This window comes from Cervus elaphus, chromosome 14 (assembly GCF_910594005.1).
Source record: "Cervus elaphus chromosome 14, mCerEla1.1, whole genome shotgun sequence".
Taxonomy (NCBI): Eukaryota; Metazoa; Chordata; class Mammalia; order Artiodactyla; family Cervidae; genus Cervus; species Cervus elaphus.
The window spans coordinates 64,723,385-64,867,563 of NC_057828.1; the positions used below are offsets into that span (position 1 = coordinate 64,723,385).

The 144,179-nt window shown below is 42.5% G+C and overlaps 1 non-coding gene and 2 pseudogenes across 1 annotated transcript; 1 reads left to right on the top strand and 2 right to left on the bottom strand.

Annotated features, from left to right (window-relative positions):
* Window positions 1-38,720: 38,720 nt before the first annotated feature.
* Window positions 38,721-40,828, bottom strand: LOC122707469 (annotated as a pseudogene).
* Window positions 40,828-114,398, bottom strand: LOC122707470 (annotated as a pseudogene).
* A 1,972-nt stretch (window positions 114,399-116,370) lies between these two features.
* On the top strand, window positions 116,371-116,477 carry LOC122708343. The gene has a single exon (XR_006345130.1). It is a non-coding gene; the product is annotated as a U6 spliceosomal RNA (small nuclear RNA).
* The last annotated feature ends 27,702 nt before the right edge of the window (window positions 116,478-144,179 follow it).

The window sequence follows — 144,179 nt, forward strand, 5'->3', positions numbered from 1 at the left end:
AAATGAGCATCTTAATTCATTTCTCCTAAAATGTAAAGTCTGCAATGAGTTGGCCTGAATTTCTGGCCCTTCACTGACAGGCAGAACGCTGCTGAGTAACTGGCTAAACTCTCATTCCTTGCACATATACCATGAGTATTTTGACAAACAGCATTCAAAATATATTGCTTACCCATGTGCAACTGATGTACAGAAAATTGAAAGGCACAGTTTGCAAGAGTTTTAGGGCAGTAAGAGCTGCCTCTCAGATCAAAAGTTGTTCCTTTCAGCGAGATCTGAGGGTATGCCAAGAAGAAAAAGAAATCATGATTATCTAATAGTTACTGCTGCAACCATATTATGTTACCTATGTGAATACCTTCTTTTGAGGTGATCATGCATGCCTAGTCACTTCAGTCATCATAGCACTTGCAAAATGAAGGCTTTCAACCTATTTTAATTTCTAATCTATTTTGCCACCGAATAAAAAAAGTTTTCCCTCTGTCATATAGATCAGGATTCCAAAGCCACTCCAGGAGCAGCAGAATTTAAAGGTTAATGTGCCTGGATAACTGCCTAGGGGGCTTCTTGGCATATTACAGACTCTCAGGCCCCACCTCAAACCCACTAATTCAGCATCCCTGGGGGTGTGGACCACAGTGTATTTTTTAAATGCCCTTTTATGATTCCCATCAACTGTCCTGGGTCCACAGACTTTGAGAAAAAAATCAGAAATGGTAAAGGGAGAAAAATTGTGGGGGAGTTGTCCCAATATCCGGGGCCAACAGAATAGAAAGGCACTTACTGCCTGTGAGTTGTGGGGTCATCTGCACCCTGCTTAACAACTGATCTTCTTGCCTGGGTCAAAATGTGTATCGGAAATGCCACGGGCACAAAAAGACCAGGGTCCCTGTCCAGCCAGCTGTGAGATTTTAGGGACATTCTTTACCTTACAGATCATCATTCATGAAATAAGAGGTGGGCCTGATTATCTCCATGGTGCTGGACGACTCACCCACAATCTTTCTCCCTTTTCCATTTCCGAGTTCACTCCTTTCATATGCACCTCAGCTCTCTGGGGCCAAATTCTGCTTCCTTGTTCACCTTAAGGAGTGGCAGGTGGCTACTTCTTGCCTTCCCCCAGCTCCTCAGCAAACACCGTGGGGGGTGGCAGCCTCTGTCGGATCACAGTTTGGGGAATCCACACATTTGTAGGCCAGAAATCACTGATGGCTATGACATTTCTTGTTTATTGATATGACAGAAGATATTTCATTTCCCACCAGCCACATCCTGATTACTTAGTAGCCAGCCATGAACATGGAGCTATAAAGCAGTGGCTTGCAAGCTAGGTCCCTAGACCAAATCTGGTCTTCTGCCTGTTTTTTAAAAATTTATTAATATTTTATTGAAGTACAGTTGATTCACAATGTTGTGTTAATTTCTACTGTACAGCAAAGTGATTCAGTGTTTTATACATGAATATATGTATATACACATCCATTTTCATATTCTTTTCCATTATGTTTTATCACAGGATATTGAATATAGTTCCTTGTGCTATACAGTAGGTTCTTGTTGTTTATCCATTCTCTATATAATAGTTTGCATCTGCTAACCCCAAACTCCAATTCCACTCCTCTCTCATGCCCCCTCCCACTTAGCAATCACAAATCTGTTCTCAATGTCTGTAAGTCTGTCTGTTTCTGTTTCATAGATAAGATCATTTGTGTCATATTTTAGAATCCACATATAAGTGATATCATATGGTGTTTATCTTTTCTGACTTAATTCTATGTATGATTATCTCTAGGTCCGTTCATGTTGCTGCAAATCTGTCTGTGTTTTGTATGACTCATTAACTAAGAATGATTTTTATATATTTAATTACTGAAAAAAATTAAAAGAAAAAAATTTTATGACACATGAAAACTATATGAAATTTAAGTTTTAGATCCACAAATAAAGGTTTATTGGAACATAGTCCTGTCCATTCGTTTACATGTTGTCTAAGGCTATTTTTGTACAACAGCAGAGTTGAGTGGTTGTGACAGAGACCGTTTGGCCTGCAAAGCTTGAATATTTACTCTCTGGTTCATTATAGGAAAAGTTTACAGGCCCCAAAGAGGAAGCGTGAGAGCTGGCCCTGGAGGACTGGCTGCCTCTGGCTCTCTGCCATTTGCATATCAGCAGGACTTAGCTGAGGTTTGGCTGAGTTGATTTAGCAAGCTTCAATCCAAAGAGATTTGGGCAGAGGACTTAGCTGAGGTTTGGCTGAGTTGATTTAGCAAGCTTCAATCCAAAGAGATTTGGGCAGGGGACTTCCCTGGTGGTCCAGTGGCTAAGATTCTGAGCCAAGCTCCCAATGCAGGAGGCCTGGGTTTGAACCCTGGTCAGAGAACTAGATTGCATGCCATAACTAAAAGAACCTATGTGCCACAATGAAGACAAAGATCCCACAAGCCTCAGCTAAGACCTGCTGCAGCCAAATAAATAAATAATGAAACAAAGAGAGAAAGGCTGGACAGTAGAGGTACAGGGAGGCGGCCAACACAACAGAGTACGGATGGAGATGATGGAACAGAAAGGAAAGTCAGGCAGGCCTAGAACAAGGGCTTGGAACAAAGTGAGACATTCTAGAGGCAGGATACTAGACAGGACCAGGATTGGAAGGGGTACCCCATGCTGAAAGGGGTACCCCATTCAAGAAGGGGTTCTAAAATGGGCTTGGCCAACTTTAGAAGACTGGTCCATTTCCCTATGGAAGAGATTGCTTTCTTCTACTTTCTGACTGTGTTGCGTGGCATACAATATCTTAGTTCCCTGACCAGGGATCAAACTCCTGCTGCTTACAATGGAGGCATGGTGTCTTAAACCGGACCACCAGGGAAGTCCCTACTGTGGAAAGAATTGGATTTGGGCCTTAACTGAAATGAGGACATAAAACAGTGACTATCTGCTCCTATTTGCTGCTTTCTCACCCTTAAAGGTCTGCTCTTATCTGGAAGTGAGCTTATTTAACCTCTTTCTAAGTCCATTACTTAACCTGCATCCTCCCTTGACTGTCATCTCAGGCTCTGGATTTGGATTTTGTTGGTTGGTTAGTTGGTTTTCCTCTTGCCCTGGCTGGGTACGTGGATGATTGAGGGGAAGTCTAGCCCAGGGTCTTGAGTTTAGGGGACCTTTCCAGAACTGTAATTACCTAGGATGTAGCTCCATCAAAGGCTTGTTTTGATCCATCAACCCCTCATCCTGGCCCAACCCTATCAGTTCCTGTAAGTCACCTTTGGGTAAAATAAAGATAACATTTATTAATTTTTTTCTTTTAAACAATTGGAAAAATATGACCAAGCCTTTGAGGGGGAAAAAACCTTTCCCTGACCTCTTTGATCCATTTCCTTGTGAGTTACAAATTCCTGGTAGTATTTCTTTAATGTGGTAGCATTTTTTGCTGTATTATTCCATAATTGCTCTCTTAACCCTTTGATCCAATCATTTCTGCTTTCATTCATTTTTTAAGAAATTCTTTTAAGTGCTTTCTTTTCCATCAGCTTATTTCAGTCAAAGAAATAGTACTGTGTTGTGGGGAGAGTGCTATTGTATTTGTTCCATTTTTGCAGATGCAGAAACTTGAGGCCCAGAGATATCAAGCAAATCTTGTTACACAGCTAGTTGGTGGCCAACCTGAGTTAAATATAAAGTCTTTTGAATGCTGGGTTCATGATCTTCCTGCAGCATTTTACTGGCTGCCTGTTATTCTTACACTCTTCTTTCCTTGTCTCAATAATCTTTCCTTTCAACTCATTCTGACTTCAGTCTGTATCTTCTCCACCTCCAGCCTCTTCCTCCCTCCCAGCCACATTTACATCACATGTTCTCTGAAGCAGCCCACTCATCTCTGGCCCCCTCAGCATCGCTCTTTGCTGGATCAATGGGACCACATTATTGAGAGTCCCTCTCTGCCCTTCATGCCCTTGGTCTTACTTTATGCTCTTATCCCACAATCTTTTGAGCCACAACACACTAGATGATATGGGAAAGAAGATAACTCTTGTCTGCCCTGAGAGAGAACATCAAATCTGAGATGCCCAGAGCTGAGGTTTCTAGCCAGGGTTCTCTTCAGCCCTAAAGCACCCCCAAGATGCTGGAAATTTTTCAATGCATTCAAAGCTCAATGTTAGTTACCTTGATTTTTTAAAATCATAAATGATAGAGTTGGAAGATACTTCAGACATTCTGTCATCCACCCTTTTCTTTATAAGTGAGACCACAGAGGCTGAAAGAGATGTGTGAAATTCACCCCCCGACTCTGTGTTTTAAGATTCGGAAATGAGCATCATAAAATTTTGTAATGATAGGGACATTTCAGTGGTAAGAATTTGGACTCCCATGTCTAAGACCTTACCCGATTGTTGCTTGCCTAGACTACTGGAATATTATCCGACCAGGAAGGACAAGGAAACATGAGAACCAAACCATACAAAATTTTTCTTCTGCAATTTATCTCTGTATATTGTTGAAGTAGATAGTAGCTTCACTCTTTAAGTTTTCTGTACATGTCCGAAATGTTACCTAGTCAACTGTTCATTGATTTACTCATTTAACTAACATTGGTTAGGCCATCTCTATGTGTCGTATATTTTTCTAGAAATGAAAGTTATAATCCTCCCCATTAATCCTCCCCTTACAAAGCTTACCATGTGCTTGAAGGAAAGGACACACCAGCAGGCACTGTTATGTAGCATGAGAGGTAAGCCCGGGGTGCAGGGGAACACTCGGAGCAGACACCCCAAGACCTGGGAGGTAAGCCCTTGGTGGGGTAGTCAGGAATGATTTACACAAGGAGGTAATTGAGTTCTAGGTGGAATTTGGAAGGACAGATAGAAATGAGCTATTCTTTCATTTATTCAATAAATACTGCACCAGGCAGTGTGATAAGGCAGTAAGAAACAAATATTACAAACATGCTGGGAAGAAATAAGAAGAGTGCTGATATAGAGGGCAAGGAGGGGGCACATTAGAATGATCGGCCTCTGAGAAGCCTGTTAGGTAAGACCAGAAAGATAAGAAGGAATTAACCATGGGAAGATAGGTAAGAGCCTGGAAAGTGAGGGGTGGGGTGGAGGTGGAAGGTGCAAAGGCCCTGGGGCAGAAAACTGCCAAGACTGTATAGTAACTGCAAAAAGGCCTTTGTGTCTGATGCAAGGTGACTATGAAAAGCAAAGATGCATGATACACTCTGGGGAGGAAAGCAGGGGCTGGTGCATTCAGGACTTGGTAGGCGAAAGTAAAAACGGGCAGCAGGGACTCTCCAAGCAGAAGTAGCCCATGTAGAACCCTACAAATGTGAAAACAGTTGACAGTTGGAGGAACTGGCATGTGAGCATGGTAGCCCAGAGCACAGCAGTGGACACTCCATGCACAGCATGAGCTAGGCACCTAGAAGCCTTGGTCCTTCCTAATCTGGGTCTTACAAACCTTTCGAACAGACTAAAGCCATGGATCATCTCCCTGAATCGTTTGGATGGCTGTGGTCCAGCCTTTCTCATCAGCTGCCGGAGGCACAATTTCAGAGAGCAAACTAGAGACAGCAGCTCACCCAGTGTACCAAGCGGGATGAAAACAAACTCTGCAGTCCCTGGGAGATAAACAGAAATTCAGAAACGGAGAATGGCAAGGACAGCTGGCCAGCAGGGAGACAGGCAAATGGCCAACGGTTCGTGTTTGGATGACAAGGAAAGGAAGAATAAAATGCAAGAGAAAACAAGGACCCTCTCTTCAAAGAGCTGGGAAACACCCTCTGCTTCCCTTCACTTCCCAGCTGGGGAGGGTAGCAGCAGCAGGACAAGAGGTCAGGAGGAAGCTTTTAGTCCCAGACACCCTGCCTGCTCCCAGGAGACCTGTTAGGGTGGATGTCACTGGGCCGGATGCCGGAAACGGGACACACAGGATGCGGTGCCCAGGCCCCTGCTGATGCCAGGGCCTGCCCTAAAGAACTGGACATCAGCAAACAGAAAACCATTCAGACCCTGTGGCAGGCGGGGTTTCCATGGCAACCAACTGGTTTCCCCCAGCAGCTACCCATTCCTTCCCTTCCTGGATTAAACTTTGCATTGGGTCACTTTGAGTAAAGTACAGGTTGGATAAGAGGTGCAGTGGGTATGGAAGGTGGTGTTGAGTATGGGAAGAAGAAATCAGGTTTTCCTATTAAGTCTAAGAATTAAAAGCAAGTGGAAGTCTAGGCAGAGATGTAATCAGGCTGTGTTTTGGGTTTTTTTTTTTGAGACTGACTTTGCTTCCAGCACTGGCACTTGCCCGACGCTTTTTTTATAGCCAAAGGCCACTGGTCACTGCTTCCTCTTGGCCCTTCCCTAGCCATCAGTCTTGCCTGCTGGAAGGGCCACTCTGCTGCCAATATTGTTCCCAAGCCCAAGCTGGCTAAAGTCCCTCTGCCCCTTTTCAGTGGCTGACAGATTAAGGGAAAGGGACCCTGAGAATATTAAAGAAAGTCGACTCCTGGATTCCACCTCCAAGTTTAGGAGTCATTAAGCCTTGGGTGGAATTTTAGCATCTGCTCTTTTCACAAGAACCCTAATCTATGCAGATTTTGATGTATGCTGAATAGGTAGTGGAAAAAAAAGAACAAAAAACCACTGCTCTCAGGGATCACCTAGATTGGAATATAGCCCAAGCCATGGGATAAACAGACTTTCAAGCATATAGCTGGATTCAGGCTATAGGGTGTATATTCCCCAGGCCATTCAGAGCTGCTGAGTATCCTTCAGCATCTTTAAGCTGACAGTATAACTTTTCAAAAGAAGGAGGTTCTAGGTCATCACCTGGTGAAATGTGTGTTCCATTCCTTCTTTCAAAATGATTCCAGAGTCTCTAAGAATAGCAGAGTTCATTGCCATGCTTGACTTAGATTTAAGTGGGTTCACTGGCTGTCATTTCTGATTCAAATGACCCAAATAAGACCCAGAGGAAGTCACATGAAGTGAACCAGAAAATGAACAGAAATGAGCATGACCAAAACGCTGGGAGGAATTCCTCTCATGTTGGAAAAGGAGGAAATGTTTGTGTTGACCTTGCTTTCCTCTCCAGTGCTGATTAGTTTTAAGTGGAGTTGTTTTTATTTTTGTGTGCAGTGAATATATTTTGCTTTGAATCTCTCCTAGCCCTTGGTTTCTCTGCCATTTAAGGCAAAGAAATTAAGGAAATGCTTAAAGAAACTGACAGACAAGAAACACAGAGTAAGGAAGAAGTGGGAGGTGATTAAATCTCTGCCTTAGAGACAAAGATGAGTGGTGACTTGCGGAGGAAATGTGCCAGCTTCATATAGTAAAAGTTAGCATATAGAGATTTCCCAGAATGGACCATCCAACTGCTCAATGCTCATGTGTCAGAGAACTAAAATTACCCTGGATGTGTTTTTTAAAAGGGTAATACCATGCCACATTTTTTTGTATCCATTATAGTATTCAGCATGATGTTGGCTAACTAGTAGGTATTCAAAAAGTCAATGTTAATTTGTGGACTTTAAGAGGTAATATTGATGGAGCAATATGCATTCTGCAATGCATATAGTAAAGTGTTTAACAAGACTTATAAGTAAATGTTTTTTGGAAGCTAATTTCTCTACAGTGCATTCTCTACAGTGTTCTTGCTATGAATGCAGGAGATACTTATTCTGTGATATGCCTATACACTGTTAGTAGGACATGTGATGAAATGTTTCTTTCCATCTAAAAAAAAAAAAAAAAGAAGTAATTTTGATGGTTCTAATGCCTGATCAGGCTATCTTCAGATTACATCAGCTGGATAATGCCCTGGGGTTGAGACGACAAAGGAAGAGAACCGCAGTGTTTCTTCTGAGTGTTTCTGTGTCGTTGCAGTATTGGTAACTCTCCAGAGAGACTGGCCCAATGTGAGCCTTCAGAGGCATCTGTAAGACTGTGTTTGATCACAAGTTAGGCTTCTGAGTTGAAGAATTAAATAAGAGAGGTACAGAAGAGTGCTAAAGACCAAAGAAGGTTCTGGCCCCCACTCCCTCAGCTGGAATCCCAGCACTACCACTTATTAACTGCATTACATCATACACACTACTTAACCAGTCCTCATCTGTAAAATGGGAATTGTAATAGAATATCACAGGGTTACTGTTGAGGATTAAATGAGAGAACACACTTAAAAAGTGTTTAGAAAATAGCCTGATGCATAGTAAGAATTCAATAGCATTAGCTATTATTAGTATTATCGAGCAGTGATCAGAACTGGATTGGCTCATAAACAAAGGCTCGGGACTATGACCACAGCTCAGACCCCTCAGAGACACTCAGGTGAGATTCTGCCTGGTCTGTGTCTCCTACCAGGCTACTTTCTTTTTTTTTTTTTTCAGGCTACTTTCTACACCTGAATTTGTCACTGAATCACGGAACATAATGATATCAGATACCCAAACATGAGGATTCTTTGCCCTTGTTTCTGTTTCAGTCTCATTTCTAACAGTTCCATTCTGCACAGATGTCCTGTCCACATTCTTACTGAGCCTCTAGATCATCTAGAACCTGAATAAGGAAGGAAAAGAGGGGAGTGGCACATAGCAAAATGTCTGCTCTAGAAATCACAGTTAAGTTACGTGAATGCAAATGGGGGCGTTTGAATGAGGAAAACAAAGGAGTCAGAACAAATCTCTTCTGTTTTCCACAAACAGACGCTAAAACGTAGGCCTCGGAGAGAGGAGTCAGCTAGTTTCTAAGGGAAGCTGGGTCCTGCTCCTAGGAGTAAGGATCCAAGGGAACATCTCAACAGGTTTTGAAGTCTGGCAGTCTTAGAACATTATTCTAACCTTTGAAAACTTTCAGAGTCAGCAAAAGAGAGCCAGAGAAGTCAGCCACCACACAGTTTTGGCCATAGGATTTTTGAACCATTGTCTCCAGGTCTTTTATGGACAACAGTAGCTTCATAGCTTTCTTCCCTCTGCTGCTGGTCCAAAGTGAACATGACACAGTAAATGCCAGGGAAGAAGTATAAGTGTTTATCTATATTTAAAATAACATCAGGACTTTCCTGGGGTCCAGTGGTTAAGCCTTTTCAACGTAGGGGATGCTGGTTCAATTCCTGGTCAAGGAGCTAAATCCCACATGCCTCTCAGCCAAAAAACCAAAACATAAAACTGAAGCAATATTGTAATAAATTCAAGACTTCAAATATTGTCCATATAAAAATCTTAAAATAAAATAAAACAGCATCTGAATATATGCTCTGTTGCTTCAGTCATATCAGATTCTCTGCAACCCCAGGGACTATAGCCCACCAGGATCCTCTGTCCATGGAATTCTCTGGGCAAGAATACTGGAGTAAGTTGTCATTTCCTTCTCCAGGGGATCTTCCCGACCTGCATCGAAGGCAGATTCTTTATCGTCTGAGCCACTAGGAAAGCCCCATCTGAATATATACATACAATGAAATATTATGAAGCCTTAAAAAGGAAGGGAATTCTGACATAGGCTGCAAGATGGATGAACCTTGAAAACACGCTAAGTGGAATAAGCCAGTCTCAAAAGAACAAAAGTACACTTGCATGAAATAGTTAAACTCACAGAGACAAAAAAGTAGAATGGTGGTTGCCAGGAGCTGGAGGGAGGGATGAATGAGAAGCTGTTGTTTGAGTACAGAGTTTCTGTTTGAGATGATGAAAAGGTTCTGGAGATGGATGGTGGTGATGGTTGCCTAACAATGCAAATCTACTTAATGCCACTGAACTGCGCAATTCAAAATGGTTAAAATGGTAAATTTGATGTTGCTTACATTTCACTGCAATAAGAAACCACACGAAGCAGGAAGAAAAATGAGGTCCAAGTGGTGGCTGAAGTTTCTGCTCCAGCCGTGTTATGTGAAAGTTGCCAGTTTCCAGCCTTGTAGGCAGATGAAACAGCAGATGTTTTTCAGTGGATGTCATCATCGGAGGGATGCAGGATCTGCTCTCAGCTTCTGGTTTGCCTCACTAGTTCTGATGCCTCCTCCTCCTGAGGGTTCTACTAAGACGGTGAAAGGAACAGAGGAGGAAAACATGACGGAAGCCCAGGCATATTCTTGCAAAGCATAGTGAACTTCCTAAGAGAAATGCAGGTTCTTGGAATCATGGGGTTTATGCAGTGGGTAACTAGAAGCATTTCTCTTCAGTCCCCTAAATAAACAATAGACTTGTCTCTTCCCAACAGTGAGTCTTGAAGATAGGGAAACCAAACTTCAATTTTACATTTCAGTAGCTTTCAAATTATTTTGATTGCCACCCCACAGTAAGAAATGCATTTTACATCAAGACACAATGTGCGCTTTCATACTGTAGAATTTATATAACTGAAACAACAGTTTTGCCAAATAATTCTTGCCCTTGTTTCATGTAGGAGACCGGAATGTTGAGCCTTCTCTCCTCAGTTCTTTTCTATTCTGTTGCATTTTTTGATGTTGTTGTTGTGACATTGTTAATTATTTATTGAATGATGCAGTGATAACAATGGAAAACAACACAGAATCCATGCTCTGCTACTGGGGGTTTTCTTTTTTCTTCTTCTTCTTGGCAATTTCTCAAACTATTAGGAGGCTATTTCACCACAAAGGAACACGGTCTTTAAAGCCCCTGGACAGTTTCACAATGATGATAAAAAATTATAATTAAAAAAAAATAAATTGTAGAACTAGGATTGTTTTATGTAAATTTCCCTTTAAAGTGTTAGTTGTACTGCATTAAATTTGTTCGGAACCCTCTAATGCATTTTGATCTACAGCTCAGAAAATACTGTAGTATATCTGCCTCTCTGGGTTTCCCAGGTGGTGCTAGTGGTGAAGTACCTGCCTGCCAATACAGGAGACAACAGACGTGGGTTCAATCCCTGGGTCTGGAAAATCCCCTGGAGGAGGGCATGGCAATCCACTCCAGTATTCTTGCCTGGAGAATCCCATGGGCTTAGGAGCCTGGTGGGTTAGTCTGTGGGGTTGCAAAGAGTCAGTCACGAATGAAACAACTTACCACGCATCCACACATATCTACCTCTCTAGCCATTGGGTTAATATGAAATGGCCTGTTCTAGGGAGCTGACTATAGGCAAGACTCTCAGATAGCAAGAGGAGTCTTCAGGTCAGTTTCTTTTCCGTTTCAGAGGGGAAAAGCCTGATGTGACGCAGGAACTGATTGCAAAATAAGTGTGTAGGAGCCACAGGCAAGGCTCAGCAGGAGAGGTTTGGATCATGTGTCTGCCCTTCAGCAGAAACAGTGAATATGGGCGTCAGCAAAGTCGCCCCTTCTCGGACACCACCGCAAACAATTATCAAATCAAATCTAATTTGGGTGATTAGGGAAAAGGCAAGAACAGGAAACCCTGGAGTCTTGCTAAGCTTTGCAGTGAGGAGTCCACAGACTATATGCCATTTTTTCAGAGGGAAATTAAACGTCAGGTAAAGTTTGAGGGCACATGTGGTGTCACTTGGATTTTTTAAAGCCTCCAAGACTCAATTACTGTCTCACTTCTGGGCCCATCTTTCTTGCCATGTTGTATAGGGACCTGGGAAAGAGAATCTTGAAAACTTGTGCCTGTTTTCTGTTTTGGTGGATTTTTCTGTGCATGTGAGAGAGTTCTGAAGGAAGGTAGCCCCACTATGGGAGTGTGTACTTACTGGCTTACTGACTACTTATAGTCCAATCTGAGATGAGCGGAATTAACATCCATTGAGATCATATGGGAAAGCACATGTTGTGACAATAAAGTACTGCACACACCATAAAAACACCAATTATTTTTGCCAGATATGTTGAGATGATTCATTTTCCAGGGCTCAGAGACTAAACTAAGAATTTATTTCCCCCTCAAAAAAAACAAAACCAAAACAAAACAAAGCCTATCTTAACAGACTCCAGAATACTCTCTAATGTGGTATAGATGTTTAAGAAAGTCATCCAGAGCAGAAACCAACACAACATTGTAACGTAATTATCCTCCAATTGAAAAAAAAAGTCATCCAGCATCCAACACACTTTGTTTAGGGCTTTCTCAAGCTTCTAAAGTCAGCTTCTATATCCTTTCCTACCCAGGGCTTCCCTAGTAGCTCAGCTGGTAAAGAATCCACCTGCAATGCAGAAGACCCCAGTTCGATTCCTGGGTTGGGAAGATCTGCTGGAGAAAAGATAGGCTACCCACTCCAGTATTCTTGGGCTTCCCTTGTGGCTCAGCTGGTAAAGAATCTGCCTGCAATGTGGGAGACCTGGGTTTGATACCTGGTTTGGGAAGATCCCCTGGAGAAGGGAACAGCTATCCACTCCAGTATTCCAGCCTGGATAATTCCATGGACTGTATAGTTCACGGGATCACAAAGAGTCGGACATACCTGAGCGACTTTCACTTCACTCACTTCTCAAAGATGTGCCTAATATGAAGGGAGGTGGGCCCCTCTCTGCTACTTCATGTATTGCCTCTCTTGGGCAATACCAAGACTGTGACCTCCACAATGTAAAGAAAACTGCCATGATCAGAGTCCATAGGATACATTATGGATACCAAACAATTCAGGTTATCATCTTCTTTAGTTTCAGTGATGGAATGTCCCATTGGAACAATGTTTAAAGATCATCTTTTTCCAGTTCCCTCAATACATCATCCCAAGTCACCTGGAATACATGGGAATGGACTTTACATCCAAGCTCACCTCCTCCAAATCAATTCAACTCATCCTTTCCATTTTCTAAATCCCAATAAACAGGTGGTCCTCACCACAGAGTTCCACTCATCATTTCTCTCTGTTTTCTCCATGTGGATAGCATGCCATGTTTCCACTTACATTACAGTTTCCCTCTCTGGCCTTCCTCCTCTTTCTTCCCCAGCACATGGCTTTGGACTCTGTTTGTCGACTGACCCCACAAAGTCTCTACTTAGTATATGTTCATTCAGACAGGAGAATAAGCTGTGGAAGGTGTGGCTGAATCTTCTCCTAAGACAAAGTTCAGCCAAAAGTGTGAATTTCAGATTCCTATGTGACTATGTGAAAGAGACTTTGCTGAATATTCCAAGATATTGCCTGTAATTAGCAAAGTGTGTTGATTATGGCACCTTGAGCTGCCTGAAACAGAAATTGCACACTCAAGCAGGCTTAATGAATGTATTGCCTCACATAACTTAAAATCCAGAGATGGCTTGGTTTCCAGGAGAGATACGGTTCAGTGATGCTCAGTAATGTCATTAAGGACAAGGGTTACTCCAGCCTTTCCATTCTGCTGTCTTTAGCCTCGGCTTCACTGCAAGGTTGGTTATTCTCAATACAACAATGACTGCCCCTAGATATCAGGCTATGTGCTCCTTGTTCATGCCCACCAGGAGAGAAATGAATGAAAGTAGCTTCTCCCCAAAGCCCACTCCTTTAGTCTTATTGGGCCACAGTAAGTCATGTGTCCACCACTGGCTCAATGACAGTTGCCAGAGGAATGCTATATGCTAGTTGGTGTAAATCAAGGCTTCTATGTAGCAGCAGTATTGATGGTTTGAATGGATTGTTCTTTGCTGTCAAGCCATTCTATACATTATAGGATATTTAGCATCACCCTTGGGCTTTATAATTCCCCATCACTACAAGTCATGAGAATTAAAAATATCTCCAGACATTGCCAAATGGTGGGAGTGATGGGGTAATCACTCCTGGTTGAGAATCATTGATATAGACCAATCAAGCTACTTATTGGCTCTGTGCCTCAGTTTTCTCATCTGTAAAGTAGGAATCACAGCAGTAGCTATCTCATATGATCATTATGAGAATTAAATTAGTTAATTTATTGGTTAATTTGTTAAGCCTGGTGGCTCAGTGGTAAAGAATCTGCCAGCCAAAGCAGGAGACACAGGTTCAATTTCCTGGTCTGGGAAGATCCCACATGTCTCGGAGCAACTAAGCCCGGGCTCCACAGCTATTGAGCCTATGTTACAGAGCCCATGCTCCGCAACAAGAGAACCTACCACAGTGAGAAGCCCACACACTGTAATGAAGAGTAGCCCCCGCTCACGGCAACTAGAGAAAAGTCTGTGTGTGCAGCAGCAAAGACCCAGCACAGCCAAGAATAAATAAGCAAAATTACTTTTTAAAATATTAGTTAATTTATCTAACAATATAGAGTATAATCAGCACAATTTGAATGTTAGCTATTACCTTTATCCACTACTTCTAGTGACTGGAAGGTAGGAAGTACTCAATAAATATTTTCTGAATGAAATAATAAATTCAGTTAAAGAGTCATTTGTATCTGTGAAACACTGATGTAGTTCAGCAAAATAGTATCCCGTAAAGCCATTCCTCCTAAAAATTTCTGAAGCTGGGATTGTACTCTGAGTTTGTGGGGCATTTAATTTCTTCACTTGAAAAGAAACCTGTGTTCCCAATGGAAGGTAATGTTACTCCTTGTTACATGTATAAAGGTAAAACCTGGTGCTGATCAGAATTAGCATGGTCATTACAGAATGAGAAGAGAGAGCTAATAGGAATCAGTGGCCTTAGATGGACCTGATTATTCGCTCATTTAACACATGGCGTGAGTCTTCTCTGCATTGTGTCCTGGAAACCAATGTTGAGAATATTTCCGTAGCTGAATGCTGTGGGGGGAAAGCAGTCTGAAGTCCAGTGATTAAAAATGCTGAGAGTTGGGAGTTCCCTGTCGGTCCAGTGGCTAAGACTCTGTGCTCCGCATGCAGGAACCCAGGTTCAATCCCTGGTCAGGGAATTAGATCACTCATGCCATAAGAGTTCAGAGCTAAGACCTGGTGCAACCAAATAAATAAATATTTTATTTAAGTGCTGAGGGTAGTATCTTGGTGGCATAATTTAAAAGTTTTTGCATTTTTCACTTTGTTAATGTTAATAATAATAATAATGCTTATATTTGAACATTGCCCCCATACAGTTTTAAAAAGCACTTTCACATGCCTCTCTGAAATGATATCTGGGAGTGAATCCATATCATAAAGATATTTTATCTACAGAAGCTGAGCCTACAGAGTCCTGAAGGAGAACTTAGGCCACACAGATTGGCCAGAGTTCAAGGGCTGGAAGTCACCAAGTTTGAGGAAGCCAGCTATGGTCATAAAGGCTTGCATGTCAGGACAGTGGTGACACAAGTGCTTCTCCAGGAACATTTCTTGGCAAATCAGCAGAGGCGATGAGTGGAGAGTGGATTAGGGGCACATGTGGTGGTAAAAATAAGTGACATAAGCTTCCGGTTAAGCGTGGTGGGTTGAAGACATGATCACCATCCTGAAATGCCACTAATATGTCAGGGAAAAGATTTAAGAACCACATTACACATAAACTATCAAAGACAAAGAGAATGGGGCAGAAGCCAACAGTAGGTAAGAAACAGGAGAAGCTAGGAAGAAGACAAGGGTATGCGTGTATGTGTGAATATGGGCTGGGTGAGGGGTGTGTGTGTATGAGACGCATGTGTATATGAGGTATATATGAGATGTGTGTGAAAAGTGAGTGTGCATGACTGTGAAGTGTGTCTGAATGTATGTGTATATAAGGGCTGTGTGTGTGTGACGTATATGTGAGGTGTGAGTGAATGTGTACAAGTGTGTGCATTATTCATATATATGGGGTGTGTGTGTGTTTGTGCATGAGATGTTTTGCGTCTGTATGATGGGTGTGTGTGTGTATGGAGGGAAATTGTAGGAAGAAGCTAAGGTCTCTTCACAGTAAGAGGTTCTTAGTCTGCTCAGGCGGACTAAGGCCATAACAAAATACCACAGACGGGCTGGCTTAAATGGCAGACATTTATTTCTCACAGTTCTGGAGACCGAGAAGTCCCAGATCGAGGTGTGGGCCAGTCTGGTTCCTGGTTGGCTTGAGGACAGCCACCTTGTCATTGTGATCTCCTGTGGCCTTTCCTCCATGAATACTCTTAGAAAGCACTCTAGTGTCTCTTCCTCATCTTAAAGAGCACTAATCCTATCAGATCAGGCTCCACCCTTATGATGTCATTTAATCTTAATTACTGCACAAAGATTCTATTTCCAAACATGGTCACATTAGGAGTTGGCACTTCAACATATAAATTTTATTTTATTTTTTTCAACATATAAATTTTAGAGGGAAACAAATCATTCTGCAGCAGAAGTCAACAGGAGATAAGAAATGGTAAAATTAAGTAGCATATTATTTAGAGAAATGGTGGTAAACATAAGAAACAGCTAAGAGTTAGAAGAGATTGACCCTGGGGCAAAAAGACAGGGTACAGAGGAATGAGGCATGGGATACATGAAGTTGCTGATAATTATTATTATCTGCCTTTAAAATTCAATTCTTTCATAAAGTTTTCTTTGACTGAACTTTGATTAAGTCTGGGAGGAAGAGGAATAGATGGGGTGCCTTGTCATTTATCAACCAAGCTGGGACATGTCTGAGAATGAAAAGGAGCACTATTACATAGGGACGACAGGTGTAAATGGAACAACCCTGGATAAACTGGGATTTAGGGTCAGCCTACTTAGGCAGTAAATAAGGCTTGGCTTTATCAAAAAATGCGGAAGGATTATTTCAGTGCTTTAGGGGCAGAAGGATGGCTACCCTTCCAGCATTTGTGGAGTGGTGGATAAACAGGTCAGGTCAAGTGAAATCCTCTCAACTGAGTGGCATCATTTTGGGAAGTTGTCCCTGACCCTTCTGCCAGGCATCCCAGGGCAGAATTCAGTGTTCTTCTCTGCTTCCTAAGGGAGAAGGAAATGGCAACCCACTCCAGTGTTCTTGCCTGGAAAATCCCATGGACAGAGGAGCCTGGCTGGCTACAGTCCATGGGGTTGCAGAGGCAGATACGACTAAGCGACTGAGCATGAGCATGCTTCCTAAATATCTTCTTTATATTTTCATTGAATATTTTACCACACCCCCACTGAGACCATGATTTTCTTATTTGTGTTCTGAGCTCCCCTTGTAGGACTCCCACCCCCAATATTGGACTGACAATTAAACCATGGTCCATCCAAAGTGAGGAGACCATGCAGTATTACATATGATATTACTGAAGAGCATTTAATTACATGGAAAAAGGTTTTTCAGGTATTACTTGAAAAGTTTGCAAGATATGTATATAATACAACCCCATTTTAATAAACAAGCATATTTAGAGAGCTTTCCATATCAGCATATAGAGATCCACTCAATTTTTAGCAACTATAAAGCACTTTATTTCATGCAAGTATCATGAATATTTAACTAGTTCCTATTGACAATTAGGTTGAATATAGCCATTTGTTAAATAAACAACTGTGCAACCATCTTTATATACGTGTGTATATATATATACACACACATATATATCCACATACATATATATGCACACATAATATTTTTCTGTACTATGCAAAATCTCAGGTGAAATGACTGGTTGAAGGGTACTTGTATTTTTAAGGCTTTGTACCAGCTGTTCCTTTTGCTTGAAGTGCTTTTTCCTTAGGTCTTCACAAGGGTTCTTATTATGAATTTTATCATATCATTCTGTCTTATCTTTATAGTAGAATTCATCACTACCTGAGGCTTTATTTCTTGTCTAGTTTCCCACTAGAAGGTAAGTTCCTTGAGAGAGGTCAATAAATAAATGTCAGAAATATGAGTGAATGGTGAATGCATTATATGTATGGACCGAAAACAAGGCAGACAATTGTTTATGTTTACTATGGTTATTTCTGTTTATAAGTAAGTTTATCTTTATGCTTATTTGGATTTTTCAAATTTCTTACCATAGAAATGTATGCTTTTGTAATGATATGGCTATTTAGTGTTTTCAATAAATTGTACAAAAAATGACAGGACTAAATCTTAGAATTTATTATGGGTCAAGTGTACTTCATAATTCATAGCCAGTGTTTGCTATTTAAATTGCAGAGATTAGGACTTACCGGATGGTCCAGTGGTTAAGACTCTGTGCTTCCACTGCAGGGGTCCTGGGTTCAACCCCTGGTCTGGGAACTAAGATCCCACATGCTGTGTGGTGTGGCCAAGAAATAAGAAATAAAAAAAAATAAATAAAACAAATTGCAGAGATTGCAACTTATTTTTAAAGTCCACCAAAACTATTGTTTTGTTTTTTTTTTTTAAGAAAAAGAGAGAGAAGAAGAAAGGAAGGAAGGAAGGAAGGGAAAGAGAGGGAACGAGAAAGAAAAAAGCCAACAGGATATATTAACATAACTCAAATAAAAATATTTATAAAATATTTATTTCACCCTTGCTTACTTAACTTCCACATGTATCCACTTCATAATGACATTCTGTTGGAAATGCTGGTTGGCTGTTTTTACTTTGACACAGACTCAATTTTCCTGGGTCCTATAGGGCAGCTCCTCCTCTGAGGTGGCATGTCCCAACCAGGGAACAGAGACTCACAAGTAATTGTTTCCCATCAGAACAAGGCAGCCAGCTTTCCCACAGATTTCATGCCCATAGACCAGGCACAGGGGCATCCGATGCAATTCAGGATGCTCCAGGAGCAGGGATGGGAAGGACGCAGGACTCATAGGGATCCCTTGCAAAGTCATAATTTGAACTCTGGGCCTGATAATCTCCCAGAGTCATATGGAGGAGAGTAAATAGGAATTTCTGGAGAAATTCATGTAGCACAGATTTAACTGGGATAAACTGACAGTCAAGACAGGTTAAAGAAGAAAATCAAAGTTGGTCAACAGTTGGACTAAAAGAGATCTTGCTTTTATCTGCTGATTAATTATTGCTCCTTGATTGACGTCATGGGGCTGCACTGCATTTAAGCCCCTGGAACATTTTAACAGCTGGATATTCCCAGTTAGTTAAAAAAATCTATTGGGTATTGTGATGGACTGATTGTTGCTCCTCCAAATTTCATTTGTTGAAGCCCTACCCCCAACCAACAGTATGACTGTATTTGGAGAAAGGGCTTTCACAGAAATAATTAAGGTTAAATGAGGGCACAAAAGTAGTGGTATAATTAGTGTCCTTAAAAGAAGAGGATGCGAGACCAGAGCGCTGTCTCTCTCTGCATGCACACAGCGAACAAAGGTCACATGAGGACATAGTGAGAAAGTAGCTGTCTACAAACCAGGAAAAGAGCCTTCACCAGGAACCAACCATACCGGCACACTGCTTTTGAACTTCCAGTTTCCAAAACTATGAGAAAATAAGGTTCTGTTGTTAAGTCACTCAGCCTGTGGAATTTTGTTATGCAAACTAAGACATGCTGGGGACAGAAAAAATGTCCACTGGGATTGTTGCAGTCCCCACAAGCAAATGTTAAAAACAAAAGTACCCATGCTTAATAAAGGAAAGGTAAAGACATCACAGCCAGGGTCTTCTGACACACAGGTCAGATTATAATACTCCTCTGCTTAAAAACCTCCCCAGAATCCCTGAGTCCTACAGGACAAAACTGGAGTCCTTTGTATGGCTAAACTAGCCCTGCCCAGCCTGACAGAGTCCACAGTGGAGCCTATTCTCCAGCAATTGTCACCACACCCCGGCCGGAGCATGTCACCTTGGAGGAGGAGCAAGCCTCAGAAGATCCAAGAAATGAGTCTGTGTCAGAGTTAATAGCCACCAAGCAGCATTTCAGCAAAAGGTTCACTCTAAGATGACTTCTCCCCTGTCCTAGAATTCGGCCACAGTCAAGCCTAGATGTCTACTCAGGTGCTCTGGATTTTCAGTGAATTTCAGGAGATATGATTTGGTTACAGGTGGATAAGATAAAGGCTGAGATGTGGTTGCAAGAGAATATTAAAGGGGACTCCCATTTTCCACCATGGTGCACTAAATACCTATACTGGACGTATGAAGGAGGTGTCTGGAAATTTTTTTAGACCATTAGCTGATCACTTTATACAAGATGTTTAAAGAGGCTGAGAGAGGGGATAGTTTTTTGAAGAGTCATCTGTGTCCTGCAAGTCACAGGGAGGTGGAAAGAGAAAAGGAAGTCCTTTCCCCTTATTTTATTCAAATCAAGTGAGAGGAACTTGCATGGAACCACCTGGAAAGCTCATTATGTGTTTTCTGCAGTTTGTAGGGCACAGAGGACTCTGTCACAGGCCTGAGGCATCTGAAGGCAGAGAAGCTGTGGTTGCGAGCATCCTGGTCTGTGGGAAGGGCCAGGAGAAGCAGCTGTGTTTGACTCTTTGCACTCCAAGGATTTGTCACAGCCAAGAATTGATCAGGGCTTCCCTGAACCATGTGTGGGCCATCGGAGAGAGCCTGATGGGTTTCTTAAACCCCACCTGGGACAGCCTGTTAGAGGGGAGAGGAGGTGGGGATCCTAAGTGACCAACCAAAGGATGTACCTATCCATTCAAGGGAATAGCAGGAGAGAGATTCCTACAATGAAGACTTCAAAGAATCCACCAAGTGCCCTGACACAGAAACCAAGTGCAATCCATCATGGTCAGCCAATTGAGATCTTTCCAGAGCCTGATCTCTTCCCTCTTTCCCCACTCCAATCTTCCAGAGATTACAGCCTGTAGCTTTCAAGTCTGGGAGTGGGGGGTGGAGAGGAAGAGGACAACCAAACATGGTCCCCTCACTCAAAGTGGCTTCTCACCTGGAGCTGCCCTGAACTCAGCGAGGGGACAAGATGTAACCTTAAATAAAAGTTGGACCTGGCATTTAAATATTGGAAATGGAGTTGTTTGTGAAACTCAGTGTGACAAGAGGGTTTCTTCTTATTATTTAAGAGCAGTCAGAAAAGCCAGGGACCTAGTCTAGATTCATCCAAAAGGTATTTAAAAAAAAAAAACACAAAACCAAAACCTAGTCCCAGAGCAGGATTGAAGGGCAGCCAGGTGTCAGAGGAAGAAGAGATTAGTTGCATCCTTGTGTGATTAACACCTAAAACAGTTTCAATGGAGTAATGGAGACAGAAGTCAAACTGCAATAGGCTGCCAGCAGTCCCCAACATTTTTGGCACCAGGGAGCAGTTTTGTGGAAGACAGGTTTTCCACGGGTAGGGTGAGAGGGTGGAGGGGTTGGCTGGGGAGGTGTTGGTTCAGGCAATAATGTGAGTGAGCCATGGAGAGAAGCACCTCCACTCACCTCCTGCTGTGCTGTGGGTAGGGTGGTGGTGGGGTTCCTAAGAGGCCACAGGCTTAGGGGTTGGGGGCCCGTGGCTGAGCTAGAAGGAGCTGAGAATGTAAATGCATGAATAGGAGGAGAGAGAAAAGGCAGCAGCTGGAGAATTATTCGGGGTAGACAGTTTTTTTTTTTTTTTTTTAATGGGAGAAATTTATAGAATATGTGTAAAAACCAGTGGATAGAAGCCAGCAGAGAGGAGGCTGATCAGTGCATGGTCCCTGAGCAGACCAGAGGGGGCGGGACCCAGGCACAGCTTCCGTCTCAGGCTGAGCGGCTACCTCTTCCATCAGAATGGGAAGGAAAGGGAAAGGGTAGGCACGAGGCAGGCAGGAAGCTGAAGGAGTTTTCACCTGACTACTTCAGGGTGCCTTCTGGCAACCCACCCCAGTATTCTTGCCTGGGAAATCCCATGGACAGAGGACCCCGGTGGGCTGCAATCCACAGGGTCACAAAGAGTCGGACATGACTGAGCGACTAACAGGGCCACTACTTCAGTGCGCCTTCTGTTATGTAGGAGTGAAGGGGAAACTGAGGGTTCGACCCCCTGAGGAGGGTGGGGAAGGATTGAACGCGTCATCTCGAGAGAAAAGGAAAGACACTTAGCTTGTGGAACAAGGTTTGATGCACTTAGGATCTGGCTGAGGCTGCAAAACATATTTAATTGAATATTCATCTGGACTCTCTTCTAGAACCACAGGAAAAGACCCAACTGTTGGCACCACGTCCATGGAGTTTGGGAATGTCTGAGTGAAAACAGAACAACATGGTGATCGCTCGAATTCAGGGAAACCACTGGTCTGAGATGCTTGGAGAGCTTCTGTCCTGCATGAATCCACATCACTCTCTCTATTATTTTGGGATTTTTTTTTCAAGTTTTTAAAATAAATGGATGGCATTGTCTAAGAAAACTTACAACCTGAGCCTATTGAAAAAGACATGAGAGATGATACAGGCCATTAGATATTTTGACTGATGTTTCTGCAGTTTCAGCCACTGGGGACATGGCTGCCCTCAGTCTTGTCTCTGCAAAAGTCAGTGACAAATTTAAGGAAATAGATAATGACGCACAGGTCCCTGCTCTCTAATCTACTGACACTGATCTACCAAAGTCAGATAAGGACTGCAATAGGGTGGAGATGAGGGCGTGTGAAATGTGAGAAATAGAGAGGAATAAATATGTCACACCATTTTCCAAACCCACAATTTCAGATAAAGCTCTTGTAGACACAAATTAACTTTTTAACTTTCACAAAAAATGTTTTTAAATGGCATCGTCCAGAAAAAAGATGAGTCATCTATTTTATTCTCCGTGGCTTCCACATCACCCAGCACAGTGCCTGGTACAGAGGTAACTGCTTGATGAATAATTACATGATGAATATAATGAGTTCCCAGGTGGCGGCTAACCTGCCCATCTCAGGGCACCTGTCTGTCTTCTGCCCTGTACACACAAGCACACACACGCATATTCTCTCATGGAAAGCTGCTTTCTTCTCCAAGTATCTGTGGGAATTTGCATGTTGGAGAAAAATTAGCATTGTCACTGAAAAGGATTTCTCAGCCTGATGACGATGAAACCAGTAAGAGATGGATGTTGAGCTGAGGCAGGAGAGAATGGATTTTTGGCTCAAGGACTGTGATCACAGTGAGGCAGGCAGAAGAGCCGTGAACTTTGGGGTTCCAGTCCTTCTGGGTGTCTGTAAATCAGCTAAAAATTGAAAGGTCGGGGCATGCCCCCGGGAAAGTGCTGCAAGGCAAATTCCGGAGGCTGGCTAAACTTTCAGGGGCTGGCCCCCTGCAGCCTGGTCCAATCAGGTACCAACACAGAGCCCTCGGACACTGACCACCGCTGTAGCCCGCGCTTTCTTCCTTATATGAAAAGACCTGGCCTGGACGCCCTGCCCGGACTATAAAACCCCTCCCCACCCCTCATACCTTGCAGACTCCCTTTGTCTCCTCACTCACCAGCCCCCCGGGAGTTCTGCCCGAGAGCGAGAGCGACGCTTAATAAAAAGGCCTTTACCACCGGTCCTTAGAGGCGGCTTTTTCTTTCTCCCGCGGCGTTTTCTAACAAAAATAATTTTGCCTCATGGTTATTCTCATTTGTCCATAGTGATTTTGATGGTGAGCAGCTAATATAAAACTACTGGTGTGGTGACTACTACTAGCAAGCTGCAAATAGAAATTCTCTGTGCACAAAAGTACAGCCCTTACTATCTGGAAAAGCCTTGACAAACACATTTGATGACTCATCCTGTGCTTTCAGGCTGTTTTGTCTTTGCTGGAATCCTTGGCATACAACTACTGAAGAATTTTTTTTTCCCAACTTTATTTCCTTTTCTTTTAAATGGAATCCAGACCCACCACTAACTGTCATCTATGTTCCAATGCTTGAAAAATTCATCACCTTGCATTTCTGTAAAGAGTTTTTTTTAAATTAACTTGTTTACCCCTTTTTACTGTTTAAAAGTGAAGTCGCTCAGTCGTGTCCAGCTCTTTGCGACCCCATGGATTGTAGCCTACCAGGCTTCTCCAACCATGGGATTTTCCAGGCAAGAGTACTGGAGTGGGTTGCCATTTCCTTCTCCAGAGGATCTTCCCAGGGGTCAAACCCGGGTCTCCCGCATTGTAGGCAGATGCTTTTACTGTCTGAAGTAAAGTCGCTCAGTCATGTCCAACTCTTTGCAACCTCATGGACTGTAGCCCACAAGTCCCCTCTGTCCACAGAATTCTCCAGGCAAGAATACTGGCCATTCCTTTCTCCAGGGGATCTTTCTGACCCAGGGATCAGACACAGGTTCTCCTGCACTGCAGGCAGATTCTTTACTGTCTGAGCCATCAGGGAAGCCATACACTAAGTCTCAGAACTACAACTGAAAGTAATGCAAAATTGAATTGCACAAACAATTTTAGTGCCGGAAGACTCCTGAGTAATGTTTGAGCTCTCCCGTGGATGGTGCACCCTGCTGCTTTTGAGAGTAATACATGGAAAGAGGTTTCCAGGGTTTGCTACATGGGATGTTTTGCATGACTCAACTTGGTTATCCCAGAAGTAAGTTCCCCAGAATTCCTTTCTCAGCTCCTGCTGTCACCCTCTCCCCAGTTTCCCAAGGTCATCCAGCAAACCCCACAATCATCCCTCTGTGGAGAGGGGTCCTGATAGTGTCTTGCTCTGAGAAGATTGAGCAGCAGAGTGAATGTACATATAAACTAGGCAAACCTGGCTTAAAGGCTCAGCTCAACCACTGATGAGTGGGATGAACCACGCGTTTAAGACAGAGCAACAGAAGATATCAGCTCTTCCTCTGTAACTGCCATTCATGCTTTTACCTGTCTTCCATCTTTAAATGATTCTTATGATTACACTGGCCTACACAGAGCATCCAGGACAACCTTCTTGTCTCAAGATCCTTAACTTAGTCATCTTAGCTACAAAGTCCCTTTTACCACGGAAGGTGTCATAGTCACAGGTTTGGGGGATTAGGACATGGACACCTTTAGGAGGCCATTATTTTGTCTTCCACAAATTACAATCACTGGTGAGGATATAGAGAAATTGAAACTCTCATACTCTGTTGGTGGGAATGTAAATTGGCACAGCCATTTTGGAAAACACACACAAAGACTTGTACACAAGTACAACTTTATCATGATCACAGCCTGGAAACAATGCAAATGTTCATCTGCATGCGAACAGATAGATGAAAGAAGCTATCCATACAATAGAATATTTCTGAGTAACAAAAATGAGTAAGTGGCAGGTATTACAAAAACATGGATGAACAAAAGACACCAAACACGGAAGAGTACATACTGCGTGACTCCCTTCATGTGAAATCCCAAAACAGGCAAAATAGTGAAAGAAAATGGACCAGTGATTGCTTGAGACTCAAAATGCAGGGAGGCTGGCCCTAAAAAAGAAATGAGGGAACTTTTTGGAGCAATGGAAATGTGTTATATCTTGATTGTGGCTAGTTACCTGAGTGCATTCATCTGTTAAAACTCATTGAGCTCCACTCAATAAATGAATGCATTTTATTGTATATACATTACACTGTAATAAAGTTCATTAATTTTTTTCATAGACGGGTATCACTTGCCCTCCTTAGGAAACTAAATTGCTTCCAGGAATTTCTTCCTGTCTAGCAGGGGTGTGCCAGCTGCCACTGAGTTCCATCTCCTCTTACCTGGCCCTCAATGGAGAGGAATAATAGCTCATCAACACTCTTCAAATTCTTTAAGGCATTTAGCCAAGAATGAGCCAAGCCCTGAAAACTATCCCTTTACAGGGCTTCCCTAAATCATAACTTATTTCTGCAAATAGACCCATTTTCCTCATTGCAGAGTCCTGAATTGCTCACATTTGGAGAAATAACCAAGGCAAGAGAAAAGTTTGAGCTACAGATCTAGAAGGAATCCTGATGAGCTGTCTGATACTAATTTATTTCACTTTCTCCAAGCTAGACCCCATTTCAGTCAGGCAATCAAAAAATGTCTGTGATGTTCTCATCCCTTATATATGAAATCTAAAAAGAAATGATACAAATGAACTTACAAAACAGAAAGAGACTCACAGACTTAGAGAACGAACTTATGGTTGCCACGGGGTAGGGATAGTTAGGGAGTTTGGCATGGACATGTACACAGTGCTGCATTTAAAATGGATAAACAAGGACCTACTGTATAGCACATGGAACACTGCTCAATATTATGTGGCAGCCTAGATGGGAAGGGATTTTGGGGGAGAATGGATACATATGTGTTTGGCTGAGTGCCTTTGCTGTCCACCTGAAACAATCACAACATTATTATTCAGCTATGCCCCAATATTAAGTTTTTAAAAAATGTCTGTGATGTTCTGTGTGCTGTGTTTTGAGCTAATTATGGTTCAGAGCTTACTCTGTCTCTGGGCTGGGCTGAGTATGTGTGTGAATAATACACAAATTAATCTTCATAGTTGTCTCATGAGATAGGTACTATTATCACCCCCATATTATAGATGAGAAATTGAAGGCAGGGGGCTTAGATGACTTCCTTATTGTCAGTAGGGAATCAGGACTAGAACCCAGAGTAGTAGACTGCAGAGCATTTAGCTACTGTCATGTACTGTGGATCCTGGTCCTCATAAGAGCTTTCAACATGTTGGAAGGATGGCTTAGAAGCGTGAAACTAACCATACAGGGAAGTTGGGCTCTAGACTATTTGAAAAGTCTCTAGGAAGATCCTATGCTATTCTCTTTCCCTTGTGCTAAGTCACTTCAGTTGTGTCTGACTCTGTGTGACTCCATGGGCTGCAGTCCGCCAGACTCCTCTGTCCGTGGGATTCTCCAGGCAAGAATACTGAAGTGAGTTGCTGTGGCTTCCTCCAGGGGATCTTCCAAAACTAGGGATTAAACCCATGTATCTTATATTTAACCTGCATTACCAGTGCTTTTTTTTCTTACCCAAGACCCTGACGTCTTTGTGATTAAGCAAAATGATTCCAAAAGAATAAACAGCATACCTGATCAAATCCCTGATTTATAGAGAAGACATGAATGAGAAGCCATAATATTTATAGAATGAAAATGAAGCAAGAATATGGCATTCAATCATTCATTCAATCAATCATTCATTGAACATCATTTAAATATTATGTGGCAGTTACTAAGCCAAGGCATTGTGTTGGTACACAGGATACATAAGACAGACATAGATCCTATTCTCTATGTCTAAATGTTCTAACAATCATCATCTCCTGTTAGGGTTTTCCTGTTGTTGGACAAATTCCACCTCCCAGTGTGCACCATTCATCACAACCGGACACAGCCAGCCCTGCCCCTGGGGTGACCCTCTGAATGCTACTTCCCTGATGGTGTAGCTTGGCCAAACAATTACTCGTGAAAGAATAGTCTCCCCTTTCCTATTCTCCTCCACCCTTCTCAGTGAGCTGTAAAGAAATGGAGAAATAATAGACCAGGATTAGCTCCAGGGCCTAAACAGCTCCTACACATCCCTCTTGCATTTTAAATAAAAAGATAATAGGAAGAGTAGATCTCTTGCACAATTTCAAAATGGAAATTGAGTTTAATTCTATACAATAGACTCCTTGTTACATCATAAATAATGGTATGGGAACACAGAGATCTGAGCCAGAGAGACAAACTGTTCCTAAAATTAAAATTCCTGATGTGCAAACAAACATGAGCAAAAGAACAGTTTGATCCCAGATGCTGGGAGGCTAGATTTCCCTGAAAAGGAAGAAGTCTTGGAAAGAGAAGGATTGGCTGGGGGCTCAGGCTGATGTAGGTCAGCTGCACAAAGTCTGGCACGTAGTAGGTACCACTCTGTAAGTGGTTTGCAGCTGTCCTAGCTGATGACATATGATACTGACACAGAGTACACGATGCCCTAGCCTGCACTCACAGTGCCTGGTTTAAAGTAAGCATTCAGATTATTTTTTGGTGGATGAACAAGGTACACCATGGAGGCTTTGCCTCATATAAATGGAGCAATCCTACAGGATAATTTAAAACACACCACATGACCGAGTCTGGTAAACAAACAAAATAAAACTGTCCCACCAGCCACAGATGGTTTTGCTAAAATTTATAAATGCACTGAACATTTACTGCATTTAGAGCACTGTTACGGTGAGGACAACAGGGAGTATGGGATGCTACCTGCCTTCTAGAAGTTACATTTTATTATGTGCATGTGTGTGTACAGAGGAAGAGAGGACAGGTATAAATGTAATAAGAATGATGAAAGAATACAGGGAATCGTAGAAGAAGAAAATTCATATTCCTTGGAGAATCTAGAAAGCCTTCTTGCAAGAAAAAAGATTGAGCTGATCTTGAAGGAGGGGGTGAGGTACATATTCTAAGGAAAAAAAAATCTCTGAACAAAAGTATAAATTTATGGGAGTAGAGAGCATATTTTGGAAAGGGCGAGAAGAACCTGTAAGAGACCAGTGATCTGTCTGTCCGTACTGTGAGGCTGTGGGTGCCTCCATGGCCCAGAAAGCAGAACAGGTTTAAGACCTTCACAAGCCCTAGGTGTAGAAATTTTATTATAAGGCTCTCCAGGTGCTATGTGAAATTTTAAAAAGACTAAATTACTAAAAAAGCTTAAGGAAGCCCGACAAAGTTCTGACTGCCCATTTAGAAGAGTTTGATCTTAAAAAAAAAAAAACAACAAATAAACAAAAAACAACTCAAGTATCAAATTCTTAAAAGAAATAATTTCGGAATCTCTGACTCGGAGATTCTGGAGTTAGATTAGGAGAAGCTCTGCTGCAAGAAGAATGAACTCTGGGGATTCTGGGGATCAGCCCTCATGTGCTTGGTTGTTCAGCCCTCTTAGACAACACTCTTCCACACGGTAACTTCAGATTGAAGGTTCCTTGCAAACAGAGGCTCTGCCCTCCACTGGAGCTTCCTTGGAACCCTAAAGATTTGGCTCTCTGGATTTGGCTGTCCAACCAGCAGAAAGAGAGATTGTGGCATGTTGCCTAGTTAGGGTGCAAATCGCACATCTACTCCTACCTAAGAACCAGAACTAGGCTCACAGCCCCACCTACACTCTCTCTGCAGAGAGGCTGGAAAGTGTAGAGAAGCACATGGGCATTCGCTTCCTATGACAGCTGTAACAAGTTACCACAAACCTAGTGGCTTAAAACAACATAAATTTATTATCTTGCAGTTCCATAGGTGAGAAATCAGATATGGTCTCACTGGGCTAAGATCAAGTTGTCACGAGGCCTGTGATCCTTCCAGAGGCTTGAAGGGAGAATCTGTTTTCTTACCTTTTCTAGTATCTAGATGCTACCCACGTTCATTGGCTTGTGGTTGTCTTCTTCTATCTTGACAGCCAACAACAATGCATCTCTAATAAACGTTGACACCTAACTTGATGAATATTAATTTTTTAATAGTCAAAGGTTTTGTTTTTGTAGTTGTATTATGTCTTCATATTTTTACTTTTATCCCACAGTTCCAAAGTTATACTACATTTGGTGCTTTTTTGAATTTTACTTGGGGCAAAATTGAATTTTACTTAATATGATTGTCTAAAAATTGTTGAAAATTTCACCAAGATGTTACTTCCCATTTCAGCCTTGAAGTGAAAAAGTTCCTAGTGCATAAGTTCAGGCAGACACCTTGAGAAGTGAATCAAAGTTTGTCAGAAGAGGAGTGAGCACTCTTGCACAGTTTTTATTAAAGGAACAACCAAGTGTGCTTTAGACCTGAGTAGGGTTTCATTATGTTGGATAAACACATGCAGTGAAATCAGAGACAACAAACACCCAGGTGGAATAATTTGGTGTAAATGACTGACCCTTCGGAAGGGCTCAGACATGGGTCTGACAAAATCTCCTGGTTGACTTTCGAGAGGAACTGTTTAACGATCCTCAACACATGATTTAATTAAGAAAACAAAATATCTGCTTAACCCAGTAAGAAATATAGACCAAACCCAGATACTCCTTAACGTATCTCAAGTTCAAGGTCAATATTAAATCTGCAAAAGCAGTAAAGCTCTCCCAAAATAGCAGCTTCTCACTACCATGCTCTGCATAACTGCCCATGGTCAAAATAAATAAAAAGAAACTTTAAGTACTGTATGTGCTCTAGTTAGTAAATAAAATAAATATGTTTAATGTTTCTATTTCTCTCCCCCCGCCAAAAGATTTTGTTGAGTCAATGAGGTGATTTAAGGAAATATGGTATTTGTAGCAATTCACTTGTGACACCTCTGTCAGAATTGATAGCAATACATGAGCAAGAAATATTTATCCACAGACTTTGAGGTCCCTTTCATTACCCTTTGAGCCTGCAATCAGTGGTGTGCTGGAGCAAGGTTGCACTGGTTCTTAAGAGTCATTGTGCATATTTTTTCCCCAAAGCTGTGTTTAGTGATATATCATGTTGATTTGAAATGGTTATAGTTAGAGTATTTATACCACAAAAATTAAAAAATGGAAAATGCTACAAATGGGGACTTAATTGCTTTTATTATTTATTTCTGAAAGCCAATTGTTAAGCATTCATCAGCACACCACTGGCCCTCATTGATTTTAAAACTGTCTCCAGGATCTATCTGGGACAATTATCATTGTAATATATTGTTGGACACTTTTATTTTGGTGAGACTTCGGGATTAAGAGCTATAATGTCTTATGGTTTCTAGTAGTTGATGGCAACAAAAAACCAATTAGATTTCTCCCTGTTACTTAAGAGGAAGTGCTTTTGCACTATTCACAACAGCCAAGGAAACAACTCAAATGTTCATCGACAGATGAGTAGATAAAGAGGGTGTACCACATATGGAATTCCACTTAGCCATAAAAAAGAATGAAATAATGCCATTGGCAGCAACATGGATGAAACTAGAGATGATCATACTAAGTGAAGTAAGTCAGAAAAAGAACAAGTATCATATTATATCACTTACATGTGGAATCCAAAATATGACACAAATGAACCTATCTATGAAATAGAAAAAGACTCAAAAGACTCACAGACATAGAGAATAGACTTGTGGTTGTCAGTGGGGAGGGGTTTGGAGAAGGGATGGAGTGGAGGTGTAAATCAGCAAACGCAAACTATTATGTATAGAATGGACAAACAAGAAGGTCCTATTGTATAGCACAAGTGACTATATTCCACATCCTGTGATAAACCATAATGGAAAAGAATATGAAATATATATATATATATACTTGTATATGTATATATATGTGTATATATATGCATGTATATATATGTGTATATATATATATATACACACACATACACATACACACACACACACATATAACTGAATCACTTTACTGTACAGCAGAAATTAATACATTATAAATCAACTATTTTTTCAATTAAAAAATTTAATAAATAAATAAAAAGATTAAAAAGAAGAAGTGCTTTTATTGATCATTGCCTGTTTTCTTTGCTAGAATATAAGGGTAGGGATCTTCTTCTCTTTTGTTAATTGATGTAACCCAAAAACGACAGGATGATCTCTGTTCATTACCAAGGCAAACCATTCAATATCACAGTAATCCAAGTCAATGCCCTGACCAGTAATGCTGAAGAAGCTGAAGCTGAACGGTTCTATGAAGACCTATAAGATCTTCTAGAACTAACACCCCAAAAAGATGTCCTTTTCATTATAGGGGACTGGAATGCAAAAGCAGGAACTCAAGAAATATCTGAAGGAACAGGCAAATTTGGCCTTGGAGTACAAAATGAAGCAGGGCAAAGGCTAATGGAGTTTTGCCAAGAGAACACACTGATAATAGCAAACACCCTCTTCCAACAACACAAGATAAGACTCTACACATGGACATCACGAGATGGTCAACACTGAAATCAGACTGATTATATTCTTTGCAGCTGAAGATGGAGAAGCTCCATACAGTCAGCAAAAATAAGACCGGGAGCTGACTGTGGCTCAGATCATGAACTTCTTATTGCCAAATTCAGACTTAAATTGAAGAAAACAGGGAAAACCACTAGACCATTCAGGTATGACCTAAATCAAAACCCTTGAGATTATACAGTTGAAGTGACAAGTAGATTCAAGGGATTAGATCTGATAGAGTGCCTGAAGAACTATGGATGGAGGTTCATGGCATTGTACAGGTGGCAGTGATCAAGACCATCCCCAAGAAAAAGAAACGCAAAAAGGCAAAATGGTTGTCTGAGGAGGCCTTGCAAATAGCTGTGAAAAGAAGAGAAGTGAAAGGCAAAGGAGAAAAGGAAAGATATATCCATTTGAATGCAGAGTTCCAAAGAATAGCAAGGAGAGATAAGAAAAGCTTCCTTGGTGATCAATACAAAAAAATAGAGGAAAAAATAGAATGGGGAAAACTAGAGATCTCTTCAAGAAAATTAGAAATACCAAGCGGATATTTCATGCAAACATGGGCTCAATAAAGGATAGAAATTATATGGACCTAACAGAAGCAGACGGAGAAGGCAATGGCACCCCACTCCAGTACTCTTGCCTGGAAAATCTCATGGACGGAGGAGCCTGGTAGGCTGCATTCCATGGGGTCTCGAACAGTCAGACATGACTGAGCAACTTCACTTTCACTTTTCACTTTTATGCATTGGAGAAGGAAATGGCAACCCACTCCAGTGTTCTTGCCTGGAGAATCCCAGGGATGGGGTCGCACAGAGTCGGACCCGACTGAAGTGACTTAGCAGCAGCAGCAGCAACAGAAGCAGAAGATATTAAGAAGAGGTGGCAAGAATACATAAAAGAACTGCACAAAAAAGATCTTAATGACCCAGATAACTGCAATGGTGTGATCACTCACCTAGAACCAGACATCCTGGGAAGTGAAGTCAAGTGGGCCTTAGGAAGCATCACTACTAACAAAGCTAGTAGAGGTGATGGACTTACAGTTGAGCTATTTCAAATCCTAAAACATGATGCTGTGAAAGTGCTTCACTCAATATGCCAGCAAATTTGGAAAACTCAGCAATGGCCACAGAACCGGCAAAGGTCAGTTTTCATTCCAATCCCAAAGAAAGGCAATGCAAAGAATGCTCGAAGTACTGCACAACTGCACTCATCTCACATGCTAGCAAAGTAATGCTCAAAATTCTCCAAGCCAGACTTCAATAGTATGTGAACCGTGAACTTTCAGATGTCCAAGCTGGATTTAGAAAAGGCAGAGAAACCAGAGATCAAATTGCCAACATCCATTGGATCATCGAAAAAGCAAGAGAGTTCCAGAAAAACATCTACTTCTGCTTTATTGACTATGCCAAAGCCTTTGACTGTGCGGATCACAACAAACTGTGGAAAATTCTTCAAGAGATGGGAATACCAGACCACCTGACCTGCCTCTTGAGAAATCTGTATGCAGGTCAAGAAGCAACAGTTAGCAACTGGACATGGAACAACAGACTGGTTCTAAACTGGGAAAGGAGTATGTCAAGGCTGTATATTGTCACCATGCTTATTTAACTTATATGCAGAGTACACCATGAGAAATACTGAACTGGACAAAGCACAAGCTGGAATCAAGATTGCCGGGAGAAATATCAATAACCTCAGATATGCAGACGACACCACTCTTATGGCAGAAAGCAAAGAAGAACTAAAGAGCCTCTTGATGAACATGAAAGAGGAGAGTCAAAAAGTTTGGCTTAAAATTCAGCATTCAGAAAACTAAGATCATGGCATCTGGTCCCATCACGTCACGGCAAATAGATGGGGAAACAATGGAAACAGTGTCAGACTTTATTTTTGGCGGCTCCAAAAATCACTGCAGATGGTGATTGCAGCCATGAAATTAAAAGATGCTTGCTCCTTGGAAGAAAAGTTATGACCAACCTAGACAGCATATTAAAGAGCAGAGACATTTCTTTGCCAACAAAGGTCCATCTAGTCCACATATGGTAAGTACTCTAGAAATATTTGCTGAGTGAATGAATCAAGGCCATTGTCTTCCTGGTTGGTGATTCCACCAGGCTTTCTCTGTCTTTACTGTTGCAAATTCTCTGCAGGAAGAGAGTTAAACTCTTGTCAAAACTCCTTCTTCTGCATTCTCATAGCAAAGTAGAAAATATCTGTATTATATGGGTGGTAACTGTGTACATTATAATCATGTCTTTTATGATACATATTGTGACTCTTCCATTATAACAGTAGCTCCAAAAATCAGAGTCAAAGTTTCCATTTTGCTTAATGTTTATTTCCTTTTTAAAAGTAATGTTTCACTTAGTTTTTATTATTTATTCTCATGAACATGTCACAGGGTAAGGACTTGTGTTTGGCCATGACCCTTAGCCCAGTGCAAGCCCATTTACAACAGGTGTGATGGCCAAATCCTCACACCAGCTCTCATATTCCCTTGTGTCCTTGGCCCTGGCAAGAGTTCAGGCTCAATACATGTTTGTGAAAGGAACAGTACTGACTTTGCCTTTGAAAATGCTAGAGAGCCTTCAGTAAAGCTCGAAGGAAGAAAAGCTGAATGTCTTCCTATATATAACTTTGCATGGTCTGTGCTGCCTACTCGTATGTAGTAGTTTATAACCTTGGTCTTCACACTAGTCACCTGTCAAAGCAAATCATCCTTAAAGAGGCTTAAGCAGCAACAAAGATATATTTTTCAGGACAGGGATATGTAGCCATTAATTTGTAATAACTTTAAAGGGAGTATAAAATATTGAATCACTATATTGTACACCTGAAACTAATATAATATTGTGAATCCACTATATTTCAATTAAAATCATAAGTAAAATAAGGGAAATAAGATTTCCCCCTGAAAATAAAAAAGAAAAGAAGCTTAAGCAAGAGGCCAGCCCAAGACTTGACTTTGATGGAAGCTGTGTGTCTGAGTGAGGCAGACCATGTCCTTGGTCTTGGCCATCCCATCTTATGACTCAGAAATAAGCTGAACTCCTCTGATGTCACAGTACTTGAGAAGTTCTGCTAAACTGACTGACCAATCTTTTCCAGGACAGCCTGAGACACCCTGACACTGCTTAACTGGCACACCGACAATAATGATCAAATTAAACAGCTTTCCTTGAGTTTCACCATCACCAAAGGCAGAGGCAATCTTGAAAACATGGGCCTTGAGAAAAATATGCTTGGAAAATGCTTTGGCTTCTTAATGTGGGCTTCCCTAGTGGCTCAGATGGCAAAGAATCTGCCTGCAATACGGGATAGGGCATTATATTTCTAGTTTTTTAAAGGGTTTCAGGCTACTGGCATAAGCACAAGTGCCACTATATTGCAACCACTAAGAAATAAACAGAAAGCTACAACACACGGGGCCAGCATGCCCCGAACTGATGGTCTGTGGAAATTCCCTAGGGGCCCAGGGTTGCATAAAACTCAACAGGAAAAGACCATCAACCCCATCTAAACTCTGTGTACTCAATATAGGATTCTGTAATGTTTGAGCTTGCCAACTGTGGCTTTCAGAATTAATCTACCATTCAGCTGCTTCACAGAAAGCAGTTTCCATCTGGGCAGCTCCTTCAGGGCACATTGGAGGTCAAAGCATTGTATGAGCTTTGGGGCCAGTTGGCCAGAACACCAGCTAACATTTTCCCAGTCAATCAAGGTCAAAGCTTCAGGTGCCTGTTTGTGCTGGTGGAATATATATTTTTGTGTGTATTATGTATTTATGACTGTACTATGTATGATGGGATGGATACAGAGAGAATCCCTGTCCCAGAGGCAAACGGAAATGATGCTGCCTTCTAGTGGCAGAGAGAGTGGAAAGTTGAGAGAAACAGCCATTTTGAATAGGCTGGAGTAACTGGAGAGGATCTTCGACTCCAGATAAATATACAATCTCTATTCCTCCCTGCCTTTTAAGAATCTGACGCTATACAATGCAAGAGATCCCTTTCTAAAAGTCTATGCAACCTTTCTTGGCAGCCCATACAAATCCACCGATCAGCATATTTTGTACTACTTTGGCTTCAACATGTGTGTGGAATCATAGTGGACACCATGGAAATATTAGGCAGGACTGTGGGCTATATAGTTCATGGGGTCGCAGAGTCAGATATGACTGAGCAACTAATATTTCTTTCACTTTTTTTCCCCTCAGATAATGTATGTATCATTCAGTAGGATGGAGCCGCTTGTATCCTAGAGCAATTAGGGATAATTGCTCAAAGGATAAGCAAGTTTTTATATGTGGCTCAGTTTACATGGCAACAGCCTGATCTTCCTTTTATCCCTCTGTCTACTTTCAAAGATTTTCACAATCTGGTTTCCCACTCATATTCCATCTAGTTACATTTCATGCCACCTCTCTTACATTTTATATCCCAATCACACTTGGAGCTGTCTTAAGGGTGACTAGTCCCCTTAGGGAGCTAAGCTGTAAGGCTTTCTAATACATCACTAGAAATCAAGCAAAGTATAAAGGATAGAACTGTCCAAAGTCCTTAAGGAATGGACATTGTGTGAGACCCTCTGATAAACTGCTAAGAGGAGGGAGTAATATCCCCCCTTACACACACAGACACACCCACAGAGGGAGCTGTGTAAGTAACAGTAGATTTCTAAATTTCTGCACAATTTTGTTGAACTGAGTCGGGACCAAGAAATGGACTTGCTTGGGACAACTGTGATGAGGAATTGCATGTTGCCATCAAAAAGCCCTCCTAGTTTCCTCTGAAGAAAGTTGAAGGAAACCAGTTAAAAGTGAGCTGAAACCTAAATGCCCATTTACAGATGAATGAATAAAGATGTAGTATATATACACAATGCCATTTAAAAGCCATTAAAAAGAACAAACTGATGCCATCTGTAGCAACACAGATGAACCTGGAGATTATCGTACTAAGTGAAGTAAGTAAGACAAAGACAAATAGCATATGACACAGCTTATTTGAGGAATCTAAAAAAAAATGATACAAATGAACTTATTTATAAAACAGAAACACTCACAGACTTAGAAAATGAATTTATGATTACCAGGGGAGAAAGGTGAAAGAGAGGGATAGTTTGGGAGTTTGGAATTGACATGTACACACTGCTATATTTAAAATAGATAACCAACAAAGACCTATTGTAAAAAATTTAAAAAAAAATTTAGGGAACTTCCCTGGTGGTCCAGTGGTTAAGAATCTGTCTTCCAATGCAGGGGTGGTGGGTTTGATCCTTGGTAGGGGAACTAAGGTCCCATATGCCACAGGACAACTAAGCATAGGCATCACGACTACTGAGCCTGCACACTCGAGAGCCTGAGCTCCAAAACTAAAGGAGCCTGTGTACCGCAAAAAAGACCTAGCACAGCCAAAATAGAAATTTTAAAAAACTTTTTTGAAAAAGTGAGCTGAGAGGGGCTGTTTATGGGCTGTGGAACTATCTGAAGTTCTCTGGATTTCCCATGCCATCTCACAACTCTGTGATTTTGACAGATTTGCCTGAAACCACCCCACTGATAGTCTATACCAAGTTAATCTCAAAACTCAACAAAAGCTATTACCTCCTCCAGAAAATCTTCCATGACTCCATACTACACTCTGGCCTAGCCTAGTCTGTACAGGTGCCCAACCTTTGTGCTTCCATTGTTGTCCACGCACATCTTTCTCACAGCAGTGTTATAATAAGCTATTGATGCCTCTGAACTCCTTCGCTAAGCTGGAAGCTCCCTGATAGGTATGAGTTGTGTCACATTTTTCTATATACACACAGCATCTCTCCAGCTCCTGGTTATTTCTGGTATTAGAGCTCTTTATTGACTAGGAAAAAGAGAGATCACTAAGAATGCCTGAGTAGTTGGATTCACAGACAAACACTTGGATTGGATTCTGGCCAACAGGTAAGTGGGATTTGAAGTCAGGGGATGTCCTTCCTGTCAGGAGAATGATCTGAGCAAGAGTATGCAAAACAAACAATAAAGAACACAAGCCCAACTGTGAGAAGCAAATGTTTTCCCATATATCTAATGAAGATCTAACAAAGTCCATTTCCTTTTGTTCAGTTCTTTCCAGAATATCAGAGAAATAAAAATATGGTGCATGCATGCTAAGACACTCCAACTGTGTCCGACTCTTTGTGACACTATGGAATGTGACCCACCACACTCCTCTGTCCACGGGATTCTCCAAGCAAGGATACTGGAGCGGGTTGTCGTGCCCTCCTCCAGGGGATCTTCCTGACGCAGGAATGGAACCTGCCTCTCTTACACTTGCATTGGCAGGTGGGTTATTTACCACTAGTGACACCAAAAATATGGTATAAACGTGCAACTAGCATTGTGAGCAGACGGAAACCTTGGTTGCCATTTTGGCCATGAAATCAAGTCTCCTTGGGAGCTGTATGAATTCAGAGGACAAGATCCTTCCCAGCACATCCCCTTCCCATGACTTCCCCCCACCCCCAACAAAGTCCCTAAAAAGAGAGATCTTGTTCAGGTAGGAATCACAGCTCAAAGTCAAAATAGTTAGAGGCTGACTGGAATAGTGGGTCCTTGACCTCTCTGCCCTTCTCACCCATAGGCTTCAACTTCCTATTGGTGGTCCATCTGTTTCTTGAGCACTGGGTAGAAGATTATTTTTCAGACAAGGTAGGGTTTATTTTATTTTTACTTTTTATGCTACATATATGTGTGTGTGTGCGTGTGTGTGTGTGTGTGTGTGTGTGTGTGTATGTGTGTTCAGTCATGTTTGACTCTTTGCAACCCTATGGACTGTAACTTGCCAGGCTCCATGGTCCATGGAATTCTCCAGGCAAGCATACTGGAGTGGGTTGCCATTTCCTTCTCCAGAGGAATCTTCCTGAACCAGGGATCGAACCTGCATCGCTTGTGTCTCCTGCACTGGCAGCCAGATTCTTTACCACAGTGTTACCCTGCAAAGGACAATATATAATACCATCAATTTGATTCCAGAATACATCATCTTAATGATAATATAAAGCTTTTGTATGCACATAAGTGCCAATACATTTTTGAAGACCCAAATTTTAACAAATAGACAAATTCATAAGACAAGAAACCATAGAGTACTTTGGCCAAAAAAAAAAAAATCTTTTCAAAAATCTGGCTCAACATTCTGCTTGCTGGTTTTATATATACTGTATAAACAGTGAGTATGGATGTGAGTGTTATAGCTTTTTTAAGGGAATGAAGTAATGTCTAGCTCACTTTTCCAAGGTTATGCAGGAACTACAATGCTCTTTGACAGCAAACAGAAGTGCAAAGACTGCATTTCCACAATCACAGTGCAAAGCACCAAAAACTTCCTGCAAAAGATAGCCAGCACAGAGAATCTGGCCAATGTCTGCAGCAGGAAAAATTAATGGTGCAAGAAAGGAGGGACGTGATGGATGGCTGGGAGGAGGTTCAAGTTTCAGAAGTGGCTCTGCAGCTTCAGAACATTTTCTCTGGTCTCAGGCCTGTCTGCCACTGGATTCTGTGTCCTGATCTAAATCTTTAACCAATATGAACCTGGATGACGATGATTCAGTTTGCTCAGAAGTTTGATTGAGGGCATCCTCCTCACTTGCTAAAAGTCTGGGTGAAATTTCAATACCGAAGGTGCAGTGTAGTTGATTAGATATTTTAGCTGAGGCTAGAGTGACAGAACTGCTCTCACTTATCGATTCCCTAGACTTGGGGACACCTTCCTTATCAGTTACCAGGTCATCACCTGGACCCCTGAAGTTAATATTTTCTACATCTTCTACTCCAGCTGAAGTGTCTGTTAATTCTTCTGTCTTCACATATATGGCCTAGTGAAAGGAGACTTGTGAACACTGTTCACTCTGGGTAGCTATAAGATGCTCATTTGGGGACCATCTTTCGGAAAGGCCTTTAATACCTGACTGGCCCTCAGTTACTGTCTCTGATTGACAGATAACATCTTCAGATATACTTTCTGAAGCTGGTTTATTATAAAAGACCAAAAATTCATGAACTTCCTTCAAGGCTGCTGTTATAGATAAGTAAGATTCCTCTGTTGACTCCACAGAGCTAACTGCCACAGAGACTTAAAGAGACTTATATTCATTTGTTCCAGACATTTCAACATTATTTTCCAGAAGCTGTACATCCTGGATGGAAATGGACTTACTCAAAATTTCAAAGGAAGGGTTACATTTCTACTTCCATCAAGGGACTATCTAAGGTGAGATCAGATACACCAATGTTCTTGACATTAGTATTCTGATTGCCTGCTAAATTAAGCACAGAAACTAGCGATTGTTCTACTGTATCTATTTACATAAAAGTTTTTGAATTTGAGGAGCCAAAGCATCCTGCTGCTCAAATTCTACCTGAAGATAGAATATTTTTCTCTTAGCCTGTCTCCTTTCACTGTAGTTTCCTATCAACCACTTCTTGTTGATTCTGTTACCTTTCTTCAAAAAGTTCAAGGTCTTCTGTGTTACAAAGATGTTCTCCATCATGTGAAGCATTTTGTCATGTACCCTCATGCTGTTCATTCCCTGGATCTTCATGTTGTTGAAGGCTATTTACTTGACTCAGGTACTGATATTCTGGATGCCAATTGTTTTAATCTATAAGTCTCTGTAGTTCTTGCTTCCTAATAGTTATGACAGATAAACTAGCTTTCTGTCTTGTGTGGAGATGAGATTTGAGGCCCTGGGTGTTTCTTTCAGTTTCCCAGGTGGCTCTGGGTGAAGAATCTGCAGGAGATGCGGGTTTGATATCTAGGTCTGGAAGATCACCTGGAGGAGGAAATGGCAACCCCACTCCGGTATTCTGATGGGATAATCTGGTGGACAGAGGAGCATGGTGGGCTACAGTCCATGGGGTCGCAAAAAGTCAAACAGAACTGAGTGAATGACCACACACATGCTTCTTTTGGCAGATTTCTCTAGGTCATCTGCACCAACGGCTTCTTTGAGTGAATTCTGCAAAGGAATAGCTGTACTCTGGCTTGCTGGAGCATTGTCTGCTGAAGAAGCACAATCAGAAAGGTCCTGTAGAAGAAGATGTTCTTTCATTTCTGAAAGTTATCTGGAATTCAGCTGAGGCCTTCAATGTCTTCACAACTTTAGGTTCAATGCTGTCTGGGTCACTGGGCTTGATGGGGGGAGCGGGGGCATACTGAAGCAGACAGAATCAGTAAGACTTAAGAATTACCAGTCACGAGTCTCTGTCGGGAAGGATGGACTTGATGGTTAAATGCATTTGAAACTGGTGATGATGATATTCCCAGTGAGTTAGCTCCTTTACTGCTTTTTTCCTCTGGTCTGGGGTCCACTCCAGCTGCAGTACACACATACTATATATATGCATTATGGCTTCTGACACTCTGCATCTTCTATGGATTTCTGAAGGGCTTCTTGGTCTGCAATCTCCTCTGGCCTCTTACCTGGCCCCATATGCCAACTGGGTACACTCTGGTAACTCTCCCTCGGGAAGGAAGATGGTCTGTGAGCCTGTGGTGCTCCTCATGAGTACATTTTTCTTGAGGTCAATGGAACATTGATGCCATTTCAGCATGCCAGTCCTGGAAGCACGTCTACAGGCTCTTCCTCAAGTACAGAGAAGGAACAAGCCAGGAAATCTGCTTCCTTTTGAACCTGAACTAGTTGTACCCTTCCAAGAATCTTCTGGGAGCCCATTCCTTTGCCATCCCTGCTCACCAATAGTCCACCAGCCTCATTATATTACAGATTTCTGCACAAGCTTGGTTCATAATAATTATCTGGGCACCTGAGTCAACAAACACTTTCACAGGATGTCCATTCACTTCGCAGTTAATACAAAGCATCATTACTCAGCCCAGACTTTCCAGAGCCTCTTCCATAGCTATTGCCATGTTTTCCTCAATGTTCTATTACCTTGTATCTTCTATTTCTGCCTGAGTTTCAAGATTATAAGGGTCCACAGAAAAGAGACAAATCCTTTCTTGCTCTCTCCTCACAGCTCCATCAGGACCCTAGAAAATTTCACGACCTCTGAGCAGAGAATCTGCCAGAGGTTGGTTGTGTTCCTTCAGCAAAGACAGCTCAGAGGGGGTTGACAAGCAATACGTCTCAGAGCAAGGCTGGATTGCCCAAGCCCTGAAGCTATTTCTCCAAGAGATGAGTGGAACTGCTGGGCTCCTTGTAGCTGACGCTGTGGGAATTTGGGGATTTTGGGGTTTGTTTTTTTTCCCTTGAAGGTTGATTTTATATCAAGAGGTGAGTCTTTCATACATCTAAGTAAAATAGGCTATAAAAAAATAAGTACCTCAAAATAAAATGGCTGTTAGCATACCTCCCCATACCCACTTCTCTCTTCACACCTCTCACTTTAGGAAGTACTGTTGACTGAAAGTATCCAGTTGTAATTCCTTTGAAGAAAGCGTTTTGATAGACGACGGAGTCTGTTGGGGTAAGTTTGAGAACTGCACCAGAGGTCGAGGGGCTGCTTGCTCCTTCTGCCGTAAAATCCCAGCGCCGCCATCTTATAAGCCTTAAGCAGCCCATGACCCGTGGTGGTCTGTGAGGTCTTTCAGCGGAGACGGTCTGTTTCTCAGCTGCAAGAAAGTCGGATTCAAGCCCGCACAGCGCGTGGGAGGTGTACAGCTGCAAGTTGGCGGCGACCTGGAGGGAAAGTGTCACCTCGAGGAAGACCCTCCGCACACGGTACACGGTGAGCAGCCTGGCCCTGGCCGACCCGGCTCTGCCGGGCGCTGCCTCGGCTGGGCGTCGGGGCGGCGGCTGGGACAGGCTGGGGCTGCAGGCAGCGGCCCAGGCGCCTGCTCGCCCGATAGTTGCTCCCCTCCCTTACCGTCGCTCGGTGACTCCCTTGGCGAGCCGGGTCGCCACCACCGGCCTGTAAAGCCGCTTGAGACTGCTGCTCAGGGCTGTTATCTGGTTAAGCAGATGAAGGGTGGAAAGTATTGACTCATACTTCCTTTTCTGGTTTTTGACGTTGCTCTTCTGAAACAGAGACAGTAGAGTTTTATGTTTCTTGACTGTAGAAGAGAGAGGAGAGAGTTGGAAGAAAAGGAGGGGAGCACCCCTTCTTAGGGGAAAGACTGAAATGATAACTATGACATTGCCATGAGAGATTATCCTGGAACAACAGCCTTTAGACCGTATTTTAAGACTGGAAATGTTATATCCATACTCCCCCACTCACCCCCGTTTTTAAGCAACTTTTTTTAAAAAAAAGTCTTTATTGAGTTTGCAACAGTATTACTTCTACTTTAGGTTTTGGTTTTATGGCCAGGAGGCATGTGGAATCTTAGCTACTCGACCAGAAATTCAACCCACACCCCCTGCGTTGGAAAGGGCTGCTAGTCTAAACCACTGCACCGCCGTGAAAGTCCCTGTAACCATACTCTTATAAACTCTTTCACCTGCTTCTTCATTGCAGAGCAGCTGAAGATGCATTTAGAGAGCTCACCCTAACCTCTGCACAAATCTTCATAATAAAAAACAATGTCAATTAAATGGATCATAGACCTAAATGTAAAAGCTAATACTATAAAACTTCTATTATACCATACAACTTCTACAAGAAAGCATAGCGAAATTTTGTGACCAAAGTTAGGTAAGGCCAAAATTTATTCGATTTAGCACACAAAAAATAAACCATGAAAGGGGAATTCTCTGGCAGTTCAGAGGTTAGGGCTCAGCACTCTCACTGCTGAGTTTCCTGGTTCTGTCCCTGGTGGGGGAATTAAGATCCCACCAGCTGTGAGACCAAAAACTAAATAAACAAATAAAACTTAAAAAAATTTTTTTTTAATTCAACTGAAAAAAAAGAAAAGGAAAAATTGATAAATTGCATGCCATCAAAATTAAGCATTTTAATTTCATCAAAATTATTTGCTCTTGCACAGAAGTGTCAACTGCATTAAATCATTTTAAATTGTTATTAAATGTCTATCATGTGCCAACACCCTTTTAGGTGTTGAATTATGGCAATGAGCTGGATTCCCTCTATTACACTGGACTTGCAGAAAAATGAAAATCTTTAAAAGGTTTTCAACAAACGAAAAACACAAAGCAAAGTTTATTAACACAAGCATCCCTGCTATATGTTTTTACGTTTTTTGGTTAAGTACATGGACAGGATGCAATACCAGGAAATAATGGGAAAGTACTGAGAAATAAGTAGTGTATTTTCATTTGGTATTTGTTGAATCTTGTATCATTTGAGCAAGAATCCTAGGGATGTGGATGCAGGATAAAGAACATCAGAGCTTTGGAGGATGGTCTGAGGCCACATTTTGCTCCAGATTGTGTATTGTACTGTGGGACTTGAGAATTAGGCAACCACGGGTTAGATGATTAGTTCCTCCCATGAGCTGTGGGATCTCAGATTGTGATGAAAATGCCTAGCTTGTAGAGTTGTTGTAAGGATCAATGAGGTAATAAATGGGCAGTGTATAACTATACCTCAGTAAAAGGAAACTCACTGGATGATGACAATGATGATCATAATAAAATCCAGTCAGTTTCCAAAAGTTGACCAGGACTGAAAAAGTCACCTGTTAATTTTGAGAAATATGCCTGCTCCCCTAGGGCTTACGGGAGGATTGGGACACTTCCTTTCCTCTCCCCTTCCTGTGCTTATGACAGGTATCACTAACCAACCCATCACAGCACTCTTCAATTAACCTAGATCAGGCTTCAAAGTCCTCTCCAGGCAGAAAACTCTGATATGTTTACAGTTATCACTGGAGATAAATGTATCTGCCATTCCTAACTTAAGGGTTCAGTAGACAACTGAAGAATGACTATAAATTAATTTTTCTTACAAAGGCCCAAGTAAAGCCTAACAAGGGATGACTAGGAGTTCTAGAAGGTGCTTGGTCACAATATACTACAAGTTTATATCCTAAATAATCAGTCACTGGTTGACTTTTTATTTAGTTAAACTGTGTTCTGTTCGTTCTAAATTCAAAAGTAAGTGATTGATCATTTACCCAACTCTTGGGATTTCTTGAAAGTAAGTCTGACTTTTCAAGCCTAGACCCATATACCTGCCATCTCATTTTATAATTAGAGGGGTTGTTCTAGGTTAGGAGGCCCTTGAGCTCTATCTGACAGGAAATAGCTCCATGAGGCAGAAAGAAAACCTGTCAGGTCAATGTTCTGATAATCTGACTCAGCTAAGGCAATGATGCTCAAAAGGGCAGAAGCTCCCTTACGGCATGGTTCTCAGCCTTGGCTACTGCATAAAATCAACTGAACAGTTTTTAAAACCACTAATGACCAGGAATCGGTCCTGGCCAACTATTAACACATCAGAGGCTCTGCAGATGCTGCCCAAGTGTCAGTATTTAAGTTAAAGCTCTTACGGTAATTCTATGTGCAGCCAAGGTTAAGAATTATTGTTCTAAAGTGTTTTGGAAATTTATAAGATGTCTCTATTGTCCCAATAATTGGGAGAGATTATTACTGGCATTTTTCTTAGCAGAGATATGGATGAGATGTTGTAATGTCTTATAATGTCTAGGACAATTCCTTCCCAATAAAAAAATCACCCCACCTTTTGAATGTCTTACTGGATATCAATATGGTTGAAAAACTTATATGACCTGGAACTTAACTGTACCTTATAAATAAACACAAAGTATTATTTGCATGTTTTAAATTCATACACACAGAATTTTCCTGGAATGTAATCAGCATTTAAATCAAGGTAAAATTTTACTTTATTTAGAAATTTACTAGGAGTTGCTTACCTTGTCAGATAATCATATCGTCAATATCAGCACTACTTGTGGTATTTGAGTTGTCAGCATTTGTAGCTGTGGTTTCCATGGTGATGCTATATATAGGTGACAGTATCTGATGATCTCTTTGTGCTTGAATGTTTAGATATTGCAATGTATACTACTTTCAGGGAAGAGCAAGTTTTTTTGTTGCTGTTGTTTGTTTTAATGGCTAAGAAACAGTTAACAGGTTTTATCACAGTGTCAGTGTTTTGGGATCTGAGATTTTGCACCTGGAGATATGCTAGTATGACTGGACACTCTTAGGGTCTTTCAACGTAGAGCCAGACAACACCTTTTTCTGTTTGTTTGTTTGTTTTTTCAATTGTCTTTTGCCCTACTATCTCATTCTTGCCTCTGTGTAAACTTGTGAGAGCTATGGCTTCTCTTTAGGAAAATCTTAATTAGGCATTCTATGCTTTTATGAACAGAAGAACTAGAACTATTCTTTTGGGGCTCATCCGTAAATCTTAAAAGCTAGACTCTTAACATTTCCTTTCCATTTTCCATCCAGCCCTGACTTTGCTCACCTTGAGTACTGTATTTGCTAGTGAAGAGATTGATTTCCCTCATTCAGGGGGACACCGTCTAATGTTGCTGTCAGAGTCCATCCAATCTGTGCCACATAAACTGTCAGGTCTTGTAAGCGTAATATACCAGGGTCTTTGTCCAGGAGCAATCCCCTGTGTAATCCAGTTTTTCACTGCGAGGACCTTAAGTACCATAGTAGGAGGTGGTAGGGAGGGGTTCATAGCCAGCTGTGGGTTTCCAGCTGAGGAAGCACTGAAAAGGGAACATAACCCCATATTACAAAACCTCATATTTTGAATAGGATAATACACAAACCATTCCAGATAGAGGAGAATCCATCTAAATGTTAAGGACCCTCCAGAATGAAGGTTTCACAGTGAGTATCTGACACCATCTAGTAATAGAATTTCTTCTTATTTAAGGAGAATGAATATTTCTTGAGTACTAATCAATAGCTGGGAATAGTATTCAGGCTTTTATAGTCATTGTCTTCACTAATTCTCTCCAAAGCACTTTGAATTAAGAACCAGCAAGTCATTTTACAGATGCTGCTGCTGCTGCTAAGTCGCTTCAGTTGTGTCCGACTCTGTGCGACCCCATAACGGCAGCCCACCAGGCTCCTCTGTCCCTGGGATTCTCCAGGCAAGGATACTGGAGTGGGTTGCCGTGAAAACTGAAATTCAGAGAGGTTAAGTTACTTTACTGAGTAAGTGGCAGAATCTGGACAACCCTAGTATGTCTAGCTTCATGGTTCAGGAGATCAGCTGCCACGCTTGAGGCTCCATTGCCTTACCTAACACGTTGTGTGTGCTGTAGTTTACACCTGCTTCCTTGTATTTGCTCCTGGCATATCCTCTGCTGCTGCTGCTAAGTCACTTCCATCGTGTCCGACTCTGTGCGACCACATAGACAGCAGCCCACCATGCTCCGCCATCCCTGGGATTCTCCAGGCAAGAACCCTGGAGTGGGTTGCCGTTTCCTTCTCCAATGATGAAAATGAAAAGGGAAAGTGAAGTTACTCAGTCATGTCGGCGTATCCTCTAGTCTTACTCAAAATCCTGGGTTTGACCAGAGCCCCCAGCCAACTGGACCAGTGAGTGCTGTCCCTTGGAAATAAAATGTGAGTCACAAATACGAGCCACATTTGTTAATTTTAATTTTCCAGTAGCCACATTTTAAAAGGTAAAAATAAGTAGTTGAAATTAATGTTAATATGTTTTATATAACCCAGTACATCCAAAGTGTTATAATTTGAGCATATAATCAATATAAAAATCATTAATGAAATAATTTGCACTTTTTTGTACTATACCTTCACAAGATGTTGTGTAATTACACTTTCAGCACCTCTCAGTTCAGACTGTACCCACATTTTAATTGCTCAGTGTGGCTAGAAGCTACCGAGTTGGACATCACCAGTCTCAATACAGAGATCTCAATCCTCATAATAATCTTAGGTGCTCTTCAGAGAACAGGAAAGAAAGAAAGAGCAAGTTTCCAGTTATTTGCTTGATTTAGTACAAGAAAAGAATAAAAGGAATATACTCTACAATTTCCATTTACAGCTATAGTCATATTTGCCTGAGAGCAGATGAGAAGCTGAGTGATGAGTCTACGCCATTGCATGACATTCTCTTAGAGGGATGCTTGACATAGAAGATCAGGAAGTCCAGACCCTGTCCAATGGGTGACCCATGAAGCCAGCTCACCGAGGGCATCCAGCTGGGTCCCCATCAGCTCTCAGTCCTGACATTCAGTCTCACACCAGCCCCAGCATGAGAGGAAGGTGCATGAGCCAGCCCTCAGGAACATGGCACAGGCTCTGTTCCTCATACACCAATGCTCTGAAGAGCAGAGGGAAGTCTCAAACCTTCCCTGCCCCCCAAACCTATGGAGAATCCTCTACCCTAGTGGTTCACAGACTTTTGCACACATCACGGTCACCTGGAGGGCGTTTTAAAACTCAGATTGCTGGACTTTAGCCCAAGAATTACTGATTCAGGGAGTCTGGCCTAGGGTCTGTGAATGTGCATTTGCAATAAGTTCCCAGGTTATGCTGCTGCTGCAGGTCCAGGGACCACACTTTGAGAACCAGCACCCAATCCTAAAGAATCAATAAGTAATTCAAGGGCAAGAACAAATCTAAAAGGCACAGGTACCATTTTCACCCTTAATGAGACCAATACGATTTTTACATCATTGATGTGTTTGACTGTTTTTCCCCTGCCTCCTGTTATCTCCTCTAGTCCAGGAAGGGATAACGTGAACATGATGAGAAGAGACAACACTGAAGGGAAGAAATTAAGGGGGGTGGGAAAGCTGGAGGGAAATAAGGAGAAGGACTGCGACAGATCACTGGGAGTTCAGGGTGGCAGAGAATCACGTGAAACCAGTACTCAGGAGGAAAAAGAGCAGCAACATCCCCCACCCTGGCCCATTCCCCTCAGCTAGGACAGATGTACAGATTAGAGGCAAGTTTGCCAAGTCACAAAGGCATCTCAACAAAGATGATTTTCCTTTTTGCTTTTTAAGAGGGGACACTGTGTCTGAACTCTGTGTGACAGCAGGCAGTAGCAAATACATCAAAGAGTCTGGGACACCCTTTGGTGCGAGCTTCTTCATTTCTAACCTTTCAGGGCACCTGGATGTTAAAAGGAGGGGCAGTGAGACTTGCTGAGTTGCAAGCAGCTGGGGATTTGGAATGCATCTCTGGAGATACATGCTGAGCCTGGCTCAGAACTTCCAAGAAAACTCAGTGGGAGGGAGGAAAAACAGTGCAATGACATGACGCCTGGTAGGGCTTGCCTCGGCCTTGCTGAATCGCCCAGAGATTGCGTTCCAGCTGTACTGCAGTGACCCAATGTTCCAGTAAACAAGGGGGGATGGACGGGACAGACCTCAGATCAGGCTACGCTGAGGCTTTTAAAATAGAACACAGGGGGCTAGCTGGGTGCGGTCGGGGTTGAGGGGGTTGCCTTTGTGCATTTCCTGGATCAGGGCGGTACACCCACACCACCCACCAGACACACATACACATCCTCACTTCCAGTGGAACTTGGACAAATATCAAATTCTCAGTTGGTCTAATCTGCAATGGTCAGAAACTAGTGAACTCCTTTAGGACGCCTTCCAGGAACCCCAGAACAGGAGTGTTCAAAGGGGCCACTGAGTCAGGCCAAGGCAGGCTACTGACTAATACTGTCCACTCCCTAAGCAATACTTCTGCCTTCCAGAAAGACAGACCTGCTGCAGACAAGCACAGTCAGTCAGTCCATTTCCCCATTTGATTTCATGGTACAAAACAACTGACTGATGATCCTATGATTCCTTGGGTTTTTTTCCTACCCTCCCTACCTCACCCCTCCCTGTCTCACGCCTATTTTCTTCATTTCACCAGCTAGTGAATGGGCTTAAGTAGAAATCAGAGGGACTTAGTAAAAATATGAGGAAGAGTACTCAGGCTTAGAGAGCAAGGTTCTGGAAGTTCCTTCTCTAAGTGTCCGTCTGCCTGGGGCTTTGTAGCCTTATTAGCATAGATAAGTTCCCCCTCCCATCACATAAATATGTGAGTGATATTTTGGATTTCACATGACTACTAGGTGACCAAATGATTTATTGTCCACACTGGGACATCTCTGAGAATTAGAGGGGGCACTGTTGAAACTTCTGGGACAAAACCCTTACCCAGGACATATGATCACCTGCATGACTGGTGGGTTCATTTCTCATCCTACCTGTTGCCATCCCACCTCACGTCACAAGTTACGTTTTTATTGTGGCCAATTTACCCTTTCCCTTTCCTGGTTTTTGATCAACTATTCCTTTATTTTCTCAGATAAAAGTGGTCTTCAGGTGATCATTAGATCTCTGTGTTGAAGTGGGGAAAAGTCAGGTTTAAAAACTTCCCCATATGAAAAGCTGTATGACTCCTCCGCTGATGATCTGAGTGGTGTTTTCCAGCAATCTCCAGAAGCTGGTTTTCTATTCCAGAGACTTACTTCATTCTGGATTTTAGTGCCCAGTGAGTATTGTCAGCTTTTACTCACCAAATGGTCACGCCCCAATTTTCGGACAAGCAGAACAACATGAAAAACGGTAATGATGTCTTGAATACTCATTGCAGGAAAAAAAGCCTTTCTCATACTGTTTCCTTCAGGATGAGCATAGTAGGCCCGGCCTTCTTTCTATTTCTCTAGTGTGTGTGGATTATTTCTAATGTTTATAGCCACTCTGTGAAGTTCTAGTTATCCTCATTTTATTGACTAGGGCTGTACATTGAAGCCAGAAAAGGGAAGTTGGCAAATAGTGTGTGTGCCTGCTCAGGTTGTGTCTGACCCATTGTGACCCCATGAAGATATAACCTGCCAAGCTCCTCTGTTCATGGAATTTTCCGGGCAAGAATACTGGAGTGGGGTTAAATTTCCTTCTCCAGGGCATCTTCCTGACCCAGGGATGCAACCTGAGTCTCTGGGGTCTCCTGTATTGGGAGGTGAATTCTTCACCACTAGCGCCACTTGGGAAGCCCCAGCCAAGTAGTATCCAAATCCAGATTTACCTGGTCCCAGAGTCCATGCCTGTGCTCCACCAGGCCATCTATGTACCTGCCTTTGCAAATCTGACTTGACTTCCTTCCCTAGGGACTGTGGGACCTATAGACTCTTTAGATGGCATCCTTCATACAATGCCAAGGCCCTCTCTCATAGTTGGCCAGCTTAGACTAACCCCCTGATGGACACTTGCTTATTCTTCAGAGACCTGTTTTTCTTTCTTTTCCATTATGTTTGGTGATGATTTCATACACCCACAAACCCTACTTACTGCACACCAAGACTCTGGCAGCCCCAGAAAACTACCGGGTGTGATAGAACGTGGGCTGGGGGTCTGGCAGTTTTGGCTGAAGTTCAAACAGGTCAGAAAATCTCAGACCTGGTAATAAGGTTAGATTAAAAACAGCAACAGTGAGATGAAAGGTATAGTGACTTTGGGTCTAAGTCTCCTCTAGGAGCAAGACTCAGTAGCAAGCAAAGGTCTCCCAGGGCAAGCACCTGCCAGGGCCGCATTCTGCGCATGGAAGCAGGGAACACATCTGCTTAGAGCTGGAACCAAGGTGGTGAAGATTAGGACAGACTAATTACCTGAAGTCCTGAATGTCCTTCCTCATCCCAACTGACTTACCTCTGATCATTCTGCCAGGTGTATACATTTCTCTAGCCCTGAAAGACCATTTCTCATAATGCCTGACTTCCTTCGCTTCCCTGGCCTCTTTCAAAATATAGCATAGTGTGCCCATGAGCATGGGCTTGGAAATCAGATATCCCTGGGTTTACTTCTATTGGCTGTGTGACTTTGGGCATGTTCTAACTTTTGTTTGTAATCCTCATCTATAAAATGAGGATGATAGGTAGAACCTACTAGAAGGATTAAAATAAGTAAAGTTATCATTCACCTGTTATAGGGTAAGCACTCAATAAATGATTAGTGTTTATATTACTGCTGTTGCTGTGGCTTGAGGTTGGCATAAGTTCTTCCTCCGGAATCCGCCAGCTTGAGTGCAATAGGAACAGAGAGAACATAAGAGATAAAAGGACTCTAGCATCCATCTAGTTCAACTTCTTCACTTGGGAAGGAAGCTCATGTTCAGAGGAGGTTAATTGGCTTGTCCAGGGTTATTTGCCTGAATAGTTCCAACCTTCGTATAAGGGAGTTAATTAGTTAAAGTAGGAGAAAAAGCTTTGGCTTTGGAATCAGACACGGGAATTTGTTTTCCACTTGCCAGCTTGGAGGTCTTAGACAAGTGACTTGACCTAATTCTGCCTCATTTCCTTATGTTTGGCAATGAGTTAGTAGAGCCAGTCTCCCAGGATTATGGAGAGGACTTAGCAGGCTGGTATAGATCATATACGCAGTGGGCACTAGTTGCTTGGTTCCCCACACATCACTAGAACATTCCAGGGCCAATTATTACAATACAGCCTAGTGGAAGGAACTGAGTGCAACATGGAGCTTGGAAACACAATGAGCTTTGCCTGAAAGTTGAAATTGGGACATTGAGAAATAACTTTTGCTTATCAATCTGCAAATGCCCACTTTACATAAAGTTTGATGCATTACTCAGACAGGAATTCCCTCTGATGAGGCTGAGAGCAAAGACTTGAGAAGATGATCTGTGGTCTGACCTAGGACTCTAAATGAGGGAGAATGAAGAGAGCTGGTGCTGGAGTGGAGGAAAGGAGTCAGGGAAGATAATCTTGAGGACTTTAAACTGATCTTGTAGAATATCTTCCAAAACAATTTTGAAAGCACCCTGGTTTCTAGACACAAATTGTATTTTGAATTGGTAACACAAAGTAGGGGGTGGCTTTGAGATGGGTGGCAGTTTTTCAGATGCATTGGTTTTGGAATAGGGAGCACAAGGCAAGTTTTGGAATGAAAAGTGCGTTCTGGTGTGGGTTTGTTCCAAGATGAATATGGTGAAGGACATAGATACTCCACAGAAGCGCAACCCCTGAGTGATCTGATTACAAGTTTTGAAATGGACCCAGGGGCAGAATTTGGAAACTTAAAATGGAAAGGCCAAGGAGAAGCAATTTTGCAACTAGATAAATGACTGACTCTAAAAAGTCCTCTGGGGAGGAAAAGATTTGGAAAATGTTGTGTAAGCCACTTCTAAATGCCCCAGGGGAATTAGAATGTACTTTTCAAGGGATAATTAGGGTGAGATTGATTGAGTCTGAGAGAGAACTGTGGCCTTGTGCTTATAATCCACCCAAATGCTGGGTAACCTGTGGAATGGAGAGTAGTGATGATTACCCTCAGTGGAAGGAAAGTATATGGCCCTGTTTAACAAACAGAGAAGTGAACAAACACAGCAGAGAAATTTGTTCGTAAACTGTAAACTTCTTAAGTATTGGGCCTGTGTCACCTGGGAGTCCAAGTGCCTGCCAGAGGGAACACATTCAATAAATATTTAAATGAAATAATGACTTGGCTGCCTTAGAAGATAGTGAGTTCACCAGCATACAAAGTATTCAAGCAGTAGCCCCGCAGCAGGAACTGTAGAGATGGTTTCAAGATCTTTTGGGTATAACTGATAATCATTAAGATTTTTAGCAATCCTAAGATTCTGGGCCTCCAGCATAGTGTAGTAATTCTCTGTAACAGTTGGATCTGATTTGAACATTGGGGTCCCAAGTAATAATTATTAAAATGTTCAAGGAACTCCAGAGAAGAATGGATGAACATAGGAAAACACAACAATCCAAAATCTACAGGATGCAGTAAAAGCAGTTCTAAGAGGGAAATTTATGGCAATACAAGCCTACCTCAAGAAAAAGAACTAGAAGAAGAAGAAGAATACACAAAGTTATTAGAAGGAAAGAAACAATAGAATCAAAGCAGAAATAAATGAAATAGACACTAAAAAAATAGAAAAGGTCAATGAAACTAAGGGTTGGTTCTTTGAAAAGATTAAAAAAAAAAAAAAAACCCGGGTAAACCTTTATCCATACTCATCAAGAAAAAAAAGAGGGCCCAAATAAATAAGATCAGAAATAAAAGAGAAGTTACAGCTGACACCACAGAGAAACACAGTATCATAAGAGGTTACTATGAACAATATACCAATAAAATGGACAGTGTAGAAGAAATGGATAAATTCCTCCAATCATGCAATCTCCCAAGACTGAATCAGAAATAAAATATGAACAATCCAGTTACCAATAATGAAATTGAATTAGTAGTTTAAAAACTTCCCCCTCTAAAAAAAAACTCCCCTCCCCAAAAATGTCCAGGGCCAGATGGCTTCATAGATGAATTCTCTCAAGCATATGTAGAACAGTTAATACCTATCATTCTCCAACTATCTGCAGAAATTGAAGAGAAAGGAATACTTCCAAACTCATTCCATAAGACCAGCATCACCTTGTTAGCAAAACCAGACAAAGAAACCACAGAAAAGAAAATATCTCTAATGAACATTGATGCAAAAATCCGTAACAAGATATTAGCAAACAATCAACAATACAGTAAAAGAATCATATACCATGGTTATGTGAGATTTATCTCATGAATACAAAGATGATTCAAATCAGTCAATTTGATACACCACATTAACAAATTGAAGAGTAAAAATCATATGATTATCTCAATAGATGCAGAAAAAGCTTTTGACAAAATTAAATATCCGTTTATGATAAAAGCTCCAAACAAAGTGGGCATAGAAGGAATATACCTCAACATAATAAAGGCCACAGATGATAAGCCCACAACTAACATCATACTCAGTGGTGAAAAACTTAAAGCATTTACTCTGAGATCAGGAACAAGTCAAGGATGTCCTCTTTTACCACTTCTATTCAATCTGCCATTGGAAATCCTAGCCACCACAGTCAGACCAGAAATAGAAATAAAAAGAATCCAAACCAGAAGGGAAGAATTAAAATAGTCAGTTTACAGATGACACAATACTGTATGCAGGAAATCCTAAGGACGCCAAAAAATCACTGAAAGTGAAAGTCACTCAATCGTGTCCGACTCTTTAGTCCATGGAATTCTCCAGGCCAGAATACTGGAGTGGGTAGCCTTTCCCTTCTCCAGGGGATCATCCCAACCCAGGGATCAAACCCAGGTCTCCCGAATTGCAGGCAGATTCTTTACCAGCTGAGCCACAAAAGAAGCCCACAAAGGAAGCCACAAGGGAAGCCGTAAGGGAAATACCAAAAAATCATTAGGACTAATAAATTCAGTAAGGTAGCAGGATACAAACTTAATATGCAGAAATCTGTTTCTATACACAAATAGCAAACAATCAGAGAAATTAAGAAAACGATTTTGTTTACAATTGTATCAAAATGAATAACATACCTCAGAATATATCTAACCAAGGAAGTAAAAGACTTGTACTTAGAAAACTATAAGACATTGCTGGGAAAAATTGAAGATGGCACAGACAGATAGAAAGATATACCATGCTCATGGATTGGATGAACTAATATTGTTAGAATGACCATACTACCCCAAGAAATCTACATATTCAGTGCAATCCCTATCAAAATATCAATGGCATTTTTCACAGAAGTAGAACAAATAATTCTTAAATTTATGTGGAAACACAAAAACCCTGAATAGCCAAAACAGTCTTGAGGAAGAAGAACAAAACTGGAGGTAATATGCTCCCTAATTTGATACCGTACTGTAAATCTTCATTAATCGAAACTGTATAGTACTGTCATTAAAACAGACACATAGGTCAGTGGAATAGAATAGAGACCTCAGAAATAAATTCACACTTTTATGATCAGTTAGTCTACGACCCAGGAAGAAAGAATAGGCAATGGGAAAGAAATAGTTTCTCAGTAAATTATGATGGGAAAACTGGAAAGTTGCATGCAAAAGAATCAAACTGGACTTCTTTCTCATACCATGTATATTTGTGAAAATCGCTCAGTTGTGTCTGACTCTGCGACCCCATGGCCTATACAGTTCATGGAATTCTCCAGGCCAGAATACTGGAGTGGGTAGCCTTTGCCTTCTCCAGGGGAGTCTTCTCAACCCAGGGATCGAACCCAGGTCTCCCACATTGCAGGCGGATTCTTTACCAGCTGAGTATTCTTTATATACTTGAAATAGGTTAAAGTCTTAAATGTAAGACCTGAAACCATAAAACTCTTAGAAGAGTACATAGGCAGTACACTCTTTGACATCAGTTTTAGCAGCATTTTTTTCTTTGAGATTTCAGTCAAAAGAAACAAAAGCAAAAATAAATAAATGGTACTACATTAGACTAATGTTTTGCACAGCAAAGGACACTATCAACAAAGGCAGCCTACTGAATGGGAGAAGATATTGGCAAGTAATATATCCAATAAAGGGTTAATAACCAAAATATAAAAAGAACTTGTACAACTCAACATTAGAAAATCAAACAACCAGATTTAAAAAATGGGCTCAGGACTTGGATAGACATTTTTCCATAGAAGACACAGATGGTCAGTAGGTACGTGAAAAGATGCCTCAGATCACTAGTCATAAGGGAAATGCAAATGAAAACTTCAATGAGATATCACATCACATCTGTTAGAAAGGCTATCACCAAGAAGACAAGAAATAACAAGTGTTGGTGAGGATGTGGAGAAAAGGAAAACCTTGTGCACTGTTGATGGAAATGTAAATTGGTATAACTACTATGGAAACCATTATGGAGGTTCCTGAAAAAATTAAAACTAGAACTGCTATTTAATCCAGCAGTTCCACTGCTGGGTCTTTAACCAAAGAGAACAAAAACACTAAGTTGAAAATGTATATGCACCCCAATGTTCATTGTACCATTATTTGCAATAGCTAAGACATGGATGCAATCTAAGTGTTCATTGACGGAAAAATGTATGTCCATTGACATATATATGTGTGCATGTATGTGTGTGTGTGTGTGCGCGCGCTCAGTCATGTCCAACTCATTGCCACCCCATGAACTGTAGCCCTCCAGGCTCCTCTGTCCATGGAATTTTCCAGGCAAGAATACTGGAGCGGGTTACCATTTCCTACTCCAAGGGATCTTCCCAACCCAGGGATCGAATCTGTGTTTCTTGCATCTCCTGTATTGGCAGGAGATTTCTTTACCACTAGTGCCACCTGGGAAGCCTATATATGTACAGTTTGTCCTTTGTTTTTGGTTCTCTTTCCTCCTAGTTGAATTTATACCAGTAATAAAATAGCGTTTACTTTTTCTCAAATGCAGCCTTGGGAAACAGAGATCTTAGCTTAAAGTTTTTTCTTTTTCCTTCACTGTAAATATTGATTGCATTCTACATCACCAGGCTTATGTACCATTTGTTTGCTTCTTGCCCTCGGAGAACACGTCTCTACAGGGTGGTCCCACCCAGGCTTAGAGGCTCTAGGCAGGATTTCTGTGTTGGCCTACAGCTGCCCTAAGCAGTTGGCTGCTGCTGACTCCTCCAGGTTTGCGTGGCACTTGGATGCCAAGGTCCCTGCCTGTTGTCTCCCAGCCTCCCCATCCCTGGCCTTCCGACATGCTCTAGCTCCTCTGCTGAGCTAACAAGATGCTGCCCTGGTTCTTTTTTTTTTTTTTCCCCATTTATTTTTATTAGTTGGAGGCTAATTACTTTACAATATTGTAGTGGTTTTTGCCATACATTGACATGAATCAGCCATGGATTTACATGTATTCCCCATCCCGATCCCCCCTCCCACCTCCCTCTCCACCCGATTCCTCTGGGTCTTCCCAGTGCCCCAGGCCTGAGCACTTGTCTCATGCATCCAGCCTGGGCTGGTGATCTGTTTCACCCTTGATAATATACATGTTTCGATGCTATTCTCTCAAAACATCCCACCCTCGCCTTCTCCCACAGAGTCCAAAAGTCTGTTCTGTACATCTGTGTCTCTCTTTCTGTTTTGCATATAGGGTTATCATTACCATCTTTCTAAATTCCATGTATATGCGTTAGTATGCTGTATTGATCTTTATCTTTCTGGCTTACTTCACTCTGTATAATGGGCTCCAGTTTCATCCATCTCATTAGAACTGATTCAAATGAATTCTTTTTAATGGCTGAGTAATATTCCATGGTGTATATGTACCACAGCTTCCTTATCCATTCGTCTGCTGATGGGCATCTAGGTTGCTTCCATATCCTGGCTATTATAAAGAGTGCTGTGATGAACATTGGGGTGCACGTGTCTCTTTCAGATCTGGTTTCCTCAGTGTGTATGCCCAGAAGTGGTATTGCTGGGTCATATGGCAGTTCTAATTCCAGTTTTTTAAGAAATCTCCACACTGTTCTCCATAGTGGCTGTACTAGTTTGCATTCCCACCAAGCTGCCCTGGTTCTTATACCTGGGCTCCCATCTGCCTGTTACCCACTGTCCATGGAAGAAGTTGGACTTCTCTGGTGGTTCAGCAGGTAAAGAATCTGCCTGCAACGCAGGAGACTTGGGTTCAATCCGTGGGTTGGAAGATCCCCTGGAGAAGGAACTGGCCACCCACTCCAGTATTCTTGCCTGAAACATCCCGTGGACAGAAGAACCTGGGGAGCTGCAGTCCATGGGGTCACAAAAGTGTCACGACTGACTTTAAGGACACAAATGAGCGGCTAAGCACATGCACCATGGAAGAGGTATTTTTTCTGCAGTTGAGCTGCATGGCAGAGTAGAGAGAAGGATGGAAAGGAAGAAAAACGTTTGCTATAGCTTTGTTCTTAAAATAATGATTAAGAATGCACTCTATAAAACAAACAAAAAGTATTTTAAGTACAAGGCTTAATGGAGCAACCACAATAATGGGAGCTAATACCATGACGCTATAAGCCTTCGCCCATTCTGTAAATATTTACTGAATTCCTGTCACCTGGGCATTCAGAACTGAGCAAAACAAACAGGCCCCTGACTGGGGAATTGCCATCCACTAATTATTTATCATTCCAATAAATGCCGTCATGACAACCTGTGGTAAATGCAATAAAGGAAAAGTCCCGGACACTATGGGAGAGTGTAACTAGAAAGTCTATTTTGGAATGGGAGGTTAAGAGGGGCCACTGAACCTAAGACCTGGAAGGCAGGAAAGAATCAGTCAGATGCAGAACATTCTGGTCAGCAGGAACACCTGGGGTAAAAACCTACCCATATGAAAGAAGATGAGAGAGTGTGGTCTGCCAGGAATATGGTGAGCAGAGGCGGTGGCTGGTGAGGAAGCAGAGCCAGATCTCACATGCTGAAGAAGCCACATCGAGAACTCTAGATTTCAACTAAGAGTGATGGTTCAGAAAACTAAGATCATGGCATCTGGTCCCATCACTTCATGGCAAATAGAAAGGGGAAAAGTGGAAACAATGACAGATTTCTTTTTCTTGGGCTCCAAAATCACTCCAGATGGTGACTGTGGCCACAAAATGATAAAATGCTTGCTCCTTGGAAGAAAAGCTATGACAAACCTAGACAGCATATTAAAAAGCAGAGACATCACTTGGCAGACAAAGGTCCGTCTAGTCAAAGCTATGGTTTTCTAAACAACAACTACTCCAGCATGACCTCATGTAACCTAATTAATGACATCTGTTGTTTTGTCACTAAGTCATCTCCAACTCTTGTGAACCCATGGACTATAGCCCATAGGCTCTTCTCTTCATGAGATTTCCAGGCAAGAATACTTGAATGGGTTGCCATTTCCTTCTCAGGGCTGTTCAGGACCCAGGCATTGAACCTGTGTCTCCTGCATTGGCAGGTGGATTCTTTACCACTGAGCAATTAGTGAAGCTCAGTTAGTTACATCTACAAGGACCCTATTTGCAAATAAAGTCACATTCAGAACTACTGGGGATTAGAACATATCTTTTTAGAAAAGTAACTGCTAAGTCGCTTCAGTCATGTCTGACTCCTTGCAACCCCATGGACTGTAGTTCCCCAGGCTCCTCTGTCCATGGGATTCTCCAGGCAAGAATACTGGAGTGGAATGCCATGCCTTCCTCCAGGGGATCTTCCCAACCCAGGGTTCGAACCCATGACTCTTAGGTCTCCTGCGCTGGCAGGCAGGTTCTTTACCACTAGTGCCACCTGGGAAGCCAGTTCAATTCATAGCACTAGGTATAAGTATATATTCTTTTTTTTAAAATTTCCTGAACCTAATTTCTTTTTGTGTAGTTCATGTACAATATTACATATGTTCCAGGTGTACAATATAGTGATTCACAATTTTTAAAGGTTATACTCCATTTGTAGTTATTACAAAATTTTGACTATATTCCCTATGTTGTACAATATACCCTTGTAGTTTATTTTATACCTAATAGTTTGTTCCTCCTAATCCCCTTCCCCTTAACTGCCCCTTCCCCCTTCCCTCTCCCTTCTGGTAACTGCTAGTTTTTTCTCTATAGCTCTGAATCTGTTTCTTTTTTGTTATATTCACTAGTTTGTTATATTTTTTAGATTCTACATGTAAGTGCTATCATATAGTATTTGTCTCTGTCTGACATTTCACTTAGTGTAATACCGTCCAAGCCCACCCATGTCTCTGCAGATGGCAAAATTTCATTCTTTTTATTGCTGAGTAGTATTCCATTCTGTGTGTGTGTGTATCATATTTTTTATCCATTCATCTGTTGTTAAACGTTGAGGTTTCTTCCGTGTCTTGGCAACTGTATTTAATGCTGCTATGAACATTGGGTGTACATATGTCTTTTCAAATTAGTGTTTTAATTTTCTTCAGATGTATACCCAGGAGTGAAATTGCTGGATCATATGGTATTTCTATTTTTAGTTTTTTGAGGAAACTCCATAGTGTTTCCTACAATGGAATTTAACAGTGTTAAGACTTCCTATTCATGATCACAAAACAGTTTAACTTTAGGTGTGCATTTTATGTTTTATCATGTTGAGGTTCTATCAATTTCTATGTTATTTGAAGTTTTCATGAGGAATGGGTGTTGAAGTTTGTCAAAAGTCTTTTTAATAATCTCCAAAGATGCTAATATAATATTTAACTTATAACAAATGCTGCTGCTTAGTCACTCAGTCATGTTTGACTCTCTATAGCCCCATGGACTGTAGCCCTCCAAGATCCTCTGTCCATGGAATTTTCCAGGCAAGAATATTGGAGTGGGGTCCCATTTCCTGTTTCAGGGGATCTTCCCAACCCAGGGATTGATCCCACTTCTCCTGTGTCTCCTGCCTTGGCAGGCGGATTCTTTACCACTAGCTCCATCTGAGAACCCCTGTAGCAAATAGTATGATGAATTCTGTTAATGAATTTCATAATACTGAACCATCCTTTTTTTTATATTCCTAAAAGAGATTCCATCTAATAAATATGAATTATTTTCTTAATGTGCTAAAAGATTCTGCTCACTAATACTTTATTTCAGAATTTTTGCTTTAGGTATAGGTCTGTAGAATTTGGACTTTTTTCCTTTTTTTTTTTTTTTTCTGCATTTTGGAGTTTATCACTGAGAATTCCTGATCTTTGTTTTTTTCTTTAATCTTTCCCCTCCTCAATTGTCTTTGGGTTTCATTAAGAACTTCTTAAATTAAGACTGTCTCTTATAGCTCTCTCAGTTGTAACCCACTGTTATACTGGAGCCCTGATGGTGTGGTGGTGAGGTGTTGGAGAGGATGTGTTCTATAATCTTATGATTAATTTCAATTTTTAACAAGCCTAAGTCCCTGGGCTGTGACCTTCAGAAAAGTGTCTCATCATTTTTTTTTTCTTTTCCTTAGACAAAAAGAGTAGGGAGTGCTGGAGCTGACCCCTTTCCCAGTGAGATAAGGGAAAGTAGTTTCCCCTGGAGGGCAGGACTTTGTTGTGAAGAATGCTCTGTGGACATATTTCAAAAAGTTTTCTTTTACTCTGGGCACACTTGTAAATGGTTATTTTCCCCTTCCCCCTACTAGAAACCCCAAGAAATTTTTCTTCATCCTTCAATGTGAAAACCTGGATGTATAAACCCCTCAACAGTATGGATCCTCCCTAAACCTGGGAATTAGGCTTAGGAATGTTTTAACTCTCAAGCTAGTCTATGCTCAGCCCCCAGCAATTAATCAAAATCACCATGAAATGTTTCTACCAGTTAATGGCTTGAGTGACTTTGATCTTGGATGTGATATCTATACTTTCATGTCTCTCCAAATTACAGGGTGGACATTTGCCCTATGACTTCTCTTCTCTGATGGAACTAAGAAAATCCATTTTTAGTTAGTGCATTCAGCATTTTTCTTTTGTAAGGAGGGTGGAGAAGGGAATGGCAACCCACTCCAGTATTCTTGCCTGGAGAATCCCATGGACAGAGAAGCTGGTGGGCTACAGTACATGGGGTTGCAAAGAGATGGACACAACTGAGCAACTTACATGGATGGGTCACAGGAGAGTTTTGTCAAAACATGGTCCACTGGAGAAGGGAATGGCAAACCACTTCATTATTCTTGCCTGGAGAACCCCATGAACAGTATGAAAAGGCAAAAAGATAACACACTGAAAGATGAACTCCCCAGGGTGGTAGGTGCCTAATATGCTACTGGAGAAGAGTGAAGAAAAATTTCCAGAAAGACTGAAGAGGCTGAGCTAAAGTGAAAACAATGCCCAGTTGTGGATGTGACTAGTGATGGAAGTAAAGTCTGAAGCTATAAGAACAGTATTGCATAGGAACCTGGGATGTTAGGTCCATGAATCAAGGTACATTGGAAGTGGTCAAACAGGAGGTGGCAAGAATGAAAATCGACATTTTAGAAATCAGTGAACTAAAATGGACTGGAATGGGCAAATTTAATTCAGATGACTATTATATCCATTACCGTGGGCAAGAATCCCTTAGAAGAAATGCAGTAGCCCTCATAGTCAACAAGAGTCTGAAATGCAATACTTGGGCGCAATCTCAAAAACGACAGAATGATCTCTGTTCATTTCCAAGGCAAATCATTCAGTATCATAGTAATGCAAATCTGTGCCCCAAACACTAATGCTGAAGAGCTGAACAGTTCTGTGAAGACGTACAAGACCTTCTAGAACAAACACCAAAGAAAAAAGACATCCTTTTTATCCTAGGGGACAGGAATGAAAAGTAGGAAGTCAAGAGATACCTGGAATAACAGGCAAGTTGGGCCTTGGAATACAAAATGAAGCAGGGCAAAGGCTAACAGAGTTTTGCCAAGAGAACGCACTGGTCATAGGAAACACCCTCTCCAGCAACACAAGAGAGAACTCTACACATGGACAAGAAATCAGATTGATTATATTCTTTGCAGCCAGAGATTGGAGAAGCTCTATACAGTCAGCAAAACCAAGACCAGGAGCTGACTGTGGCCCAGATCATGAGTTCCTTATTGCCAAATTCAGACTTAAATTGAAGAAAGTAGGGAAAACCACTAGACCATTCAGGTATGACCTAAATCAAAACCCTTACAATTATACAATGGAAGTGCAAATAGATTCAAGGGATTAGATCTGATAGATAGAGTGCCTGAAGAACTATGGATGGAGGTTCATAACATTGTACAGGAGGTGGTGATCAATACTATCCCCAAGAAAAAGAAATGCAAAAAGGCAAAATGGTTGTCTGAGGAGGCCTTATGCATAGCTGAGAAAAGAAGAGAAGCTAAAGGTAGAGAAGAAAAGGAAATATATATCCATTTGAATGCAGAGTTCCAAAGATTAGGCAGGCAAGATAAGAAAGGCTTCCTCAGTGATCAGTGCAAAGAAATAGAGGAAAACAATAGAATGGGAAAGACTAGAGATCTCTTCAAGAAAATTAGATACTGAGGGAACATTTAAAGATGGGCACAATAAAGGACAGAAATAGTGTGGGCCTAACAGAAGCAGAAGATATTAAGAAGAGGTGGCAAGAATACACAGAAGAACTATACAAAAAAGATCTTTATGATCCAGATGACCAATGGTTATCTAGATCACTCACCTAGAGTCAGACATCCTGAAGTGCAAAGTCAAGTGGGCCTTAGGAAGCATCACTACGAACAAAGCTAGTGGATGTGATGGAATTCTGGTTGAACTATTTCAAATTCTAAAAGATGATGGTGTTAAAGTGCTGCAGTCAATATGCCAGCAAATCTGGAAAACTCAGCAATGGCCACAGGACTGGAAAGTGTCAGTTTTTATTCCAGTCTCAAAGAAAGGCAATGCCAAAGAATGTTCAAACTACCACACAATTGTACTCATCTCACACACTAGCAAAGTTAATACTCAAAATTCACCAAGCTAGGCTTCAATAGTATGTGAACGGAGAGCTTCCAAATGTTCAAGCTGGATTTAGAAAAGGCACAGGAACCAGAGATCAAATTGCCAACATCCACTGGATCATAGGAAAAGTAAGAGAGTTCCAGAAAAACATCTACTTCTGCTTCATTGACTATGCTAAAGCTTCTGGTTGTGTGGATCACAACAAACTGTGGAAAATTCTTCAAGAGTTGGGAATATCAGACCACCTTACCAGCCTCCTGAGAAATCTGTATGCAGGTCAGGAAGCAACAGTTAGGTCTAAACATGGAACAATGGGCTGATTCCACACTGGGAAAGGAGTCTGTCAAGGCTATATATTGTCACCGTGCTTATTTAACTTATATACAGAGTACATCATGAGAAATGATGGACCTAATGAGGCACAAGCTGGAATCAAGACTGCAGAGAGAAATACCAATAAGCTCAGATATGCAGATGACACCACCCTTATGGCAGAAAGTGAATAAGACCTAAAGAGCTTCTTGGTGAAAGTGAAAGAGGAGAGTGAAAAAGTTGGCTTAAAACTCAGCATTCAGAAAACTAAGATCATGGCATCCAGTCCCATCATTTCATGGCAAATAGATGGGGAAACAGTAACAGACTTTTTCTTAGACTCAAAGTCACTGCAGATGGTGAATGTAGCCTTGAAATTAAAAGACACTTTCTCCTTGGAAGAAAAGCTATGACAAACCTAGACAGTATATTGAAAAACAGAGACACTCCTTTGCTGACAAAGGTCCATCTAGTCAAAGCTGTGGTTTTTCCAGCAGTCATCTATGGATGTAAGAGTTGGACCACAAAGAAAGCTGAGCGCCAGAGAATTGATGCTTTGAACAGTGGTGTTGGAGAAGACTCTTGAAAGTCCTTTGGACAGCAACGAGATCAAACCAGTCAATCCTAAAGGAAATCACACCTGAATATTCATTAGAAATTAGAATATTCATTAGATGCTGAAGCTCCAATACTTTGGCCACCTGATGCAAAGAACTGACTCATTGGAAAAGACCCTGATGCTGGGAAAGATTGAAGACAGGAGGAGAAAGGGACAACAGAGGTTGAGATGGTTGAATGGTATCACCAACTCAATGGACATGAGTTTGAGCAAGCTCTGGGAGTTGGTGACAGACAGGGAAGCCTGGCATGCTGCAGTGCATGTGGTCGCAAAGAGTCAGAAACGACTGAGCAACTGAACTTAACTGAACTGAATGGCTAACACTTTTCACTTTCAAGAGCTCTTTACATGTTGGAGCTAAGTTAGAAATAGAGTGTTGATAAAAGTTCTCCTGTGAAATAATCAGGATCTTATTCATTTTTTGTAGCGTAGTGTCTTGATAGCTTTATTTCTCCTATGGAAATGTGTCTATTTAAGGTTTCTCTATTTATGGGAGTCAATTTTGGGCCAATTTCAAGTATTTTCCTAAGAAATTATCTCTATTATCTGGATTTCCAAATTTATTTGCTTAGACTTTTTCAAATTAATGCCTTTTTTAGAAAGCTTCATCTTTTATCTTATGTTTTCCAGTTTTTTATTGGATCAGCTAATGGTTTACCTATTTCACTTAGTTAAGAACCAGCATTATTAAATTATTAGTTCTTATTTTCTGTTTCTGACTCATTAATGTTTGCTCTATCTTCACTGCTTATTCCATCTGCTTGCTTTCAGCTAATGTTGATTTTTTTTCTTGAGGTAAGCTTTATATATATATTAATTAAATCTTACATTAAAAAAAAAAAAAAAAATCTTACATTAATCCCCATGTCCAAACCACAGAATGTACAATGTCAAGATAAATCCTAATGTAACCTGTTGACTTTGGGTGATTTTGATGTATTAGTGTAGGTTCATCAGTTGTACGAAGGGTACTATTCTGGGATGTTGTTAATGCAAAAGGCTACACATGAAGGAGTGTATGGAAAATCTCTATATCTTCACCTTATTTTTGCTGTGAAGCTAAAACTTTTCTTAAAAAATTAAATCTTTAAATATGAAAAAAAAGTGTGGGGAGAGGCATACTGTGTGTTAGTATCCGGCATTTGCTTTCTCTCTCTCTCTCTTTTTTTTTTTTTTTCCATTTGCTTTCTCTTAAGCATCAAGTTTCTAAAATTCATATTATGGTGTGGAGTGGGAATTTTTTATTTTTCATGTTATATAGTAATCCAAAGTGTAAATACACTACAATGCATTTATTCATTTTCCTTTAGACATTTTGGCTATTACAAGCAATACTGAGATGTCTGTTCTTGTAATATGACCCCTGGTGTACAAGTGCATGAGGGTTTCTAGGGCATATAGTTAGGAATGGATTGCTGAGTCATAGGGTGTGGGAAACTGTTCGCAAAATGGTTGTATCACTTACTTTTTAAAATCAATTTTATTTATTTACTCTTATCTTTGGCTGTTTTGGGTCTTTGGCGCTCTGCATGGGCTTTCTCTAGTTGGGGTGAGCAAGGGCTACTCTTTGTTGTGTTGCGAAGGCTTCTAATAGCATGGCTTTTTTTGTTTTGGAGCATAGGCTCTAGGTGCACAGGCTTCAGTAGTTGCAGCGTGTGGACTTCAGTAGTTGAGGCACACAGGCTCAGTAGTTGGGCTCGGAGATTGTGGCACATAGGTTTAGTTGCTCCACAACATATGGAATCGCCCCAGACCAAGGATCAAACCCATGTCCCCTGCATTGGCGGCGGATTCTTATCCACTGCACCACCAGGGAAGTTCAGTTATATCAATGTAAACTCCCAACAGCAATGTCTAAACTTTCCCTTTGTCTTGCATTCCCATCAACATTTCAAAAAAAGAAAATAAAGTTAGTTGCTTAGTCATGTCTGACTCCCTTGCAACCTCATTGACTGTAGCCTGCCAGACTCCTCTGTCCATAGACTTTTTTTTTTCATTTATTTTTATTAGTTGGAGGCTAATTACTTTACAATATTGTAGTGGGTTTTGTCATACATTGACTGAATCAGCCATGGATTTGCATATATTCCCCATCCCGATCCCCCCTGCCACCTCCCTCTCTACCCAATCCCTCTGAGTCTTCCCAGTGCACCAGGCCCGATCACTTGTCTCATGCATCCAACCTGGGCTGGTGATCTGTTTCACTATAGATAATATACATGTTTTGATGCTGTTCTCTCAAAACATCCCACCCTCGCCTTCTCCCACAGAGTCCAAAAGTCTGTTCTGTATATCTGTGTCTCTTTTGCTGTTTTGCATATAGGGTTATCATTACCATCTTTCTAAATTCCATATATATGTGTTAGTATGCTGTAATGTTCTTTATCTTTCTGGCTTACTTCACTCTATATAATGGGCTCCAGTTTCATCCATCTCATTAGAACTGATTCAAATGAATTCTTTTTAATGGCTGAGTAATATTCCATGGTGTATATGTACCACAGCTTCCTTATCCATTTGTCTGCTGACAGGCGAGAATACTGGAGTGGGTTGCCTTTCCCTTCTCCAGGGGATCTTCCTGATCCAGGGATCAAACCTGGGTCTCCTGCATTGCAGGCAGATTCTTTACCGTTTGAACCACCAGGGAAGCCCATCAACACTTGGCATTAATATGTATCTTAATTTTTTCAAATATAACCATACCTGCCTCCCGAGAAACCTGTATGCAGGACAAGAAGAAACAGAACAGGACATGAAACAATGGACTGGTTTAAAATTGGGAAAGGAGTACGTCAAGGCTGTATGTTGTCATCCTTCTTATTTAACTTATATGTAGAGTACATCTTGTGAAATGCAGGTTTGGATGACTCACAAGCTGGAATCAAGATTGCTGGGAGAAATATCAACAATCACAGATATGCAGATAATGCCACTCTAATGATAGAAAGTGAAGAGAAACTAAAGAGACTCTCAGTGAGGGTGGAAGAGGAGAGTGAAAAAGCTGCTTAAAACTCAACATTCAGAAAACTAAGATCATGGCATCTGGTCCCATTACTTTATGGCAAATAGATGGGGGAAAAGTGACAGATTTTATTTTCTTGGGCTACAAAGTCACTCTGGGTAGTTTACTGCAGTCACAAAATTAAAAGACAATTGCTTCTTGGAAGAAAAGCTATGACAAGCCCAGACAATGTACTAAAAAGCAGAGACATCACTTTGCCAACCAAGGTCTGTCTAGTCAAGGCTATGGTTTTTCCAGTAGTCATGTATGGATGTGAGAGTTGGACCATAAAGAAGGCTGAGCTCCAAAGAATTAATGCTTTCAAATTGTGGTGTTGGAGAAGACTTTTGAGAGCCCATTGGACAGCAGGGAGATCAAACCAGTCAATCCTAAAGGAAATTAACCATGAATATCCATTGAAAGTACTGATGCTGAAGCTCCAATACTTCAGCCACCTAATGTGAAGAGCCAACTCATTGGAAAATACCCTGATGCTGGGAAAAATTGAGGGCAGGAGGAGAAGGGGGCAACAGGGGATGAGATGGTTGGACGGCATCACCGACTCAATGGACATGAGTTGGAGCAAACTCTGGGAGATAGTGAAGAACAGGGAAGCCTGGTATGCTATAGTCCATGGGGTTGCAAAGAGTTGGACATGACATAGTGACAGAACAACAATAGCAACATGTTCACCCCCAAGACTCAATGGTAAGATGTCTGGGAGCGCAGTTAAGGATTAGGATTAGGGTTAAGTTAGGGTTAGGCCTTCTATACTGAAGGCAGAGAAATGGGGTGACTTTGTTCTGAGAGCATGAAGAGTGCCAAGAAAATGGAAAAAGCACTTTCACTCTAATATCAGAATACCAAACTCTCTGTACAGTATTACTTATATAGTAATCTATGTATAAATATATTACATATAAATACTGAAGGGAATGGCAACCCACTGCAGTATTCTTACCTGGAGAATCCCATGGACAGAGGAGCCTGGCAGTCCATGGGGTCACAAAGAGTCAGACACGACTGAGCAACTACATTACTACTACTGTGTATATATAAATATTGTGTACAGTATTACTTGTATAACATATACAATAGCATGTTTTGATTATGTATAAATGCACATCCAATTTTAAAGAAGCTGGAAAATATTTTCAGTGCTAATGATCATTATTAACATTTACCTGTGAGTGGTTTAGTTTTATTTTTACTATTTATGATTTTCTTTTTTTTCCCTAATTTTTGCTTCCAAATTTTGATATTATTTTTATATTTTAAATTATCTTACTTTAGAAAAAAAAACAAAGGAATGGAAAAAAGGCAGGTGGTGGATTTGAACTGTAATTTGCCATTAGATCTTGAGTGTATTTACACTCTGTAAATGCAGCAGGTATTTACTGAACATTTGTGTGTATCAAGTGCTGCTGTAAGTTTTCAGGATGTATAAGTCTCTGTTCCATGGAGCTTACATTCCAGTAGGAAGGGGAGACACAGGGGTTATCAGACAATCACAATAACTATGGCTCAGCGGGTAAAGAATCCGCCTGCAATGCAGGAGTCAGAGGAAAAGCAGGTTCGATCCCTGGGTCAGGAAGATCCCCTGGAGGAGGAAATGGCAACGCACTCCAGTATTCTCGCTTGAATAATCCCGTGGACAGGGGAGGCTGGTGGGCTACTGTCCACAGGGTCACAAAGAGTTGGACACGACTGAGCGACTAAGGATACAATGCACGTAATAAATTAATACATTATCTAATATATTCAGAGGTGATATGTACTGTGGGGAAAAAAGGAGCTGCATAAAGAAGATAGGGAAAGTGATAGTTTCAGGTGAACAACAAAGGGACTGAGTCATGTATCCATTCTCCCCCAAACTCCCCTCCCATCCAGACTACTGCATAACATTGAGCAGACTTCCCTGTGCTATACAGTAGGTCCTTGTTGGTTATCTGCTTTAAGAATTTGTGATTTTATTTCATTTCATTTGTTGGCTGTGCTGCAAGACATGTGGGATCTTAATTCCCTGGCCAGAGATTGAACCCATGCCCCTCCATTGGAAGCTTGAAGTCTTAACCACCTAACTGCCTGGGAACCCCCTGTGACTTTAAATAGGGTAGTCAAGGTAGGCCTTACTGAAACAGAGGGCAGAGGGACAGAGAAGATGTGAGGCAGTGAGCCTTGGGGATGTCTGGGAGATATCTGGTACAAAGACTCCAGGGCAGAACCATACCCAGTGTGTATTAAAGGACCAGCAAGGAGGCCCGTGTTATTGAAATGGAATCAAACCAGGAGTTTCAATAGGAAACTCTGGAGGTTTGTTGTTGTTTGACACAGGCACCTGAAACATAAGAGAGCCTGCCAAAGATCACCAAGCCTGTTGACCACTACCTACTCCCACCAGTCTGCATAGAAAGAGAAAATACAGCATAAAGATATTTGGTGGCGCATCTCAGATGGCTGCAAAATCTTTAACAGGAAATAGGCATTTGGGAGCAATGAAGATCATTTAAGCCCATATTCCAGTTGCAATTAATGACCTTGAAAGAGAAAAAGAGATATTGCAAGGGAACTGCTAGCTTCATAAACAAGTTGAAAAACAGGTTTGATTTTCCTGGACCATGGCTTGTATGAATAGCGCGATGGACTCTTGGCAAGAGACAGACAGGAAGGGAGAGTTTGGCAGGTAGTTCATAAACTGACCAGCAGGGTTTTATATTAACGTTTCATGAGGAGGAGAAAAAGATTCAGATAAAACTGACAACTCAGGTGTTAAATGGAAAGAACAACAGTGGTGAAGATTCACAGCTGATCTCAGGAGAAAACACGGGGAGGGGAAAGATGTGGCAGCCAAACATGTGATCTCAGACGTGAGCTGAGCATAGATAGTGAAAAGCAGTGTGGTAATTCATATCAAAAGGGAATCACACTTTTATAAAGAAGAATGTGGCTTCTTACAAAGTGACTCCAGGCCGAAGTATATTCTCTTCCCTATTAGGGCGTGCATGATGTGCCAGCATCCACTGCCCAAAACAACGACGACTAATTGAAGGGTGAGAAAACTGCAACATATAATAGAATTATTTATGTTTAGGAACATTTATAAAGCAGAACAGATGCTTTTAGATGAGGGTTAAAGAATAGAGAAATGAAATTATCAAAACTGCAGATGCCTTTAAGGATGTGGAGGATATTTAGCAAATCAGATTAGGAAACTAACATAGGAAGAGACTTAATAGCAGCAGAGAAGGAAATCTGTCCAAACACCAGGAAGATTTATACTCCAAAAACAGAGAATCTGGTAAATTTTTTCCTTCCTGCAGAAAGCAGAAGTAACATTTTGAGGAAATGACCCTCCAGATGAAATCTTTAATGTACAAGGGTAATAAAAATAACAATAGCTTACACTTATTAAGCCCTTAACATCTTTTTTTGGGTGCTCACTATGTGTCAAGCATTACTTCCTTTAATCCTCTCACAACCTGTGAAACTATCCTCGTGTTATAGATGAGGAACTTGAAGGCTAAAGAGGTTGACGGGTGCAAGATTACTTAGCTAACAATGAAGGACCGGAGAATTCAACCCAGATCTACCTAACTCCAAAGCCCATATTGTTAACCAAGCCTCTTAAAATTGGTGAAAGGTAACCATGCCATTTTAAAGATCATATAGTTAAGAAAGAGAAGTCTATGAAGAATCAGCCACATACATAAACCTTAGGAAAGTGGATATCATAAAAAAAATGGAAAAGGGAAAATATCCTGTGGTTAATGATTCCAGAAGGCAGGCTATCTCAAGGAACTTGGAAGATTATTAAAAAAATAACATTTTATTAATATAGTCAGTCCTAAGTCTTCCAGCCTTCTGTGCATGTATGCATAAATATGTCACAAATGACACTTGGAAGTTAACAATTTGGCTGCTCAGGGCACTCAACTGTTACAAGTACGAGCAGAAAAGGTGAAACATAAGGCCTCCAAAGACCAATGTCAGAAGAAGCTGAGATTTTAAGAAGCCTAAGGCCAGCAAAGACTTTTGTCTCACTTGTGTTCCGAGCAGAAAGAACCAGAAAAGGGCTAGGCTAACTGTTTGGAACTAGTTAGTACAGAAGGTGAAGGGTTTGACTTTACAGAATTTGCTTGAAAAGGACCTGGGAATGTTAATTCACATGGTGAATGAACAAGGAATGGACAAGAACACAACTTTGCAAAAGCCTGCAGTCTTTGGCTGTATTCATAGAAATATGGTGTTGAAATTAAAGAGTATTTGCACTGCATCTGTAGTGCCCATTCCCTATTTGGAGAAATATTTTTTAATTCAAAAAACCAAATTATAAAATCATCTTTAACGAATAAAAGGGATTGTTGATAGCAGAAGTCAACTGTAGGATCTTGGAATCAGAAAACATACTGCTGAAAAAATGGTAGAGAAATGGAAGTAATTAGCTTTGGGGAAAAAAAGTAGAAATTCTAATACTAAAAAAGCTGAGTTCCATGGAGATTTACTTTATCACATTTCCCTGGCTGTAGACTTTGTAGTATTTCTCCTCATCTGAAATCCCCCTGCCTCTTTATTGTTTATTGTATGCCTGTCCAGACTCTTTGCAAGCCCATGGACTGTAGCCCGCCAGGCTCCTCTGTCCATGGAATTTTCCAGGCAAGAATACTGAAGTGAGTTGCTATTTTCCCCTCCAGGGGAACTGAAGCAGCATCTCCTGGGACTCCTGCTTTGGCAGATAAATTCTTTTACCACTGAGCCCCCTGGGAAGCCCCTTATTATTTATTACCCCTTCTCATAATGTAGGGTTCACCAGAGGAGGGGCCTTGACTGATGGTTCACTATGTTATCTCCTATGCCTGCCACATAGTAGACACCAAGGGAAAGAATGGGATTGTCTATCCACAAGTCACAGACAGCTTCCGTTGGCTCCGGTGGCTGGGGACAAACTGGTCTCTGGGGCCCACCTTTCAGCAGGGGATGATACGGGGTGGGGCCTTTAGGAGAGGCTCTGGGGATAAAACCCCCAAACATCTCACTATATGCAGAGGGACGTGTTGCTTGAGCCCAAGGCTTTTGCTAACCCTGCTGAGGATTCAGGCATGTCCGGACACGTCCAGAGAAATGGCGGGACATGCTGGGTAGAAGTCAGATTTTCACAGACAAAGAGCCCGTTGGAAAAAACCAACCAAACGAACGATCTCAAGTGGTACCCCCTGGATGACTTTCACTCTGTATGGGTGGGTCTGGTGAGTTGATGGGGTAGTCAGTTAAAGTACACTTTGTGGGGAAGATGTGGAGAAACTAGGTTCCTCCCCCATTGCTGGTGGTGGTAGACAGTAGTCCAGCCGTTCTAGAAAACCTTTTGGGAATTTCTTATGACGCTAAACTTGCACCTACCATACAACCTAGCAGTTTCACCTCTGGGCACTTGTCTGAGAGAAGTGAAGTTCTATATTCACATAAAAATCAATAAAGAACAGTTTTATTCATAATAATCAAAAATTGGCAACAACTCAGATATGCTTCAGTAAGTGACTAGGTAAACAAACTCTGGTACATCTATACCATGGAATACTGGTCAGTGATAAAAAGGAAAGGAGTGTTGATAAAACAACTTCAGTGAAACTCCAGATAATTAGGGACTTGTGCTGAATGGAAAAAAATTCAGTTCCAAAAAGGCACACACTGTATGATTCCATTTATCAAATAGTCTCACAATGACAAAATAAGAATGGCGAACAGATTAGTGATTGCCAGGGATCAGGAATGGGGGAATGAGGCCGGGGTGGCTAGAACAGCGTGATATAAGGGAATCTAGTAGTGGTGGATGTGAAGATGTTCTATGTCTGGTGTGTTGATGTCAGTTCTGACAGTGATATTATATTATCATTTTGCAAGATGGGAGAAACTGGGTAGATGGTACACAGGATCTCTTCACATTATTTATTGCAGCTGCTAATGAATCTACAGTCATCTCAGAATAAAATTTTTAATAATTTATTTATTTATTTTTAGTTGTGCTGGGTCTGTGCTATCATGCAGAGGCTTTCTCTAGTTGCGGCAGCAGAGGCTACTCTGCATTCTGGTGCACAGGCTTCTCATTGCGGTGCCTTCTCTTGTTGCAGAGCACGGGCTCTAGGTGCGTGGACCTCAGTAGTTGCAGCATGCCGGCTCAGTAGTTGTGTCACACGGGGTTAGTTGCTTCTCGGCATGTGGACTCTTCCTAGACAAGAGAGCAAACCCATGTTCGCTGCATTGGCAGGGGGATTCGTATCCACTGTACCACCAGGGAAGTCCTAGAATAAAAATTTAATTAAAAAAAAATGTTGACTTGCAGATTGGGAAGGTGAGATGGTGGGGAGGGGTGTAGAAGGGAGTGAACAATCCAGATAAGTCTCCCAGGAAAGAACTCATCCTAGATAAACAAAGAAGTTGGTGTGATGATGTCGACCTTACGGAAGGTAAGATCCAACAGAGCAGGAATTGTGTCCACCTTGTTTGTCCCTGGATCATTTGTGCTTGTGACAATACAGCTGACATATCAGAGGGCTTATGGCAAGGGTTCCCCTCTCTCCAAATAAGAGCACTTAGGTATTGAAGAATGACAGGTGACCCAAATCTGCTCGAGTCATCAGTTCTGAACAAAAATCAGTTCTGAAAAATACCCTTCACTCCACTTGGTTCCGAAGTTCAGACTGAGTGATCGACAGCCCTATGGTGGAGACACTCAGGCCCAAGCAGAGCTCCATGGCTGTTAACTGCACCTGCCCCAGCGTTACCCCAGATACACAAAACCCGACAAGGCTGCTCAGTTAACCCTTGCATCACTGAGTCGTGATAACACTGTTTTGGGAGCCTCTGACAGAACATAATCCTGTGAAGAGGGTGCCACTCTCCCCTACTCTGCCACAGACCAACAGATGTCCTTGACTGCCTGAGGACTGGAAATGGGTCCTAAGAGAAACTGCTGGGGCTGGTAGAGTCTCAGGAAAGAGCACAACTCTAGAGAGGCCACAGAAATGTTGGGGTTGGCCCTGATCACAGTAGCCCACGGTGCTGTAACTTTCATAGGGCCCAGCCAGAATGGGGACAGCCACCAGCCGTGAAACTTCTGTGAGGGGCCTTGTTCTTGAACTCATGTGAGAAATCTGTTCGGGACTCCCAGAACTAATTAAGGGGTAATTTGCAGGAGATTGAAGTCCCCTATACACTGGTAGGAATCAGTGTATACAGTAGATTCAGTGTATAAACAGTGTATACAGAATTACACATATACAGTGTACACAGAATTACACAGTGTATACAGAATTATACACAGTGTATACAGGAATTCAGTGTATACACTAGTCATTCTATAGACTAGAATCAGGTAACTTAGACTACAGATCTGTTTTTTAAAAATTGGTGTAACCTTATATCATATTCATCCTGATTTTCAGAAGGGAGCTGGATTTGGAATCAGAAAACCTCAATGCCAAGCTTCAGTTTCAGTTTCTTAAACTGACATAATAATGTCTGCTCTGCCTACTTGATAAGACAGTTATTCTGAGAATTATATGAAATGATATATATAAGAAAGCTTTTAACATTGTCAAGCACTGTATGCATGCAGTATTTGGTATCATTATGGTGCTTTGTCATCTCCACTATAACTTCCTATCATCTCATCTTCTAGATGCTGCATAATTTCTTTATTTATGTATTTGTAAAGATGGTTTATTTGTTTTTTATTTTCTTCTGTTTCAAAATTTTTTACTTTAAAGTATAATGTATGTGTAGAATATATATCTTTTTAAACAGAAGAGCTTGAGGATATCCAAAAATTGGTCTTGTGAATCAGGGTATATTGTTTTATTTTTTAAACCCTTAAGTATTTGTAAACTGTGAAGTACCGAGAAATAAAAAATATGCAAACAACAATAACAGCAACAAAAACACACCTCTGCTCTCATGGCTCTGCAACTTAGTTTAACTCCCATTGCTCTGCACGAAAATACTCTGACTTCCACCCTCAGATCCAGGATAGGTGGTCTGTATGTCCCACTGCTGTTAGCTTAACGGGGCCAAATGACCTGCTGCTGTGCCATCCCCACACAGGAAGCTCTCTCCTCAGATCTGTTTTTTGTTTTCTTAATTGTCTGTTATTTTTAATTTTTTTTCAATTTTACGGGGATCTAATTGACACAGCTTTGTATAAGTTTAAGGTTTACCACATAATGAGCTCTCATACATATATTGCAAAATGATTGCTGCAGTAAGTTTAATTAGATGTGGCCCAAACAAAGCTGCCGAAAATTATCTTTAGAGCATGATCTGAAATGTGTCCAAAGAGTTTACACCTTCTGGAGAGCTACCATCTTTATGCAGACATGTTTACCAGGTGTATAATTCATGCAGTGGCTTGCTTACTATCAAGCATGGTGAGACTGTAGATTCAAAGCTTATTTCCATTTAAAAATTGCTAATATCTTCACATTCATGGTTAGCAGGAATCTGAACTGAATAAGTGAGAGGAGGTCATGCAATTTTACTCATTCTCAGAGTGATCTGGGTCCCTGGAGATGGGTGTTCTCCACCCTCTGGCCTTAGGTCAGCAAGAGTAAAATGGAGCCCTGGGCTCTGATGCTCTTGGCCAAAACACTACCCCATCTCTGACGCCATCAGGACTAACTCATACAATTTATTCATCCTTATGTCTTCACCTCTTTCACCCCAAGTGCTTGTGATTCATAGAGATCATCTTTCACAGATGAAAGATGGCTCAAAATGAAATAAAAATATTCCCAATTTTGCCCAGGCACTTCCTATATTTTCCCACTTTTTTTTCTCTTTATTATTCAGTAACATAAGCTATATTTTATATATATATTTTTTATCACTTGTCTTCCTGATCTGGATTGTAAGCAGCTCCAATAGATAAAGGAATTTTGTTTATTTTGTGTACTTCTTTGTTCCCAATACCTTGACCGATACCTTATAGGTCGTACTTGTTTGATAATCAAGTTATTGAATGGATGAATAATTGAATAAATGGGATATCCCCAAATAGTATTGCTACTCCTTTCAGTTTTCTTTAGCATCTCAAGTCCAGTATCGATGACCAAATAGATCCTATCTCATTCCATCAGACACGCTCATCATTCATACACACTCCATTATCTGCTTCAGTTTTCCAAATAATGGAGAGGAAGATGATACAGCAAGGAAATGAGAGATTGTTCCTATCTCCAGCTCTTCTTCCATGTCATATATGACTAGTAAATTTCTAAAACTTTCTGAAAATGATGTAGAAGGTGCATAATTTCTTAGTCCCCTTTTTATTGTCCCTATAAAATACTATGGTATTTTAGGCCCTTGTGACCCAAGATTATTTGAAGTGTGCCTCTGTGGTGGTCTTTGTGTCTCATGCATCATTTGAAAGTTGTCCTGAGACCAGAATCTCCCACAGTTCCCTGCATCTCTGCCCAGGGCTTCTCTGAGGGTGTGGTCATGGGTGTTGGCTAAATGTGGAGACGGAGGAGCAAATTAACCATGGGCTAGAAGTTAGAAAATGTGTTCCAGAATTAGGCTGCTGATCATCCAATTTACAACATTTTATGCGACCCATAACCTGGAAATTAAGGGATAGTAGTGAATTCTGGAAACGAGGGAGGCAAAGGCCAGAAAATCAGACTCGCGATGTCTGGCGCCCGTTCACTCAGTGGAACTCAGCTTCCATTTCTTCCAAGGCTCATGCTGCAGGTTGGTCTTGTACCTCCTGCTGCTGTGTCCAACTGGGCAAACAGGGACTCCTGGATCATGTTTGAGGTAAACAGGGAAAGAGCAGAAAGAGTATCTGTGCCCTGTGTTCCAGTAGCTCTGGGAAAGAGTTCCAAGAAACTGGAAAATGTACCAACGGAGAGTCATGGATTGTCTCAGCCACTTAAAGCTCTGTGGCTCTGTCTTCAAAAGCTAATCTTTTGAAACAAGGATAATGACCTGCTCTGCATATCCTGATCAGCAGGAGCTTTTTGTTTTTTAATTGAAAAAAAAAAAAAAAACCCATTGTGAAGCATGCAGATTCAAAGATTTGTGTATCCCCAGGGTCTCCAGACCCTCAAAAAGGGAATGTCAGCTATAACTGGCTACCAGGATGAAACTTCCACTTAGAGGGAAATTCTCACCAGTCCTTCAGCTGAAAAAAAGATCTTGTTTGTTTCTGGATCAAGAGACCTTTCAGACACACATTGGAAGTCCTGAGTTTTTGCATGTAAACTTCTAAATTGGAGTGAAGGAAAATTATTGCAGCTTCTATCTAATGAAGATTGACATTAAGAGAGAAGCACCAAGTAAAGGCACAAGCTTTTCAGATACTGGGAAGAGGATGGGAGTAGAGCAGTCCATACAAGGCCAGGCATGTGAGTGAACCATAGCGACCAGAAGCAGGAGTGAAGAGCTGAGAAGAGAGTGCAGAGGCTCCAGGTCTCCAGGTAGCCCGGCTTAGCAGCAGGCTGGGGTTTCTTCCTTCCTTCCTTCATTCTCCAAGTATCTGCAGTGTGCTCAACGCAAGAGGTACAGACCTGAATAAGGCAATCCCAGCAAGAAGGTGTTGCTACAGAGAAATCTTCTGAGAAACAGGGAGAAAGATACCCTGAAGATGAGTGCACAAATCTGCCCCAGGGCACACATCTGCCCTGGCTGACCAAACCCTCTGCTCATGAGCTTCGCCAGCTGCCAGCTGGAACCAGTCCCACAAAGGAATCTGAATGTCCCAGGACCTTTGATGACTCACCTGGATGAAAAGTAGACAGTTGCCTTTGCAGACATGCAGATTTGGAGTTCCTAAGTCATTATTACATGAGAAACAGGCCACTGGATTTTTGAGGCCAGGTTCCCCAACATAATTAGGAATCCAGAGGTCATGATCCCTTGCTAGGGTGGAAAGCAGACACCATTTTGAACTTCTAAGGTCCAGAGAAAATTAGACCTTTTCTCTTTGGGCCTCCCACAGTCCTGGGCCCATAGTTCTTCCCAGAATTTCTTATACTACATGGTAGCCATCCTCATTGTGCAAGACTCCTCCGGAGAAGGGAAGGAACAGTAGAGTGCAGTAGTTAGGCACATGATCTAGGTGGCAAAAAGATCTAGGTTCACACCTTGATTCGTTCCCTTAAAGACTGTAATTTTGCTGCAAGGATGGAATTAGATAACATTTGTAAAAATTTGGCCATACAGTATAACCTATATCTGGTATAGTTGGTATGTGTGTGCTCAGTCGTTCTGACTCTTTTTGACCCCATGGACTGTAGCCCTCTAGACTCCTCAGTCCATGGAATTTTCTAGGCAAGAATACTGGAGTGGGTTGCCATTTCCTCCTCCAGGGGATCTTCCCACCCAGGGGTGGAAGCAGCGTCTCTTGCATCTCCTGCACTGGCAGGTAGATTCTTTACCAGTGGGCCACCTGGGAAGCCTATATATTTGGTATAATAGCTGCTATTTTTTTAATATCATTTAATATATACAAATTATATATTAATATATACAAAGAATATATATTAATGTATATGATATAATATGTCTATGACAATATTATTGTTATACATTAATTATTATCATATATTAATATTAATAACATACTAATAATAGATGTATCCATCAGAATTCAGGGCAAGAAACAGAACTTGCTTTATTTATATTAAATAGGATTTAATTTGATGATTGGAAATGAACTTTATAAAGGAGTAATGTGCTGGCAAAGTTAGTAGAAGGATTGAAGGAACTGATTCTAGGCTGGTGCTCCAGAAACAGCTTCCAAAACAACCAGAAATGACCAGCCAGAGGAGTTACCAGCGCTGAGGCACCCTGGGAGCTGTGCTGAAACCCTGAAGCTGGGGCTACCTCTGCACCAGTCCTTACAGTGCCCAAGAAGCTGGAAAATGAACTTCAGAGCACCATTGTGGAAAAGCCTCACATTTCCACAATTTTGGTTACCAGCAAAAATGGCTAAAAGAGGATCAGCCTAAATAAACCTAAGAGGCAATAATGAAGCAAAAAGCTTGATTATTTGGGACCAAAGAATTGCAGATTGAGCACATAGATTTGAGTTAACAACCCAAACAGTGGCCCTAGGGGGGACACTGAGTAAATTTCAGAGGCTTATGTATTTATTTATTTTTAATTTGAGGGTACGTGCTTTACAATTTTGTGTGGTTTCTGCCATATATCATCATGAATCAGCCATAGGTATGTGTGTGTCCCCTCCCTCCTGAGCCTGTCTCCCACTACCCATCCCATCCTCTCCCTCTAGGTTATCACAGAGCATCAGATTTGAGCTCCCTGCCTCCTACAGTAAACTTCCACTGCCTGTCTAATTTTAAATATGGTAATGTATATGTTTCAATGCTACTCTCTCAATTTGTCCCACTTCCCTGATAAAGAAGCTGTGGTACATATACACAGTGGACTATTACTCAGCCATAAAAAGGGATGCATTTAACCTCATTCTAATAAGGTGGATCAACCTGGGGCCTATTATACTGAGGGAAGTAGGTCAGAAAGAGAAAGACGAATATCATATATTAATGCCTATACATGGAATCTAGAAAGATGGTACTGATGACCCTATCTGCAGGGCAGCAGTGGAGATGTAGACTAGAGAACAGACTTGTGGACACGGGGCGGGGGGATGGGATTCAGGGGCTTTTAAAGGCAGAGAAAGGCAGAAGACCTAAATAGACGTTTCTCCAAAGAAGACATACAGATGGCCAAAAGGCACATGAAAAGATGCTCAATGTTGCTAATGATTAGAGAAATGCAAATCAAAACCACAATGAGTCACATGAGAATGGTCAGAATGGCCATCATCAAAAAGTCTACAAATAATAAATGCTGGAGAGGGTGTGGAGGAACAGGAACCCTCCTACACTGTTGGTGGAAGTCTAAATTGGTACAACCACTATGGCGAGCAGTATATAGAACAGAACAGAACAGAAGAGCCAAGACATGGAAGCAGCCTAAGTGTCCATGGACAGTTGAATGGTGAAGAAGATGTGGTGTATCTAAACAATCCAGTATCACTTGGCCATAAAAAGAATGAAATAATGCTGTTTGCAGCAACATGGGTGGACCTAGAGATTACCATACTAAGCAAAATAAGCCACAGAGACAAATATGTGATATTGCTTATATGCAGAATCTAAAAAGATACAAATTAACTTACATGCAAAACAAAGAAACCCATAGACATAGAAAACAAACAAACCTATGGTTACCAGAGGGGGAAGGGAACGGGTGATAAATTAGGAGTTTGGGATTAACATATGCACACTGAAATAGATAACCAGCAAAGACCTACTGTATGGCACAGGGAACTAGACTCAATATTTTGTAATAACCTATAAAGGAAGGGAATCTGAAAAAGAAACATATATATAACTGAATCACTGTGTTATACACTTGAAACTAACACAACGTTGTAAATCAGGTATAGTTCAGTATAAAAAAAATTTTTGGAAGAAGTTAAAAGCTGGATATTCAAAGGAAAAAAATAAAAGCAAAGAAGGGAGGTTTGCATTACAAACCTTAATTAGAGTTGGAGACAAAGCTGCTGCTGCTGCTTAGTCACTTCATTCCTGTCCGACTCTGTGTGACCCTGTGGACTGCAGCCCGCCAGGCTCCTCTGTCCATGGGATTCTCTAGGCAAGAGTACTAGAGTGGGTTGCCATGCCTTCCTTCAGGGGATCTTCCCAACCCAGGGATCGAACCCTCGTCTCCTGCATTGCAGGCAGAGTCTTTACTGCTGAGCCACCAGGGAAGCCCAGACAAAAGCTGGTCTTGGCTAAACATGATTACATGCGAAGTGTATCACTAGAGGAAGGTAGAAGTTTGTTACTATAATAATTTTCAGGTGTTCTTACAGAGTCCAGTTCAACCTTCATGGTTCTACCCAGTGAAGACATGTGTAAAAAGCTCAGCTCCAGCTCCATTTTAAGACTCCTTGACATGAGTGATTGACATAAGTGACTTCACTTTATTTTACATTTTACAAAAGGGAGCATATTCTGCCTTGCACTTCTTATGCTGAGTACACCTACTTGATAAAAGACAGTATGCATCTAGAACTCCGACTGCAAAGGCACCTGGAAAACATGGTGCTCAGCTTTCTAATGTCTCCCTCCACCTAGGAGGCTGGAATGAAGGCCTGTGAGCCAGCCCTCAGAAGAGATAACATGTGTGGACTATCACATTCCAGGCACTCTGCTAGGTACTTCATGCCAAGTTAACCTCACAGCCACGCAGCGAGGTATGCACTTATTTCACAAATGAGGCAGCAGAGCCTTAAGGAAGTTGTCTTGTCAAAGACCACAGAGTAAGTGGTGAGGATGGGAGGCGAACAGGTGCTGTCTTATTCTAGAGCCTTTGCTCTGAACCACCATATGATTCTACCCATCTCTGTGTCTTGCATACCTAACCCGGCATGTGGCCACACCTGCTCAGTGAACATTGGAGGAGTTCATTATCAGGGATTTAAACAGAAAATTAAACCTAGACACCGTGGCCTAAGGCTTCTTCACCTTCTGGCTCTGACTCCAGGTCAGGCAGGCAGGAGACCAATGACGATGAGTACAACAGAGGTGCCCCACGTGGTGGAGGGAGGCTGAGCCATCTGTGTAAGTCCAGCAGGGACCTGGGGCTGGAATATAGGGGACAGGCTGTATGATGGATTTGAGTGCTTCTAGGATCAAAGGTTGTTGAGATGGAAGGGCTTAATAAGAATGACTGATGGAGTCACCCAAGATATTTTTTTCTTTTAATGAAGAATGAATGGTCTTAGAGGAAAAACACTCTCCCATGAATTCAGGCACCCTGGTGCCTGTGATAATGACTTCCTGAGGCCCTGAGAGGCTGGTAACCACAGACACCTGTCCTCTGCTGAAGCAGTTGGCATGTCACACCCCCAGGTACACGACAACTGTGCAGACTTGTAAACACCTGCCACAGGAAGCGCTTCCCCGCTCTCTCTAGACACAGATCGCAGTCCATGTGGGGGCCCACAGGAAGGCTCTGTATTCTGGCAGGGATGCTGAGGTCTGAGAGGAGGGCCCCGGGCCTAGACCTGTGGGGCTGCAGTCCCCATGCAGGAGTGAACACACACATAGAAACACAAACACACACACAGAGGGACATAGACATACACACCCAACATCACACACACAGAAACAGACGTGCACACCGCAAATACACATATATATATACACATAGAGGTACACAGAACATACACAAGCCTACACACATACACCACACACCTCTCCACATGCAGAGGTTCACCATGTACACACACAAACAACACAGACACACAGTACAAATCACACACACAAACACACACACACACCATACCCATGACACAACCCTCCATGCACCTCACCACACAAAAACATAGACATCACATACACCACACATACACATACACACACCATGTTCACCACACACAGACACAGATATACATACCGCAGGTAGATACACACAAATGCACCATATCACACGCATGGACATACACCACTTGTGCACACTGTGACACACATGTACACAGTACACACTCTCACATACAATGCACACAACCCAAATACACACTCACAAACATACAGTGAACCCATATACCACGTACGTATGGAATACACAGGCACGAGCTTCTCAAAAAGTGCCTCACCGTGGTTTAGCCACATTACAAAAGGTTTAAGGTAGTAGTTATGTGGACTACGAATGTGGGAGGTATGTATACAAAACAGTATCAGAAATGAAAAAGGCCGCAAGAATGGTTGATAGACTAAGATGGAACCCAGTGATATGCGTGCCTGGTAAGTATAGAGACCGGAACACAATGTAAGCAACACAAATAATTTATGTTTAGTAAACTTTGAATAGTTTACTGTGAATGAGTTTAGTTGAACCATAAAATTTTTCCAGTGACTATTGTTTAGCCCGATATACTCACTGTGTGGCCACTGATCTTTCCATGGGGTAGGGTGTGCTTGGCTTCTAGCTCACCCCCTCCCATTCTAAATGTACCTGTTGTTAGGGGGACAGCCACCCAGAGCCCCGGTAATGTCTGGTTGACAACAGAGCTGGCCACCCACTCCCTCTTTCCACTCACTCCCTCTTGTCCTTCCCAGCTCCCTCCCTGCCCTGCCTTTCTTGACACAGCAAACAGGGAAGTTCAGGGATTTGGCATTGGCCTTAGTGAAGATACCAGGTTACCACAGTCCCGATTACCCCAGAGCTACAGTTTATCTCTGTGTGCCTAGGGGGCGCTCAGGTCCAGGAATTGAAAATGTCAGAAGTTCCCTCAAGTATTTCTAAGACCCAGTAGGGAAGGGCTGGAAGTCAAAGTTAAGGGCCTGCTGATGAAAATGATGGCTGAGGGTCGTTGAGGAGGAGAAAGTGGGCTGATTGTAAATATACCTCCGAGACCCATTGTTTCGTTGAAGTTCAAATCTAAAAGGGATCATACCTACCAGTAGGTCTAATCCCTACATTTCTTAGAGGTACAATCCAAGGCCAGAAGGGTGAGTGATACGTTTATTAAGACTAATTAGAAGCAGCTTTATAATAAGAGATGCTCCATCCTTTCTGATGGAGCAAATAGTTACCATTTTTATCTTCCTGTTCCCCTGTATTGTTTGATTATTCAGTGTGTGTGCCAAGATAGTCTACATACGAGATATTATTAGAGAAACTAATCAATCAAATATACTTTAAGACTTTCCATTTTATTAGATGAATGTAGAAGAATATTATATAAAAGTCATAAATCAGTTTAATGCAAGCATATCCTGCTTTAATATAGTTCAAAATCCAAGAACTCAAAAGTGTGATTATTTCATCACAAGATATATCATTTAGTGTTGTTGTTTTTTTTTTTATTGTAAGTTTCCGCTACATATTTCAACACTGAAGTTTTCAGGGGAGAAAGGCATGTAACTTAAGAAAAATGATGATGAATTTATGTGTAGTTTTGGCATCCTAGCATAATTAATTCTCAGCTCTGTGTTTTTACTATGTTTAACTAAACAGTAAGAAATGGGGAAGATATATGGATTAGAAATGGGAACCAGAAGTCTAATCCTACACTGGCCTCTACTCCCATGGTCTCATGTGAGTGTCTGAACCTTTGTGAGCTCCAGCTTCCCCTAAAACAACAGGCTGGGACCAGGCAAGCTCTGTGGTTTCCAGTTAGGTTACAAAGAAGAATGAGCATGTGGTCAGACATAAGAGTCAGACCACCTGGAGTTGGTTCATCTTCATCTTTAACTCTTTGAGCAAGTGACTGACCTTCTCCAGACTGAAGTTCCTTTTTGAGTATAAAATGTGTACTATCCACCACGAAGGGCTATTAATTTTACAAAGAATTCATGGCATCTGTCTGCCTTAGGGTAACATCTTAGGGATGTGGTGGTGAAGGACATGGCCTTATGCGTCCACAAAAGGCCTTTTGCTGTCAGTGTGGAAAAGGTGGAAGCCACCCGGATGGAGGAAGCCCTGAACCCAGATGCCTGCCACCACTGCAGCTTTTTGGAGTAGATTTTTGCCCCCCTGTGGTTTAGCTTTGTTTTGCCTTCTCTTCATTGAGTTTTGCTTTTTATAGATGACTTTATTTTTTTGAGATTCATTTTTCATCTGACTCTTCCTTCTTTCATGCTATTATTTCCTGATTAGGTCATTTCCCCAAACTCGCCTCTCTTTCCTCTGGCTAATCCTCCAGGGCTCAGCTTTCCTCATGGAAATTTTTCTGAACCATTGCCACCCTTCTATTTGCTTTCATAGTACCCAGCTCTTCTCCTTCCTAGCACTTACCACAATTACAGTTACATAATTTATTTGTGTCATGTTAGTCTGTCTCCCTTACCTGGCAAAAGCTGTAAGAAGGCAGCTGTCTCTTCTTTTTTATTCACTGATCTGCCCCTAACCCTATAGTGCTTACCACACAGTGCAGGGTTCTGTAATATGTGTTGAGTGACTGGGTAGATGAATGAATGAATGCTATAATATGTGTTGAGTGACCGAGTAAATGAATGAATAAATGATCCCCACAGCCCGCTGTCATGACTAGCTCATTAGGAGCACTTCTGTCCCTTTTCTCCTTCCATGATTAGTTTCATCTTCACTCTTTGCAGGATTTCTTCACAGCTTCTCCTACCCTTTTAAGAAAGGAATTTTATTTACAGCTGCCACAAAAAATCCAACCAGAAGTCCCAACAGGCCATAATTTTAGAGAAACTTCATCTTGCTTCCACTGAGGCTCACACATCCACACACTACACTGAGGACACATTCCCCGTGTCCTCTAGTTGGGCATTTAAATCTACTTTGGGGTATCCATGTGATTATCAAGAGACGCAGAAGGGCTAAGGGATCTTACTGATGACAGAGCCCAGTTTAGATTCCACCTTGACAAATTTTCCAGCCCAACAATTTGCTGCTAAAGATTCTGGGTTCTCCACCTTGGAATTTTGTATCTGGGATTTTCTCCTCTCATCAGGCTCCCAGGTAATCAAGCAGGTGAACAGGCAGGAGCTCCATAAAAGGAAGATATGTAAGTCAAATCAATGTTTTCTTCTGATGACAACAGAGCTAAGAGAACTTAGAGCTAAGAGAACACCTGGGTATTGGAAAGTGACTTTGAGGAAAGAGCAGAGCGGGAAGGCGGAACGGTGGGTTTCTCCTGAGAATGGCTCACACCGCTCTTCCTATGTATGTGTGTAGGTTTCTCTCCTTAATGGAACAGCAACACACAGGAGTAGTTTCCCTCTCCCAGTGCAGTCTGCCTGAAGATTGGGTCTCTGTGGAGGAAACATGTTCCACAATAATATTCTGGAGTGCTGCTGTGTTTGGGTCAGCCCTTAGGCTTCCTGACAATACAGCTTTGTTCTTGTTTCCTCCCCAATACCTGATCCAGCAGAGAGGGACCGGTTCTCAACCTCCCAGAGGTAAATTGTCATTATGACGGGAACAATAGGCCAAGCTGTGCTCTGGAGGGTATATATTCAAGGATGCCATGTTTAATTTCCCTACTTCCTTGAATAGTCTTTAAGATGAATAGCTTTTCTTTTTTTTTGTTTGTTTGTCTCTTTATTGGTTTCTTTCTTTAAATAGCTTACAGGGTCCCCCACTGCAGCCTAAATAGTGCCTGTTTCAGGGTTTCAGACCTGCCTGGATGTCTGTCACAGACTGGTGGGCAAAAGTCAGTTTGGAAGGGATTTCTGAGGCAGGAGTGGGAATGGTTATCTCAGACATCTCGCCCTTGGCCCCAGGGAAAGAGAAGCTACAAGCTGAAGCTACAACAGGCAGTTTTCAAAGCTGGAAGAGATGTACAAAGCAGGATTCTGATGCTGTTGTGACTGAGGGTGGGAAGGAAGAGCATTCTGTTTGCTCTTGTGCTGAAGCTGCGGTGTTTCAGACACGGTGAGGACTGAAGTCTTATGAGACTAACAGCTCCTTGGTCTTCACAGCTTTGGGGGCACCTCCACACACGTCAGCACTGTCATGGAAAGCATTGGCACTGTGGTGTGGAGGGGTCCTCAAGTGGCTTCTCAGGCCTTGAATCCCTGATGAGTCTGTGGGAGAGGAGGAAGCACATGGCAGCTAGGGTGTGGGAGCACGTACTCATGTGCAAAGGATCCCTGGGGAGTCCCAGAAACAAAACTAAGGGAAGAGGGAGTGGAGGAAGGAGCCAGTGAAATGCAGTCACTATTGTGAATGTAATGCTGTTTATTTTTTTGTTTCCGTTTTTGTTTTTTTAATTATAGGTGATTTACAGTATTAGTTTCAGGTGTACAATGTGATGATTCAATGTTTATATAGATCATATTCCATTTAAAGTTATTATAAAATATCAGCTATATTTCATTTGTACAGTACATCTTTATATCTTGTTTATTTTATACATAGTAGTTTGTACCTTTTAATCCCCTGCCCTTAAATTGCTTCTTCCCACTTCCCTCTCCCCACTGGTAACCACTAGTTCATTCTCTATAACTGAGTCTGTTTCTATTTTGTCATATTAATTTGTTTTATTTTTTAGATTCCACATATAAGTGATAACAGAGTCTTGTTTTTTCTGTCTGACTTATTTCACCAAGCATAGTACCCTCTAAGTCCACCTATGTTGTTGCAAATGGCAAAATTTCATTCTTTGTATGGTTGAGTGGTATTCTACTGTATGTGTATGTGGAGATCCAACCAGTCCATCCTAAAGGAGATCAGTCCTGGGTGTTCATTGGAAGGACTGATGCTGAAGCTGAAACTCCAATACTTTGGCCACCTTATTTGAAGAGTTGACTCATTGGAAAAGACCCTGATGCTGGGAGGGATTGGGGGCAGGGGGAGAAGGGGATGACAGAGGATGAGATGGCTGGATGGCATCACCAACTCGATGGACATGAGTCTGAGTAATCTCCAGAAGTTGGTGATGGACAGGGAGGCCTGGCATGCTGCAATTCATGGGGTCGCAAAGAGTCGGACACAACTGAGTGACTGAACTGAACTGAACCACATCTTTCTTATCCATTCATCTGTTGATGGACACTTAGGTTGGTTCCCTATTTTGTGTCTGTTAGTTGCTCAGTAGTGTCCAACTCTTTGCAACCCCATGGACTGTAGCCTGCCAGACGTTTCTGTCCATGGGATTCTCTAGGCAAGAATACTGGAGTGAATTGCCATTCCCTTCTCCAGAGGATCTTCCCAACTCAGGGATCGAACCCTGGTCTCCTGCATTGCAGGCAGATTCTTTACTATTTGAGCTACATGGAAGTCCATATCTTGGCTATTATAAATAATGCTGCTATGAACATTGGGGTGCATGTATCTTTTCAAATTAGTGTTTCCATTTTCTTTGGCTATATACCCAGGAATGGAATTGGTAGATCATATGGTAGTTCTGTTTTTAGATTTTTAAGGAACCTCCATACTGTTTTCCAATAGTGGCTGTACCAGTTTACATTCCTACCAATAGTGCACAAGGGTTTCCTTTTCTTCACATCCTCAATAACATTTGTTCTTTGTGATCTTTTTGACAGTAGTCATTCTGATAGGTGTGAAGTGATATTTCATTGTGGGTTTGATTTGCATTTCCCTGATGGTTAGTGATGTTGAGCGTCTTTTAATGTGCCTGTTGGCCTTCTGTATGTCTTCTCTGGAAAAGTAGATATGACCCTGTTTGGACTCACAGTTGGGTATAGCATGAAGAAAACACAGTCAGGTTACAATAGAATTATAAATGTCAGTACTAGGAAGGATCTTAGAGATTATCAAGCCAGATCTTCATGATGTCACAAATGGCAAGATTTCATTTTTATGGCTGAGTAGTATTCCAATTGTATATATACACGGAAGACCTTGAGGGTATTGTGCTAAGTAAAATAAGTCAGATGAAACAAATAAACTGTATGCTTTTACTTGTATGTGGAATATAGAAAACAGAAAGACATTAAATGAACAAACCAAGCAAAAGTAAACATGTAGTTACAGAGAACAGAGAGCGCATGCCTGTGTACAAAGTGGCTTCAGTCATGTCCAATTCTGTGCAGCTCTGTGGCCATACCACATGGTAGTTCCTTAACGAGGGATCGAACCTGCAACCCTTGCATTGAAAGCTTAGAGTCTTAACCACTGAAACACCAGGGAAGTGCCCTGGTTGTGATATTTTGCTATGGTTTTACAGGATATCACTATGGGGAAAGCTGGGGGAAGGGTACAGGGGATTTCCTGTATCATTCCTTACAACTGCATGTAAATCTATAATTATCTCAAAATAAAAAGTGTAATTTACACAAAAAGTCCTCATGACACAGGTGATGAAAACGAGCCCCAGAGAGCTGAGAGATTTGCCCTTGTTTCACAGCCAGTTAACAGCATAGCCAGGGTTGAACCTAGTTCTTCCAAGTCCCAACCTTTGACACTCTATGGACTCCTGACAATCCAGAAATGCATGTAGGGCATCGAGGGCTTCTGCTGTGTCTATGGAAAGGAAGTGTGATCTTGGTGCTCATGACTTTGAGGAAAGTCCAGGATGCCTGAAGTCAAATGGACGCTGTGGTGGGGGATTCTGTGTAGGAGGACCCTGAGAGATGGAGTTCTGCTAGTACTAACCACAAAAAGGTGCTGCCCCAACTGTGGCTTGGTAAGGCCAGAAAGGAACAGGTGTAGCCTCATAAAAACAGAACATTCCCTGGATCTCAGGATGTTCAGTCCATTTACATAACTATACCCACATCTTCACAGACAGAAGCTTTTCCTATTCAACAGTAGGTCAACCAACAGGGTCTAGATTCACCTCCTAGGGCGATAAGACAATTTTTTTTTTTTTTTTTGCATCAGTGAGGGTTTTTGTTTTTTTTTCATCAAAATTCTCTCTTCTACTGTTTCAGGTCATTTACTCTTGATTTGTCCTGAGCAGATCTGAAGCAGTGTTATTGTTGTTTGGTACTTATTCATGAAATCTGGCCAGGGCTTCCCAGGTGATTCAGTGGTAAAGAATCCACCTGCCAGTACAGGAGATGCAAGTTCGATCTTTGGGTGGAGAAGATACCCTGGAGCAGAAAGTGGCACCCTACTCCAGGATTCTTGCCTGAAAAATCCCATGGACAGAGGAGCTTGGCAGACTACATACAGTCCATGGGGCTGCAAAGAATCAGACATGACTGAGGACAGCACAGCATGAAATCTGGCCACCCTTCAGTCTCCTAGGGTGAAATAGCCCAACTCCTTTATCCCCTGGCCCTTAGGAGTCTGGGACCAAGTTAGTCTCTTGTTATGGAATGTTCCAGAAGCTGTGGAGAAGACCCAACTTTCCATACCTCACAGCATTCATTTTTAGTGATTCACCTTTATTATAGTATTAATAGATCCCTGCTAAACTTAGTGCACCCTGGGGCACTCAGGATATGTATTTTGACTTAGCAAAGATTCATGTCACTCTGCTGGGTAATTTAAAACTTAATTTTAAAAATGCATGCACAGGACTTTCCCAGTGATACAGTGGATAGGAATCCTCCGGCCAGTGCAAGGGACGTGAATTCGATCCCTGGCCCGGGAAGATCCCATGTGCCTCAGAGCAGCTGAGCCCGAATGCTGCAACTATTGAAGTATGTGTGCCTCGAGCCTGTGCTCCACAACAGGAGAAGCCCCTGCAATGAGAAGCCTAGGCACCGCAAGGAAGAGTAGCCCCCTCTCGCCACAACTAGAGGAAAACCTGAATATAGCAACTAAGACCCAGCACAACCAAAAAAAAGCATACACATCTTTAACTTAAAAATACACATATATTTAAAAATACACATAGAATAAAAGTACAGCTCTTTCCCATGGATGGCAAAAATCAAATGTAGAATAAACCAATGGCCAGCTGAGCCCATTTTAAGTCATGCAGACACCCCATCTCTGCAGCTCACAGCATTCTTGTGAATGGGCCCTGATAAGTTTCAGATATAGTTTACTTCTTTCTTTCCCTCTCACTCCCTGACCTCAGCAGGGTGCCCTTTATTCCCCCACCTCTCTTGGTTTGCCTTCACAAGTGCCTGTGCCGTAATTGAATGAGAGCTTGTTTTTGACTTATTTCTGGTGACTTTGTCACGGCCTCATGCAAAGGCTGCATCTGCAAAGCCAGAGCAGTCGGCTGAGAGAGGCCATGTTGACCGTGTGGGAGACAGACTCTTTGGAGCCATCATTTCATTGTGCATTGAGTCTGGGGTGCTTAGCGGGGAGCTCTATCCCCACCTGTTGCAGCCCACAACACCCTGGGATCCACTCATACACAAAGCGTTCTCTTGGGCCTATTTACATTCTTAGACTCCTGCCTAATCTCCCTAGAAAAACAGGTCAATTTGAAGAATGTCTCTTCTTCCCTGCAAAACTCTTATGAGACAGTTTGCTCTAAGAGAAGTGCTAGACACTAATGGCTGAAACACACAGGTTGAGATGAAGCCAGCAAGATGGAACTCAATAGATTTTGAGAAAGGCTCCAGAGATTTAAAAAAAAAAATCTCTGATGAAGGCATCACTGCAGAATTGAGGGTGGTGTTGTGACGAAGGCAGATGGGGTGTTATCTCCTCTGTAGTCCCACGGCAAGTTGTAAGAATTCTCCTAACCACCCCGTTGTCTTTCTGAAGAGAGGGATTGTCAGCAACAGGGCAGAGTTTTGTTACTGATCAAGTTCCACAAGGCTGGGATGACCCAGTGGACATGCCCCGACGGCCCTTCACTTCACTGCTCTGGGCTAATCCAAGGAGACAGCTCATGCTTAGGAGAGGGCAGATTCATCAATCTTTTTACCTCTGATTGCCTGCCCTGATCCTGGAGGACTGAGATCCTGTCCTATACTCAGTTCTTTAGGTCAAAAATACATCGACCAGTAGCATGCAGATGGAATGGCTCTCTGGAGGAAAAAGTCCCTGACTGTTAGAGAAAGAAGTTTTCAACTGGCAGAATGAGGGGCCCGAAAGATTTGGAAGAAACACCTGGATAAGGATAGTGATCCTTTTCTTCTATTTGTGGGGGGTGAGGGGAGGGGGAGTGAACCTTCTTGGAAGGTAAACCTCTCACATTTGTTTACTTTTCATTCTAGTTTTTTTCAATTTGTCCCCACTCCTATTCCTCCACGAAGTCTTTTTTTTTTAATCTTCCAATTAAAATGGAATTGTAGGGCTTCCCCTGGTGGTCCAGTGGTAAAGAATCCACCTACCAATGCAGGAGACATGGGTTTGATTCCCGATCCAGGAAGATCCCACATGCCTCCGAGCAATAAGCCCCTGCGCCACAACCACTGAGCCTGTGCTCCAGAGCCTGGGAGCTGCATCTACTGAAGCCTGCATGCCTAGAGCCTGTGCTACCGCAATGAGAAGCCAGCACACCACAACTAGAGAAAGCCCGCATACAGCAATGAAGACCCGGCACAGTCATGGATAAATAAATAAGATGGAATTGTAGCAGCCTGCTTTGAGCACCTGGGGTACTTATGTGTACTTTTATAATTCTTTTCCATGTTTGCCTTCTCCGCCAAAGTGAAAGGTTCTGTGTTGCTCCTGAAAGAGAGTTTAGCCATTAGAAAGAGCAGTCAGTGGATTGTAAGGACAGGAAATTCATGAAACTTTCCTGGGGATGAATAGACAACCCTTCCTCGCTGTCCTGCCCCTTCCTTCCTACCCTCTGCCCTTTAACAGTGTGACACCCATCCTATGGTCCAGAGAGTGGTACCCACTGAGACTGTGTAGGGGGAGGAACCTTGCTGAACAAGAGATGTGGATGATGGAGCCTCAAGTGAACTATCTAGATAGAAAGAAAGACGCAGGGGAAGAAAACCGGGTAGACTACTGAGGAATTGTCTGGAATTTGTCAGATTGGAAAGGGGCGGGCTGGAGTTTTAAAACTATAAGGCTTTTAAACAGCCCACCCCAGGTTTCACTCTGCATGACTTATCCTTTTTCCATTAGTGCATTTCCTACTCCAGTTGGGACCAGCAGTTCATGTCTTTTCCTATTTTTTCAAGGTTAACAAGTTGGTCTGTATCACTATCATAACATCATCATCTCTATAACTATCACTGACATCACCATCACCCACACATATCCAGTGCCTCACAGCTTACAAAGTGCCTTCATGTTCACTCTTACTCCATGTCTAAGGACATTCTGCAGTTGGAGTTATGAATGCTGAAATCACTGGCTTTTCCTTAGGCCTTGAAATGGGTATTTTCATGGTATAAGAGTAGAGATAGGGTCATAAAGTCTACCATTGTATAACCTGGAAGAGAAGGACCTTTTAGATAATTGTGTCTTTGAGGCCATTTTGGTGGGGTCACCTATTTGTCACCTCTCCTGGGTTTTTTTGCTGCAGAAATAATGATACCAACCAAAATAAAAATACAGACGTTGGTCATGAACATTATGATAAGAAGTAATTTCCCAAGCTGTCCTTTCGTAAAACAAGACTAAGCCCCCCTAGGTCAAAGTTACATGTGGAATGATAATAAGGTAATAATAAAAATCATACTGAATAACATTGGTTCTTATATATATAAATGTTCAGTTCTTTTCTCTAATTTTGCCTCACAACTACCTTTCAGGTTAGTAAAATGATCATTACTATTCCCATTTTACAGATGAAAAAGGATCTTAGTTAAATAGCACACTAACTTGGTATCAGAAATGGACAAAGATCCGGGTCACCTAGCTCCTGGACTAACACGCATACCTGTACAGGGCTGCTAAGGTATAGTTTCCCCACTGGCAGCCTGGGCTTTCTCAGAAGGCCCCCAGCAGGGAATGAATCAACAGAACCATAGACTGCTTTTTCTGATTGGCACACTCAGTAGGCATTTGCTTGCCCATTTACAGAACCCAAATCAAAGACATTATAAAACAATAATGTTACTTTTTATTGTCTCTAATTATTAGCAAATAATTTGGTTTTAATACATGAAATGTGGATTCAATGTAATAGCGTGTTTAATTGCAGAGCAGAAATAGAGACACAGACATAGGCAACAAATGTGATGGGATGAATTAGGAGCTTGAGATTGACAGATATACACTACTGGGCTTCCCAGGAGGCTCAGTGGTAAAGAATCTGCCTGCCAATGCAGTAGATGCCAGAGATGCGGGTCCAATCCCTGGGTCAGGAAGATCCCTTGGAGGAGGAAATGGCAGCCCGCACCAGTATTCTTGCCTGGACAATTCCACAAACAGAGGAGCCTGGCAGGCTACAGTCCATGGGGTAGGCAAAGAGACATGACTGAGCAGACATGCACCATACCACATATACACTACCATGTATAAAATAGACAACTAAGGAGAATCTAACTACTCTACAGCACAGGGAACTCACTCCGCGCTCTGTGGTGACCTAAATGGGAAGGAAATCCAAAAAAGAGGGGATATATGTACTCGTGTGTCTGGTTCACTTTGCTGGACAGCAGAAGCTGACATAGCAGTGTAAAGCCACTATATTCCAATTAAAAAAAGTAAAAATGAGAAAAATAGTATGTTTTAAAAGGGTCACAGGATCTTTGTGGAATACAGTAGGTTCATGAGTTATCATTTTAAAATGCACTTTGGTTTACTGGTTTTTCTAGAGCTCTTTTCAATGAGCTCTTTTCTTTTATTAATAAGTCTCCCTCTCGCCACCCCTCCCCCTGCCAAACATATATTCTTCTGTAGGGATAGAAATCACCTGATGCTAGGTTAGAACAAGGTCTTGTTTGGTGTTCACTCACCCAAGCTGCACATTTGATCTCCAGGAAGCTTTTGACCTCTGACCCAGAACAACTGCATCTGAGCCTCAGGGAATAGACCCCACGTGTGTTTTAAAGACCTCCCTCTCAAGTGTTTCTCATCTAAAGTAAAGGTTGAAGATAACAGTTTTACTTTATTATTTTAAATATTATCACTATGTTCTCATCATTATTCTTGCATATTTACAAGCCAGCTTAATTTTATAAGAATGTGTGCAACAGGGGCATTCTCTTCTGGGTCCCTCCAGGATTTGGGGGGATTTTTGTGGTAACTGCAGAACCGGAAGAGGATGAGGGCCAAAGCTTCTGTAGACCAGTCTTTCTTTCCATGATAATGGAATGGTATTTGCTGGTTAAATAAGTTTCTTGGAAAAATCTCTGCATAGTTTTTCATTTTCCCCTATTTGCTTGTGGACGAATCACAATCTGAAATACAAAAGTTAATCAGCAATCAAGTGGCTAATTGAAAAAAATATCATCCTTCCCCTTCTGTCCTCCCGAAGGTTGACTGGGCTGCTATAAATGCAAATTTAAGTGTACTTTCCACATGTCCCTAAGTATGTTTACATTAGATCTGTGTTATTCTTAGCTAATCCTGGTACAGAAAATCACACAGCCCTGTTCAGGTCTCAGAAGTCTGTGCCAGGAGGGGCCCTAACCCAAAGCTGGGGATAGAGTTTCAGGAGCTGTTTGTTTTTGACGTGTTCTCTATGTGTGCTATGTACTCTCTGCCATGTGGGACGAGCACCACCTTAAAAGGAGAGAGTGGGCCTCCAAAACCTATGAGGAATCCTCTGAGTTTGGGGAAGGCCCCGAAAAGGAGCCAGGTCAGTTTTGGGATAAAGGAAGGCTCCCCCCAAAAGAAGGAAGCTGATCTTTGGAAAATAAAATTCCATCCTCTCACTTGAGAGGCTGGGTGAGCCATCAGGGGTCATTCCCACTAGAATTACACTCCAGTACGTTAGTCCATGTGTATTCTAGCCTCAGACCCCTTCTTCTGCCACAAAGTGGCAGAATGACCATAGGGCTGTCCAGAGCTCTGTTCATTAGGAGGACCTTCTCTTGTCCCTGTCATTTTCAGGGCCAGGTCTGAGAGAGACTGTCCTGCAGCTGTCATCAACATTCAACCATTCAACTTTCACACAAATACCAAGTCAATCCATTCATATGCAAGCTTGTGATTTTTGGTCCTCCTTCAGTTAGTTGTTAACAGTCCCCCGCACCTCCCTGGGTGTGAGCTGAGGGAGGGGCGTGGATGCAGCAGTGATGGGTATGTGTTATGGGGGAGGGGGTTCTGTTATGCAGCCTGCTTGTGCTCAATCCCAGAGCACCACTTCTCTTTTGTAATGAATTATTTGGGGGCCCGTTTGGCCTGATGACTGCATGGATATAACAGGATTCAGCTCAAGATGAATAGTCCTGGACTCATGGTCACTTGGTCTCACATGGTCAGGCATTCTGTTTCTTTCAGGGCCCAGTACCATAGCTGGAGTTGTTTTTTCAAAAGGCATATTATTCATCTGCTTGCCAACTGCATGGCCTTGATCCATGGGACTCTCCTTCTAGGACTTTCCACACATTCCACAAAGCACCTTTTCTTACCACTGATGCCTCAGACACCATTGGGTCTGTTGGATCTTATGGCCCAAGTAGCAGGAATACCTGTATTGCTGACTGGACCTGCCACAGAGCATTTGTCTGCTCTGAGCCTCACTCAGACCTTTCATGCCCTCCATTTCTAGGGCAGCATATGCTGCCTCCAGACCCCCAAAGGCCCCTGGGTCTTGTGCTTCTTTTTTTGTACTAGGAAATTTGTAATGCAATAATTGGGCTTCCTTGGTAGCTTTACAGTAAAGAATCCGCCTGCCAATGCAGGAGGCACAGGAGACAACCTCTGGGCTGGGAAGATCCCTTGGAATAGGAAATGGCAACCCACTCCAGTATTCTTGCCTGGAAAATCCCATGGACAGAGGAGCCTGGTGGGCTACAGTCCATGGGGTCGAAAAGAGTTGGACATGACTGAGCACGCATGCAAGCAAGCAGTGTAATAATTTATGGTTTTTATTTTTTTGAAAGAGATTTCCCAGCATGCTCCTAACTAGTAGACCTCTAAAAATTGTACAGAAATGGCAGGCCCCTGAATCTACCTAGGGTTTATTTTTCCACTCTCTGGAGCGCCCGTGGGCTAGCCATCAGTTGCTCATCTGGCCCAATTAACGTAATATCATCAATATCAATATGATGGATTGGTACTATAGAATGTCCAGACAGCCTAGCTCTCTGTGGGCTTTGTTCAGACTCTCTCTCTGTCAGGAGCATTACCATAGCCCTGGAGCAACATGAAGACTGCTTCTGATCCTTTTTTTAAACCAGGTTTAAAAAGAAAGCATTCACCAGATTAATGATGATGTACCATGTACCTGAGGCCATATTAACCTATTCCTGCAGAAATACCTGATCTGAAACGGCAGCTGTAATCTGCTTACTCCTTATTTGAGCTTGTAATAACCTGCAGTCATCCGCCAGGATTCATCTTGTTTTTGCAGTGGCCAGATTGGTGACTCACATGGAGATATTATAGGACCCACTACTCCTGAATCATTTGGACACTTAAGGATGATGCTAAACTCCACCATCCCCCCCTGGGGAGGAGGGAGAGGCAGTTTTAGATGCTCCCATTTGGCCCTCTCACTATCATAACTCTTACCCCATAAGCTAAGGACCCAGCATAGGAGTTGAAGCAATTATGTCAATTCTGATTTTCCACACCAGGGCCAAGGAAGTCACACACGTGGGTCTGCACACTTAGCATTTAACTGTAACTGTGTTTGAAGTTCAGTGACTCTTAAGTCATGAGCTTGGTCCTAGGCTTTCTCCATTCTTCCTCTGCAGAGCAACCACAAGAGGCCCTCTGGCTTCCACACCTGGCTTCTAATTGCCTGTGACTTTCATCCAACCCTCATCTTCATGCGGAGCACCAGTGGCAGTTAGTAATAGCCATCCAACACCGTCATCCTTCCCTTCACACACCGCAAACACCTGGAGTATCTACACAGGCTAGTGCATCCCCTGCCACCAATACACCCTCCCAGATCACAGAAGTGAGAGTTCGAACAAACTAAATAACCACCTGGTGCCAAGGGCTGTCTGTGCTTCAGTCACCACCAGTGACGAGTACCTATTTGCCAGCCTGACGGCAAGGGGTCCAGCCAGTGAAATCCCATTTCACCCCCTTGCTTTTTTGGCATCCATCCATGTTCAAAGGCTGGGTTCTTTGGAAGATGTTAAGATGGAGTTTAGGGTGCAGATATTTTTTAGAGATAATTACCTGTGAAAGGATGAGGGGCAAAGGAAGCAGTCAACTTGTGATGCAGACCCGACAGAACTATGGGGAGATCCAGAGTGAGTGGTGCCCACTGTGGTCATCGTGCGGTCAGCTGAAGCGCTGGACCTTTCTACCCCTCCTCGTTAAATCAGCCCTGAAAAGCGTGTGACTCAGGCGGGATGGGCAGCCCTGAAGGAGCGAACGAGAGGTTGTCTGCTGACTGGCCACACGCCCCCTGGCTGGTGGGAGGAACCTGAGAGATGAGTCTTCAAGTCCACCACTCCTCCACAGTGTAAAGGGGGAATGGTAAACTGACCAGTTTACTCACGTGATCATAAGGATCAGGTAAGATAAAGCAGGTGAAAGTATTATACAATGCCAACATTTTGGTAGGAATATTGTTACTTTGGACGTTACTTAGAAATATATTGGCCTTTGCAACAGCGTGAATGGACCCTGAGGTCATTATGCTGAGTTAAGTCAGACAGAGAAAGACAAAAGTACTGTATGATACCACTTTACATACGGATGGTAAAAAAGCTGAATTTACAGAAACAGGAGTAGAGTGGTGGTTGCCAGGGGCTGGTGATTGGGGGAACTAGGAGATGTTGGTCAAAGGATAGAAACTTGCAGCTAGAAGATGAATAAACTCTGGAGATCAAAAGCACAGAGTCATGATTATAGTTAACAATAACTGTATCATGTACTTCAGAATTTCTAGAAGACTAGGTCATAAATCTCACCATAGAAAGAAATGATAATTATGTGACATAATGAAGATGCTAGCTAAAGCTATAGTGGAAATCATATTGTAACATATACATATTGTATACCTTAAACTCACACATACTATATGTCAGTTACATCTTTAAAAAATGATATGCATTCATTAAAGAAATACCATTAAAATTGAAAAAAAAAAAGAAATAGATTGGCTATCAGCAGGGAGTTGAAACTTTCAATTTTATTCTGACCTTTTAAAAACTATTTTTATTTTACAATGGTATATAGTTGATTAACAGTGTTGAGTTAGTTCCAAGTGTACATCATAGTGATTCAGTCATACATATACATAGATCTATTACTTTTCAGATTCTTTTCCCATCTAAATTATAACATATTGAGCATCATTTCCTGTGCTATACAGTAGATCCTTGTTGGCTATCTACTTTAAGTATAGCAGTGTGTACATGCCAATATCAAACTCCCAATCTATCCCTACCCTTTTACTCTGATCTTTTATGATGATGATGTTACTTATAAGAGATTTTACTTTAAAATACAAAAAAAAAGCAACTTATAATAAAATCCTCAGTTCAGTTCAGTCGCTCAGTTGTGTCTGACTCTTTGCGACCCCGTCGACTGCAGCACACCAGGCTTCCCTGTCCATCACCAACTCCTGAAGTTTGCCCAAACTCATGTCCATCAAGTCGGTGATGCCATCCAACCATCTCATCCTCTGTCGTCCCCTTTTCCTTCTTTCCCAGCATCAGGGTCTTTTCTAATGAGTCAGTTCTTCGCATCAGGTAGCCAAAGTATTGGAACTTCAGCTTCAGCATCAGTACTTCAATGAATACTCAGGACCTGGTTGGATCTCCTTGCAGTCCAAGGGACTCTCAAGAGTCTTCTCCAATACCACACTTCAAAACCGTCAATTCTTCATCGCTCAGCTTTCTTTATATCCAACTCTCACATCCATACATGACTACTGGAAAAACCATAGCTTTGACTAGATGGACCCTTTGTTGGTAAAGTAATGTCTCTGCTTTTTAATATGCTGTCTAAGTTTGTCATAGCTTTTCTTCCAAGGACCAAGCGTCTTTTAATTTCATGGCTGCAGTCACCATCTGCAGTGATTTTGGAGCCCCCCAAAATAAAGTCTGTCACTGTTTCCATTGTTTCCCCATCTATTTGCCATGAAGTGATGGGACCAGACCCTATGATCTTCATTTTTTGACTGTTGAGTTTTAAGCCAGCTTTTTCACTCTCCTCTTTCACTTTCATCAAGAGGCTCTTTAGTTCCTCTCTGCTTTCTGCCATAAGGATGGTGTCATTTACACATCTGTGGTTATTGATATTTTTCCTGGCAATTTTGATTCCAGTTTGTGCTTCATCCAGCCCGGCATTTCACATGATGTACTCTGCATCTGAGTTAAATAAGCAAGGTGATAATATACAGCCTTGACGTACTCCTTTCCCAATTTGGAACCAGTCCATTGTTCCATGTACAGTTCTAACTGTTGCCTCTTGACCTGCATACAGATTTCTCCAGAGGCCATAAGGTGGTCTGGTATTCCCAAATCTTGAAGAATTTTCCACAATCTGTTGTGATCCACATAGTCAAAGGCTTTACCGTAGTCAATGAAGCAGAAGTAGATGTTTTTCTGGAATTCTCTTGCGTTTTCTGTGATCCTTAGGGATAATATTAATAGATGCTGATTAGACAATATCTGGTCATCCTGGAAGCAGTCTGTGTGGCCAAAGTTTCTTGTCTGCTTTTATGTTTTGGGTGGTGGTGGTGGTAGCAGGGAGAGCTGATATATTTAGTCTTTTCTCTGAGAGAGGTAGTGATAAAATCCCTGTATCCTCCATCCCTGCCCAGCAGGAGTTCACAGCCCTTCTCATCTCAAATAAATGAGACACTCCCAGGCTTTGGGAAAAGGTCGTTTACATACACCTTTAATTTTACTGTCAGCATTATACATCTATTAAAGAAATGTTCACCTTTAGAGCCTGATTGTATTAGAGATTTAAAAATTGTGGTCAGAAGTTCAATCACCAAGTTACCTATGGGCAGTGGGGAACTGGGAGGAGAACATCCATTTTCAAATAAATAATCATATCTGAGCTTAGAAAGACAAATTAAGTGTTTGGATCATATGTATCATCGATTGCATTTTGTGAATCAGTTATTCAGTCGTGTTTGTGCTTGGTCCTTGCCCAACTCTTTGCAATCCCATGGACTGTAGCCCACCAGGCTCCTCGGAAATCCTCCCCCAGGATTTCCCAGAGAAGAATACTGGAGCAGGTTGCCATTTCCTTCTCCACGGGATCTTCCAACCCAGGGATTGAACCTGTGTCTCTTGCGTCTCCTGCATTGTCAGGCAGATTCTTTACCGCTGCACCACCTGAGAGGCCTTCCGTTTAAATTAGGACAGGCCACAACAGGTCAGGGGCCTTATCAGCATGGCCACTGGACAAGTCAGATGATAGTCTTCACCTGATCACACTGGTGGGACCTCAGTCCTGGTCTCCTGACTGGCAGATCCTGTTTCAGGCTCTAATCTGTCCACTCAGACTCTGACAAAACCCAGCTCTGTTCTTCCCATTTTCAGCCTAGGGAGGAGTTCCGCTTCAGGCAAGAGAAGTAGCAGAGAGGGGGTTTTAGAATCCTAGATTGGTGATGGCTGGTCCAGGGCCCATCTCTGATCTCTGGCCATATTTTGACCTGCTTCTCTTTCTTCCTGCAAGTTAGGTTGACTAACTTGCATCCACTGGGTTCATTAGATGCTGTCTCTAAAGAAGCTGCTATGACTGGCCTGGTGGTTTTGGTATACATATGGTGGAAGCAAATCATCCCAGAATTTCCAGCTCTCAAGGTGTGCACTAGAGGATCAGATGTGGTGGAAAACAAAAGATAGGGTGCGGAGGTTGGTCATGTGCCTGGGTGGATTGGGTTGGGTCAGAGCATTCAGCCTGGGGCCAGTCTTCCTTTCATCTAACCCTTGGCAGTGAAGCCCAGCCATTTCTAAGAATGGACCTTGCTGTATCAGGAAGCAACACTTGCCAAAGATGTGCCAGAGAAAGCTTTTCTTTTTTCTTTTCCTTCTTTCACTCTCCGTCTTGTCTTGTTTCCTTTCTCACTCTTTCACTGTCTTTCTCCCTTTGTGTTAATAACAAGTGATGAAACTTTTAAAAGTTTGGGGGTTGGGGCCCATGTCTTCATCCTGGAGCTCACATTTGTGTGTGATCAGTTAACTGAATTGGCCAAAAGTACAAGAGCAGTCACAGGGCCCCAGCCTGAGTCTTCCAAAGAAGTTGGCTCTGATCTATGACCCAGACTTCCCCTTGGAAGCCGCTGTCCTGTTGCCTCATGAGACCAGACCACCATGCCTCCCCTCTCACATGACCACTCCAGGACCACCCTAGCAGCATCTTACCATGAGCCAGCATATTATAGTGCCTGCAGACACAGCAGCAGCCGTTCACTGCTGCTTCTAACTGCTGGGCTCCCTGGGTGCTTAGAACCCATTAGAAACAAAAGTATCTCAACATGTAGCACCGTGGCCGCAGGCCTGACTGGAGTCTAACAGTTGTGCCCTGCGGTTATTTTGCCAGTTGTGGGTGAACCTCAAACAGTTAAGAACTGGGCCTCTGCTCCCACCACCTCCCCTGTGTCTCAGACGTTTCTCTTTACCTTGTGAGTCTGCAGAAGAAGGCAGGCAAGTGTTCAAGAACAGACTGTCTCATGAGATTTCCTGTACTTCCTGCTGCTGCCTTGGCCATGCTTCCCTAAGAAAAACCTTCTCATGATAGATCAGCACTTCTGCTGCCAATTGTGGCAGAGGCCAGATTAAAAAGGAATGTGAAAAAGCAAAATCATGAAGAAGAAATGTACCCTCTACCTTTTTTTCATGGGTGGGAGAGTACAGGCTAAAGAGATGATGGCTTGAAAAAATTACATATACGCTCATGTAAGGTCTTCCCAAGTGGTTCAGTGGTAAAGAGTCCACCTGCCAATGAAAAAGCTGGAGGAGATGTTGCGGTTTGGTCCCTGAGTCAGGAAGATCCCCTGGAGAAGGAAATAACCACCCACTCCAATATTCTTGCCTGGAGAATTCCATGGACAGAGGAACCTGACAAGCTACAGTCCATGGGATAGCAAAAGAGTCGGACAGAGTAACTAACACACACACAGTATTTTAAAGCAAAACAGATATGCTATTTCATTGCCTGTAGAATGATCTCAGGCCTTTGTCTTGTCCCTTATCCTAGAGAGAACCTGTGGGTGACTCTCCCCTGCCTCACCCCAATCACACACCCACTCTGAGTGCCTACCTTTCTTTCTTAAGATGATAGATTGACAGGGAAGAACAGGGTAGTTACCACAACATGACAAGACCCCTGGCCTATGTATCTTCTCAAAACCTCAAGTCTGTTTCAGCCAAGTGCTGGAGATGACCAGGGGTCAGTGGTCAACCCGGGATGGCTCTGCTACACTTGGAATCACCCCTGAGCCAAGGGCCTCTGGAGACCATAGCGCCCTGAGATGTTCACAGAATTCTAGATAACTCTTGAGGGAAATACCTGACATTCCCAATCCTTTTTGTCCCTTCACTCCAGAAAGTTATGGGATTAACTTCCTTGGATCTTTGGATGGTCTGTGGTCTCTTAGGTATCCGGGATCTCGAGTACATTTCCCATTTTCATCGGGACCCATCTTTACCTCTTCATTTCAGTTACTCACTCATGTCCGACTCTTTGCAACCCCATGGACTACAGCACACAATGCTTCCCTGTCCATCACCAACTCCTGGAGCCTACTCAAACTCATGTCCATCTCATTGGTGCTGCCATCCAAACATCTCATCCTCTGTCATCCTCCCCTTCTCCTCCCATCTTCAATCTTTCCCAGTATCAGGGTCTTTTCCAATGAGTCAGTTCTTTGAATCAGGTAGCCAAAGTATTGGAGTTTCAGGTTCAGCATCAGTCCTTCCAATGAATATTCAGGACTCATTTCCTTTAGGATGGATTGGTTGGATCGCCTTGCAGTCCAAGGGACTCTCAAGAGTCTTCTCCAACACCACACTTCAAAACCGTCAATTCTTCATCGCTCAGCTTTCTTTATGTCCAACTCTCACATCCATACATGACTACTGGAAAAACCATAGCTTTGACTAGACAGACCTTTGTTGGTAAAGTAATGTCTCTGATTTTTAATATGCTGTCTAGGTTGGCCATAGCTTTTCTTCCAAGGAGCAAGCATCTTTTAATTTCATGGCTGCAGTCACCATCTGCAGTGATTTTGGAGCCCCCAAAAATAAAGTCTGTCACTGTTTCCATTGTTTCCCCATCTATTTGCCATGAAGTGATGGGACCAGATGCCATGATCTTAGTTTTCTGAAAGTTGAGTTTTAAGCCAACTTTTTGACTCTCCTCTTTCACTTTCATCAAGAGGCTCTTTAGTTCTTTACTTTCTGCCATAAGGGTGTTGTTATCTGCATATCTGAGGTTATTGATATTTCTCCCAGCAGTCTTGATTCCAGCTTGTGCTTCATCCAGCCTGTCAATTCGCATGATGTACACTGTATATAAGTTAAATAAGCAGGGTGACAATATACAGCCTTGACGTACTCCTTTCCTATTTGGAACCAGTCTGTTGTTCCATGTCCAGTTCTAACTGTTGCTTCTTGACCTGCATACAGATTTCTCAGGAGCCAGGTCAGATGGTCTGGTATTCCCATCTCTTTAAGAATTTTCCACAGTTTGTTGTGATCCACACTGTCAAAGGTTTTGCTTAGTCAATAAAGCAGAAGTAGATATTTTTCTGGAGCTCTCTTGCTTTTTTGATGATCCAACAGATGTTGGCAATTTGATCTCTGTTTCCTCTGCCTTTTCTAAATCCAGCCTGAACATCTGGAAGTTCACAATACATATACTGTTGAAGACTGGCTTGGAGAATTTTGAGCATTACTTTGCTAGCGTGTGAGATGAGTGCAATTGTGTGGTAGTTTGAACATTCTTTGGCATTGCCTTTCTTTGGGATTTGAATGAAAACTGACCTTTGCCAGTCCTGTGGCCATTGCTGAGTTTTACAGGTTTGCTGGCATATTGAGTGCAGCACTTTCACAGCATCATCTTTTAGGATTTGAAATAGCTCAACTGGAATTCCATCACCTCCACTAGCTTTGTTTGTAGTGATGCTTCCTAAGGCCCACTTGACTTCTCATTCCAGGATGTCTGACTCTAGGTGAGCAATCACACCATCGTGGTTATCTGGGTCATTAAGATCTTTTTTGTACAGTTTTTCTGTGTATTCTTGCCACCTCTTCTTCTGGTTCTGTTAGGTCCATACCATTTATGTCCTTTATTGTGCTCATCTTTGCATGAAATATTCTTTTTGTATCTCTAATTTTCTTGAAGAGATCTCCAATCTTTTCCACTCTATTGTTTTCCTCTATTTCTTTGCATTGATCGCTGAGGAAGGCTTTCTTACCTCTCCTTGGTATTCTTTGGAACTCCGCATTCAAATGGATATATCTTTCCTTTTCTCCTTTCCCTGTCACTTCTCTTCTTTTCTCAGCTATTTGTAAGGCCTCGTCAGACAACCATTTTGCCTTTTTGCATTTCTTTTTCTTGGGGGTGGTCTTGATCCCTGCTTTCTGTACAATGTCACAAACCTCCATCCATAGTTCTTCAAGCTGTCTATCAGATCTAACCCCTTGAATCTATTTGTCACTTCCACTGTATAATTGTAAGGGATTTGATTTAGGTCATACCTGAATGGTCTAGTGGTTTTCCCCACTTTCTTCATAATCAGTCTGATTTCAATATTGACCATCTCGTGATGTCCATGTGTAGAATCTTCTCTTGTGTTGTGGAAGAGGGTGTTTGCTATTATCAGTGTGTTCTCTTGGCAAAACTCTATTAGCCTTTGCCCTGCTTCATTTTGTACTCCATGGACAAATTTGCCTGTTACTCCAGGTAGCTCTTGACTTCCTGCTTTTGCATTCCAGTCCCCTATAATGAAGAGGACATCTTTTTGGGGTGTTATTAGTTCTAGAAGGTTTTGTATACCTCTTAGGGGGCCTTGAATGCAAACCCCTGGCAGTATATCTCCCTCTCTTTCTCCTTTCCTTTCTAGACAGGTGACTAATGAATAGTGCATGAGTGTGTGCTAAGTTGTTTCAGTCGTGTCCAACTCTTGGCAACCCTACGGACTGCAGCCTGCCAGGCTCCTCTGTCCATGGGATTCTCTAGGCAAGAATACCGGAGTGGATTCCCATGCCCTCCTCCAGGGGCACTTCCCAACCCAGGGATCAAACCCACATCTCTTATGTCTTCTGCATTGGCATGCAGATTCTTTACCACTAGTGCCACCTGGGAAGCCCATTAATAAAGAGTTCAGTTCAGTTCAGTCACTCAGTCGGGTCCAACTCTTTGTGACCCCATGGACTGCAGCACACTAGGCTTCCCTGTCCTTCACCAACTCCCGAAGCTTGCTCAAACTCATGTCCATTGAGTTAGTGATGCCATCCAACCATCTCATCCTTTGTCATCCCCTTCTCCTCCTGCCTTCAGTCTTTCCCAGCATCAAGGTCTTTTCCAATGAGTCAGTTCTTTGCATCAGGTCGCCAAAGTATTGGAGTTTCAGGTTCAGCATCAGCCCTTCCAATGAATATTCAGGACTGGTTTCTTTTAGGATTGACTGATTAGACCTCCTTGCAGTCCAAGGGACTCTCAAGAGTCTTCTCTAATACCACACTTGAAAAGCATCAATTCTTCAGCGCTCAGCTTTCTTTATGGTCCAACTCTCACATCCATACATGACTACTGGAAAAACTATAGCCTTGACTAGACAGACCTTTGTTGGCAAAGTAATGTCTCTGCTTTTTAATATGCTGTCTAGGTTGACCATAGCTTTTCTTCCAAGGAGCAAGCGTCTTTTAATTTCATGGCTGCAGTCACCATCTGCAGTGATTTTGGAGCCCCCAAAAATAAAGTTTCTCACTAATAAAGAGTAGTCCCCTCCAAACCCATTTCCTCATGCTAGAACCCAAGGAGCAGAAAGTCAAAGACAGGGGAGCCAACCTCTGAGTTTAGCCGGATAGATAAAAAGCCATGCCATCCCATTCTGAAGACTCCGCGACGGAGATGTCACTCTCCCCATTCCTCTGCCATTTCTTCTGTGTGTTCACCTTGTCCCTGAGTGTACGCATTGTCCACCTGCCTTCATCTGAAACAAAACAGGAGGTGACTTACTTGAAAGAGAATATAAACCAAAACTAGCTACGGTAAGAAGTATTAAAGAGAAAAAGGACACACAGAGTTGGGCACGAGATGGTGCCAGGGATGGAGTTAATACACAATGCAGGCTCCCAGGCACTTACCAAAGGTCGTGAATCTGGCCCCGAACTGTTGAGCAGGAGATGAGAAAGGGGGAAGCAGGTGAAGATACCTGTTCATGGAGCCCAGAGACTGCCTGGCAGAGAGCCCAGGTGTGTTTCTCAACTCCAGCAGCTTCCCCTTCCCCTAGCATGCCTGGGGCACAGGTCCTTCTGGACCTTTGGTCTCAACAGCTCGTACCCCCACTGTTTCCTCACCACGTGTCAGCCACCCTGTCTCCTTTTTGCTCCTTGAAAACATCAAGGTCATTTCTGGCTTCAGGCCTTTGCACCTGTTTTTCCTCTTTCCTCCGATCTTCACATGTCTGACTTGTTCTTGTCATTTGGACCTCAGCTCAAAGTCCCATCCTTGGAGAAGTGGTTTCTGACTGCCTACTCAAAAGCGGTTCCTCTTGCCTATAAGCCTATGGTGAGATTGCTTTACTCTGCTTGTTTTTTTTCTCATAGCACCTAATCACCACATGAAAACATTTAACTCATTTATTTGAGAACATGGTTATTGTGTGTCTCTCCCATTACAGAAGGTCATGAGTGCAAGACCTAGCCTGTACCCCTTAAGAGAGAGACTAGCAGTTCAGAGGAGCCTTGGTGAATATTGGCTGAATAATTGAACGAAGGCTGATACTAAAACTAGGGAAAGCTTTTTCTGAAGGGTCCTCATGAAAGGGACACAGAGCAGCGTAACGGGTGTATTCTGAGCAGCATCCTTACAACAGTCACTGCAAGGCGTCTCTGCAGACTCTTTCCTTTTTTTAAGATTTATTTTTTTATTTCATTTTATATTTGGCTGCACTGGCTCTTCATTGATACACATGGGCATCCTCTAGCTATGATAAGTGGGAGCTACTCTCTAATTGTGGTGCATGGGCTTCCCATTGCAGGGGCTTCTCTTGTTGCAGAGCACAGGCTCTAGGCATCAGTATTTGTGGCCTGTGGGCTCAGTAGTTGTGACTCATGGGCTCTAGAGCATAGGTTCAGTAGTCATGTCACACAGGCTAAGTTGCCCTGCAGCATGCCGGATCTTCCTGGAGCAGGGATTGAACCCATGTCACCTGAATTGGCAGGTGGATTCTTAACTACTGGACCACTAGAGAAGCCCCATCTCCACGGACTCTTAATTAGTATCAGGTCAGCTCAAAGCAAGGAACAAGGGGAACCCACCAGGGGTAGTTTTATCTGTACCTCATCCAGTTCTCCTTTCTCTCTGACTGCAGTCTCACTTGCTGCAACCAAAGACCATTATGTCATCCTCAATAGATTCAGATAAGAGTTTGCTGTCATTTTCTGCCCTCAAAAAATCATTTTTATAAATGTGAAAAATTCTACAAATTTGCACGGAAGTGTTGAGCAGAGTAGTGCTAGTGACTCAGATAAGTCTGTGCTTTCTGTGGAAAGTAGACTCCAGGGTGCAAGCATTGGACTGAGAAGTCAGTTAGGAGGCCAGAGTGGAGGCCAGAGTGATGGTGGCTTAGACCAATGTGGCTACAGTGAAAGAAAAAAGAAAATAAATGCTTAACATAAAATTGATAGGATTTGCTAATGAATTGGATTTAGGGTATAAGCGAAGGGGGGAGCAACAATGTCTCTCAAGAATTTTAGTTTGACTAATTGAGTGAAAGGTGGTACCATTTTGTTGATGTAGGATGCTGAGAGAGGAGGGTTGGTTTTTTGGGTTTTTTCGTTGTTATTGTTTTGTTCTTTGGTTGGTTGGTTGTTTTTTTGTCAGAGGCAGTGTTAAGAAATGTTAGAGAGGGAAGTGAATGAGAAGCTCTAAAAAAGTCCAACTCTAACAATATAAGTTATCCCAATATAGGAGACAGAGGATGGCATCTGAAGAAGCTCATGTAGTTACAGGGTTTGTTATTTAACAAACTTAGATTTTTTTAAGTCAAAAAAATAGTTAGAATGGCAAAGAACTATGCCCATGCATTGCACAAATTTCATTTCTTGGTTTTGATATTATATTATAGTTAAGTAAGAAGTACCATTGGGAGACACTGGAAGAGTGGTACTTGAGATCTCTTTGTATTATCTTTGCAGTTTCCTGAAATCAATCATTATTTCAAAATAAAAAGTTTAAAAAGTTACTCTTGTTTAAGAGAAAGAAATAATAACAGATACTTTAGAGGTCTGAGTTGACTACAAGGTATTGTGAACCAGTACTGTGATGTGGGTGACAAACTAATGTTTATGAAGTTAGGATGAAAAGAAGTAAAAAAATTCTGCAGAGGGACTGTAGAAATACCAGACTCTTATATTCAGGTCAGTCCACATCTGAAGTGGTAAATCCAGGTCTGGGTATCACACTTCTAGATTGACAACCACGCTGAGTGACAGCTAGACAAAAATACCCAAAATGAGGCAGCCCTGTCGTATAAGAAATAGTTGAAGGAGGCTAGTATATCTACCCAAGAAAACTGCAGACCTCCATGAGACATAACACCTGTCTTCAGATACTTGACAGACTGTCATTTGGCAATCAAATTTAGATGAATCTTTGACATCCCTTAGCTGCAGTAAACTTAAACTTTCTCTTCACAAAATGCCAGAAGTATTTTTAAAGAACACTTAGAGAAGCCATTTTAGCCATGCTAAGATTTCTGATCTTTTAAAACAACGGAAGCAGAATAAATCTGGAACATCAAAACGGTCTCCTACCTGAGTCTTTTAACTGTTAATTTCATTTGATTTGAAACTGTCACTAATTTTAAGGACTCTCCACTTAATTACCACCACTTTCAAGTATTTCTTCCTGCCACTGTCAAAAGAGCTTTTAAGACATAAGATCTATAACTCAGAGGTCTGTCAGCCTTTCACATGGAACCAAGAAGTTTTATATTTGCCTTGACTAGCAAAGATGGGAATACAGCACTTTTCCTATTTCTCCTGACCTATGGATGGAAAAGAAGATGGATTTAATACTGCAAGATTAACACTGATACCTCTTAATATTAGCTTATACATAGAAATGAAGTTGAAACAGAAATTTAAGAGGAAAGAAGTAATAAAAGGCTACAAAAAGTATGATGATAAAACCCAATGAAAAGAATCTTGCAGATGCTGATTTTCATATCCCGATCGTGATGAAGGCGTTAATTACGCATTCTCACTATTGTGTGCCTGTTCAGTCTGCTGATGAATTTTTCTAATTCTGACCCCCCGCACAGAAAAAAAAGTCAAAAACAAAAATGTTGAACATCATCATGAACCAGAAACTAAATACAGAACATTATTCTTCTTTTCAACAACACCAAAAACCCTTGTTACACCTAGAATGGGGACTGCTTGTGGTTCTGGGTGGTAGCTGTCTTACAGTCTCGTGCCATTTGCATCATCATTGGCAACAAGCAAAATAAATAAGTAGAGATATAACTTGTTAGATGAGACAAGTGTTATAGAGAAAAATTAACTAAGAAAGGAGATTAGGAGATGCTGAGATAGAGGCCTAAAAATGAGAGAGTAAGATAAGCAAAAATATGAGAGACAAGCAGTTCAGGAAGAGTCCTGGAAGTGTGCCTGGTGTGTTTCAGGCAGAGTTAACAGCCTGAGAAGTCACAGAGAAGTTTGCAGGCTATTGTAGGAACTTTGGCTTCTACCAGTGCAAAGAGGATCTGGTGGAATTTGAGAGGAAGAGTGACCCGATCTGAGCTACAGTTTTATAGGAGTGCTCTGACTGCTGCCTTGATAATGGATTGGATGAACTGGGAAGCGAACTCATAAGCAGAAGAGGAGCAGTCCGGAGACTGTTGTCATGATCTGAATGAGAGCTAATGATGGCTTGGAGCATAGGGACAGTGGTTGAAATGGAGAGAAGTGATTGGGTTCTGGGTTCCATTTTGAAGGTAAAGTTAACATGTTTTTCTAACAGTTTTGTTGTGGGATGTGAGAGGAAGAGGAATGTCAAGGAAGGGTGAAGTTGCCATTCACTGAGAGAGGAAGACAGACTGTGGGAGAGAAAGTTTGGGAGATGGAGGCTGTCAGAATCTCACTGGGGGATGCTTGGCTGGATATGCCTTAGGTCAGGGGTCCCCCACACCCAAGCCACAAACCTGTGGCCTGTTAGGAACCGACCACACAGCTGGAGATGAGTGGCAGGCAAGTGAGATACGTTTCATCTGTATTTACAACCGCTCCCCATCGCTCACATTACCGCCCAAGTTCTGCCTCCTGTCAGATCAGGGGTGGCATTAGGTTCTCATAGGGGCACTTGAATCATCCCATAGATTATCCTCAAGCCCCCATGGAAAAACTGTCTTCCAGGAAACTGATCCCCAGTGCCAAAAATATTGGGGACCTCTGCCTTAGATATCCAATTGGAGGTGACAAGCAGGCAGTCAGCTATATGAGGCTGGAAAGCATGTCGGTGCCAGCGGTATAAACTGGGAATGGGTCAGATTTTAGATGGTAAGTAATCTGCCTGCAATGTTGGAGACCTGGGTTTGATCCCTGGGTTGGGAAGATCCTCTGGAGAAGGGAATGGCTACCCACTCCAGTATTCTTGACTGGAGAATCCCATGGACAGAGGAGCCTGGCGGGCTACAGTCCGTGGGGTCATGAAGAGGCAAGCATGACTGAGCGACTTTCACTTTGTACAAACACCGCTAGACTGGATGAAAACTCTTAAGGGTGAGTGTGGAGAGAAGAGAGACGCGGCCCACTGCCTGAGCAGCATTCAGCATCAGAGAACTAGAAGGAACAGGAGGAAGGGAGGGGAGAAGCCTGGGGGCTGTGGGTCCTTCGTTTCCCCTTGCTTCTCTCCCTCCAACTCTCGTTCTCCTTCACTTTCCACCTCTCAGCCTCACCTCTTTTAGCCTCACCTCCTTCAGCCTCACTCTTAGATACTAACAAAGACGTTTTCGATCAGAGTGCACAAGCCAAAACAGATATTTACCAGCTAAACACTATCCTTTTAATTGGGTGATTCTTTTTAAAAGGCACACAGATCGCTCTTAGGTGCATTAGTTACACTGTGTGGATCAGCCAGAACAAGTTACTCGGCTGTGTGTGTTCCACCGACCTGCCTGCCAAGTAGTATTGAAGATGTTCCCATTAGTGTTGCCGTTGTTATTGTTCAGGGAGGCTTCAGCCCTCAGTGTACCCCTCCCTCCTGCCTTCTCCCACTCCACCCCCTGATCCGGAGGCCAACAAATGCTCACATCATTTCACTTTGGTCCAGCTGCCAGGCTGGGGAACAGATGTTGTATTGTTAACACCAAGAAGAGAACAAACAGCCCCGCTCCTCTCTGTACTCCCACCTCCCCCTCCATCCCCATTTTAGTTCCCTGGTGAAAATGGGCACACAGTGTTGGCGGGAGGCGAGGATGGGGCTCCAAGTGAGTAATGCCATCCTCCCCAGCCAAGGCTGAGCCCCGGCCGGAGGTGCACGGAGCGTTCTCCCCGGCCCTGTTTACAGCAGACACGAGTTCAATCAGCTGAGAGGCTGGCTCGTGGCTGGTGACGTGAAGATACTCACACTGAGCCGGGCATTGAGAGAAAGAAGACAATGACCCTTTTCTGCATGTAGCCCCAGTAACCCATCTACCTGCATTTGATGAGCAAAAGCTGTGCCCAAAAGACAATCCCAAGGAAATGATTTCCTAGCTGAGGTCTATCTCTGTGTCTGCTCATTTCTCCTTTAGAAACTTTTAAGAGGTGGAGGGACCTAGGCCATTTCTTTTCTGGACACTAGAGGTTTAAATTCTGATTTCTTTTTTTTTCATTCTTCTGCAGACCATTTCCTCAGGTTCAGGGACATGGTGGGGTGCAGGGGTGGAGTAAGCATGGACAATTGAGGGCCAAGGCTAGAGATGAAGCGGGGCATGGAATTGAGGAGGCCAAGTGCGGGGCAAAAAGGTGTGCAGGGCCATGACGACCAGGCTAAGTAGTTGGAACTTCCCTGAAGTTACTAAATGGCAATGAACAGATTTTTGACACAAGAGAGTGATGTACAGGAAGCAGATATTTCCTCTGTGAAGAAGGAATAGAAAGGAAGAGCTAGTTAAGAGGCTGCTATAAGAATCTGGGTAGTAGACAGCAAAGATTCCATTAGAGTTGGCTCAGCTGTTATCAATGAGGCAAAATCAACAGGGCTTAGGAACCAATTGGACGTGGAGAAGGGGTGGCTGAGGAGAAGGGATGGCTGAGGATGACTGTGGTTATAGTGAGAATGTACTGGTTCTCAGCCCTGAAAAAGTTATGCCCATCCACCCTCTTGTATACATCATTCAAAATAAAGTAGGTGTAAGGAAGTGGGATGGAGAAGGAATGACAACCCACTCCAGTATTCTTGCCTGGGAACTCCCATGCACAGAGCCTGGCAGGCTATAGTCCATAGGGTAGCAAAGAGTTGAACACAACTTAGCGACTAAACAATAACAAGGAAGAGGGAAAGGAGTGTTGGGATAAAGTGGGAGATTGGGATTGATGTATATACACTATTGATATTGTGTATAAAGTAGTTGGTTTCCCAGGTGGCTCAGTGGTAAAGAATCCAACTGTCAGTGCAGCCGACATGGGTTTGATCCCTAGGTCAGGAAGATTCCCCCGGAGAAGGAAATGGCAACCCACTCTAGTATTCTTGCCTGAGAAATCTCATGACTGGAGGAGATTGGGAGGCTGTGGTCCACGGGAGTCCAACGTGACTTAACAACAGCAACATAAAATAAATGACTAATGAGAACTGATATAGCTCAGGGAGCCCTATTCAGTGCTCTGTGGTGACCTAAATGGAAAGGAAATTCAGAAAAGAAGGGGATATATGTATACAGATAGCTGATTCACTTTGTCGTATAGCGGAAACGAATACAGAATTGTAAAGCAGCACAACAATGTAAAGCAACCGTTCTGTTGTTATTTAGTGGCCAAGTCATGTCCGACTCTTTGTGACCCGTGGACTGCAGCCCACCAGGCTCCTCCCTCCATGAGATTCTCCAGGCAAGAATACTGGAGTGGGGTGCCATTCCTTTTCCAGGGGAGCTTCCTGACCCAGGGATAGAACCCACATCTGTCTCCTGCATTGGAGAATCCTCCTCGGTGGATTCTTTACCACTGAGCCACCGGAAAAGCAACTATACTTCAGTAAAAATGAATTTTAAAATGTTTTTAAAGTAAGTGTAAGGAATTTCAGACAGTTTGTTTTATTCTAGAATGGCTTATTCGACACTTTTTTAAAAGCACTGAACACTTCCCAAATAAATCTTTGGCACCCTGTTTTCTTGGCATTTCAAGCACTTACCTTTTCGTGCTTGCTGGACAAGCCAACACGGGAGAGGGTTGCGAAATTCATGTTTGGGCCACTAGGTGGATGGCACGCCTCTCACAAAGAACAGTGAAGCAGGAAGAGAAGAAGCAGGGGCAGAGTGGGGCTGATGAGCTCAGCCTTGGACTTGTGAGTGTGAAGTATCAATGGAGACAGACACTGCCAGAAGGCAGCTGATTAGATGAGTCTGGAGCGGAGATGGTAGAGCTGGGTCATCAGTACTCTTGGGGCAGAGGTTGGGGCAGAGTCATGGGAGAGGGTAAGGTCATTCAGGGTGAATGTGTGGAGGGAGAGAGAAGAGGGCCTGGGATAAAACCTGCAAGAAACTGGCATTTTTAGGAATTGCACAAGAAAAGGAGTGTGATGAGGAATATCTAGGAAGGTGAAAGAAAATTAAGGAAGCAGTAGAGCCTCAAAAGGCTAAGGACCAAAAAAAAAAAAAAAAAAAGGCTAAGGACCAAAAGAGATTCAAAAAGTAGGAAATAATCAATAACATCAAATGCTGTAGCCTGGTGCAAGTCAGATAGGAGGATGAAAGCACTAATTACCATCACTGCACGCAACATCAAAGAGGTCCCTGTTTAATTAGGTCCCATTTGTTTATTTTCATTACTCTGGGAGGTGGGTCAAAAAAGATCTTGTTATAATTTATGTCAGAGTGTTTTTCAAATATTTTCGTGTCTGAGTTTTATAGTGTGTGGTCTTACATTTAGGTCTTTAATCCATTTAAAGTTTGTTTTTGTGTATAGTGTCAGATAGTATTCTAATTTCATTCTTTTATGTGTAACTATCCAGTTATCCCAGCACTGCTTATTGAAGAGATTATCTTTTCTCCATGTATATTCTTTCCTTCTTTGTCATAAATTAGTGACCATAGGTGTGTGGATTTATCTCTGGGCTTTCTCAGCTGTATCGTTATGTGCGATACATACATACAATGGGATATTACTCAGCCATAAAAAGGAAATTGAAAAGGAAAGTGAAATTGGGTCATTTGTAGAAATGTGGATGGACCTAGAGTCTGTCATGCAGAGTGAAGTAAGTCAGAAAGAGAAGAACAAACATCGTATATTAACACATATATGTGGAATCTAGCAAAATGGTACTGATGAACCTATTAGCAGGACAGGAATAGCAATGCAGACATAGAGAACAGACATGTGGACATGGCGAAGGGGATGTTGGGAAATTATGATTGACAGATACACACTGCCATGTGTAAAACAGATAGCTAGTGGGGACCTGCTATATAGCACAGGGAGCTCAACTCGGTGCTCTGTGATGACCTAGAGGGCTGGGATGGCTGGGGAGCAGTGGAAGGGAGGTCCAAGAGGGAAAGGATATATGTAGACATATAGCTGATTCACTTTGTTGTACATCAGAAAGTGACACAACATTGTAAAGCAATTAAACTCCAATAAAAATAAAAAGAAGTCACTGTTGGCCTTATTATTGAGGGTGATTCCTAAGGAATGGTATATGTGGAAGGATGTGTGAGAAGCAAATGAAATGATAGAAAAGAGGTAGTGAGTTTACCCTATTAGTGGTAGCTACAAAAAAATGGAAAGTTGAGGTTGAGAGGGAATTTTATGAAAAGATGGCAAAGAACACATTAAAACCATATTTATACCTACCAGACAAATACATCAAGACCCACCAGATTTGGGGGCAGAGTGGGAAGCTTTAATACATAAATGAATTTTAGGGGAAGACTTTTCATCACCTATAGGCTACGGAGCATCAGCTGAGGCAATGATTTTGCTTGGCTTGAATGTGGTATTCTGCAAAGTTGGATGGTTGTTTGTCAAGCATTTATTACTCATGTTAGTTACTGCATGAGCTGCTGTGGGGGATTCAGAAACAATGAGCTCAAGAAGCTCATTGTCTTTTAGAGAGGGAAAACTTATGTCAGAGGCTACAAACCTATAGTGTGAAGCACCTGTTCTGTTTGTCCTACATAGTGTTTTTGTAAAATTGTCATTTTAAAAGATCACATCCAGTGCTTGCTTTGGCAGCACATATACTAAAATTGGAACGATACAGAGAAGATTAGCATGGCCCCTGAGCAAGGATGATGCGCAAATTCGTGAAGCGTTCCATATTTTTATGCATGAGACAAGTGCTCGGGCCTGGTGCACTGGGAAGACCCAGAGGAATCGGGTGGAGAGGGAGGTGGGAGGGGGGATCGGGATGGGGAATACGTGTAAATCTATGGCTGATTCATATCAATGTATGACAAAACCCACTGAAAAAATAAATAAATAAATAAAGGGGAAAAAAAAAAAAAAAGATCACATCCAAAGCTGGATATCTGGCTTCTCTCAAAAAACTAGAAGATATATGACCCTTAACCTGCATTACTGCCAGGCAGTGGTTGACTGGAGTAAAGGTGTGACTGCCCATTACTGAGAACACCCATTCTCTAGTTACCTCCCTTGCTTAGAACTCTTTATTAGCTGACTCATGGAGAAGACTTCATTTACATGATCTGCCTAGCCCTTGGGAGTCATTTGTGTTTGTGACTGCCCCTGAGGACAACCCACGTCATGCATGAATCACTACATGCTAGAATGCGTGAGGCCAATAGCTATGTTACAGGTGTTCAGGAAAGGAAGAAATGAGTAGAATTAAATAATTAAGCAAAGCATCTCAGATTTGGTCTTGACAAGTATGTAGGATAAAAATAGATGGTTGGATGAATAAATGATTGGTTAGATGAACGAGAGCAAAGCATTTCCCTTGGGTTCCAGGATGGACTCGATGCATGTGCGTGGCATGCCATAGCTGGAATTGAGGGAGCACAGATCTGGCAGTTTTCCTTTAGAATATGAAAACTTATTTTCAGAGCATGAAGAAGAAATTTTAATTGAAGACAGTGGTATCTGTAATTTCTCCTTTCTCATTTGACTGTCCTCTTGTAGATAGCTTCCTGGTCAGCAGCAATGATCCTATAGTGATATTGCACTGTGCTGCTCACTTGAAGTCAAACAGAAAGGTCATGTAACATTAGGATTTTATATCTGTAGAGTCCACTCTTGCTTGGCACAGTTGCTTCAGTTTCAGTTCCCTGGGTAGTCGTAACATCCAAATCATCTTTCTTTTAATCTTTTCCATTGTTTGTGCCCACCCCCAGAGAGGGTGCTCTTCAGGCTCAGTGAGCTGCAGTTCCAACCTTGCATCCAGTTGCAAGTTTTGGACAGCATTTGAAACGACCTCAAGAGGATAATCGCTTATTAATCCCTTTGATGATTTCTAAAGTTTAAGAATGAAAGAAAGGAAAGTCACCCTAAATAAAAGGGAAAAGCACTGAACTTACACCATGCTACTTCAGTGACTCTTGTTTCAAGGATCTGGCCTTTGCACTGAATTTTCTGCGTTCTGAATACGACCAGCTGTGTGTGAAAAAGCCTGCTTGTCACTTGCCTACCAGTTGACAAACCTCACTCTTAAATAAGAGCAGATGATCAGATGCTTAAGGAAGCCCTCCGACATGAAAGAGGAAGATAACAACAGTAATAAAGCAACTTGGAGAAGCAGAGGCAGTGCAGAAAGCAGAAAATTACCATGAATATATAATCAGTGCCTTCAGAGAGGTGAGGGAAAGTTTATGTCCATGAAACAAGATTAAGATGCAAAAACAACAGCAAAAGATATCATGAAAATAAGAAAAAGTGTTTGAGAACTAAAGATACAGTAAACTCATAAAAAAAGAAAACCAGCTTCCAAAAGGTAAGAGAAAAAGTGCAAAAAGTGTACAGTGGTGGATTAGAAGATTTTTTTTTTAAGTTAGGGAATCAACCCAGGCAGTTATTTTTCTGAAAAATTATAGTTCCAGAAAGAAAAAAAAGGAAAAATAATAGATAAGAAATTATCAAAGATATATTACAAGAAGTGGAGGAATAAACAAAAGCTTCTATGTAAAAAAGTTACAAGCAAAGAAATGGGAAATAAGAATAGCAATAAACTTCTCAACATCAGCACTAGACTAAGCTAGTAGACCAAAAAGAAATTTGAAGGAAAATTATTTTCAACTATTCCCAACTAAAGGTCTTTATTAAATGTGAGCATAGAATAGACATTTTCATATGAGCATGATTTCAAAGCACTGCCTATGTATGCATTCTCAGGAATTCTTGGTGAATGTGCCCCACCAAAAGGAGGGTGTAAACCAAGAAGGGTAAAGGCATGGGATCCAGGAAACAGGAGATGCAACAGAAGAGAAAGATGAAGGGAATTTTTGGAATGACTATGAAGGGAATTCCCTTGTGGTCAATTGTGCAGTGAGCCTGGAAAGCAAGCCCAAAGAGGAGCTGGAGGACAGAGACTCCTGGAGGAAGAGCTACAGAAGAAAATGAAGTTAGATGCGTGGCGGGCTTCAAGACGAATGCGGAATTATCTCCATCCTCTACTGACGCCTGGTTTGACCACGTGGAAATTTGTGTACAGTGAATGTTGAATGGTGTAGGCAAATCTAGCCATAGATACAAATATAATTGAAGAGGAGAGGAAGAGGAAGTGGAGAAGGAGGAAAGAGGAAGAAGAGGAGGAGGAGGAAGTAGGCTTATAATGAGTTACCTGGAAAAGCAAAAGGTTAAAATCATAGTCCTTAGGCTTGGCATGCACAATCTTTCAGTGATGACAATAACCTAAATCCTGCATATTGTTTTTAATTCTCTGTTGGAAGAATTGAACGCACTAGAGAAAGAAAAGAGGGTATGAGAGATCTGATACCTCATTTAGAGTAAAATTTTAAAAATAAATCATTAATCAAGTGACAGCAGAATGAGCATATTATTTTAAAATTAAGAAGTACATATCATAAGAAATAGCTGAAAGACTTGAATGCAATTGCCTCTAGGGAGCCGGATGTGGGGGAGGTAGTCAGGAGGCCACTGGATTGCTGAGTTGATAAGTATCTAGCACGTTTGACTTGTTCAACTCAGGGTCTGCCTCTGTTGCTTTGATTAAATTTTAAATTACTATCAGAAATAAATAGCAGCCCCAAGAGAGTTTTAGAATAACTGCACCTACCAAGATGAGTGCTTGGAAAGATAATGACTCACTTGGACGTATCAGTTGTGCATCTGGGATCTTATCAAACAGTTACCAGCCTGGAGTTACAGCTTCACATACAGTCCCCTGTGCAGACATTTGCCCAGTGCGCTCAGGCAACAGCTGCTTCTGCCAGTCCTTGTTTTGGGAAGAAGGAAAGTGTATGAGTTAGACAAAAATAGCTGTCTGTGTGGGAAGAGATATTTTTACCTTCATCTTTAAGCCTGCTCCGTGTACAGCTACTATGACAGAAGACTGAATGCTGAACAGTATTGAAGCCAACAACTAGTTCTCAGCCTCTTTCCGAGATATTCAGGCAAAGGTAGAGAAAAACAGAATGAAATATGCCAAGTTGCTGAAATTTATAGTATCCTTTTCGAGTAAAAACTGTCAGGTTGCCAGTCAGAAAAAAACGCTCTACCCGAGGTGTTAGAATGCTTCACGCTGAAAAGTTACGTGTTAGAAAGGAACTTAGAAATCATCCAACTCAGCTATCCCCGGAGACTCAGAGAGGCAGAGATTGTCCAAAGCTACCCAGCTTACTTGTTTGAGAACAAGATCCAGAACCCTGGATGAGACTCCATACTGCCTACCTCAGAGTTTGACTTGTAGCCATCAGATAGATAAATAGATACAGATTGTAGAGCAAGGTCGGGGATCGGAATACAATTGTAATTCTAAAACTTGTGATCTTTCTGCCACTCCAAACTGCCTCACAGAGCAACAACAATAAAAGCAGAGCTGTAAAAACCCAACAAATCAGAAGCTTAACTCTCTGCCTGGGTTTAAGCGGTCCATTCGTTCAACAATGACTTATTGAGCACCCACTGTGTCCTGAGTGGTTTCCAGATAGACGTGGCTAGTGGACAGGGGGATGCTGGGGTTTGAGGTGCGAGATTTCAGAGTCATCGACAAGTTAGGTGGCGTTCACTGTCACACTGAAGAATGAGATTGCCTGGGGAGAACGAGTATACTGAAGAGAGAAGATGCCCAAGACAGGATCCTAAGGAACGACCAGTCTGAGGACAGAAAGAGTAAAGGAGTGAGCAAGGAGTGCCTGGAGCCTACATCTGTCTCTAAGTGTAGGTTCTTACGTGTCTTACATGCCTTAACTTGTTGCTTGTTTTTGTCCTGAGTGTTAATAAGTGTTCTCCTGAGTGTTTGTATCATAAGTATGTGTAGCCAAGGCTTGAAGTGATAGAAGGAAGGAAGTGGGAGGATTTAAGAGTGAACAAAGACATTCAGACTTCTCCAGATTCATCCTGGAGAAGTTAGTGGAGCCAGTTCTGGACTTCCTGTGGAGGAGTAAGCTTCAGCCCACTCTGCCCCCGTCCTAGCACTGTTGCCACTAGCATGGGCCCCGGGGAAACCTGGGGAGGACAGGTGTTTCCTGGAAGGGTCAGGGGAAGGCCATCACCCCTCACCAGGCCAGATGGGCCTGGTCCAGATCAGAGCATGTGCTGCTGAGAGCCATGTGGTATAAAGGTTGGGTAAACACATGCTTGCTCTGTGATGAGGACAAGGACCAAGGAGACCGGACATGACCAGAAAGGTTATCATATGCTGAAAGCAAAGGGGAGAAGGCCTGGACATGCACCTTTCACCTAGTTAAGTGTATTTCTCAGAGAAATGTCGTTTTAGAAAAAAATAGGGATTCTAAGTAGGAGAGTGTTGAGCTGGCCTAGAAGGGGTATTGATTGTTAGTTTTTGATTAGGCCAAGATCTAGGAGATTTTATGAGGAAGAAGTTCCAGGTCTCCTCTCCCATGTCCTAATTACATAGGCCCTCCTTGGAGGCGCTCCCTGGCTGGGCCTTCATACCCAAAGGGAATTGAGAGAGCTGGAAAACACTATAGTGGAGAAGAAAGAGCCCAGGTTTTGGAGCTTTGCACCCTAAGTTTTAACCCAGACTTTAATAATTGATCAGTATGACCTTGTGAGATTTATGTAAACTCCATGGGTCTTGGTTTTTTCATCTGAAAATGGGAATGGCACTTACCTCAAAGGATCAAGTAAGATAGTATTTACAGAAAGACTGAACTGAACTGAACTGAACCAGCGGGTACTCAACCAGTGTTCCTTTACCTCCTACCTCCTTCTGTTTATTTCCCCTTGAAAGCTACCCTTGATTGGGCAAGATAACACTTAATAATCTTGGCTTCCCTCCAACTCCTTGCAATTTAGACACATTTTCCAGATAGACAACAATCTCAGGATTTTTTCATGTGGTGGGATGTTACCATCATGTCACCAATCTATTGCATCCTGAGCATTGCATGCGTCAGTCATTGGATGTGAGCCAACATGCTTTGGTAATTCTCAGCTGTTCACTCTGTTCTTTGAGAAAACATTGCATTTCTGTCTATCATTAGCGGTAGTGGAAGCTTGATAAGATTCCTCATTTTCCATCATCTTTAAATTCCCAGGATGGCTCAAGTGTCTCAATTAAAGAGAATCTCTCCCATCCCCACCCCACACACACTGTAATTCACACAGCTAAGCAGCTGCTACTGGTCAGCATTGATGAGATTTCCCTCTTTTGCTGCTGTGATTCACCAGCCATGGGTACCATCTTTTCTGGTCTCTCTTCCTGGCATATAAGTAGTTCCTCATTTGTATTTCTTTCCCTGAAGTTCATGCCCGCAAGCACCTCCAGCAACCTGGATAAATTTAGCTCTTCTCGGGAACTTCTGCTGACTCGGTTCCATGACTGCTGAAGGTTTGACTGCTCCCCAGAAAGAGTTTGGGGCTGACTCCCCTCACTTGGAGATCTCATCTGGTTCTGTTGATTGCTGTGTGACCTGCATAATTAATTGGTCATCTGAGTCACCTCAGGCCATCCAGTTTGAGAACCAACCAGTTTGTGCTCTTGGAAGCTGAAGTCCTTCATTGCTGCTTCTGACCCCTTGGAACTCCTTCCCTGTTTTTTTCTTGCTCTGAACAGCCTGTGGCTACTGCTCTTACTCTCATGGTCACTTCCCATTTGGGCTGAGAAAGCAACTAGGCTTCTTGGCTCTCTTCTCCAGAAGCAAAACCCTCAGGTCCCATTACCAGGATCCAGCAGAGAGAAGTGTACTGAGCAGACGCTCATTTAATGCTTACTAACTTGACTTCTTCTAACTAAACACCAAAGAGGCTAGACTCAGACTTCCTTGTGAGTGAGTGAAGTTGCTCAGTCGTGTCCGACTCTTTGGGACCCCATGGACTGCAGCCTACCAGGCTCCTCCATCCTTGGGATTTTCCAGGCAAGAGTACTGGAGTGGGTTGCTCTTTCCTTCTCCAGGGGATTTCCCAACCCAGGGATCGAACCCAGGTCTCCCACATTGCAGGCAGATTTTTTTAGAGCCACCAGGGAAGCCAAAGAATACTGGAGTGGGTAGCCTGTCCCTTCTCCAGCAGATCTTCCCGACCCAGGAATTGAACTGGGGTCTCCTGCATTGCAGGCAGATTCTTTACCAACTGAGCTGTCAGGGAAGTCCCCATACTCCCTTGGTCAGCCACTAAATGGAAGAGAAATGCATCCTAAGGCCGTAATGTTAGTTTAGACACGCTCATTTTCAAGGGTCCAAAATAAAGCTCATGGATCACATTGAGTAGGTTTGTGTAGGATCTTAAAGGATGGGAAAGATTTGAACAGATACAGTGGAGAGGGAAGGACTTGATAGGGGAAAAATACAGTGCAAACATGGAAAGCATAGACCAGAGGAGAGAACTGGCACAGGGTACCTGTGTATGTGACTTGGTGGTGTTCATAAAGAGCTAGTTCTTCTCCAGTGAAAATATGAGTAAGGAAAGGAAGAGAGAACAAGTAGGCTGAGGTTAGTCACTATTTGTTGGGCCTTGGGTGCTAGGCTCTGACCCACTCAACCAACCAGCTGCAGACCCGCCCCCACCCCTGCCCACCCCGACCTCCTAATGGCATGAACAGGCTCCAGTTGGGAAGGGGAGATTTTGTCCTTGCTCCTTACAGGAACAACGAGAATGGCTTCTTTCTGGTCCCATATCCACCCACACCCCAGTTTAGCTGCCCTTGTTTCATGGAAAACCAAGTTTAAGAAGTGTCTGTAGAACCAAAGTAATCTACTCCAGAGAAATTCATGAGCATGCATCATGGTAAGGGTCTCTAGCAGTGTCTGGGGCAGCAAACACTCATCTGAGGACTCTACCACTTGGTGAGGATCAGGGCTACGGAAGGCTACGGCTTCAGGAGGCGGTGAGATGAAGGAACCGCTGTGCCCTGCGTAGGCGAGGAACGCATGCACTCCTGATTGGCCATTGTCTGGCAGGTGAATGGGACCAGTGACCATAGTGTCACTGTTGCCATCTTGGCTGATCCACAGATACGTGAGTCAGTTCTATTTTAAGACTTTGTTCAACTGGTCACATGAAGAAATTGCTATTAAAAAAAACAGCTATTTACCAGGAAAGTAAAGCTCCTGCAAAACAAAAGGTTAGTATACTATCCCCAGTAACTCTTTAAACCAGAGCAAACAGCAGGGCAGTCCATGTTTGCTCTGTAGTTCTGCTTTCCGCCCTGGGTTATCTGATTCCCGAGGTTCCTGGTTGATCTCCTCCTCGGGAATAAGCTGAGACAAGGGCAGCTGGGAATATCAAAGGACAAGGGTTTCTAGAGGCTAAGAGAGCTAGGGACACTTGGCAGTTCTCTTGTTAAATGATTGGTTGGTTTTTTCTAGGAAAGTCAAGGAGCTCAACCAGGCAAAAACACAAAAGAACCTGGAAGGCCTAAGACCCTTTATCAGGAAAGTATCCCCTTTTATTTGAGGATTCTGTATTAATGAATGGGAAGTACATCAGATATGGTCCACGGAAACACTGCTCAAACTGGAGGACCAAACCATCAAGGCAGGAGCAAGAACATTAAGATCAACATTGAAGAGACAACAAATGTGCTGATTATGATGCCTTTGCAGTGACTGGCATTTCCTCCAGACCGTCACAACAGTATGACCTCAGCTTCGCCATGGGTATCCCCTTAGACTCAGCTTAAGCTGTACTGAGTCATACCAAGTTAGGACATCCTTATGTGACCTGTCCTGTGAAACTGACAGTCTTGCTTAGGACACAGTGTGACACATGTATCCAACAGAGAAGATAAAGCAATATATAAATACTAGAGAATAAGTGGCATAAAAAATTCAAAGTGTGGCTGGGGACACATCAGTATGCATCTGGCAGGCAGATCAGATAGTGTGGCCTCAAACACACAGTGAAAAGACATTGTCTGTAATGAATATTGAAGTCCCTAGCCTGACCTCCAGAGCTTTACAATCTGGCCTCCACCTGCCTGTCAGCCTTACCTCCCAGGACCCCTCTTTTACCGTCCAGCTAGACTGCACCACGGGTGGTTTTTCACCCCTTAGCACAAGCCTTCCTTTCCTCTGTTTCTCCAAATACTGTGTTTGAGGTCTGGCTCACATTTCTTCTGCTCCTTGGCATCGCTGCAGCCCCCCAGCCCCCCAGGCCTCAGTGAGCTCACCCTGCCCTTTGTCCTCCTGTATTTCTCTGTCAGTGTTCACTATCTGGATGCTTGTGCAGCTGTCTGGACAGCTTAGGATGACTCTGAGATAGTTAACTCAGACTGTTACCTAACCTTTGACTTTTATGGGGGCAGCGGCTGCTGTGTGTCTTTGTTTCTGTACATGGGCTTTCTCTAGCTGCGGTGAGTGGGGTCTACTCTCTAGGTGCAGTGCATGGGCTTCTCATTGGGATGGCTTCTCTTGTTTCAGAGCATGGACTCTAGAGCATGGGGCTTCAGTAGTTATGGCCCAAGGCTTAGTTGCAGCACCACTTCCTGGACCAGGGATCGAATCTGTGTCCCCTGTGTTGGTAGGCGCATTCTTAACCACTGGGCAGCCAAGGAAGTCCCTAACGTTTGACTCTTTCTGTGTCATCTCCCTTAGCTGTATTATTCTCCCTTTGAGAGCTTGCATCTCAGATACCCTGCATCACCCAGCACAGGACCTAACACATAGTGGGTGGTCGATAATCTGTAAAATGAATGACGTTATAGCTTTTTGATGCACAGCTTATACTTCCTAATTTATTCCACCTGAGGAAATAAACAAAGGGGATACATTTACTGAGGATCTATCATCTGCACCTGTTTGGCACTTTCTGAACATATTTAAACTTCCCGTCAGTCTGAGAGGAAAGAATGTCATCTTCAATTTATACATTAGGAAAATGATCAGAGTTTTGAGATAATTTGTTTAGTGTCAGTCAGGATTAAAATAGCTACAGTTGAGAGCAAACTGTGGTGTGCCTGACTTAGAATACCATACTCTTCCAGTGGTCCTGCCCTGCGTCCCCCCGAACATCCAAGGGAAGGTTGCTGATATTCTTCCTGTGGGTCTTGGGTGCTTTGCCCATGATTTTTCATTTCATGGCTCCATGCATTTCACCCTCCCTGCAAGCTGCCTCCCCAGAGTTGCTTTTCTTGGGACCCATTGCAGGCTTGCGTATTTCCTTGTAACTCCCTTGACCTAGAAAACGTCCTCCCATCATTTCTACTTGTCAAATCTTGCTTATCCTGAAGGTCCACCTGAAATGAATATTGTCTCTGTGAAGCTTTCTATAATCATGCATGACAATAAAATTAAATGCCTTTACATCTGAACCCCCACAACCCACTGCCTCTTCCACAGTTTGTAACTCACTTTATTCTGCTTCAAATTCCAATCAGTTGTTTACCTTCCTGCATCTTCTCCTAAGCTCTAACCCAAGGGCACGGAATGCATCCTCTTCTTCTATCAACTTGGGCCTTGCATGAAAGCAGCCCAGTCTCCTAAGAGTCTGTGATGGTAAAGGCAGTTGTTGGTTCAGAGCATGGATTCAGTGGCATCACCTGTACCTTCAGTGATTCTGCCTGGATAATGAGCCATTGGATACCAATCAGAGCCGGGAAGAAGAAGCTCCAAGCGGGGACTTCCCTTGTGGTCCAGTTGCTAAGACTCCAAGCTCCCAATGCAGAGAGCCAGGGTTCGATCCCTGGTCAGGGAACTAAATCCCACATGCTGCAACTAAAGATCTAGTGTGCCACAACTAAGACCTGGTGTGGCCAAATAAAAAATAATATTATTTAAAAAAAAAAAAAAAAAGAAGTTCTAAGCAGAATTCCCAACCTGTCCCCAACTCTCAACCTTGAGGGCCTTCACTTTGAGGCCCTACAGTCCCCAGTGTTCAGTAATTAAAGGATGGTCTTACCTCCCTTTTGAATCTGCTCTAAGGTCCAACTTGTTTCCAAGATAGTTAATGCCACAGGGAGAGGCTGTCATGACAGTTTTCTCAGTGTTTTAAAAGTACTATGGAAAAGAAATGGCTCTATATATTCTTTTTAACCTCACCTTTAGGAATAAGGTGTAACCTTTAGGTTTGAAAAATGAATGAATGAATGAATGAATGGTGAACATATCAGACCCCATTTAAATGAAGACATATGACATTTGTTTGATCTTCCTTACGGAGTTGCAGCCCTTCCCCAAGGTTCTAGAACATATTCCACCTAAGGATGGAAATTGGGTTTCCTCCTGAAGTGCAGGTGCCATAAAGGGATACTGATTAGGGAGCCAACCCAGGCAATATGACCAGCATGGTATCTGCAGCCCAGAAATCTGTACACAACTTCTGACTCCATATAACCCACCTGGGTAAACCAAACATCAAAGGTCTTTGGAAGCAATCACTCGGCAGAGGTTTAGGAACACATTTTCTGTGGTGTGCTATTCAAAAGTTTTACAGCTTGAAACTTTTCATTACATGTTCCTAGTTTCTAGCAGAAAGTCTGCACTATGGCTGACACTTTATACATATTTGTAGATGGAAACCATTCTTACTTTCTCTTCTTTTATCCTCCGACTTTCTCTTTCTCCTCCTTTCCCATCTCCTTTCTGTCCATTAGGACCCGGTGAGGCCCTAATAACTGGAGAATATTAAGGCTTTAATCACCTTCCACTTATCCACCTTCCCTCCAGGCAATACATGAATATTCCTTATGACACATTAAATATTGGGTTCCCTTGTTTTTTGGATGCCCAAGCATGATCGTTGGCTTCTTGGTGATCAAGCCCTATTGCATTCCTTCACCTTTGCTCTCGTTTTTCCTCTCACTTCTTTTCAGCTGTTAGTAGTGTCGAATCCTGCTGACCCTCCACACTGACCCTAGAGCAGCTGCAGACCCTCCACGCTGAGAAACTTGGCCCTCAGAACCCTTCCTTGGGAACTCTCGCTGGCTGATTTTGTCAGGTTTCCTGCAGATAGGTTCATAGCTACCACTGGCCATAATTCCCACTTATACCCCCATTCTCCTACTCTATGCTCACTCCCCCCAAATCCAAATTATTACCGAGAACTATGCGCTAGGGGAGGAGAAGGCAATGGCATCCCACTCCAGTACTCTTGCCTGGAAAATCCCATGGACAGAGGAGCCTGGTAGGCTGCAGTTCATGGGGTCACGAAGAGTTGGACACGACTGAGTGACTTCACTTTCACTTTTCACTTTCATGCACTGGAGAAGTAAATGGCAACCCACTCCAGTGTTCTTGCCTGGAGAATCCCAGGGATGGGGGAGCCTGGTAGGCTGCCATCTATGGGGTCGCACAGAGTCGGACACGACTGAAGCGACTTAGCAGCAGCAGCAGCATACACTAGGGGACTGCACACACAGGCTGTGCCAGTAGACTTTGGGCTATGCTGGCCACAATCTCCAGATTAAAGGCAGGCCACATAAGCAGGAAAATAAACCACAATGTGGAGAATGTCAACACTCCCAGGAAGACAGATAAAACTCCCTTGTCTGATCTGGTTTTATTTTGGCAGACTTCATGTCACTTTTCTTGCCTGAGCCTCACAACATACACCCACATAGTTTTGAGCCCTGGTCCCAGCACACTCCAGCCCAGATGTTCTCAAGGGGTGGAGCTTTCAAGATAAGGAATTCGCATCTGTAAACAATTGCCCTGCATTGCATGCTTACCTTCCACCCCCACCTCCCCACCCCCTCCATCCCCAGCTTCCACCCCACCCCAGGCCCACAGATCCCATTTGGAGAGCCTGCCCCCATAGTGAGGAGTATTTGGTCCTCCTGACTTCCTGATAAACTCTCAGACAGATGTGTGTGTGTGGTGTGTGTGTGTGTGTGTGTGTGTGTGTGTGTGTGTGTGGTATTGAGTGGGGATGGTAATGTCCTCAAAAATAATTCAAAACGATTTCCTACATATGAACATTGTCTAGTATTGGAAGATAAATATGTATTCATTACATGTCAGTCATTGCTTGAGAAGAATTTTAAGTAGGGAAATACTCAAAAAAGAATGCCAATAGAAAAAAAAAAAGCAGGCTTTCAAGTGGTCAATATTATATGTTATAGGTAGAGATAGAGACAGAGATACACACTGAGCAAGGAGTAGACAGAAAAAGATCCAGTGCTGCAAGTTTTCCCAGGGTTGTGAATTATGGGTGATTTTGCTTCCTTTTTTTTTCTGTAGGTTTCTGTGCTGAGTTTTTTGTTTTGTTTTGTTTTTTACCATGAACAAATATGACTCTGTAATGGGGGGTGGGATGAATGCATTTTTTTTTTTTTTGGATGAATGCATTTTAAAATTTGCTTTTGAAATGTAGATCGCCTTGCCTTGATGCAGGTTCATCACAAAGCCTCACTGAAAGCTGAGTGATCTGAGTCCAAAGACTTCATATCTCCTACCTCACGGCTCAGCCCACCTTCCTATTGTCCAGCACAGCATCCAGCAAAGACACCCTTATCTGAGGGCAGAGGGTGAGTGAAAACCACACGAAGGGGGTAGTTCAGCGCACAGGTCTGTGGGAACCGAGTTCAGAGGTTCCCAGTGGCCTCCCAAGAGGCCACCCAGTGCTCCATAGCTGTGCCCTAACCCCCAGCGCACCCAGCCCCCCACCCCCACCCCCTTCTCCTCCCACCCCCAGCTTGCTCCAAAAAGATTCATTAGCAAAATGGAAAAGGGAGGAGATCAGATGTAGGAGGGGAATGAGACAAAGGAACCAAGAAGGGGATTTCTAAAAAGAATTGAAACTGCCCTGTTCAGGAGCAGGCAGGTTTCCGAGGATTTCTATGGGTGGTTGGGAAGAGAAGGCCTGGAAGAAAACCAGAGGCAGGAGCAAGGTTCATCTTAGCTCCAGGACACCCCACCTCCTCCTCTGGCTCCAACCCCCTCCACTCACTGTCACCACTCTTAAATCCCCTTTTATGCTTCTCTTATCTCCATTACCCAAGCTCTAGCTCCCACCCCCACTCCCAACTTAATTCCGTCCTGACCCTGTGGCCTTGTCTCTCCAGGGCCTGCAGTTCCTGCTGTGGGGGTGCCAGTCACACCCAGTGCTTGCAGAGGGAAGTAGCTTGTGAGGTCAGGGAGGAAGTGGTGGGTGGGGCTGGGTGCAGAGGAGAGAAGCTGTGAGTGGACTTTCCAGAAGTGTGGGGAGGGCAGCTGAGGGCACCCAGCTCCACCCCACCCCGCCCCATCACGCTGTTACTGGGGCCCACCCTTGAGCCGCCCTCCATGTTGGCATCCCAGTGGGTGGGTGTCCAAGAAAGAGAAACGATGGAAGCAGATGGCAGGAAAGAGCCGGCACTGCTGGGCGATGCCCACCTTTGCACTCACCTGCCAAGGCCCACTGGAAGCAGCGGCCGTAGGTTGACATCTGTTCTTTACATCCCAATGCCAAATAGATTGGTTGACAGTAGTTTAACATGCACACCTAAGATACGCGTGTGCGTGTGTACGTGTATGTGTGTGTTTGGGGGGTTAGTGGGAGGCAAGGATGAGAGGGTCCCTCTGGAGAGTGAAATGACTTCCACATTCCTCCAGACTTTCGGGGGAAGAATTAGATAACAAGTTCAGAAAAATCACTCAAGTCTTGGGGGACTTGGAGCCAATCTTCCCACAGCCAGATATGCCCACATCTGTTCTTCAGGGCTCATTGCCCCCAGTTTTTTGTTTTGGAAACCTGACTTCTTTTTTGTATATATATTTTTAAAAATCTGTGTTCTTGAAAAACATAAGCCATCACTTATGATTTCCATGACACTGAGAGATCGCCACAGGAGGCAGTCTGACGCAGTGGTCAGGACATCCACCAGAGAACCAGACAGACCTTGAAAAGCCTAATTCTGACATGGCGAGCTGGGTGACCAGTTTGAGCATCTGTAAAGCAGGGATGATCCTAGTTCCTACCTCACGGGGTTGTTGTAAGAAATAAATGAGAGCATACGTGCTACACTGAAGCGCAGAACCCAGCACTCGGTAAGACTACTATGGTCCTGTCATCCGGTCAGCACTCTCCATATGGCTTTGCCCCCAGTAAAGCTATTCTGGGTGGTTAGTAATAGATTCGGCACCAGAAAAAGGGTAGCAAACTGTGACCTGTGGGCCACATCCTACCTGACACCTACTTTTGTTTGACCTGAGAGCTAAGAATGTTTTTCCTTTTTTTTATTTTTTAATTTTGACTGTGTTGGGTCTTCTTTGCAACACACGGGCATCTCTAGTTGAGACACAAGAGCTTCTTGTTTCCATGCAATGGCTTCTGTTGTTGCAGAGCAGGTCTCTAGAGTGCGTGGGTTTCAATACTTAGCCAACTTAGTTGCCCATGGCATGTAGGATCTTAGTTCCCCAATCAGGGATTGAACCCTTGTCCCCTGCATTGGATGGCGAATTCTTAACTACTGGATAGTGTTTTGTTTGTTTGTTTGTTTGTTTTTTTAATGATTGGGAAAAAATCAAAAGAAGAATAATATTTCACAACAGGTGAAAAGTATATGAAACTCACATTACAGTTCCCATGAGTAAGGCTTTTTCTGGAACACAAAGCCCCTTCTGGAACACAACCACAGTCATTTGCTCTGTAGCTTCTAAAGCTGCTTTTGCAAAGGACCCACGGAGACTATAATACTCTCTGACCCTTTGCAAAAAAACTGGTCAACCCTGAATTAGAGGATCAGTAGCCCAGTTCCAGCCATGCTTCCCACCTATTACCAGAGATAATACTTTCCCCTTTGTCACCACAAACATGCCCACCAGCAGAGTCCACGCACACCGTTTGGCTCATTCACCATGTTGTTGTTGACACCAGCTGGCCTCCACATTGAAAAGTATAAGATAGGACTTGGCAATAGAGCATTACTGTTATATTCTGAGCAAGCACTTGGGAGTGGTGCAGTCCCAGTCACCCCTACTGAAAAGATTGAATGTGTCCTTTGTTCCCCCAGCCCTTGATCTTTCACTCTTATTACTATTTCTCAGGCCTGCTGTGTCCATGAGCACTAGCTCAGCTGGGAAAATATGAGTTGGGCTTTGTCTATACCTTTAATCAGTTTACTGGAAAGAGGTCAGAAACCCAAAATAAAAGAGAAAAAGCCTTAAAACGTATACATTATTGAGTGCTTGCTATATGCCAGGCACTTTGGGGATTAGAGTGTGAATAAAGAAAGTTCCCTGAGAGAGGAAGAGAGAAACAATAAGGCAAATAGTTTGAAAACAATGCAAAAGCTGCTATAATTGAGGCATGTACAAAGTACTGAGGGAGCAAAGAAAATGACTTAGTTTATTGGGATATTTACAAGGAGCATGAGGATAAGTCACAGGGAGGTGACAGCTTAGAAGAGTGGAGAAGAGTTTGTTAGATGTAAGGAAGGGTGAAGTTGTGAAAGTACAGGAGAACAGTAAGGGCAAAAGCAGAGATAGGGTACCCAGGGCATGTTCAAGCAGAGGGGGTGGCCCAGGGGAAATAAGCTGGCACAAGTGTGTGGGTGAGCCTAGGTACCCTAATCAGGGAGTAACACTTTTATTCTAGATGGGTAGCCTTCAGAGACTTCATAGACTTAAAAGAGGGGCAAGAGATCATAGATTTGTACCTTAAAAGTGATTATTGATAGCAGTAGGAGGGATGCGCTGGCATAGACTAAATCTTGGGTTAAAAGCAAGTCCTGGGTGATAGAGAAGTGTGTCAGGAAGAGAGATCTTGGATATAGAGGTAACAGGACTTCATGACATGTTGAGTTCTTAGGTGAAGGAGAGAACAGAGTTAAAGAATGAATCCAGGGATTCTGGAGTGGTACCTGGATAGATACTAGTGCCGTTAACTGAAGCAGAAAATGCTGGAGAAGTAGCAGTTCTGCTTGGGCTGAAGGTGATCCTTGGGCATGATTAACTTGTAGAAGACGGCACAGTTTTAGGTCATCCGGGTGAAGAAATCCAGTAGGCAATCACTGACACTGTAAGCTGAGAGCCAGGAAGATGTAGGGGCTTAGAAATAGGTGTTTAAGAATCATCAGTCAATGGGACTTCCCTGGCGGTCCAGTGGTTAAGACTCCACACTTCCAATGCAGGGGTTGTGGATTTGATCCCTAATTTAGGGAACTAGATCCCACATGCTTTTCAATGTGGCCAAAGGGAAAAAATCATCAGTCTATGATGCGTGGGAGTAGAGGACATTATTCAGCAAATATGAAAGGGAAAGAACCCTGGAGAGTACTAGTGTTTCAGTTCAGTTCAGTTCAGTTGTTCAGTTGTGTCCAACTCTTCGGGACCCCATGGACTGCAGCACGCCAGGCCTCCCTGCCCATCACCAACTCCCAGAGCCTACTCAAACCCACGTCCATTGAGTCAGTGATGCCATCCAACCATCTCATCCTCTGTTGTCCCTTTCTCCTCCCACCTTCAATCTTTCCCAGCATCAGGGTCTTTTCAAATGAGTCGGTTCTTCACATCAGGTGGCCAATATTTTGGAGTTTCAGCTTCAGCATCAGTCCTTCCAGTGAATATTCAGGACTGATTTCCTGAATCCATTAGGATGGATTGGTTGGATCTCCTTGCAGTCCAAGGGACTTTCAAGAGTCTTCTCCAACACCACAATTCAAAAGCATCAATTCTTCGATACTCAGCTTTCTTTATAGTCCAACTCTCACATCCATACATGACTACTGGAAAAGCCATAGCCTTGACTAGATGGACCTTTCTTGGCAAAGTAATGTTTCTGCTTTCTAATATGCTGTCTAGGATGGTCATAACTTTTCTTCCAGGGAGCAAGCGTCTTTTAATTTCATGGCTGCAGTCACTATCTGCAGTGATTTTGGAGCCCAAAAAATAAAGTCTCCCACTGTTTCCCCATCTATTTGCCATGAAGTGATGGGACCAGATGCCATGACCTTAGTTTTCTGAATGTTGAGTTTTAAGCCAACTTTTTGACTCTCCTCTTTCACTTTGATCCAGAGGCTCTTTAGTTCTTCTTCACTTTCTGCCATAAGGGTGGTGTCATCTACATATCTGAGGTTATTGATAATTCTCCCAGCAGTCTTGATTCCAGTTTGTGCTTCATTCAGCCCAGTATTTCTCGTGATGTACTCTGCATATAAGTTAAATAAGAAGGATGACAAATATAGCCTTGACATACTCCTTTCGCTATTTGGAACCAGTCTGTTGTTCCGTGTCCAGTTCTAACTGTTGCTTCCTGACCTGCATACAGATTCCTCAAGAGGGAGGTCAGGTGGTCTGGTATTCCCATCTCTTTAAGAATTTTTCAGTGTTTAATGGGATGCAAAGCAAGAGAAGCCAATTAGACATGGGAAAATGCAGAACATCTAAAATGCAGAACATCACCAAAGCCGTGGAGAAGAGAACTCTGAAAGTTTTTCTTGTGTAGGAGAGGAAGGTCAGTAGAACAAAAATGAACAGAGCAAACAATCCTTATATAATGGGTTCCCACAAGGCCCGCTTGGAATTCTGTGAAACACTAAGTGTCACCACAGAAAGTTATGAAAATCAGTTTGTCTGTTCCATAGCCCAGGATTGGTAATTTAAAAAGCAGAGGTAATTTTTAGGACAGATCATTGGTTTTTGATGAGCACCAAAAGGAAGCTGCTGGATTTGCCAAAAAAAAAAAAAAAAGGTAGTCCTTGATGAGCTGGACAGAGGCAGTTTCCATAGAGTAGTAGGTACAGAAGGCAAATTCCCGTGGGCTCAGAGTCAGTGAATCTGGAGAAATGAGGGCAAGGAGCATACAGTGGACTTTCAAGAAGTGATATTTCTGGAACTCTTCTCTTTTTTTCCCTCTCAAAAAACAATTGTTTCTCCTGGAAAACCCCTCTGCTTTCCAATTTACTAATCCTGGGCACTGTGTCCTGGAAATAGACCAAGTGACTTTTATAATTCTCCTAGGTGACATTTATCCTTTCACAGAATTCCCGGTGGGCCTTGTGGAAACCCATTATTTGGGGGATTTTGTCTTTTGCCTCACAAATATATCTAGGTAAAATCAATGAAAAGGATTAAAAAAGTCTTGTTTTGAGGGCACCCCTTACAAACATAGGTTCTTGTAAAGGACTCAGTCATGAGTCCACGCAAGCAATCAGCCCTCGTTTTTCTCTAACTTATGGCATGGTTCCAGGAAAGGAGGAAAGGGGGGTAGCTCTTCTCTTAAATTTCACTTCTAACCCAAGGCCCCTTTTCACTTTAGTCTGAGACCGAAAAAGAGCATAGAATATAGGGTAGTAAGAGGCTAGGTCCCTGGAGAACTGCTATCTAGTTCCAGCTCTACTTCTTATCCACAGGTCCTACCAAAAGGAGACAGTTTTCCCTTTTCTATTTTGACTCTCTTTGATTTATTTTTAATTTTTAAAATATATTTTGGCTGCGCTGGGTCTTTGTTGCTGCATGGGGGCTTTCTGTAGTTGCAGCAACCTGGCTTCTCTTGTGGTGAGTGTGCTCTAGAGTGCCCCGGCTCCATAGTTGTACCAGGCACCAGCTTCTGTAGAGTCTGAAGGTGCTTCATGAAGCTCTTTGCAATCCCCAAGACTAGGTTAGACTTCCTACTTTAGACAGTATGTCCCTTTCCTAGCATCTCCATCCCAAAGCTTGCTTAAGGTCAGTCTCTCCTCCTGGAATATTAGGTGTCCATCAGGGCAAAGAACTGTATTTCCCCGGTGAATAGTGATGTCAAGCATCTTTTCACATGCTTATAGCCATATGGACACTCTTATTTATATACAACTTCTAGAATAAGACATATAATTTGTCATGACCTTGGGACAGGCAAAGACTTCTCAAACAGGAAACACAGAAGACTATCCCTAAAGGAAAAGAATGATAATGCAGACTGCCTTAAAATTTAAATATTCTGTTCATCAAAGGACATCATTAAAAGAATGGAAAAGCAAGTCACTGAATGAGAAAGTATATTTGCAATCATAGCCAAAATTCTTAAAGAACTCTTGGCAATCGGTAAGAAAAAAAACATATGCCTCAATGCAAAAGTGAGCAAAAGACATGAATTAAACTTTTATTGTGAAATATCCAGAGTCATGTATGGATGTGAGGGTTGGACAATAAAAAAGGCTGAGCACTGAAGAATTGATGCCTTCGAACTGTGGTCCTGGAGAAGACTCTTGAGAGTCCCTTGGACTGCAAGGAGATCCAACCAGTCAATCCTACAGGAAATCAACCCTGAATATTCATTGGAAGGACTGATGCTGAAGCTCTAATACTTTGACCACCTGATGTAAAGAGCCAACTCATTGGAAAAGACCCTGATGCTGGGAAAGACTGAAGGCAGGAAGAGAAGGGGACAACAGAGGATGAGATGGTTGGATGGCGTCACCAACTCAATGGACAAGAATTTGAGCAAATTCCAGGAAATGGTGAAGGACAGGGAAGCCTGGCGTGCTGCAGCCCTTGAGGTCGAAAAGAGTCAGACATGACTGAGCAACTGAACAACAACAATTATGAAATGTTACAAACATTAAAATATTTTTGACTGTACTTTTTTCTTTTGTGTAATTATGGTCTTTACTAAAGGCTGTTCATTCAATGCAATCTCATTATTTTATATCTTTTTATGCTCTTTTACATAAAAAAATCCCATCAGAATGTAAGCAGTTTTTTTGTGCCATAGTTTATACTATTATATTAGTTTTAAAAATTTGATCACAATGATTACTTCATCTGGTCCAGTTCCCAACCTGCCCTGAGCCCTTATCTGGTGAATGATCTCCTTATTTTTAGGACTTAAAGATGCTCAACAAAAACATGGAAAAGAATGATTGCCCCTCTGCCTTATGGATCAGGTTCAGAAGAAGCTCAGGTTCAGATAAAGCACTCCAAGCCTTCAGGCCTTTAAGGAATGTGTACAGCCTCACCATTTTTCATCTTTGCTGGTACTGTTTTCCCCAAACTACACACAAACTCCCTTTCTCCCCATACCACCACCACTATCACCACATTCTTTGAAAATCTTCAGAGTGCCAGGAATGGGCAGAGAAGTCAGTAAAAGCAGGAAGGCATCTCTGCAAGGAGGGAGGTGGGTGGGGAGAAAGACTAGGGTAGGCGCCAAAGTTCTCTTATCTACAGAAATAACATCTCTGCAGTCCCTTGGGGGCTGGACTATAGCCAGGGTTAGGAAATCTCTATAAATAAATGCAAATATCTTTTTCCCCCTTTTTCTTCTCATCTTACACAATTAAAAAAAAATATTGAATTGAGAATCTAAAGTGACAGACGTAACACTGAAAACAGAAGAAAGATACAAAACCCAAATATCCACTGAACACCTACCAGATGCCAAGCAGTATACTAGATATTAAACAAATCTTTGCCCTCAAGTCACTTAGAGTCTAGTATGGATGAACAATAATAACAGCTAGAATAATAGTGACATTTATTTAGTGCTTACACTATACAAAGAATTTTAATATCTGTTTTGATATATATAATCATATAACTGGTGGTGGTGGTTTAGTTGCTAAGTTGTGTCCGACTCTTGCGACCCCATGCGCTGTAGCCCGCCAGGCTCTTCTGTCCATGAGATTCTCCAGGCAAGTGGGTTGCCATTTCCTTCTCCAAATCACAGATTTAACATAAAACAAATACTCTGATATATAATACATTTAACATATACTATAATACATTTTCATGTTTTAAATATCTTTTTTTTTTACTGAGTTTGCACATTTTATTTTATTTTTTCCATTTATTTTTATTGGTTGGAGGCTAATTACTTTACAATATTGTAGTGGTTTTTGCCATACATTGACATGAATCAGCCATGGATTTACATGTATTCCCCATCCCGATCCCCCCCTCCCACCTCCCTCCCCACCCCATCCCTCTGGGTCTTCCCAGTGCACCAGCCCCGAGCACTTGTCTCTTAAATCTTCAGAGCACATTTATGAGAAATGCCATTTTTCATTCCCTTTTATAGATGAGTAAACTGAGGTATCAAAGCATTAAATAACTTGCATAAGGTCAAGTAAGTGGTTAGGAAGAAGCCAGGCTAGGAGTTGAACCTAACACAAAGTAAAAGTAAAGTAAAGTGAAAGTGAAGTTGCTCAGTTGTGTCTGACTCTTTGCGACCCCATGGACTGTAGCCTACAGGCTCCTCTGTGCATGGGATTTTCCAGGCAAGAGTACTGGAGTGGGTTGCCATTGCCTTCTCCAGGGGATCTTCCCAACTCAGGGATCGAACCCGGGTCTCCAGCATTGCAGACAGATGCTTTACCATCTGAACCACCAGGGAACCCTAACACAATTAGGAGGCAGTAATAACAAATGTATGCATCGTAAAGTACACAAAAGAGGAGCAGTTAAACCAGCTGGGGGAAGTCAGGCAAGGCTTCAAAGAAGAAGTGATATGTGCACCATCCTGAAGGGTAGGTGTAGGGTTAGGAAAGTAGGTGAGGGAAAAGCATTCAGGAACAATTTTAGCACCTGGGAAGATACAGAAGTATGGGACAGCAGACTTGTGGTATGACTGAGTCACAAGTGGAAACAGAGCTAAAGGGGGTGAGTTTGTGTGTCAGCAAAGGCAGTGAGAATCCATAAGAGGATTTTAACTAAGGAACATACAAGGTTAAATTTGGATGGTATTGAAGATGATTTGCTGACAGTGAGAGAATTGTAGCCCTTACCAGGACCGCAGGTTAGGAGGGCATGGGAAGCCAAGGGAAAGAACTATTATAGAGGGAAGATTTTTGTTTTAAACTTATTTGTTTTTGCTTCCCTGGATCTTAGTTGTGACAGGCAGGACCTTTGATCTTTAGTTTCATCATGTGGGATCTAGTCCCCTGACCAGGGCTCAAACCTGGGTCCTCTGCATTGGGACGATGGAGTCTTAGCCACTGGACCACCAGTGAAGACCCTAACCACAAAGAATCTTTTGACTTTGTTCAGAACTGTACACCCAGGGGTATGGACTTCCTAGAGCAAACAAGACCCAGCCCACCACCAGTTGTGGCTAAGGTAGCTTTGTCCTAGTTCCTGGTCCTGAAAACAGCCGTCTCCCATCCTTGACTCAACCCATCATTTCCAGCCTTTTTCACCCTGCACTGCATCATAAGCTCCATGAGGTACGGGCATTTTAGCATCATACATATGCAGAAGGATATATGATCAAGAGCCTAGGCTTTGGAGTCAAAGAATCCTGGGTGTGAATTTCACCTGAACTATATCAGAGATGTAGCCTCTTGGCTTCATTGCTGTAGTGTGTGAATAATAACATAGGGCAGATTAAGCACTAGTGGCCTTGTAGGTAAAGTGTGCCTTGTTAATTGTAGCTTTTGTTATTCTTATTATTATTCAGATCCCTTATCCTCTGGCCCCTACCTACTACTACAAGTTAACCTCCTGCCAAATACCCCCTTGCTCTGTATTTTACGCTCCCATCAGTATCACACTGCTTGACATACTGTTTGATTTCACATGCTGTGTGCTGGGCTAAAGTTGCTTCAGTTGTGCGACCCCGTGAACTCTACCCACCAGGCTCCTCTGTCCATGGGATTTTCCAGGCAAGAATACTGGAGTGGATTGCCATGCCCTCCTCCAGGGGATCTTCCCAACCCAGGGATCGGAACCAGGACTCCTGCATTGCAGGCAGATTCTTTACCCTCTGAGCCACCAGGGAAGCCCAAGGTTTCACATACTCATGCCTTTTACATACTATTTTCAATACCTAAAATACCATATCTCTCTTGTCTGTCTTGGGAATTCCATTTCCATCTGTCTTTCAGAATCCATCTCACATGTCATCTCCTCAAGGAAGCCTTTCCTCATATTCCACCTCCGAGTCAGTCCGTCTACTGTGCTTTCTCTGTGTCTTACATCTTAGAAGTGCTTCTATTCTTGCATTTATCTCTCTGATGATGTCTTACAGCATACTTCTCTGATTGCTTACCTGTCTGCAAGTGCTTAGTTGTGTCTTATTTATCTCTGTACCCTTCAGGTAAAGTGCCCAGTATCTAGGATCTAGTAAGGAAGAGATTTATCCACTGAGTGAATGATATGCCAGGGAGCATAAGTCTACATAGCCCATGGTTTTTTGGTAATGCCAGTCCTCAGGATAAGGGTAAAAGTAGAATAACTGGCTTAAGGGTTAAGTTTATCCAGTAAAGTTCTGCTGCTGCTGCTAAGTCACTTCAGTCGTGTCCGACTCTGTGTGACCCCATAGAAGGCAGCCTACTAGGCTCCTCCATCCCTGGGATTCTCCAGGCAAGAACACTGGAGTGGGTTGCCATTTCCTTCTCCAATGCATGAAGGTGAAAAGTGAAAGTGAAGTTGCTCAGTCGTGTCCGACTCTTTGCGAACCCATGGACTGCAGCCTACCGGGCTCCTCCGTCCATGGGATTTTCCAGGCAAGAGTACTGGAGTGGGGTGCCATTGCCAGCAGGGAATTAATGACATGAGACTATATGTGAGATGAGTGATAAGGGCCTGATACAGTTTTGAGAGCCCAATCCATGTCTATATGATAGCTGAAGCTGTGGTTTGGGTTAATGATGCCCAAGAACTATGAATAAAGTGAGAAAAGGAGAAAGCCAAGGACTCTTGAGAACTCCTTTTCATTTCAGAAGTCAGCCACGGGATTTCCTTGATGGTCCAGTGTCTAAGACTCTATACTCTCAATGCAGGGGCCCAGGTTCAATCCCTGATCAGGAAGCTAGATTCCACATGGCACAACTAAAGATCCCACATGCCGTGACTTAGATTGAAGAGCCTCTGTGCCTAAACTAAGACCCAGTGCAGCCAAATAAATAAGTGAATATATTTTTTCGGTTAACCAAATTAGGTAAAAAAGATTAAAAGATGAGCAAATGGAAATGGAGAAGGAGAACCAATGAGAAGATGTGTCCCAGAAAAACTAAAGGAAGACAGAATCTCAGGAGATATCAATACTCCACAGATGCTAGTAGATATGGATTTGGCAAAATGGAGGTCTTTGGGAAATTTAGTGGAAACAACTTCAGCAAATATCAGAGGGATGGAGTGGTTTGGATTGCAGATTACTAGGGAAAAGGGAAAAACCTAGACAGCATATTAAAAAGCAAAGAAAGACGTTACTTTGCTGACAGGTTCATCTAGTCAAAGCTTTGGTTTTTCCAGTACTCACATGTACTCACATGTACAGATGTGAGTGTTGGACCATAAAGGAGGGTGAGCCATGAAGAATTGATGCTTTTGAATTGTGTTGCTGGCGAGGACTCTTGAGAGTCCCTTGGACTGCATGGAAATCAAACCAGTCAATCCTAAAGGAAATCAACCCTGAATATTCATTGGAAGGATTGATGCTGAAGCTCTAATACTTTGGCCACCTGATGCAAAGAGCCGACTCATTGGAAAAGACCCTGATGCTGGGAAGGGTTGAAGGTGAAAGGAGAAGAGGGCAGCAGAGGATGAGATGGTTAGATAGAATCACCAACTCACTGGACCTGAGTTTGACCAAACTCTGGGATATAGTGTAGGACAGGGAAGCCTGACATGCTGCAGTCCATGGGGCTGCAAAGAGTCGGACACAACGAAGCGACTGAACAACAGCAACAGGGAGAAGGGATGAAAGGAGGGTGTGGAGGATCCACCTACCTGATCACAGATGAAGCGTTTTATTACCCGCTTAAAGGTCTTAAGGTAGTATTTGTGATTTCTTCAAGGATAGTCAAAAACTCCAGAAGTCTTACCATAGTGCTGGCAAAGGCCTAACACAGTAGGCACTTACTTGTGGAGTGAATGAATAACTGGAATTGAAAGAAAGTAAAGACAAAGTTGTTTTAGTCCAACTCCATCTTGCCTGGGGCCTTTTTCAGCTTTTTTCTTCCCAGAACAAGGCAGTTCCTGGCCCTATCTCATTCTTTCCCACCTTCTCCCACCCTTCCCTTGGCTGCTGACTTCAAAGCTTTTTTAACTTTCCGTACTTCAGTAAATGTTGTTGCATTGAATTATGACACAGAGCCCCAGGATTAATCAGATAAACCCAGCCAATCAGTTAGCTAAGAGTTTTTACTCCTCCCTAGCTTGAAATTTTAATCCCCTTTTGTCTCCAGAAGCCCTTGAAAGGAGGGCTGGAAAAAATCACTAAGGCTTTTGCTATCCCTATAGTTATTTCCCTTCCCCCATGCCACTGTGACTCTCCAAATTCTGCAACTCCTGCCACCATACAAGCAGAAGGATATATTTTGAGGTGGGCAAATGAACTTTTATGCAGAGTACATCATGCAAAATGCTGGGCTGGATGAAGCACAAGCTGGAATCAAGATCACAGGGAGAAATATCAATAACCTCAGGTACACAGATGGCACCACCCTCATGGCAGAAAGTGAAGAAGAACTAAAGAGCCTCTGGATCAAAGTGAAAGAGGAGAGTGAAAAAGTTGGCTTAAAACTCAACATTCAGAAAACTAAGATCCTGGCATCTGGTCCCTTCACTTCATGGCAAATAGATGGTGAAACAATGGAAACAGTGACAGACTTTATTTTCTTGGGCTCCAAAATCACTGCAGATGGTGACTATAACCATGAAATTGAAAGACACTTGCTTCTTGGAAAAAAAGCTATGGCCAACCTAGACAGCATATTAAAAGGCAGAGACATTACTTTGCAACAAAGGTCCATCTAGTCAAGGCTATGGTTTTTTCAATAGTCATGTATGGATGTGAGAGTTGGACTGTAAAGAAAGCTGAGCGCCGAAGAATTGATGCTTTTGAACTGTGGTGTTGGAGAAGACTCTTGAGAGTCCCTTGGACTGCAAGGAGGCCAAACCAGTCCATCCTAAAGGAGATCAGTCCTGAATATTCATTGGAAGGACTGATGCTGAAGCTGAAGCTCCAATACTTCGGCCATCTGATGTGAAGAACTGACTCACTGGGAAAGATCTAATGCTGGGAAAGACAGAAGGCAGGAGGAAAAGGGGATGACAGAGGATGAGATCGTTGGATGGCATCACCAACTCGATGGACATGAGTCTGAGCAAACTGGTAGATGATGAAGGACAAGAAAGCCTGGTGTGCTACAGTCTGTGAGGTTGCAAAGAGTTGGACATGACTGAGCGACTGAACTGAACTGAATGAATGAGGAGACTTCTCTGCCAGCCCCTTGGCTTACATGATAGGAGAGAGTGCCCCGGGACTGGCTGAGACCAGGTTTCAGTGACCTTCCACCTTGTTACCTTGATTTATTGCTTCATCAAGGTGATCCTGGGAGGATTTCTTGTGTCACCTCCCAGGCCTAAGGGAAGATCTCTGGCTGCTGAAGCCATTCACCCCATCTAGCCACCATCCTGGGTTACCCTCTTGCTCCCCAATCCCAGTTAGCCTTCCTTGGCTTGCTGCTGGGGCCTCCATGGCTCAGGAGATTTCTTCTGCTGATGGTGGTGGTGGTGGTGTTGAGCTTTGTTTTGGCTTTCTCCTAATCTGGAACAGATGGAAGGAGGAAATGAAAAACATTTGATTTATCTTTGGTAAACTTCAAAGACAGATTAGAAGCAAATAAACAACCATTCAGTAAACAAGAATTTAATGCACATCAAGGAGTGTTTTGGTGATCCAAATTAGTCCTGGCCAATAGAAATATAAAGTGAGTCATTGAATGCTATGAAAAATTTTTTAGTAGCCACATTAAAAAGATTTTAAAAAATAGCAATGTTAATGTTTATAAAATCTTATTTTTATAACATGTTATTTAACCTAGTATTGGTGGCACTAGTGGTAAAGAACCTGTCTGCCAATACAGGAGATGTAAGAGACACAGGTTCAGTCCCTGGGTGGGAAAGATCCCCTGGAGGAGGGCACAGCAGTCCACTCCAGTATTCTTGCCTGAAGAATCCCATGGACAGAGAAGCCTGACAGGCTACAGTCCAGGGTCACACAGAGTCAGACAGGACTGAAGCGACTTAGCACGACTGAAGTGGCTTAGCACGCATGCACCGTATACCCAAAATACTATCATTTCAACATGTAATCAGTCTAAATTTATCACTATGATATTTTCATACTAAATCTTCAAAATCTGACATATATTTTATACTTCAGGCTCATCTCAATTCAGACTAACCACATCTCAAGTTCTCACTAGCGCACATAGGTCCAGCAGCTTCTATACTGGACAACACAGGTCTAGATGGAAATCTCTCTGGCCATCATACAACTTTAGAAAATAGGTGAAGAAAATGATTTTAGATTATGAGAAAGAGAAATGCTAGAAGTGAAACAACGCCACTGAGAGGTTGGATGGGGAGTGTTGCTACTTTAGATGAGGAAGTCACCGTGGGCCTCTCATGGTAAGCATTTGACTGGGTACCTGCAAGCTTAAAAACTGACCAGCCGGGAAGAAGTGGGGAGGAGCATTCCAGGCAGAGAGCGCAGAGCAAAGGCCCTGAGGCATCAAATGCTTGGCCGGTCATGTTCTCAGCGTGGCTAAAGAACACTGGGAGAGTGGAGGGAGAGGACCATAAGCCAA